A 142,136-nucleotide genomic window follows, 5' to 3' on the forward strand; every position below is an offset into this window, starting at 1 on the left:
GTCGTTCCGTCTTTCTTCTTAACCAGGACCACCGGAGAGACCCATGGGCTCGTAGAAAGTTCTATCACCCCGTCTTTCTTCATTTCCTGAACAATCGTTTCAGCTTCCTCTCTTTTCGCCTGTGGTAATCGTCGAGCTGTTTGACGAATTGGCTTAGCATTACCAGTATCAATTTTATGCTTAACAACGGTAGTTCTTCCCGTCTTTCCTCCTTTCGGTACGAAAATATCACGGTACTGTCGAAGAAATTCCCTTAATTTCCTTTTCTCCATCTGATTTAGAGACTGTCCTGCAACTGCAACCATTTGGTCGAATTTATCGTTGGAATTATCAGATGTTGTCGCCTGACGGATTATGGATGTCACAGGTACACAAGTTCCTACTTTTGTCTCTTTCTTTATGGTCACTGGGTAGTCGTTGACATTGATAAGTCTCACAGGAATTTCCTTAGCCGAAGTCAGCAACTCCTTTCCAATTATGATTCCACGGCCAACCTCATCGTCGTGGTTCCAAGGCTCCATCATAACAGGTCTCCCTTCGTCCACAAATCCCTGTAGCCGCGCTACTATGATCGTTTCGCTTCTCGCAGGCACGACTGTATCTTCTGTAATGGCTGCTTGCACAGTGTTGTCATTATGTGGATGGAGAAATACTTCCTCGTTGCCAACTTTGATTACCTTATTCTTAAAATCCAATTGGAATCCATGCATATTCATTACGTCCATTCCTAATATAACATCCTCTTCGATGTCAGCAACTATAACAGTATGGACAAACTTTTCTGCCCCAATTCCCAATTGTACCTGGATTTCTCCATGAATGTTGGCATTTTCACCTGTAGCGGTCCGAAGTCGCAACCTCGTTGGTAACAGTTTCTTACGGCTGTTTATAACTGTCGGGCGTATAATGGTTCTGGTCGCTCCGGTATCCACCAACAACGTATGCTTTTTACCATTTATCTCTCCATCCACATATACGCTATCCTCGCGACATTTCACAGAAGCTATTAGTATAAGAGGATTTTTGGAAAAGTTCCGGGTTGAAGCTGCTCCCCTAAAGCCGACTCGTTCTGGTTTTCCTGATGGTGAGTTTCTTGATTTTATAGTCTTCGTTTTCTTGCATGTAATAATTTTCATCATATTAACGAGCTGGTCAAGTTTATCTTCATCTCCTTCCTCTTTTACAGTCCTAACTTTACTGTACCCGCCAGAGGCCTGCGTAGCTGACTCGTATTCGAGGGCGGTGGATAAGACATCAACCAGCGTCTTGTGACGAGCTAATCTGCATTTCATGATCACGAAGACCATCAATAAACGTTTGAACGGCCAATTTTTCCATCATGTCTTCGGGAGCTGTTGGATAAGCGTATCGTACTAATCTGGCAATATCTACCTCGTATTCTTGAAGAGCCTCATCTTTCTTCTGTCTACGATTTTTAAGCTGTGACTGATATACATGCTCCAAATGTTCGTGGCCATATCGCATATTTAACCTCTTCTTCAGTTGTTCGAAATCATCGGTCTCCTCTACGGCTATGGTCTGAAGCACATCTAAGGCATCTCCTCGAAGAGCGATAGTCAGATTTACCGCCTTTTCTTTTTCAGACCATCCATTTGCTCTTGCGGCTGATTCGAACTGTTTCATGTAGTTGTTCCATGATGATTTTCCGTCGAAAGTTGGGACTTTAACATGAATAGAACCTCCACTTCCTTCAAATTTCGGCCGTGTCTCCAACTTACATTTCGTCTCGTCTTCTTTTATCTCCACTGTAATTGGATTGTTTCTTCTCTCTGCCGTCCCTGTTTCCTCCAGCTTCTTTTCCATCTCTTTCCATATCTTTTCTTCGAAGGCCAACATATCGGCAGCAACTTGGTTTTTTAACGAAGATATTCTATCGTCCAGGGCAGACATCTCAGAAGTGACTTTAGAGATTTCCGAAGAGATGTTAGCAGAGACTTTGCTTTCCAGCGAAGAAATCTCGTTAGAAACTTTGTCTTCCAACGAAGCGATGTCGCCGGAAACTTTGTTCTCTAATGATGCGATGTCACCAGAAATTTTCGAGATCGACGAGAGGACAGCATCATGTTTGTCTTTAAATATATAAGTCTCTGGATCTAGTCCTTCTTCTAGCAAAGCGTTCTTTAGTCGTTGGACTAACTCAGCCTTTTTTCCGGTAGAAGCTAATTCTCTGTCTTCTAGATGTCTTCTTAAATTAGTCACTGTCAGCTCATAAATCGTCGTCATTTTTACAATTTATTTTATATTCACTTGTATTATTATTATAAGTCTAATTTATGTTCGATCTCACTTCTGGCACCATTTGTTGTGATATTTATTTCAATGTCTATTTAATTTATAATGTCTTGTTCTTATCTTAATTCATTAAAAGGCACAATAATTGATATTAGTTTATTTATCACTAAACATACATAATTTATTAGTAGGCGAGCGTAACAACAATATCGCGAGCGCGAATCTTCTTTATTAACTGCCCCTTCAATTAGAGTTCCGTTATTATATACCAGTGCCGTTATCTCGACAAGTCTAAAACCTTCGATGGCGAAACGGTAAAGGCAAACTGGATTTCCCTCGCATCGGTTCGAACTCATTCTGGAAGGTCATTCAGGTAAATCGAAGCCTCTCGTAAAATCTAAAACATATTAGCATTAGTCATCATATATTTTACAGTTATTTTTAGGCCAGGATATCTATCGTAACAATATCTTTTATTGCTACTAGAAATAATTTTGTACTAGGTATGAATTCAAATAGATATTTTCACTTTGATAAGTTCTGTTGTTTAAAAAGTTTTCGATGAAGACAAGGCAGTGGCCTTGATTATTCCAATTAAGAAGTTATAGTTATATATAGCGTGTATAAATATGTAGCTATATATAATGTAGCTACACATTTATGATTTGTAGCAAGAGCTTCATGTATCTTACTTTCCAACTCTAAAATGTTGTACATTTTAGAGTTGGAAAAACAACCACTGTGGTTGACTGATCTTTTCTAAAGCCATTTTTCTCGGAGATTAAGAACTTGGAATTTTCTTAAACCCATAAGAGCCTAGAGTTAAAAATATTTTCTAGTTCTAGTAAAAATAGTTTCTAGTAAAAAATAGGAATTGTGTTGTCAAATTTTGTCTTATATATTTAAGAGATTATGTTGTGGTTGAAACAAGGAGATGTTTTAGAAATGCTGAAAGAATATCATTAGTTCTAGAACTAGCATCGTCCTAGTTAAGAAGATATGAGTTTATCTCTTGAAAAGAGGCAGGGTGGTTTAAGGAATTATTTTGTACTTCAAGCGGATGAATGGGGTTGTGTTCAGTGAATTATTTGGCTTTAAGAAAATTGGTAGTATACCGTTTATTCGATGAGTGGCTTTGATAGATTCTCCCAAAAATATTTGCAATATCACTGCTCGATGCTATAAAATTATTATATTATTTTAAACTCCTAAAATTTTGTGAAGTATGTAAACCAGATATTTTTCTAACTTTGTTCCAGACATCAGAGAGATGCAGTGCTATTGATTTCCGATACGTACTTGTTTTGACAATTAGCTGTGCCCTTGCCTTTATCATTTCAAATGTTACTTTATATTTGGGTATTTTATGCTTTTTGTATCGGTTTAGGGCTGATTTACTTTCACAGACTGCTGTAGTTAACTGTTGTTAACAAACTTTGATTTACCCATAAATTTCTGGGCAGCGTTTAAGATAAGTTGATGAAACTGCTCTATAGTCGAGTTAATATCGTCTGTTATTTTCAAACTGTAAATATTATCGATGCATGAGAAATACCCTGTTGCAATACTGCATCTTGTAGAGCTATTGTCAATAAGAAAATTTATATTAAGTTGACCTAAAATTTTGGAAACACTTGTGCCTCTGGCAGATGTCTAATCTGAACGCCATATTATGTTGTGAGCATTAAAGTCGCCTAGAATTATACGAGGACGCGACCGTTGCTCTAATAAACTGCAAAGGTTATCAGAATTTACTTGTATCTTCCAAATAGATACTTAACTAGTAGTTGTGATTCTGACAGCGACAGTCTTCAAATCACCAACTAATGGAATTTGCACTGCCTTGATGGATTTGTTTAGTAGTATCGATACACCATAGCTTGCATGACTTGCATTTGTACGGTATTTACGAAAACAAGTGACATGTTGAGAATTGTTTAATTGATTGGTATTTTTTGTCTCCTGTAAACCAATAATATCTGGAGCATATTCAGATAAAAGAAGCTGTAGAATAGGGAGACGATGGAAAAATCCATCATTGTTCCAATGAAGAATCGAGTTAAATGTTGTTAAGAAAGTCGGAGTTAAAGGATTAAGCATTAAGGATTAAGGAGTTAAATGGTTAAGTAAGTTGGATAAGTAAGAAGTTAATGTTTAAGTTAAATGGTTAAGGAGTTAAAGGAAAAGTATGAGCTATGGCTTATACTTAAGATAAGCTCAAAGATAAAAATGCATGAGTCCGAATACTTATGTATTGGATCCAAGGTTGCAGATTTTAATATTAAGTTTTCAGAGACTATTAGGAGTTTTAAGAGTAGTAAGTATTTAGGGTTAATGATAAGCCGAGATGATACTTGTATGAAAGATATATAAATGAAAATAGCACAGAGAAAACAAGCCACGAAAGCACTCTATGAAGTGGTATGGAACAAAACTCTTACCAAAGAAAACTAAAAAAGGATCTTTCAGGGCGTCGTACTAAATATTAACCTATATGGAGCAGAAGTATGGCCAATGACAACAACAACACCAAATAAAATAAGAACAGTTAAATTAGACTGAAAGAAGAATGCTTAATTACAAAAAAGTTTGAAAACAGAGCCTTGCAGTGGTACGGCCATGTACAAAGAATGCGAGACCTCAGGTCGCCAAAAATAATTTTGGACAAGACTTACTGGGAAGAAGGTGGAGAGAGACCTTCTAATAGATGTAAAACGCACATAGGAAATGATATGATAGACAGAAAAATACTATGAAGTATGAAAACGGTGAACTCATAATGGGAAAAAGCCGAAAAAAAAACAGAAGAAGAAGGACTTTTCTCGACGTTTTCGTTTTTGGAATATAAGGTTTTGCATGTAATAGAGGCAGTTTAAAAGATAATTACTTTTTATTATTATTTTAATAGCAACATTAACACTCTGTAGAGTTGTAAAGATTAAACATCAAAAAATCTATTCATGTTCAAACAATCTTTAATATTTTAAATTCTCATATTTTGTGAGGAAAAATTTAAGTTAATTTCAGATTTCTAATGTAAATCTTATGTTGATATATAATAAATCGATATATTCTAAATGCAAATGACGTTAAGTGGTATAATAAGTATTTAACACTATATAAACACGTTTTTATACACTCATGGACAAAAATATCGAATACTTTGGAATTTTCCAAATTTTTTTTTGTAGTCACTTTATTTCAAAACAATTTTAGATTACTGATGACACTCATATAGTTGGCTGATGTACTCAACTGGTTTGAAATATTTTGACCGTTATTTTGACATTTATTCAGCGTTTAATGTCATTCGTACATATTCCCTTCTTCACGTAAAGGAAAAATCATACTAATTCGGTTATTTTTAGTTTAATTTATTGAGTTTAATTAAATATTGTTTTGATTTATATATATTTTAGGGATTCTACAGTATTCACTGCCTTCCCTCGCTCAACCATTTCCATCTCTCTCTGTTGTTCCATTCTCCATCGTTTAGTACTCTCTTACTCATGGCGTCGTCTACTTCGTTCCTCCAGGATTTTCGGGGTCGTCCTCTTTTCCTCCTTCCTATGGAGCTCCATTCGGTTATTCTCTTTATTCATCTGCTGTCGCTAGTTCTTCTTACATGTCCATACCACTTTAGTCTTTTTTGTTCTATATATGTTAGTATGTCTGTTTCTATTGATGTTCTTTGCTTTATTTCGTCATTACTTCTCCTATCCATTCTTGTTACTCTGCATCATCTTCGCAGGCATTCCATCTCTGTTGCTACTATCTTACTGCTGTTTTTCTTGTTTATGATCCAATTTTCAGCCCCATATGTCGCAATACTTCGCACTAATGTTTTATAAACCTGCGTTTTTGTCTTCATATTTAGGTGTCTATCCCACCATACTGAGTTAAGTCGGATTGCTATTCTTGCGTATCCTAATCTTTGTGTAATTTCTTCCTCTGTTGTTGCCTTTTTCGTGATTATAAACCCCAGGTATTTGAATTTATCCTTTCCTTTGATTGGTACGTTGTCATCAATCTGTAGATCTTCTATATCTTCTTCACTTGTAGATAGGTACTCTGGTTTCGCGAGGTTAATATCTAGGCCAGCCTTGGTATATTTTTCTTGTATTTTCTTCATCATGTAGCTGAGGTCGTCTTGGTCTTGTGCAATCACTACTTGATCGTCTGCAAAACTTAACGTATATAGGTATTCGTTCCGTACCGGTACTCCCCTGCCTTCGCATTTTCTTTTCCATGTAGTCAAGGCTTTCTCTAAGTATATTTTGAATAGGGTTGGAGATGGAACATGGTGGAACAACCCTGCAGGAGCCCTTTTGTTGTGGTGAAGTCTCCTATAATTCTTGTTCCCATTTTAATGGACACTTTATTTTCTTTATACAGAGCTTTTGTAGCTTCTATGAGTTCCGTCTGTATTTCTAATTTGTACATTGCCTCACATAGTTCTGACCTTGGTACAGAGTCATACGCCTTTCTCAGGTCCACAAATGCCAAGTTTATATCTCTATTTTTTTCTTTTTTCTTTTCCAACAGTTGTTCCAGTGTGTATATGTGGTCTATGCATGATCTTCCTGCCGTGAAGCCTGCCTGATCCCCCCCGATTTTGCCTTTTATCGCTTGCTCTATCTTTTCTCGCAGTATCTTCCTATATAATCTTCCTATTGATAATATTACGCTTATTCCTCTGTAGTTTTCGCATCGTTTTCTACCTCCTTTCTTAAATATAGATGTCATATATGCCGCCGTCCATTCCTTTGGGAGCTGTTCTCCATTTATGGCTTTCTGAAATATCCATTGTATCATCCGGTGTAATTTTTTGATCCGTATTTTATAAGTTCAGGTGAGATGCCTCCAGGTCCCGGTGCTTTCTTATTTTTGATTGCTTTTATCGCCATTCTCATTTCCCTATCTGTTATTTCTATTTCTTGTTGTGGGAATCTGCTTCGTCTTCGCCTGTTTTCTTTTCCAATGAATTGTGGTCTTTGTTCTGTTAATAGTTCCTTGTAATAGTCCTACCATTCTTTGTCCTGTATATTTCCCAATTTAATTTTTTCTTTTGAGTTTTGTATCAATCCTCTCAGTACTTTCCATGACTCCGAAGTTCTTGTACCTCCTATATATGTTTCAATATTTAAGCAGATTCTTTCCCATGCTTCATTCTTTTGCTGTGTTATTTGTTTTTTCACTTCTCTATCTTTTTCTCTATATTCTTTATAAACTTCATCGTTGTTTGTAGTAAGCCATTTTCTGTATAGTTGTTTTTTTTCTTCAATTATTCTTTTTGTTGGTTCATTTATTTCATAATAGTGCTCTTTATTTGTTATATGTTCTTTTTCCCCAAGGTTCTGATTTAACTAAGTTTAAAACAAGTGTGCCACCAATTCGATACTGCGATAAAGCCCAAGTAGCACAGATGGTAATTTTGTACGAGGAAGGATATGCACAAAAAGATATCACACGACGTCTCAGGAGAAGTCAATCTAGTTTCAAATACTTTAAAAAGGTTCCGCGAAACAGGAAATTTCATACGAAGGCCTGCTCAAGGACGTCCAAGTTGCACAGCCGCACTTGATGACCATTTTTTGGTTCTTATTTCTACACTAAATTGTTCATTGACATCTATGCTCCTCAGAACTAAGCTATTAAATGTTAGAGAAGTTAATGTGAGTTCACAAACAGTTAGACGAAGATAAAAATAAGCATACTTAAAGCCCAGATGCCCCGTCAAAGTTCCACGTCTCCTCCAGAATCATAACACTCGTTGTTTAGAATTTGCAAGAACACATATTCAGTGGAATATCGACAACTGAAAAATGTTTTTTTTTTACTGATGAGACCAGAATCCTATTATGGAAGCTAGATGGTCAAAACCACGTCTACTTAGAGTTGGAAACCAATTCGTCAGCTGCAATCTTGCCCAGACCGTTAGTTTTGGAGGTCAGGGCATAATTCTTTGGAAAGGTATTAGTTGGAAGGTACGCACCGCACTTTTGGAAGTGATTGAATGGATGGCTGGTGACACTTACGTTTATAACATCCTACAAGATCATGTTTTGCCATATGTTGGTAACATTGGATATGAAAAATTCATGTTAATGCACGATAATGTTCGACCACATGCCGCTGCCATAGTGAGTAATTATCTTGATGAGTTTCAAACTCGAAGATTGGATTGGCCACCGTTTAGCCCTCATTTAAATCCAATAGAACACATGTGGGATCGCCTAAAACGCCGCATACGACAAAGAAATCCCATTCCAAATACGATAGAGCAGCTTTGGCTTGCTGCACAGGATAATTGGAATACAATTTCCCAAGGATATGTCCAACATTTACTTGCAAGCATACCGAAAAGTATGCAAGCAGTAATAGGAGCTAGAGGGGAGAATTCTCGTTACTGATCATGCACTTCTTTTAGTTAAAACGACTTGTTTAAGCAATTTAAATTAGCATTTAAGTTTAAAGTAAAATAACTTTATTTACCCAATATCAAATTAAAATTGTTTATTAAACATTATTAAAATAAACTCCATTTCACAATAAACGACTTGAATCGCCAGAATTTATTTTAAAAAAATAAAAACTAGAAAATTCCAAAATATTCGATATTTTTGTCCATGAGTGTATTTGAAATTTTTTTTAGATTGTTTTATATAGTTATTAGAAATAATAATTTTTCATAAATAGTACTACTAAAAACGATGCACTGTTTCCCGTGATTGTACTATTTTTTAGGTGAAAATTATTTGCGTTTATAGTCCAAATCTACATAAAAGTTTATATTTTTACTACTTAATAAATTAGGTAACACTACTGCTATGAGAGTATAGCATTAAAAATTAAAATAATTGCTGTGAAATTGTTAATAGGGTATTAAATATTAAATTGTAATTTTTATATTATTTATGTATCTGCCAGTATTTACCAAAGCCATCTAATTAAGTAAAAAAAAAGTACGAAGAGAAGAGTGCCCTACAAAATCAAAATATACTGCCAAGTTTACCGCTTCAAAGATCCTGACGAAGAAAATCTGGCTAATACAACTTTAGTCGTTCAGTGTCGATGTTAAAGAGATTCTGTATATGTCGCCTTCCACAGACAATATTCACTTTGATGCCAAAAAATTTGAGGGCACACTTTTGCCAGGTATCCAGATATTTGATAACTGTTAAGAAATAGCCAGGTATTTGACACACAACATGTTCAATACAATTTGTATCAGCTCAACGGTAAAAATTCGATATCTTTTGATTTAATTGTCCTGTTGACAAAAATCAAAATGCGTTTTAAAGGTAAAGAGTTTGGCTTTCGTACGCAAGTTTTATATTTTGCTGCAAGTAAACCTAGATTTTATAAAGGTGTTAAATAAATAAAGGTGGCGCGATTTTTGCCATTTTTATAATTTTCATCAGATCAATACAAGCTATCCCTTTTATTGATTGGCCACTATAAAGTTTCGATTACTAGAACCTAACCTTCAAAACCTATAGCATGAAATTTTAGTTTTGAGTTTTAGCAACAAATTTAATACATTTGAAACATGCTTAAAATGCGCTGGATTTAAACTTCCACATAACAAACAATCTGAAACATTTAAAACTTTTTTTTAATAAAACTAGTATTTTTTCAAAAGAACCAAACTTCTGCTATAAAGTTTTTTTTTATTAACACCTGTGCGGTGTTTGTATACTGCTATCTGGTCACAAATGACCAATTATCAGTTATTTTCTGACCTAACATAATAACAGCAAATGATTAAATCTAAGGCTTACCCTATGGCTTACTCTTATTTTATCTATTAACTAATGCACTACAACTAACATGCACTATACTCTGCTTTTTACACTAAACTGTTACACATTTACACTAGCTCAAATCGTTTTGTCCTTATGAGTCTTCTCTTTAGTTCAGTGTTGTGAAGAAGGTGGATTGCCTCGACATTCACATGACTATGCAGCCTCTGCTCGTGAGTTGCTGCTGTTCTCTTGATTATTTCGATCACAGTTTCCATACCCAGGTCCTGGTGGAGGTTGCTCTTACGAATATACCAAGGAGCATCAACAATGTTTCTCAGTACTTTGTTTTGAAATCTCTGGATAATATGTATATTACTAGCTTTGGTACAGCCCCAGAGTTGGCACCCATATACCCATACTGGCCTTAGTACTTGCTTGTAGATGGATAATTTATTATGAATTGATAATGTTGAATTTTTTCCAATCAGCCAATACAATTTCTTATATCTAATATCAAGCTCCCCTCTTTTCTTTTTGACATGGAATTCGGGTATCATTTATTCTAACTGGCAAATTTTCTATTTTTTATTTGTAAAGTTAACGTGTGCAGATTTAGTCTCATTTAATTTTATTCGCCATTTTCTGGTCCAGTTATGTATTTTATTTACTGATAGTTGCAGCTTATCAGTCGCTTCTTCACTAGTGTCTATTATCGCCAGTATGGCTGTATCATCCGCGAAGGTGGCAATAGTATTTTGTTCTAGCTCTGGAATGTCACACGTATACAATAGGTACAGGACCGGACCTAAGACACTCCCTTGTGGCATGCCAGCTTTGATCTCCCTTAAGTCGGTGTAAACTTCTTCTTGTTTTACTCTGAAATATCTTTTCGCAATGTATGATTTCAAGATTTCTGAATACTGTTTAGGCATGAACGTTCTTAGTTTATAGTTTAAACCGTAATGCCAGACTTTATCAAACGCCTGTGCTACATCCAAGAAGATTGTAGAGCAGACTTTATTTTCTTCCAATTTTTTTTCTATTATATTCGTTATTCTGTGAACTTGATCTATAGTGGAATGTTGATTTCTGAAACCAAATTGATGATTTGGTATAAGATTTTTTCTTTCTATTGGTTTTAATCTTTTCAATAGAAGTTTTTCAAATAGTTTTGACATCACCGGAAGGAGTGATATTGGTCGATAGGATGTCACTTCATTAGGAGATTTACCTGGTTTGGCGATCATAATTACTTCGGCTACTTTCCAGAGTCTGGGAATATATCTCAATCTAAAAGCAGCATTTATTAGGTGTGTCAGCTTAACTATGGCTTTTCTTGGTAAATTTTTTAATAATTCGCCTGTTATGAGATCATATCCTGGAGCTTCCTTAGGATTTATATTCTCTTTTATCTCTGTTGATACTTCTCTAAGTGATGTTAACGTTATTCTTTCTTCAGTTTGGAATGGTTCTTCCCATCTCAGTTCTTCACCATCATTGTGGTTGGGTTTGAACGTGCTTTCTAAATGATCTGCAAATCGTTTTGCTTTCTGTTCGTTACTTTTAGCCCAGTTGCCGTTTTCCAACTTGATAGGAGGAGAATGAATAATTGGTCTCTTTATTCTTTTTGTTGCCTTCCATAAAGAATAATCTGTGTTTTGGCCAGCTGTTAAATAACTTAAAAAAGAATTAATTGTTGAATTTTTTATATTATGTATCTCCCTTTTTAGTTTTTGTGTAGCATTATTTAGACTAGTTTTGTCTCGTGGTGCTCTATATTGCTGCCATTTTTTTCTTAACTTCCTTTTTTCTACTATGAGTTCTCGGACTTTTTTTGGATAGTTGTTCCCTTTTGTTCTAGAAGTTATTGTGGGAGTATTTTCCCAAAGCTGCCTGTTGGATATATTTTATAAAGACTTCTAATTAGTCATCAAGTTGCCTCGTGTTTCTCAATGGCACAGCAAGATTAATTTTGTGTTCTAGGTTTATTTTGAAGCTCTCCCAGTCAGTTTTTTTATTAGTCAATATTGGATTAAACTCTTTTTTAATCACTGTATCACTCATAGTTAAAATTATCGGTGAGTGATCAGAGTTCATGTCCCAGCCGTCATTGATATCCAGATAGTTAGCTGAGATATTCTTGTTGAAGAAATCTATCAGGTCTGGAATTTTGTTCCTATCGGTAGGCCAGTATGTTGGTCTACCAGTAGAGATTACTTCACCCTTTTGTTCCTTAACAGCTGACAACAGTTCTTTTCCTTTAGTTGTAGTTAGACTAGAGCCCCAGTGGGTATTTTTTGCATTAAAGTCGCCACCGATGATGTATCTTTTTCCTAAAGTGTTCATAAACTCTTTATATTGCTCTCTTTTAATGGAGTGTCTAGGAGGACAATATATTGAACTTATATTTCGCCAGTATGGCTGTATCATCCGCGAAGGTGGCAATAGTATTTTGTTCTAGCTCTGGAATGTCACACGTATACAATAGGTACAGGACCGGACCTAAGACACTCCCTTGTGGCATGCCAGCTTTGATCTCCCTTAAGTCGGTGTAAACTTCTTCTTGTTTTACTCTGAAATATCTTTTCGCAATGTATGATTTCAAGATTTCTGAATACTGTTTAGGCATGAACGTTCTTAGTTTATAGTTTAAACCGTAATGCCAGACTTTATCAAACGCCTGTGCTACATCCAAGAAGATTGTAGAGCAGACTTTATTTTCTTCCAATGTTTTTTCTATTATATTCGTTATTTTGTGAACTTGATCTATAGTGGAATGTTGATTTCTGAAACCAAATTGATGATTTGGTATAAGATTTTTTCTTTCTATTGGTTTTAATCTTTTCAATAGAAGTTTTTCAAATAGTTTTGACATCACCGGAAGGAGTGATATTGGTCGATAGGATGTCACTTCATTAGGAGATTTACCTGGTTTGGCGATCATAATTACTTCGGCTACTTTCCAGAGTCTGGGAATATATCTCAATCTAAAAGCAGCATTTATTAGGTGTGTCAGCTTAACTATGGCTTTTCTTGGTAAATTTTTTAATAATTCGCCTGTTATGAGATCATATCCTGGAGCTTCCTTAGGATTTATATTCTCTTTTATCTCTGTTGATACTTCTCTAAGTGATGTTAACGTTATTCTTTCTTTAGTTTGGAATGGTTCTTCCCATTTCAGTTCTTCACCATCATTGTGGTTGGGTTTGAACGTGCTTTCTAAATGATCTGCAAATCGTTCTGCTTTCTGTTCGTTACTTCTAGCCCAGTTGCCGTTTTCCAACTTGATAGGAGGAGAATGAATAATTGTTCTCTTCATTCTTTTTGTTGCCTTCCATAAAGAATAATCTGTGTTTTGGTCAGCTGTTAAATTACTTAAAAAAGAATTAATTGTTGAATTTTTTATATTATGTATCTCCCTTTTTAGTTTTCGTGTAGCATTATTTAGACTAGTTTTGTCTCGTGGAGCTCTATATTGCTGCCATTTTTTTCTTAACTTCCTTTTTTCTACTATGAGTTCTCGGACTTCTTTTGGATAGTTGTTCCCTTTTGTTCTAGAAGTTATTGTGGGAGTATTTTCCCAAGCTGCCTGTTGGATATTTTTTATAAAGACTTCTAATTCGTCATCAAGTTGCCTCGTGTTTCTCAATGGCACAGCAAGATTAATTTTGTGTTCTAGGTTTATTTTGAAGCTCTCCCAGTCAGTTTTTTTATTAGTCAATATTGGATTAAACTCTTTTTTAATCACTGTATCACGCATAGTTAAAATTATCGGTGAGTGATCAGAGTTCATGTCCCAGCCGTCATTGATACCCAGATAGTTAGCTGAGATATTCTTGTAAATAAAGAAATCTATCAGGTCTGGAATTTTGTTCCTATCGGTAGGCCAGTATGTTGGTCTACCAGTAGAGATTACTTCACCCTTTTGTTCATTAACAGCTGACAATAGTTCTTTTCCTTTAGTTGTAGTTAGCCTAGAGCCCCAGTGGGTATTTTTTGCATTAAAGTCGCCACCGTTGATGTATCTTTTTACTAAAGTGTTCATAAACTCTTTATGTTGCTCTCTTTTAATGGAGTGTCTAGGAGGACAATATATTGAACTTATATTTAAGGTATGTGTTTTTATCTTCACACAGACTGTTGTAGCTTGTATGTGCTCAGTTGCATATTTTAATTCCTCATGATGCAAGATGTTATCTTTAATTATAATAGCGCTTCCTCCTTTAGCTGCATTATCTGGGTGTACAGTAGAATATACTCTATACCCCCTAAATTTTACATATGACTGTTTAGTGAAGAGTGTTTCAGAAACGAGACACAGATCAATTTTCTCAATATCTAGTACTGCTTGCAACTCGATCTGATCTGTAACAGTCCATTTGCGTTCCACGCCATTATTCGGAGGTCTTTAGCCATTTCTGATTTTCGGAATTCTTTATAGCAGAATATTCTGCTATAAAGTACATCCAAAATCGTGTTCTTGGAGACATTTTTCGTGACGTGCAATCGTTTGAAATGTAAAACAATAAATTCTGCGCTTTTTATTCATATTTCAATTGCCTCATATTTGTTGCCACAACTCAAAATTTAAATTTCATGGTATTAGTTTTAAAGAATAATTCCTAAAAATTAAAATTTTGCTACAACGAAAGTGATCAAGTTTATTGATCTCACAAGAATCTTCAAAAATGTCAAAAATTGCACCACATTTATTTATTTAACACCTTTATTTATAAAAATTAAGTTTATTCCCGGCACAATACAAAAACTGCATACGAAATCTGCACTCTTTACCTTTAAAACGCATCTTGATTTTTATCGATAGGTCACTTGGATCAAAAGATATCGAATTTTGACCGTCGATCTAATACAAATTTTACTGAACATTGATTTCGCGCACGTAACTGACATTCAAAATTGACGGTCGCTTCAAGCGTTCTACACAAACGTCCATTCTACACAAAAAGTGATAATAAACGTTTTTGTTTAATATTATCTCAGCTTTATTTTTATTTGAAACATTTTTTTTTCGGCGTACTGATTCTTGGTAAATCGATTTTTTTATGTTTTTACCCCCTGCGAGGGGGGTTTTAGGGGAAGCCCGGGGTAAAAGAGGTAAAGTTTTTTGCATTTTTTTATGGGTCTCAAAATTAATATTCTCAGCAAAATTTAGCTTGTTCGTATAAGTTTTAGGGGTCAACCCTCTGACGACTGAACTATTAATAGTTGCATCAAAATTATACTACTTTGCGGAGCAGAAAGAAGAAAACAGAAAAAAAAACACAAATAAACAACTGCAAACTTTTGTAAATAAATCTTTAAGAAACATCCTACAATATACTGGACAACAGAATAACTAATACTAAGCTATGGGAAGATAACAAAGCAAATTAACATATCTACTACAGTCAAGGAAAAAAATGGAAATCGATTGGCCGTACTTTGTAGAAAGATTAAATCTACATAACGAGATAAGCACTTGAATACCAACCAGGTCCCAGGAAAAGAAAACGGGGAAGATCTGATAACAGCTGGAAAAGAACTTCAATGAGACAACACTAAAAATTGGGACTAAGATGGGGTGAAATCAAAAACAGATCAAGAAATAGAAAAGAATGAATGAAATTAGTACACAGTTTATCCAAAGAATAAACAAGGAAGAAGATGTGCTGACTGGCAGTCAGCAATCTTACACTTTCAGCCAAGAAACGAATAAGCGAACCCAATACTTCACAATTAGGTATGTAACTAGAAAGATAGAATGATAGACTCCACTTGAGTTAAATAATATGTTTTCAAGCTATTTATTGGTAGAAACCATTCTAGTATTAATCTGCTGATACGATTATTTCAGTTAAATGTGAGTCCATGGCTTCATATACATAGCAATTTGGGATGCTGTATATGCTAACTGTTGCATGTTTAACCGGCAATTGTTTTACCGTTTTATGAAATATACACAGACTATTGTCGATTGCCCAGGTAGTATCTTATTAAATGCAATCATCATCATCATCATCATCAGTGGCATTACAGCTCGTTATGAGCCAAAGCCTTCTTCAGAACAATCTTCCATTCGCCCCTGTCTCTGGCAACTCTTCTCCATGCTTTACCTCCGATGGATTTTAGGTCATCCTCTATGTTATCTTGATACCTAGGTTTTGGTCTTCCTCTGGCTCGTCTTCCTACTGCTCCTCTTCGGTCGAAAATTTTTCTGATCGTTGCATCTTCATCTCGCCTAATTACATGTCCCATCCATCGAATGCGTGCTAATTTAATACATTTTACAACGTCAGGTTCCCCAAAACTTCTATATAACTTAAAGTTGTAGCGCGTACGCCACAAACCCTATTCTTGGATTCCTCTATATATTTTCCTTAGAATTTTTCTCTCAAAACGTTTAAGCAATTTTTGGTCGTTCTGTGTAAGTGACCACGTTTCAGACCCGTATGTTAACACTGGCCTTATTAGTGTTTTATATATGGTAACTTTAATTTTTCTGGGTAGTTTTGGGGCCATATGTTTGTTCAAGCCATAAAAGCACTTATTGGCAAGCACTATTCTTCTTTTAATTTCTTCGCTCACATTGTTGTCTTTGGTCAGCAGCGAGCCCAGGTAGACGAAGGTGTCCACACCTTCCAGTTCCAGATCATCAATTAATAGCCTAGGTATCTGGTTGCCTGATCTAGTAAAATACATATACATGATTTTCTGTGCGTTTATTTTTAATCCCAGTCTAAGTGCAGACGCCCTTAGTGATCGAAATGCTTCTATCAGAGATTCTGTGGATCTAGCAATAATGTCTATGTCATCTGCATATCCGACCACTTGTACAGATTTATTAAAGATGGTGCCATTCGTATTAATATGGCACTCTCGAATTACTTTTTCTAGTGCAAGGTTAAATAAGAGACTCGACAGTCCATCTCCCTGTCTCAGTCCATTTTTACAATGGAAGGGTCTGGAAAAGTCGTTTTGGATTCTGGCTACACTCTCTATGCCTGTGAGTGTAAGTTCTGTTAGTTAAACAAGATGAAGCGGCATTTGAAATTCCACCATAGCCTGTAGAAGTTCTTGTCTGTTGACTGAGTCGTATGCGGCTTTGAAATAAACGAATATGTGGTGGGTGTCTACTCCTAACTCAAGCGTTTTCTCAAGAATTTGCCTGACTGTGAAGATTTGATCCATTGTTGATTTATTGGGTTGGAAACCGCACTGGTAGTTTCCAACTATTTGTTCAGCATAGGAGATCAATCTTCTGTACAATACGGTGGACAATACTTTATATGCCACGTTAAGTAGGGTGATACCCCTATAATTATCACACACCATCATATCCCCCTTTTTGTGAAGAGGGTGCATTACACCTAATTTCCAGTCCACGGGCGTTTCGTTCCGTTGCCCGATTTTGGTTACTAATTTATGCATGTGTTTAAAAAGGGTGTCACCACCATTCTTAAAGAGTTCGGCAGGAAGATTGTCCAAACCGGGAGCTTTGTTATTTTTCAGTTTTGAAATGGCTTCTCTAATTTCTTCTTCGGTGGGGGGCGGCTCTTGAGCGTTTTTATCCATTTCAGGCCAAGTAATTTCTATTTGGTCTTCTTCACGACTATCGCTAAGCAGTAAAAGAAGAATTTTTCACTAAGTAACAAAAAAACAAAATTTGTTTAGTTTACTAATGTTTGTAGTTTGAGAACGATTTCCGAAGTGGAAATTGAAACGTCAATAAACGTACTTTAACCTTTAATTGTGGCTTATTCCCATTTAAATAGTAATTAGTCGAATCCTTTTATCGAGAAAAGTATGAGAGCATCGACGAAAGGCAACATCAGCCTCTTCACAATATACAGCCTACCAAGATCTTATGAGTATACTTTACTCGCTCCACTATGCAACCCTAGTGATACTTTTCAACCACCCATCTTTGAACAAAGGTCGACTAGTCCATGAGTATCTCTGCTGTAGACTCACCGGACAAACAAACCTGTACATAAAAAAAGATATTTTTTAGAACAAAACAGTAGTTTACCTTATTCCAATCCTCAATGGCCCAATTGTGGTGTTCTATGGCCCATTGCAGTCTCTTTCTCATCATTGCGACAGCCAACTTTGCTTTTTTGTTAGGGCGACATGATTTAAAACCTTGTTCAGCAAGCCTTCTGCGAACTGTCATGTCAGAAACTGGCACCTTAGCTTTACACATAAGTCCCGTGAGAATTTTTCGTGATTTCTTTCTGTTGTTTACGAAGATATCCCTCATGTTTCTCTCATCTCTGAGTATAGTGACACGCTTTTGACCACATTTTTGGGCACGTTGATGACTCAGGGGTTTATTGAGATCAATTTTATTCTTGATATTGCTCAATGTTGCTTGCGCTATTTGGCACTGTTGAGTAATCTGACGTTGGGAAAGCTTTTATTTTATAAAAGTGTCTGCATCTTCACTATTTTAGTTTTAGTAATGTCTTTAGCCTTATCCATTATGATTTTATTCTCAAAAATCGATATTTTTTGAAAATGTTTGTAAAATTAAAACTGAGAGTTTTTTCACTCACAATCATCACCTATGCATAATTAAAACATACTACATAGACAAAATGATATTGACCTTTAAAAAACAAAATTAAAACAGACAAATATAATTCTAACCTCCAAGCGCAACTTCACCAAAATGTGTATGTTGTGACATAATTTGACACAAATAACAGTTTTAGAGCTGTCAATGTCAAAAAGTAAGGTTATTAGTGACAAAACATATTGGCATAACTAAATTGTGTAGCAGAATATAATTTTACTATACAACTTTCGAACAAATGTAAAAAACTTAAAATTTTGTGACATCTACTGTAGGGCATGAAATTCGGTTGGGCAGAGATAACCAGACATGTGAGCTCCCACGTTGCATAGAATTAGCCTGGGCAGCGTTTGGTAAATTAAACTATGTATTTAAATCGGATCTACCCATATTTCTCAAAAGGAAAATCTTTGACCAATACGTGTTACTTGTACTCACTTATGGAGCGGAAACAATAACACTTACAAAAAAGATAAAGGAAAAAGATTCGCGTGACTCAGAGGGCTATGGAGCATTAGATGTTGGGTGTCTCTCTGAGAGACCAAATTCTTAACGAAGAAATATGTCGTAGAACAAAAACAACAGACCTCATCGAAAAAATCGCGACGCTAAAATGAAATTGGGCCTACGTCGCCATATTATCAGGCAGCCGATGTATAAAAGGTATTGTCGAGTGGAGGCCAAGATGGAAAGAGCTGAGAGAGAACTTTGTCGAGCAGTGGACGCATAAAGGTTGATGATAATGATAAGTCGGGAGAAAAAGTCAATTGTTATTACTGAAGTTATCACACAAGTTATCTGCAAAAATCCGACTGCCACCGCTCACATCCAAATATAGTCGTTTTTTCATAGATCCGCCTTGGTCTATTAATATAGTTTCCTAGTTCTTGTAATGTAGTTATGAACGTGACGGGAAAAATTTAAAATTGACACTAGCAAAACATAGGCGTTACGTTTAGTTTTTAAAAGGTGTGAAGCTTGTGAACTGATACTTTTTTACGAAAATAGTTCTAATGAAAAAAAAAATCATGGATGCCTGAATTCTCCAGCAAAATACCCGTTTGATGATGTGCAACACATGGTAAATTGCCTATATATCTATATCGTTATAATGAGACGCTTTCATTATAATAAGACGTCTCCTTTAGAATAAAAATTGTCCTGACATTGTCACAAATACTCCAGTCGTCAGAGACGAGAATGCCACTGAACCTGTCAAAAGTATACCAACAAGCTAAGAATGTCAATTTTGTTACCCAAAAAATTTTCAATGTTTACCACTCCTCGTTTTACCTCGAAAAAATCGTTTTACCAAAAATCTGTACGCCGTAGAAAAAAATGTTTTAAATAAACACTTTATCTGAGATAATTTTGAACAAAAGAATATTCGTACTTTTTTTGTAGAATAAAAAGTACTCTCCAAAACAACGCCTTAAGTGACCGGCGATTATGAATGTCAGTCACGCGCGCGAAATCAATTTTAAATAAAATTTGTATCAACTCGATGGTAAAAATTCGATATCTTTTGATCAAAGTATCCTATCGATAAAAATCAAAAGGGGTTTTAAAGGTGAAAATTGAAATTTTCGTATAAAATTTATATATAAAATATAAAAGTATTTAGAAGCTTTAAAACTTATAGCACGAAATTGCGATTTTTAGTTTTAGCAACAAAAGTGAGCCATTTCAAACTTTTACATTACAAACCATTTAAAACATTTAAGTAAAACTGCTTTTTTTCAATTTTAAAATTAAGTTTTTTAAAACTGCGTAAGTACAGCTACAAATTTTACCGTCTTCGTTTCCCATTGACGTGCGATCGATTGTAATGTTTAAGTTTAAATTCTGTGTTTTTTAGGAATATTTCAAATGCCTCAAATTTATTGCCAAAACTGAAAATCGAAGTTATATGCAATACGATTTTAAGATTAGGCTTTAACAATAGAAACTCCATAGTGACCGGTAAATGAAAGTGATAAATTTTATTGATCTCGTGAGAATCATAAAAAATGGCAAGATCGCGCAACGTTTATTTATTTAACACCTTTATAAAAACTTCATTTGCGTTAAAATACCAAAATTTTATTACGAAAACTGCACTCTTCACCTTTAAAATGCATTTTGATTTTTGTCGATAGGATACTCTGATCAAAAGATATCGAATATTTACCGTCGAGTTAATAAAAGTTTTATTTAAAATTGATTTCGCGCGCGTACCTGACACTCAAAATCGCCAGTCTGAGAGAACGGTTCATTCTACATAGAAAATACTAATAATCATTTTTGTTCAAATTTATCTTCTTCTTCTTTGGGTGCCGTGTCCGTATTCATACGTTGGCCGTCATTATGTTTACAATTTCCTGAAACCTTTCTCTGTCGGCAGCTGCGCGAAATAATTCTTCTACTGTGGAACCACACCATAGTCTAATATTACGCAGCCATGAAAGTTTCTTTCGACCAATCCATCTCTTTCCTTCCACTTTTCCTTGTATTATAAGGCGAAGTAGATGGTATTTCATCATCATCACTGGCTCGACAACCCTTTTTGGGTCTTGGCCTGTTCTAGGATTCTTCTCCATTCCGATCTGTTTCGTGCTTTTTTTCTCCAGTTTTTTATTTTTAAGGTTGTTATATCATTTTCTATTTGTTCTAAGTATCTCAGTTTCGGTCTTCCTCTTGTTCTTTTTCCTACTGGCATCTGTTTGAATATTTTGTTTGGTATTTCGCCTTCTTCCATTCTTTCTACATGTCCTATCCAACGCAGCCGTCCTATTTTGATGAATGTTATAATATCCGGATCCTGGTATATTTTGTATAGTTCAGAGTTGTATCGTCTTCGCCATATTCCGTTTTCTTTTGTGCCCTTATATATGTGTCGCAAGATTTTTCTTTCGAAGGTGGCTAACAACGTTTCCTCTCTTTTAGTAAGTGTCCAGGTTTCTGAGCCATATGTGAGTACCGGTCTTATTAGGGTTTTATATATTTGGCATTTTGTCTTTCTTGCGACGTTATCTTATCTTAGGTGTCTAATTAAGCCATGGTAACATTTATTTGCAATAAATATTCGCCTCTTCACTTCCTCCGTAACGTTATTATCAGACGTGACTAGGGATCCCAAGTATATAAAGTTTTTTACCTCCTCTATGTTGTATTCTCCTATTGTTATATTTTGTGGCTGCCTTATTTCTGCGTTTTTTCTTACCTGCATATATTTTGTTTTGGTCTGATTGATTTTAAGACCACTATTTTGTGCAGCTCGTTCTATTTGGTTGTATGCCTCTATCATTTCTCTTCTTGATCTTGCGATTATGTCAACATCATCTGCAAATGCTAGTATTTGCAAGCTTTTATGAAGATGGTATTTAGGTCCTCTAATTATATGGCCGAATTATTCTGTTTTTCTCCTCTTTATGGTGTTTATGGCCAGACGTTCTGAATTGATCATTTGAAGAACATCTTTATTGGAAGTGTGCGAAACCCACGATATCTTTAGGATTCGTCTATAGCACCACAATTCGAATGCTTCTAACTTGTTTAGCATTGTGGTTTTTAACGTCCATCTCTCCGTCCACCATACAATAGGATGGACCACACATAACATCTCAGGACCTTCTTACGAATATTCATCGACAGGTTTCTGGTTTCTGGTTATTATCTCTTCATCAGAGTCACAATTTACATTTAACCAGCTGCCAAGGTATTTGAAATGATTTACCCTTTCGATCTCCTCTCCATTAAGAGAAATCAGACCTTGATCTATATTGATCTTTCCAACTGCCATCCACTTTGTCTTTGAAATGTTGATTTTTAGGCCTCTCCGATAACTTGCTTCACTGACTAGATTTAGTAATGTTTGGAGATCTTGTAAATTTTCTGCAAGAATGGCTGTATCGTCAGCGTATCTAATATTGTTGATTACTTCTCCACCTAGTCTTACTCCCTCTTATCTGTCATCCAAAGCCTCCCTAAAGATTTCTTCAGAGTACAGATTAAAAAGAGTGGTGACAAAACACAACCCTGCCGTACTCCACGTTTGATGGATATTTTTTCAGTCGGACTGTCTTCAATTTGGATAGAGGCTACTTGATTGTAATATAAGTATTTCAGCAGTCTTATATCATAGTGGTCATGTCCTGCTGCCCGTAGGCAATCAAAAAGTGTATCGTGTTGTACTCTGTCGAACGCCTTCTCGAAGTCGAAGAAACAAACATATACATTCTTTCCGAATTCACAACTTTTTTGTAATAGAACGCGCATACAGAATAGTGTCTCTCTAGTTCCTAGACCGTTTCTAAATCCAAATTGCTTATTACCCATCCTACTTTCGCATAGAAGGAATACTCGGTTTTGTATAATTCGTAAGAGTATCTTCAGTGTGTGACTCATCAAACTGATTAGTCTAAAATCGCTGCATTTGGTGGGCCTGCTTTTCTTTGGTAATGTTATAAACAGTGACTCTAACCAATCATCTGGTATTTTTCCTTCGTTGTAAATTTTGTTGAAAAAAGTGGTTAAGCAGGCAGTGTTTTCCTCACCCAGAAGTTTAAGTAGCTTAGCAGGGATTTGATCTGGTCCAGGTGCTTTATTGTTTTTGGCTTGCTGTATTGCCTTTTTGACTTCCGAATTCAGTATACTGGGACCTCTGTCTAACTGGTTGTCACAGGCAGTATTTGGAGCATTTTCTCTAGAAGCATCGTCAAAAAGGTTAGTGATGTATCTCTCCCATTCTTTGCACTGTTGTTTGTGATCACAAATTTTTCCGTCCGCGCTTTTAAGTATGTGAGCATTTTTCTGTTTTCTAATACCGGCAGTATATTTAAGTTTCTTGTGGAGGTTGAAACTGTCATGCTTTTTTGGAGGTCTTCTATTTCTTTATATAAATTCTCAAGCCAGGATTCTTTGGCTTGCTTAATTTTATCTAAGCTACATTTATCTAAGCTACATTTTTTATTTAAAACATTTTTTCTACGATTTACAGATTCTTGGTAAATCGATTTTTCCGTTTACCCCCTTTCCTATCGGCGTTTTGGAGGTAAGCCAAGGGGTAAAAGTGGTAAACGTTTTTGCACCTTTTCAGGGTGGCAAAATTAACATTCTCAGTAAAATTAAGCTTGTTCGTATAATTTTTAGAAGTCGAATCTCTAACGACTGGCCTAAAAATCAAATGAATATTACCAAATATCAGGGTGGATACTTGTGAAAGGCAACCCTGTATAATAAATAACCCTAATTATCTTTTAATACTGACTTTTATTCAGATTTATATAATTAATAGTTACAATTATCAAAACAAATTTCATCCTTAACAACAATTTGGTAACATGTTTCTTAAATACTAACATTCATTTATATGGTCTTATCGGCAACGATTTCATCAATGTATTTTTGGTACTTTGAACGGTATTTCCTATCTTTATCTAAAGCATCTGCTACTTCTTCATACCAATCAGGGTGTTTTAAATAAATGTGCTTGACAACTTTCTTTATTTTTCTTTTTTCTTCTTCGTCGCAATCATCACAGCCTTTGTCGATTCCTTCTTTCCAGCTTTCTAAAAAGAAAATTTGAAAATATTATTTTAAAAGTATATTTATAATGTAATGTGTATATTATTCATGCATATGATTTAGGGCAATGTCAATGTAGATTTATAAAGGACAATTCGTCACTGTGAGTCTAATTTTGCCACTACTTCACATAGTGTAGTCTGTCTAACGAAGTTCTCATCCCCAACACAATGCGTCCATTGACTTATAAGGATTGTTCTATTGCAGAACACTTGCGAATTAACTGAAAATATTGCATCCGGGCTGCACCTATGTATGGAGATGGCAAAGATATATCGATACATTAAATATATTGATATATTTTAGAATTGTATCGATATTTTTATATCGACATTCAACTTTCGATATATCGGCACATAAATCGATATTTGAGACTCACTGTATCCCCACAGAGGAATAATATACCATATTGGAACGTGAATTCATAATATGATTATATTATATACTATCAAATCAAAACTGATATCTCAGCCGTAGCTGTCGAGGTCAATCTCCACTTTAAATAATATCATATTATATGTGTACATAATAAGTATTGAGTATCCTATCCTTACACAAGAATATATCGATAAATTGCATATACCAATATACTTTTTCCGATATATATCGTATATTGATATCTCGATATGATATAGCATATATGATACGATATAGATATATAATTTTTTAGCCATCTCTAGAAGAAGAAGAAGAAGAAGAAGAAGAAGAAGAAGAAGAAGAATCTATTAACAATAGATTTGTTGATTGAGCAAGACACATACTTACAGATAAATAAACGTAAATCGACAAACCATCAGATTATTTGATTATTGATATTTGTACCGTGACTACTGCGCTCTCCAATCAAGAGGACAATACCATCGTGCCCAGTGGATACATGGTACAGGTACAAAAGTGTTACCCCTAATCAATGCCCAAGGGATCTGACGAACTCTAGGAGTATTTTCACAGTGTGGGCGCACTGTCATACCTGGCAGCATTTCGTTATAACTCGTAGAAAAAACAAATAGACACGAGACAAAAAGTGACTTTTCTTAATCTACAACAATCCCAATCGCGAACTCTGTCCCAAATAGTTCTGAATAAGTATCTGACAGGCGAATCTTCACCAGAGTATGGCAGCTTCGTAAAACTTACGGCTGCTGTCAGAGAGTTAGAGGTCGTCTTAATAAAAGAGCCCTAGATATATCATCGACCCAATCAACTACCAACTTCGACGACACCCAATACAGAAACGGTTTGGGAACTCGAGGGGATCTATTCCGGGACATAAACGTGGAAATATTTGCCTGCTTAGATATACTCGGAGCAACTTGAAAAGATGAGGGTGGCTTGAGAATAATTACGGTACACTATCGTTAAATATAGAACAACAGTTGTAATTCTTCAACGGCTAAGAATAAGCTGGACCAGCAGAACTACGAATGGAGAAGTACTGAGAGCAATGAACACACGCCCTCATCTGGTCAATACTATCAAAATTAGAAAGACGTCATATCTAGGACACATAATGCGCCCTAGGGAATTTGAGCAGCTCCAAGTAATATTAGAAGGCAAGATTGAAGGTAAAAGGGGCATAGGACGAAAGAAAAAATCTTGGCTACGAAACATCAGAGATTGGACCCACAAAAAAGGAAACGAATTAATTCATCAAGCCCAGAATAGAGAGAAATTTGCCATATTGATCGCCAACCTCAACAGAGAAGGCACTTAGGAGGAGGAGGAGTTGTAATTCGACAAAAGAAATTCTGTCAAGAATTGAATAGGCTAGTCAGACGTTTATTGGCCTACAGAACTTCTTTATCAGAAGAGACCTAGACTTAAAACTGAGAATCCGTATGCTACGTTACTATGTATTTTAAATCTTTCTCTGAAGTTGTATCCTCTTCTCTACATTCCATTGTCATTCACCGTTTCATATATTCGACTTTACTTTTTCTTTCGAAACATCCTTTTCATTACTTTTTGTTAGAGTCCAGGTCTCCGAACCATGTGTTTTTAGAGTTTTACCTTTGTATTTCTCGATATAATTAAGGATATAAGAAGAAGAGTGCAAATTCTGTGGTTTATCTCTGCAGTACTGTTATTTTTAGTATTGACGAGTACTCCCAGATAAACAAATTCGTTAGGTAACTGCTTCGATGACGTCGTTGTCTATAACAAGATGTCTCAGGATTTATGGTTGCTTGCTTATTTTTATGTACTTAGTTTTGTTGGTATTTATTATTATTCCATTTTTATAGCTGATCCTTATACATCTATAGTACAGCGTTTTCCATTCTCCCAATCATATGGATGTCATTAGCATGGGCGAGGATTTGCACTAATTTGATATATATTGAACCGGTGGTTGTGATTTGTGACATATGCATTACTTTTTTCAGAGCCAGATTGAAGAGTATATAGGAGGGAAGGTCTCCCAAACACAGCCCGTTAGTAGACCTATATATCTCAAGAAACCAAACAAGATAAACAATATAAAGTCCCAGCTAGAACAAGGAAAACCCTAAGCTGCAGAATTTACCGGTAATTAAAAACCTACAAAAGATATAGGGAAAAATAATTGGAAGACAAGATAAAAAATTTGAGAAAACAGAAAAAATAAGAACAAATATTAAAAATTTAGAAAAAATAAAGATTAAATCTAACATTTCTACTGAAAAAATAATTTTTCAAAATTTTTATTATACGTTTTTTCATATATCATAAAAATTACAGAACACGGTATAGATATTTTAAGAAATTCCCAATCTACTACTTGCTAATAAAAACTAAGTACATGTTTGTAAATTCTTTAATACAGTATCGATTTCAAGGATCTAATAATAAAATCAAATATTTATATAAGTTAATAAAAAAATCATTTTGTATATTCAATAAATTAGTTGCACATATTAAACGCATTTTTCACATGATTATTACATTATTTCATATAATCCTGTCAACTATGTGTGTCAAGGAGAGTATTAATATCAGAATTTTGGATTTCTTTTTACCTCTTCTAGTGCATATTCGCTTTGAATGTTCGCGATCACATGGGTTTAAATAACTTCATAACTGTTCTAATATGGTGAATGACATTACTTATCATAGGACTTTTTAGCCTTGATGTTCTTTCTCAAACTGTACTTGTAAGTTTGAATCTTACCCTGATTATTAGGTGTAGAAGATGATCCTCACTTGGTGAGAAATTTGTCATCAAGTTTACCCCACGATTTCGATTAGTTTCCTAATTCGGGTTTGTTCCAGGATCGTTTTATTATTGATCTTAAGAATGCGGCTAAGCACAAGGTTTTGAATAATATCAAGCGGTTACATGATTCATTAGCCTGATTAAAAACGTGTGGGTCATATAATTGCGCAGGAAAGACATAACATTTTAATGCTCTTATTCGTAACTCTACAATTATCTTATGTAGCACAGAATATTTTTTATACAATTGCAAAATACCTATCTTTATTTAAATTTTGATGTTCCAAGTGTAATTTACTTCCTTATTACACACACACTTCGAGCAGAGATTTGTTTTCTTGTTTGTAAACTCTTATTAAGTAAATTTAGGGAAAACTATAACCCATAATAAAGCGTCAGCGAAAAGAATTACCAATAGAATTTGACGAATACTAGCGAAATTAACCATTTTTATTTGTTTGTCAAGGAAAACTGTTAATTACTGAAAAACTTGCAGAGAAAAAAATTACATTTCCGTAAGTAACAACGAACTCTACAATATGTGACGACAGATATAATCATTTCTGTGTGTGTGTTAACGAAAACTATTATTGAAATTAAAGCTCCGGCGAAAAGAGTTACTCTTCGATGAGTGACAGCGAAAACAATCACTTCCGATTCTGTGACTACGAAAACTGTAACTTCTAAAAATGCACAATTTTTAGAAGTAACTCCTCAATTCGTGAAAATGAAGAAAGTTTATTGTGTTCGTGTGTTCGCAAAACTAAAAACAATTTAGTATCTATAGTTTTCGCACGCACGCAGATAAAGAAAATGTTTTCCTCCGATAACAAACTAAAGTAATAATTTTTACCGCAAATATTGAAGAAATGGTCTTCGCGAATATGTAGATAAAAATAATTTTTTTCGCTGTTATTTATCGAGGGAACTTCTTTTTGCAGCAGACTTTTGCAATAGTCTTCACCGGTGCATTAGTATAAATATTTTTCGTAGTTATTCACTGAATTATAGTTCTTTTCGCCGCAAAAATTTTAGCAGTTATAGTCTTCGCGGACACAAATAAAAATAGTTAATAGTTAATATTTTCGCTAAAAATAAATTATTATTATAAAAAATACAGTGTATTATAGGAGTTATTTTTTTATTGGTACATAGATAAAAATAATTTCTTTCGGGGACACTTACCAAAGAGTTATTATTTTCACGAAAATTTATCAAAAGTATTTTCTTCGGAGAGTTTTGTGTCAACTCAAGTCGCAGTTACTACACAGTTTATTATCTTTTGTAGTCATTTGGTAGTATCCGCTAGTAGCGTGATATCGACGACTTATTTCATGTTATTTATAGCTGATGAACTATCTTTTAAATTTCTAATTTTTCATTTTAACTCTAATAACAATTTTATATTTTTTAGGTGTAATGAAAGAGGAAAGTAAAGCAAAATACAAAGAGTTATGCTTGAAGTTGAATAAATACCAGCTTCTGCAGAATATCAGGAAAGCGTAGCATTAGAAGGTGATAAATGCCATTTTGTGCAATCTCGGAGAATGGTTAACCAGCTTTTTACAAACAAAGAAGACGTCACCTTAAGAAGAACGAGGGACAAATACGAAGCGAATGGAGCAGCAGTATATTTGTACTTTAGTATTGGATACAGAACTGGTTCACAACAATGATACATATTTATAAGAGTTCAATGAAGTAATAAAAGAAATTGGTACGGAAAAAAAATTTCATCTTATGTCACAACTTTAATTCAAGAGGAGAAAAATAACAAAACATTTAAAAAATTTGGAGAGATTACCCTTAATAAAAATTGTCGTCGAAAAGTCGAGTAATTATCGTTTCGATTATGGTAGTTGTGTGTTTTCTTGATTGGATATTCTGGACGTCTTGTTTAGTTGACTTGGTCGCCTCTTAAGGACATGTTGTTTATAGATGTTCAGAAAAGAAAAAGCTAGGTAAAGGTTCTCTCCAGAATTTTGTTTGTGGTATGAATTGTGGCTGAACTGAATAAATGAATAAATACATTTATTTATGAATTTTAGCTTTAATGTTTGCGTTAAAGTCAGCTGTGGCTGTATCCTCCCTATGGACAGGTATAATTATGTAAATAGGATCAGGAAATCACAGAAAACCCATTCCTTCCAGTACGTGTGCAAAGGTGCTATTTATCTAGGTGTACGGAAAAAAAGGAGGTTTTTTACCTCCAGGGTATCGATGTATTCATCTGGGAGTTCGTTGCTGGCAGAGGTAAGTAGTTTTGTGAGTAGGAATGAAAGTTTTTTCGAGATATCTGACAAATAGATTGCCGTAAGATGAGCAGGCAGTTTTGAGTATGTTTTGGGCTCGAAATGTTTGGCCCTTAATGGTTTGTAGTGTGTAACTTTTGCACAGAGAGATTAGTTTCTAGTATGGTTGGGATGTTCAATAGTTGATATATTAGGATGAAGATAAATTAGTATAATCGTTTGTAGTTTACTTTACCAAGAATGTTCCTTAGATGTGGGCCTTGTACTTAATCAGGGGTCGTATGCAAGTTTTGTATATGTGAATAAGTGTTTTTGTATGGGTTTTTCTGAATTTGTAAATATAGCGTTGAGTAGGCCAACTCTTTTTCTGATACAGTTACGAGTAGTGATTAGATTTTGTCTCCAGTTTAGTGTTTTGGTAAATGCCACCATCAGATACTAGATTGGACCTCTGAATTAAAATCGGTCGCTTCATAGCCTCAGGTCTGTTCTTTTTTCAGCAACTATTACTAGATAGCCGCTATCGTTGAGAGGTCTAAAGAGTATGAGTTGTGTTTTGTTGGAACTATTTGGGATATTTTCCATCTCCCGCAATACCTATCGACATGGTTTAGGTAATTTTCAGCATGACTTGCCAGGACATCTACATCTCGTGCTGTTATTATGAGAGCTGGATCCTCCGCGTAAATTAGTGTAAGTGTTTGTGGAGTTGGGAAAGTTAATGTTTTATATATGGTGTAGAGTATCTGCGCCCAGGCGGAACCTGGTGGTACTCTTACTGTAGGCGTGAAGGGGGTTGATAATTAACTTTTAACCTTTACCGTAATTTTGTGCCCAGAGATATATGAATGGATTAGTCTTACAAAGGGGATAAGTAAATTAATGTTTAGTAGTTCAAGACTTTCTGATGCCAGACTTGGTTAAACACTTTCTGTGCATAAAGAAAAATGCGGATAGAACGTTTTTTGTGGTTTAACTTTTGGGTAATGTGTTTGACGATTTCAGTCAATGCGGTTTTGGAGGAGTAACCAAAAGCCGAATTGAAATGAAAGGATGATGTTATTTTCTGTGGTAAAGTTAACAGGTCTTTCCTTCAGGATTCTCCCAAAAACTTAAGCTATCACGTTTAGAAGAGAAATCGAACTGTAAAAATTAGGATTGGTCTTGGTTTGTCTCTCTTAGGAAAACAATCACCAAGGACAATGGACACAATCAATAAGAGTCCAAATTGGATAAAATACTTTATATTAAACAAACATAACTTTCGTATTAAGTTCCAGGATGTAAGAGTATCTAGCGGTTTATCATGCACTAGCGACAATTATTTTCTAAAAATAAAAATAACGATACCAAGAACTAGAAAATTACATAAAGAACTAATTAATAACACAAACAACAGAATTGCCGCCCAAATATACCAAATATACGCCAAAGTACTTGAATCGATAAAGAAGGATAAAAATATTCTTCAGTAAAATACTGATTTTAAAATTCTTCTTCTTCTTCCTCCTCTTTATAAGCAATTCTGCTTGTTTATTGGCGGATTAATACCTATGAAAGGTTGTCACTCCATCTTTGCTATTTTAAAGATACGAGTCTCTTCCATTTTGCTTATGTGGTTATTCCATTTTTTTTCTATTTTAATATCTTCACTTTTTTTTTATCTCTTAGCGTCTTTCCTGTAATTCTTCCCAGTACTCTCATCTCTGCCATTTCCAGTAGCCTTTGTGTTGTGGCTGTGTTGGGTTTTGTTTCTGAGGCATATGCCACTATTACTCTTATACTGTCTTTATAAATTTTTGACTTCATCTCAGTGTTAATGTGTCTGTTTCGCCATATAGTGTTATTAAGGCATCCTGCCAGTCTATTTGCTTTTTATACTTGATCTCTCACTTCTTTGTCCAGGTCTCCATAGCTGGGCAGTGTAATTTCTTCTTCTTCTTCTTCTTCTTCTTCGTGCGACTAGGATTACTCCTGTTTGTCTACCCCTTATTATGTTTCAGTCTTTGTTGACTGTACATTGTTTTTTAATACCTGTTAATATTTTGAATTTTGGATTGTTCGCGTATACTTCTGTTGGTTTGTCTGTCTCTTAATGATATGCCCGCTATTGATCTTAATACTTTCATTTCGATGTTATTGATTTGTTGTTTCGTCTTTTTTGTATCGGTCCTTGTCTCCGCTGCATATGTTAGGATTGGTCTTACTGTTGTCTTGTATACTTTTATTTTGCTTTCCGTGGTCAGTTATTTGTTTCTCCATATGGTTTCTTGGAGGCAACCACTTACTCTTGCGCTTTTGATGCTTGCCTTGTGGTCTTTGTTCTTATATCCCTGTCACTAGTGATCTCTACTCCTAGGTAACTGAATTTCATTACTTGTTCTACAATTTTGCCGTCTATTTCTAATTTGCATCTACGCGGCTCCTCACTGAACACTATATTTAGTTTTTTCTACTGATATTCTCATATTAAGTTTATTTGCTGTGATATCGAAGGTGTGGAGCTGCCTTTGTAGGTCATCTTCGTTATCAGCAATTAGTACTGCATCATCGGCATAGCATAGTATCGTGATTTTATGCGCTCCCATGTGGTATCCGTGTCGTTTTCTTACTTCGTGAATTATTTGATTTTCTCACCATATTGAATAACAATGGGCTGAGCGAGTCTCCTTGGCGGATTCCTCCTTTTAGTTCTATGCATTCTGTTTCTCCTGTTGGCATTATAACTCTGGTCTTGTTGTTCTTGTTAATTTCGTTAATTGTCCTTATTATCTGATGGTCTATTTGTTCAGCTTGTAATAAATTTAAGCTGTCATTTCGCTTCACCCTGTCAAAAGCACTTTTTAAATCTACAAAGCACATGTATGCTGGTTTTCCATATTCAATATACTTCTCTATTATTTGTCTGATAATAAAAATTGCGTCTATTGTTCTGCGGTTCTTCCGGAGACCTTGTTGTTCATCTGCCATGTTCGCTTTTTCCTCGATTTTATCTTTTATGACTGCCGTTAACAATTTTAATGTGCTATTCATCAGACTAATGCCTCTATAATTTTCAGGATTTCTCGAGTCTCCCTTTTTAAGTATCGGTAGCAGGACTGTAATTTTAAGATATTTTATTTCCATTAATTGTTCAATACTGATGTCATCAATTTCTATTTTACATCTGGTTGCTTCTTTGCTGATTGTTTTAATTTTCTGAAATGAGATTGTCAATTTAAATTCTTTTGCTCTTATGTTAAATCTGTGGACTATTCTTTGCAGACTATTTTCATCTTGGGCTATAAATATTACATTGTCTGCGTAACAAAGGATTTTTGTTTCTTTGTTTCCCATTCTGTATCCTGTTCCTTAATGCTAAGTTAATCAGTCATTATTAAATTGAAGATCATAGGGCTCAATGAGTTCCTTTGTCTTATTCCGTTGCCTATTTCTATATGTCTATATGCTGGTCTTTTATACTCCAGTGATTTCTCATTAATTGGCTTTATAAGGAATATTGCATCTCTACACGATCTTCCATTACGATAACCCTGTTGTTATTCTGCTAAACTTATCATCTGATTTATTTGTACTTGTAAAACCTTTGGTTGTAAGTTTTAGGGTAGTATTTAACAAGTGTATACCTCTATGACATGACAAATGGATGACAAAGGGAATGAAAATAGATGGAGAATATCTAAACAACTTACGTTTCGCCGATGATATACTTATAATACCTGAAGATCTAGGTATGGCAAGAGAGATGGTAAAGGAACTCGTTGTGGCTACAGAAAATGTAGGTTTAAATATAAATATCTCGAAAACAAAAATCATGACCAATTTGGTACCAGAACATCAGTATTGGTGGGAAAGAAATAGAACTCGTAGATAGATATAAATACCTGGGACATGAAATTATGATTGGCAGGGATAACCAGACTCATGAACTGAAGAGAAGAATCGGCCTTGGGTGAGCAGCGTTTGGAAAACTGAGAGAAACTTTTAAAAGTGAGCTGCCCACATGCCTAAAGAGAAAGGTATTTGATCAGTGCGTCCTCCCAGTCTTGACGTACGGAGCAGAAACACTTACCTTAACAAAAGCAGCAGCTACCAAACTGAGAGTCACGCAGAAAAGAATGGAGCGGTCCATGTTAGAGATAACTCTGCGAGACAGAATAACCAACGAAGACATCAGGACAAGAACCCGAGTGACTGACATCATCGAGAAGATAGCCAGACTAAAATGAAGATGGTCAGGACACATAGCCAGAATAACAGATGGGCGATGGACAAAGAGGTTATTGGAATGGAGGCCAAAGGAAGACAAGAGAAGCGTCGGTCGACCACCTACAAGATGGACTGACGATTTAAGAAGACTCAATAAAAACTGGATGAGAGCGGCGCAAGATATACGGGGTTGGAAACATGAGGAAGAGGCCTATGTTCAGCAGCGGACTCTTGAGGCTGATGGATGATGATGATGATGTATACCTCTATAGTTTTCTGGCTGTTTTTTATCTCCTTTTTTTGAATAGTAGACTTAGTTCGCTCGTTCTCTATTTTTCCGGTATTTTATTATGTTCTATAATTTTATTAATTAACGTTGTTAATTGTTCTATCATTGCTGCTTCATAATATTTCAGTAATTCGTTTGATATCCCGTCTTTATCTGCTGCTTTTCTGTTCTTCAGTATTTTACGAACTTTTCATCGTATACATTTATATTAAGTTCTTCATTTCAAAATTGTATTAATAAAGTAGAAGTAATAGAAAAATGAAAGCTCTTTTACATTTCATTGACAGTACATTTGAAAGAAGACAAAAGTATCTGTAATAACTACCACAGAATCAGAGAATTGAAAAATAAAAGTATGAAAAATATGACTTATAACCAAGAAATTGACATACTACACACTTGTCTAAGAAAAGTATTTGATAGCACCCTTTAAGTTAACTGTCAGAAACTTCTACTTACTTCAAACAACGAAAGTAATTACCTAATTAAACAAATAACAAAATTGCTAAAAAAGGATGTTGACTGTCACCAACGTTGTTCAAAATATTAAAAAAAAATAAATGACCAACATGAATATACTTTTGAATGACGATGTAACATTATGTGATTTGCAGATGACTCAATTATTATAGGACATTGTGGTCATAAAATACATGACATGCAAGCTGTATAACATTTAGGACCTTAAAATGAATGTAGAAAAACGTAAAGTATATGCGATATTTACAGCTATCAAGTGGACAGAAAATCAAATCTAGACCAGCGAAATACTCGAAAAAGTAATTTTTGAGAAGATTGCCTATCTTCTATTGCTATAACAATATTAAATGGAGTGTTATGACAGAACAATATAGAACGATAAAAAAAGGGAATATATGATACTACAGTGAAGAGCATAGTACTATATAGCTACGACGCAAAATACTAAGAGCTAAATAAATAGATAACTGGAGAAGGGCAATGGGAAAATCAAAATGAGAAAAGATCACAAATGAAAGAGACAGATAAATGATAAACATAAAATATAAAATCACAGACAAAATAAGACAAAATCAATAATAAAATCTAAAAAAGTCTTAGAGTGGGACCCAAAAGTAAGGAAAATAATAGGAAGGGTTCATATTTAACGCATTTTTATTGTAACAAATTAAAAAATTTAGAAAACTTGTTTATATAGAATTCTAAAAAAATTGTATTTTGTATGATTTTTGAAACTAGATAGTTCATATAAGAAAACGATTATTTTCCGAACGTTCGAAAGCAATAAACATATTAAATATTAAATATATAATAACAAATAGCTAAAGAACAAATTCAATAGATAAATAAATTTTTAACCCATAATAAAATCCGCAGTATGGGATACAGAGGTGAGTAACATGGACAAGGGGGCAAAATAATTGCAATTCTCCAAAGTGCTGCCAAACTTACAAGAATGTAAACCGTAAATAAAGAAAAAGAAGAAGTACTGGTTAAAATAAAATTATCAAAATTATAGTTTATTCGTCTTCCGGGTTTGGACCGTGTCATTTGTGAGTGACCCAAAAGTGGGTTCATCTCATGATGATGAATCAAGGTGATGATCAAGATGAACCCACTTTTGGGTCACTCACAAATGACACGGTCCAAACCCGGAAGACGAATAAACTATAATTCTGACTCTGGCCGTGGAAGCCTACGATTTCATTTAAAATTATCAAAGTCTATTAAAATGACAAAAATCAGCAAACACAGACTAAACGATGTAAGATCATTAATTTGAGAACGATTAACGAGCTTTAAGTTAAAAAGATAAAAAAATCTTTTAAAATATAATTGCGGTTGATCCTCAGACAAACAGTACTTATAATCTATTTCAGGTTTTAATTATATAATAAAAATTTTTAGTCATATAATAAAAATTTATACCTTTTAACGCAGCACCTTCAGGAGTACAACCCTTTTTACCAGTGACACAATCGATATAGCCCTTAATAATTCGGTCATTCTTCAACACCGTCTCAATATCAATTTTCTTAAGGATTTTTATGTTGTCCTGAAAACTCTTCGGGGCACCCCACACAACCGCCACTAAGACTGTAACCAATAAAGCCGATAGACACCAACGATTCATTTTGATACGAGTTAATGTTTTCTCTTTAAGATTTGTTGTCGGTATAGACTATACTTCTCTAACAGAATCTTATATATGAGTTGGATTTCTCTGACGTAAAACATTATTTACATTTTGTACCAAAAAATATATTTCAAACCAGTTTTGCAATTAATTACGTGGAACCTTCTCGGAATGTTCCTTTTTGTTTTGTCTGAAGATGTATAACAGATCAGATACGACAGTTTGTATATGTAGTTAATGAAATACTATGCATATCATTGTAAAATTGAAGGTAATATCGAGGTGAAAACAAGTTAATATCACTGTTAAATAAACACACAAACATATTTTATCCAAAAAACTAGCTAAATACAGTGCATGAAGAAATATTACTTCAATATCCTTTATTAAATTTTTAATAAAATACCATGGGGTTGAATGAAAACAATTTTTGAGACCGTAACTAGTTTGTAAGTACTCTACTGATACAATATAATCTCCACGGCCATTAGAGAATAATTCCAAAGTAATTTTCAGTAAAAGAAAGTAAAAATTGTCACTCTTGAGATAGAATATTTATTCTGAAACCTTACTTCTAATGTGTTTTGCATCTATTTGTCTTAACTTTTCCAAAGAATAATATCCAATTGTCAAAATATCTAACATTTGAGTAATTTTTTTTTGGTGATATTGTGTCAATGGTGCCAATGAATTCGTTAGTTAATATTTTTTTATTTAAGCCTTAACTGGTGACCCTATTTTTAATTACATAAATGGTGACCATGATTCTGACGGACTCCTGCCTAAAAAAGCTGTTTTTGTCAAGCTGGTACCTAAAAAATGCAATAAAACAGTTTTTAATAATAAAACAATATTGTAATGTCATTTTTATTTAGTGAAAAAGAAAAAAATCAAACGGCAAGACTTATAACAAAAACAGCAAAAAGGTAACATGTTTTATAACACAAAATTTTTAAAGTCATATTCCAAAAAAAATGAAACATATACAAACAAATATAATATATGAATGTTTAAAAATAGGTACATTTTATATAAAAAATTGTTAAAAACAACATAATTGCAATTCTGCACAAAACCTGCAAATCACAAAAAACGTTTTAAATCTATTCTACCCTGGTACAATTTATACAAATTTTTCGAGAACAATGCAAACATATGGGTTTTTGACACATTGTGCATAAATATACAGTTTTTTTTTCTTAATTTGAATGGACATATGTAGCAATATTTTCTTATTTCAAGCTTTTCTTCTTCGTGAGCCTTATTTTCGGGAATATCAAGGATACTTCCGATCAGTTTTTTCAGCTGCCTTTGTAATGTTGGCATTTCATATCTTCTATGCATATGTGAGGAAACGAGTTCATCGGCCAGGGTTTCTATAAATTTGAATCTAGTCCAATTATTTTTGGGAATCGAAGTAAACATAATGTATGAATTTACTCCACATACGTCTACTATTTTATAAAAAATAGCCATGGGCCATCTACGTGTTCTGCGGCTACAGGAATATTATACACACTTCATCCATCGCGTCTACACCCCCTTTGATCAAGTTGTAAAAAGAATTTATTTCTGGTAGTCCATTAGCTGCATCTACTTCTATGGAATGATGCACAGAAGAAATTAATATCACAGCTTTATTTTTCTTAGTTGTACGGGATAAAAGTGTTAGATCTTTGGTAAATCAATACAAAGTGTCACCTTTATTACGATTTGGTCGCAGAAGAAACTGTGGAGGAATTTATTTTTTATTTCTTCGTATTATGTCAACGTAAGTAAGTGTATGTTATTGTAGATGATGTACTAAATCAACTGAACTAAATCAGTTGTCGCCAGTTACATTTCTATTAGTATTGTAAAGATGTTTGACTAATCTTGTAAGATTTTTATCCCATATTTACAGGGTTTGCTGGGAATATACATTTTAAAGCGACATCTGCCTCTGAAGCCTACCAGCATTTCGTCTACACACACATTTTCCCAACCGTATATGCATCTTTTGAATTGCTTACAAATAAGTCAAAGAATTCTTGGACAGCAGCAGCTAAATTATCCCTTGCTCTTTGTTTTCGGTCCGAGGCATCGTCAAACCTTAAGGCGGTCATCAGGGTCAAGAAACGTTTCTGCGACATAACTGCTCTAAATATATACCGTCGTTTCCGGTTCATAGCAAACAGACTTCGTACATCTTCATGATTTGACTTATAAATAGAAGTATAAAAAAGCAGTCCCAAGAAAGCTCCCAATTCTATATCAGTATCAGCCAATTCGGATTTGTCTTTTTTATATTGTTGATATTTTGGCCGAAAAGTTGCGAGTATTTCGTTAGTTCTCTTGACAACAAGACTATACATATCTGGTGAAAACAATTTATTAAAATAATAAACGAGACTCGTTGACTTTTCTACTTTTGAACGGATTGATGGGAGTAGAACAATATTGTGAGCAGGCATACGGACGTTTCTAGTTAGCTCCTTTATATATATATATATATATATATATATATATATATATATATATATATATATATAATATATATATATATATATATATATATATATATATATATATAAATATATATATACACCGGTATTTAGGCGCCACGCCCTTCCGGTAGGGATCTATGGAGGAGTATCACCGAGCCGCAAGCCCGTATCTCTTGCCGTACTGCTCCACCATAGGCCGATCAGACACCAGCATATTCTAGTCTAAGCCGCAGATTCATCTAGAATTTTAAACTGCTGCCTTAGCCTTTTTTATTTTTCTGTACACCGAGCTGGGGCTCGAACCCACGTCCACTGAACCATTCGACAGTGAAGCGAATGAGAATCGGCCGCCTAGCCCGCTTGACTATCTGACCGACTGGCTCCTTTTTACTCCACTTAAACCTATTCTTTCCATAGTAATAATTGCTGGAATTGACACACTCTTCTTCATCTTCGCTAGATATCATTTCTGAGTCTTGTTGCTGTTCATTTTCACTTGTTTCTTGATCACTGTCCGTAAAATGATCTCTTTCTATATAATATCCTTCTTCCACATCATCATCAATCATCACTAATGTCACTGTTCGCCTCATTATACCATTTTGTACACACTTCTTCGAAATCATCGTCTAATACTCTTACAGCTTTACGAGAAGTATCCACATTAAAATAACACTAATGGCGACATTGCGTCTAGTAGACTCCGTGACGTAAATATTTCGAAAACGGGACGAGCGAGGTACCTCTCATTAACACGTTCGAATATACTCTAAAAGCTAGGAAAGTACACCGATTTACCGGTTGCTACGTATCTGTGGCGAGAAACGCAGACGCATTAATAAACGTGTGGAGTCTGTGAGACGCATGGTCACCAGTTAAGGGTTAACAAATATTGTTTGATAACTGGTTAGCAAATAAGTAAATTTAGTCCAGTAAGTAAAAAAAATAATATGGACGAAAAAACGGGTGAAAAAGAAGCCAATTTATTAGATTTGAATAATAAAGTAATAGGTATTTGGATAGAAACATAGGTAATATGTTAACATCGAACATACCAATAAAAATTTAGATAGACTGTTCACTGACACATCAGAACTGGTCATAACTTATGTAAAAAAAGTTTTCGGAACACATTCATTGTCTGATAATGAGTCCTAAATAACTCCGCATCTAATTGCTAAGTATTAGAAAAAAATGATGATTGTCAAACTTCAATATGTCATATCATATTTGTCAAATTAAAAAAGTTCTGGCGTTCAAACTGGATATTCGAAAAACTGTCTACAATTTAGTCAGTCATTAAATTTTTAAAATAAAAATTTTTTCATATAATCCAAGTAAATATAAAGTATGATCTGGTGCACTTCTGATCCGAGACCATCATTTTTTACCATACTCTGTATATCTATATATATATATATATATATATATATATATATATATATATATATATATATTTGGACGGCGTTATGTATCACTAGACCAAGCGCCAAAAATTGATTTTGAGATATTTGACTTCAAAGTTTTCACTCTATTAAAATTCAACATATGTTACAATAGTCGTAATTTTTAGTTTTCGAAGACAGTTTTTTATGATTTCTCGAAGTGCGAAATAGTAACTTGCTAATGTTAAAGAAAAACGAAAAAAAAAATAAAAAGGCTTTTGGTCGACTTGCGATTTTCGCCACATTGTGTACTTGTGTTATACATCAATAGACCAAGCGACATGGAGGTCGTTTGGTTAGTGATGCGTAACTAGAATATCAGTTTTAGTAAATGATTAGTAGGCCACAAACTTTTTTTTCCTTTTTTGTATGACAATAAAAGTCGTTGTTTTTAATATTTTATATTACTTAAGAAATTAATCAAAAATATATAAAAAAAAACTTGAACTCAGTGTTAACAGTAGGTACAATTTTCTGAATAATATGAAAATAGTAAATAAACATTACTTATCACGAATGTCAAAGTTCAAGTCTCCATCAAATCCGTCATCTTCTACTGTATTGTTGCTGAAAAGGGAGCGATACAAAGGTTTTGCATCATTTGGTATTAGGTACATTAAAGATCATAAGTCGTTAAGCTTACGCACAGAAAGTGGCTTGCCTGTGGGCATTGATTATAAGCCACACATGTGTGGTGTGGTTTATAATCAATGCTGTGGGCAAAGAGGAATCAAGTGGTTAGTTAGAAATTGCATTGCAACGGACCTTATTATTAATTAAGAGACTTAATATTGAGCTGTTTCCTAACTCCAAGGAAGTTTACCAGTAATGTACAACATTCCTGTTACCAGGTGATATCACTTTATTTAAAAAATTTGTACAAAATTTGTTTTCAACAGTTCACAAATAACTCACAGTGCACTTTTAAACAAAATATAACTCCATTAAATACAGATTCTTATGTAATGAAAAAAATAGTTTTGAATATATTCAATTTGAAATTCTTTTGGGTTGTCTTTAATCAGAAGTACCATAATTATTTACTTGTTTTAAGTTCATTATTCTTTCATTGAGTTTATTATAAGAGCTTCAATAATATTTTCAAAGATAACCTAAAAATTTAAACGTTATTTAAAATAAATCTTATCAAACATAAACAAATATATTTAGTCTGTAGAAATGATTGTATTTACTCACCATATAATTTTGCTTTTATCACCATCATCATGCAACCTCTTCTGTCCACTGCTGGACATAGGTCTCTCCCATTTTTCGCCACTCTTGACGGTTCTGTGCTTCTTGTTGCCATTCCTTGGATATTCGTCTAATGTCGTCCATTTAGCGTGTTGGTGGTCGTCCTCTGCTGCGTTTGTCTTGTCGTGGGCGCCAGTCAGTTAGTTTTCTGGTCCATCTTGTGTCTTTCAGTCTCGCTATGTGACCTGCCCAATTCCATTTCAGCTTGGCTATACGTTCGACGACATCACTGATACCTGTTCTTTTCTTGATTCCTTATTTTATCTTTTTTTGTCACGCCGAGAATTGATTTTTCCATGCGCCTTTATGCCAATCGCATTTTTAGTGCTGTTGTTTTTGTAAGCTTGAGAGATTTTGCTCCGTATGTCATAATAGGAAGAGCGCATTAGTCAAATGTCTTCCGTTTCATAGCTATCGGGATGTTGCTCTTAAAGATGTCTCTTAGTGAACCATACGCCGCCCAAGCAAGTTTATTATTGTTTTTTATTCTTTTAAATAAATATGTTTGGTTAAAATTTGTCTTATTTGCTATCAACTGAGAACTCAGATTCAATCCCTAGTTTAAGACAAGACGAACACACCCTTGAGATACTGAGCTAGGCAAGGTATAGACGATAAGCTCCCATGGTTGATTGAGGTATTATTTTTACAATAGTACTTCAATTCTCTTTGGTAGTCTTATCGTTACAATATATATATTTATATATATATATATATATATATATATATATATATATATATATATATATATATATATATATATATATATATATATATATACGTCGTTTGATTTGATGTACCATATGCTACTATTAGGCTAGTTGTTTATTTTGTAATCAGTCAGAGGTCTTTTTCAGGTCAATAAAGTAAATTTACCTTATATTTATCTTATGCTGTATATATAAAGCAAATATGTATATTGTCATCCATAGTGTCATGCAATATGTCGTATGTCACTATAAAAGGCGTTCTTTTCGCTTCAAACTAAATCATAAATCAAAAAGACACTGTGTAGTGCCCTTTTAGTAGTCGCCTTGATTGTTTCTTTTATCTTAATATATTCGTGATATCCTTCCCTTTCATTTAATTAACGTATCTCACGCTTTAATCGGACCCGTAACAAAGGAGATGTGGGTTAATGATATTTCATATCTGCTTATTACTGAATTGTTACTGAATATTTTTTTTTATAATAATACCACACATTTAAGTTCTTTAAAGTTTGAAAATTCGCAATTTGGTCTTGCTTCCGTCAATAGAGACTTGTAATATTATTTTCACTCTGATATAAATATGAGGTTTAATCTCCCTGTTCCATTGTGATCTTTTTTGAGGTTTCCTATAAACTTCCATGCTTTAGATACTCGAGTTCCACCCATATATCTAATTATATCGTTACATTTTTTGTCCCACGTTTCGGATTATCTTTTGGTCACAGTTTTCTAAACTTTTTTTTTCAATAAGTCTATGTTCTCCAGTCTTCTAAATATTGTATTTATAGCCAGATTTGATAGACTTTCTTTTTGGTATCTACCAACTCTCTTATTTCTTGAAATTACAACTTCGGATCTTCGTTTCGCACATTCTCCTTACACCCAATGGCTTCTTATACTGCATTATGTATAAAGTACTATATTTGACAGTATATTTCTTGCACGATCCTGTTTTTTTCCAATACCTTGAAGTTTTGTAGCCAATCTGAGTTTGTATAAAAAATGGGTGGATTTATTCTTTTGATTTTGTACTTGACTAAAAACATATATAGTTTTTACTACTGCAATGGCCAGAATTAATTAAGTAATTTTTAACTAAAATTAGTTGGCTTAAAATTGCATACAAATCGCCATAAGAATAATAAAAAATATAACCTTTAATCAACAAAACGCTAATTTGTATGTAACAATTAAAGTTGGAAGTTAATGACTAAGTTACAACAAATGTTTCCGTTAATTCCAGCCAGCAAGGTTTTTAGAGAACGTACAGTAATAAATTAAAACAAACTAAATAATTTAATAAATATGTATATTAAACAAAATACAAGAGATAACCACCTCCAGGTTAGTCGTAGCTAATTAGTAATAAAATAATGTTTTTTAATGTCCTATCTATTGCTGGTGTGGAAATTTGGAAAGTACCTCGGCATAAGACCAGTTATACTAAGATTATATCTCTATTCAATTTAAGTCTAATCCTCGTTCTCTTTAACCGGTATTACGTATTTTTGTTGCATTCCAATATTTATTGATAATGCTTTCTAAGTATCTTACATGGTTTTCCTATTTTTCTGGTGTTACTTTAAGTGAAACTACAGCTATTGCACCTAAGAATGTAGTACCAAAGACCTCTATTTTACCTTCCATTATATGTCCAGCAGAGAGTATTTTAACATCATGTGCCAATATATCTAGTCTGAAAAACAAAATAAATAGAGACACTGAAATAAATACATTTTTATACATACTAGAATACTTTAAATTTGGTTCTTTTGGCATTAAGTAGTATGAAGTGGTTTAATTTTCTATAAATATAGGTATATAATCTTATATATATATATATATATATATATATATATATATATATATATATATACATATATATAGTTATATAATATATCTAAATATATATACAATACAATATATGGTTTTACCATTGAAAGAGCTTTAAAAAAAATAAGCAAAATAAAAAATCATCAAAAATTAGATAAATGAATAATAGTGCTCGCATAAAGTTTTTCCTCCGGTTTTGTCGTTTTTTTCTCGTTCAGTTTGTTAAGTTTTAATGTTAACTTATCGTAGAGTTTTCACAAAGACCTACAAAATGTTTTTTAAGTATGAACCCTCTTAGTTTTTTGCTTATATTCTAATATCATAATATAAAAGCTCTCTACAAAAAGTTATTTGTATTAAAGATATTTGAATATAAGTAAAAAACGAACACGGTTCATACTTACAACTAGTAAATCAATGAAATAGTTGACGTCTTTCATTTGCCAATAATTGACCTATCAAACCTCTGAAACTCACCTAGTGAATATATTAACAAAACCCCAAATGCTGGGTACGAAGGGCCCACATCCTCTCGGACACCGAGTCGCCGAACTGGACGCAGCTCAGAGCGGAGACTCGAGGGCCTAGCATGCAATTTCAGTGCGATGATACGTCACAAGAAAAAGTGCGCGTCAGGCTAGCCTACATTGATCGGGTTAGGATATCGTGTTGGAGTTCTTGTACTAAGGACTTCCACACGAAAAGAATTTGGCTGATAGTTGTGCCCCTATCGCGTATCAGAGTGCTATAGGGGGGAAAGTAGTGGCCTGGAGCATTGGAGCGCGGTGTAGTGACTTCTGTTTTCAACTCGAGTTAATACACCTCGCTCCAATGAATTGTTACACCCAAACGTAATTAAAAAAAAAAAGATTCTGTCTCCGGCTTCTTCAAGTAATGTAGCCTTTCTTAAATAATTTTAAAGTGTTTGTTTGTCCATTTGTAGTGTAGTGTAATGTACATTTATATGTTTATGACATCTTGTTCTTGTCGGATAGGCCACAATTGACGAAATGCCCCTGAAGATGATCTAGGGATCGAAAGTACTTGGGCAAGATTAAATTAAACTGTGCTCGATATATGCCTTTTATCTGATCAAAGTTCCAAACGTAATTCTTAGGGGTGAACATGTCTCACAGGCTGGGTTTACTTAAATTTCTTGCTTGCTTCTCGCAGCTCTTTTTGTGATTGTTCTTGTACGTGTATAAGTAGGAGGGGCCATACTCGGTGCATAATTTTCTATAAAAAAAGACATATTAGTCTTTTCATTTGATTTGTTTTTGGCTGCTTATTTAGTACCGTTTTCCGTGTTATTGGAATTATTTGAGCATCATCTCTTTGGTTTAGACTCTCGGAATTTTTTGATATTTCTGTTGATTCTGTGATTTTACGTTTTCTTTTAATTTCAATGTTAGCCAGCATTGTTGCTTGGTTCAGATTTATTATATGTCCTATATTTGAGACGTGTTGTGAAAGAGACAACGTTTTTCTATTCTTTCGATAGCATTTTGATGTTCCTCTCATCTATTATAACATGGATTCTTCGATTGGTCTGTCCAATGTAAGATTTGTCACAGTCCCCACATGAAATCCCGTATACTTGATTTTCTAACAACGATATTTTTGTTTTTTCGGATGGTAAAATAGTTGAGATTTTTCTCTCAGTATTAAATATCATTTCTATCTTGTGTTTTCCCAGAACACTTTCTATTTTCTCTGATGTTTTCCTTACGTATGGTAGAATGGTTTTTGCAAACACAATAAACACTGCCAAGAACCGTAATCTAGACTTAGAATTGAAGGAGTTCAATGTCGGTTATCGGTAGTGGTGTGATAAGGTGTGATATTTAACTTCCTTGGAAGTTTGAGGTTTGAAACTATTTTGGACCTTAGAGAAAGAAGAAACTTTTCCAAATGTTTGGTTCTGGTATCAATATTTTCTAGAAGCTGTAAAAACTCTACGACCTTATTAGCATTAGGGGAGAATTCCATCGAACGCAATGATCTCGCTAGCTTGATCAAGTTTTGAAGATGAATATAAATTAAAAGAAAATTTAGTAATTCATCAAAGTCTTATTGATATTAAAGTAATGCACTGTAGCTATTGGAAAGAATAAATATAAAATTCTCTTAACTGTGAGGAATTGACATGATTGTTCAAGGATTTAAAATCAAATATACCTGAAATTAGATCACCAGCAAGGATTAGATTGTTAGTATATCGAGACTTTAGGGTATCTATGGCCATGTTATAGCTCTTCTCGACCAATGGAATGTTTTCTATTAAGCGGAAAGCATGGTCCTTGAGTAGATTTGTAGCATTTTAAATCACCTTGTATGTATTAAAATACCGAAGAATATTTTTAATGTATTTCTATTTCCTATCGTACAAGTTAAAACACCGAAATATTATTTTTATCCTGTTTGCGTCGCCGAGATTTATAATAAACACATTTAAAAGTTTGTTTATATACCACAGATGCGTATTTCTTCGGTATTCATTGATCGAGAGCCACTTTAGAATATTTTGTGCGTCAAATAAATAAAAATATTCCCATTTATATTTTGTTTATACCGAGTTATGCAAATGAATTTTAAAGAAAATTATATCACTCTTAGTGAAGCCGCTGTCAAAGGCAGTTGGTTTCGGTGTTGGTCCGAATTTTCATCTGATTCGTAATGGTTTTTCCTTATTGTTTTTTTCTGTTATCGGAAGTAGTGAAGTTTGGTAGTATGTAGCAGTTGAAGTGAAGTTAGGTTGGGTTTTGGATTTCAAAGAGACGAGACTCGGTGTGGGCAGCGACGAGACTATACTGATTTTAGCAAGGTACATTTGCTGCGAACATAGGGCATTATCCTATGAGTGTAACAGAAGTAGCATCAATGGTAGGTAGGTCAATGGTAGGTAATAATTAAAACTTATACTTGTCTATCTTTCAGATATAAACCTAACCATAAAATTAGGACAGAGGACAGATTAAGGACAAGTTTCTCTCAGTTATTGGAAAACACATGCTTGACATTCAGAAGAATTAAGAACCATGCATTTTTCAAAAGCACAAGAACAAATGATTGTAGAGAAGTTAATGTCTAGAATGTCACTCAGCAGAATTTAAGATGATTCAATAAAATTGGAAACACCAAAACTAGAAAGACTTGCCCTATTAACAAGTAGACATCCCACAACTTTGCCCAGGAAGTATAATATACAAAACAAACGTGATCAAAATAATAAGTAATTACTATTTAAATGGGAATAAGCCACAATTAAAGGTTAAAGTACGTTTATTGATGATTCAATTTCTACTTCGGAAATCGTTTTCAAAATACAAACTAATGTTTGTATTTTGAGAACGTTTGTAAATTGAAACGTCAATAAACGTACTTTAACCTTTAATTGTGGCTTTAGTACAAACATTAGTTTGTATTTTGAGAACGATTTCCGAAGTGGAAATTGAAACGTCAATAAACGTACTTTAACCTTTAATTGTAGCTTATTCCCATTTAAATGGTAATTACTTTAAAATGCCACAAGAAAATAGCTTCAGAACAAAATAATAAGATAGCAACAGCCTTAAAGTTTCAAAAATGGAATGATAACAACAAGAATTATGCTTTGTTATTCGAGAAAGAAGGTTTGCTTTGGTGCTTTGTTATTCGAGAAACACCAAAAAATTTTTTGATACCTACCAAATTATATTAATTAATCTTATTCCAATGTGATGGGAATTGTTATCCTTACGTGGCTCATAAAAAAAAACCTTTTTATATCTGCAATAAACATTTTTAAATAATATATCTGCTAAGTTTTTAGTACTTGGTTTTTTACATTAAATCACCGTTTATACCTTTTTTGGGTCATGGTGTATTTAAGACCCTTTCCTATTCTGTTTTATTTTGTAGTATATTTTTCCAATTTTTTCATTTTTAAATTATCTACTTTAAAAGATAATCATATTTTAATTGACAGAGTAAGCTTAAAAAATAGAAGTAATGATTACCAAAATATACAAAAAAATGTCAGTCTCTTACCATTTATCTTGATATTCTATCTATAAATTTTGAGTAAATTTTAAATTTGGTGTTTTATTTTTATTATGAGAACAACATTAAGTACTTAAAAAACGATTTTGCCTCAGGATTTATGAATTCTGTAATGAAAGATAAATTACTAAAATTCCCTAGCATAATTTGTATGGATGGAACACATGGAACAAATAAGAGAGGGATGTATTCGACAGTCGTTCTTATAAAGGATGACAAAAATCCAGGATTTTTGCTTTCCTATTATTAAACAAATTGGACTGGTAAGTAAGGATAATTTTCAAAAACCTTTAAGTGTCCTCGAGAATAAGATGCAGACCGAAATTCATGCAGAACATTTTGTAAGTGATGATGATGCTAAATATTATAATGTGTGGGCAATCAACCAAAAAATCTTTTATGTACCTGGCATGTTACAACAAATTAGAATATTCAAGAGAAGACGAAAATACAGGAACAAATTTTCAAAAAAGAAATGAAAAATGAAATGAAGGGTATTATTAAGGAAAATAATGAAGATCAATTTATGGACTTTGCAATATATTTATGAATAATTAGAAGAGGCAAATGAGACCTATTTTTTAATTATGTGGCAGGGTACATAAATATATGAAATCATATATTTTAAGTTACCCTTAAGTTTATTTCTTTGTAGGTATTACTTTCAGAATGAAAAAAGGATCAAATTGTGGGTCCATTGTTACAAAAGAAATTCAGGAATCAATACAAACATGGCGAGAGAATCTTTCAACAGCCTACTGAAGATCAACCACCAACCACCAGGAGAAATGCTGCAGTGGCAATCGAAAAGTTATTGGACACAATAGACGATCTAGTGGACATCAAAATGTGGAAAAGGATTATAAAATGAATTTAAAAAGACAGTCAAGATTTCATTTCACGTACAAATCGTCTATGTATTAGTTGATACGTATTTCGCTTTAATAAAGCTCATCAGAACAGTTATTCATAGGCGTTCTCAACGTGAAAATTAATCTTTTCTGTCTTTGGGAAGCAACGATAAAATGGCTTCGAAACGGACGCAATAGCGACATCTGATATTAAATCCGTAAAATAGTTTCGAAACACAATTCAGATAACTGCCTTAATCTGGAGCCTTCTAAAAATTGTAAGACATAGCCAGACGTTGATAAAGATGTTAAATGATTATAAAATGGTAGAAACCATGAAAGACAAGGTGGAAGTTAAGAAGAATATGAAAGTATATAGACAATTTCAGGTAAAATCCTTTAGGGATCCTAATAAATTATATAATGTAAGTATAAGACAAGTGTGTGAAAATGAGTGTAAGACATTGTTTTGTAGAGTGTGTAAAAATTGTATTTATCAATACCATCATGTGCTGAATATGTGGCGAGGAATACTTTGTGTAAGCATGTGCACTTAGTAAGAATGTATGCGTGTACTAACTCTGTTTAAGATAATGCTGCAAGGTGTTTGGCAGAAAATTCAATTATCAGATCAAAGCATAAGGAAGAAATTAATAAATTTGTCAGAGGGAAGGTAGAATAGACAAATGTAATCCAGGAAGAAACCAAAACGAAGTCTTCAAATAGAAACCTTCAAAAATGTCATCTGATCAAAATGACAACTTAGATGACTTAAATGATGAAAGTTTTACACAACTAGATAACAAATTTATGAGAGACGTTCGAGTAGCAAAATGTAAGGTGAAGGAAGAAATTCAGGCTAACATGAAGAATATTACAAAGAAGCAAAAAATGAAAAAGCAGGAATATTTTTCTTCCAATAAAAAAAACTGATTAATTGGGTAGCCATGTTAAATAATGATGTTATTTGTACACTTTTATATGTTAGAGTTGTATTTTTAAATCGGGATGTTCTGGATCCTAGGCGAGGTTTAGAGTAGTTTTACCTTCACCATTGCTCCAATAAGGCCTCTCCTCCCTTGATTTCCCAAATTTTTAATAAAGAATAACTTTTAAACATAGCTATTTAGTGTTTTATTTTAATAGTTATTTCTAGTAAAGATTTGCTTAAATTTGTTCAGAAAATTTTTAATACCACTAAATTCAAAATATCTTTTTATTGTACATTATTTATGGTGAAATCTAACATAATTTAGTACAAGTGAAGTCAATTCAGTGGATAAAAATCAATTTAGATTTAGGTACACAAGGCAGGTCCACAACAGCAATTTTTATTATAAAACAGATAATGGAAAAATTTAGGGGGAAAGACACACATAATATTTATTAATCTTGAGAAGGCATATGATATAGTTCCCAGAAACCTACTGTAGTGGACATTATGTAAGAAAGGAGTACCGAGTGAATATATGAGAATGGTGCAACAAATGTATTTTTAATATAAATTTGGTGTGAAGTATGACTTAATTAAAATTCCTTGTTAAGCCCGTATTTATTCTCATTCGTACTGAATCAGTTAACAGCTGAACTTCAAAGGTCGAGTCTTGGTCTTTATTGTATGTAGATGATTTGGTGTTGGTAGAAAAGTCTACAGCAGAAGGGGTCCAGGGAGGAGAAGACACTCGTGGCTCCAAAACTTGCGGCAATGGTTCGGATTGTCATCTGCTGAACTATTCAGATCTGCCGTAAACAAAGTCAGAATAGCCATGTTGACTGCCAACGTTGGGAACGGACAAGGCACATGAAGAAGAAGAAGAAGAAGGAAAGTCTGAGAGAGAACTGGAGAAAAGACTTGATCAATGGAGACAGGATGGTTACCAAAAGGAAAAATGTTGAACAGGTTATTCAAGTTACGTTCTGAAGTACATGTGTTTAAAATGGAAACCAATTTTGAACTGCGTGATCGGTTACTAGATGAATTGTGGCTCACAAATGTGGAAAATTTTTTCTATTTGCTGATGATACCAGTATTACTTGGAGCAGCTCTAATATTTCAACACTGCATTCAATTATAACCGCTGATTTGCTTATAATCAAGGCTTGGTCAGACTCCAACTTACTTAGCTTTAACGTGGATAAGACAGTAGCATTATCTTATAAAGGAGTCATTCAACCCTTGCTTTTGAATGAGAGCCAAATCAGTATCGTTAATTCCGTGAAATTTCTAGGTATTCTTATCGACAGCGATCTTAAATGGTCCTCGCATACTGACTCCTTAAGGAAGAAACTAGCCTCAGCTTGCTTTGCAATAAGATCTGTTTCGAAGGAACTAAATTTATCTTCTGTCAAAATGGCATATTTCTCATTGTTCGAGTCCCATCTTCGATATGGGCTTCCATTTTGGGGTTCTAGAACAGCGGCCCAATTTGACACTATTTTTAAGTTGCAAAAAAGAGCAATTCGTTATCTATTTGGTCTTAAACAAACAACTCATTCATTGCAAGACCTACTTCAAAAATCACGGAATTTTGACGCTTCCCTCTTTATTTATTTTGGAAACGGTTTGTTTGATGCGCAAGAATCTAAACATTTTTCCCGATAGACCTGATCATGGCTACTCCATTAGAAATTCGGATTGTAACGTTTATTTACCGATCCCGTCCACTCAGTTAGTAAAGAATTATATTCTATATAGTGCAAAAAAACTTTATAATCACCTTCCAAGAGAAATTAAATCCGCAACATCTTTCATTAAGTTTCGTAAGATGAAAAAAATCTATCTCTCTGAAAGACCATATTATTCAGTTGACGAGTTTCTTAATGTATAACAAAGAAACAAAATTAGTATTGTTTATAATTACATTTGGGTGTCTCAAGCAGTGGCTACAATTTGTCTCATTTGTTGTTGTCTGTACAAATTATGTAAGTGATACAATAATTTTACTAATTTAAAATTATTGTATTATTCTGTTTTTTTTTATTAGGTATATTTGTTTTTGTTTTGTACTTTTTATACTTTTTGTACTTTTTGACTGATTTTTTTTAGCTTTGTCCATAAAATTTTTTAATAATTTTTAGTGGCAATAAAGCATATTTCTATTCTATTCTATACACAACACTAGCTTACTTCACAGACATATTTAATCGATTAAATGACCTAAACTTAAGCTTATAAGGTAAATCACATAATCGATTTTCGGTAAACGACAAAATAAATGCTTTTATCAAGAAATGTTATGATGAAAAATAGTGTTTCAAACAAAGACTTGCAGTCATTTACCAATTTAGAAAATTTTGTGGTTAAGCATGAAATAAAGATTAAAGATGATTTTATGTTTAACATAAAACAGCATTGTCAAATGCTAATTGGTAGTTTTAAAGAATATTTTGACGAAGACTATGCTTAGTTTCTTTGGATACGACAACCATTTATTTTGGATATCATTCCTGAAACATTAAAATAGGATGAAAAAGAGTATTTAATAGAACTATCTTGTGATGGGTGTTTGAAAATGGAGTTTTCAAAATTAGAATTAGCCGAATTCTGGCTAAATACTAAAAATGAATATCCAGCCTTATCAAAAAAAGCATTGTTATTTTTACTTCCTTTTACGGCCACCTACCTGTGTGAAACTGGATTTTCTGCTATGCTGCAAGTGAAAAATAAATATCGCAGTAGGCTTAATATTGATCCAAATTTACGAATGAAACTAAGCGCAATTGATCCTGATATCGATTCACTTGTTATAGCTATGCAGAACCATCCTTCTCACTGAATTTTTGGACTGGGTTAGACTGTAAGTATTATTTTGTATCATTTATAATGCCCTTTTTTAAATAAATACATTTTTGCCAAAAATAGTAAATTTTATTATTTACTTTTTTAATATGTGGTACGCGATTGACGCAGAATTTATATAAGTGGTACGTGTAAAAAAATTTTTGAGAATCGCTGAGCTAGAGCATGTAATCTAGGACAAGAGGGCCACAATAGATCTAAAAAGGTCACAGGAGAGCAAACCACCTCATTGAATCTATCTATCCAGTTCTTCCCATTTTCCTTATAAACTTCTGTCGCCAAAAATTATCTCTTCCAATCTGTCTTTTTTCTGTTTAGTTGAAAGCTATATTAGTCACACAACTATTTAAAAATTTTGTATTATTGGCCAACCTCCAAAAATTAACCGACATAACAATCCTATTTAATTAGAATGTTTTTAATAATCAACATTATCTCTACGTGTTTTTGTATAAAAAGACATAGTATCATGTGAATTATTAAAATTTACATAAACAACAATCTATATTAAAGGAAATGTTTGTTAATACTAAAATCAGTTTACAAGCTAGTCATATTTAAACAAATAAATAAATATTTCACAACAAACTTTTAATGAGCAAACGAGCTAATTTGCAGAAAAGTTTCCATTAGAAAAAAACACCGTCAACAATAGATGTTTATAAAATGTGTTCCTTGGAAAATAGATATATTGTAATTAAAATGCAAATCTTATTATGATAATCAAGCAATAATAATATTTGAACAATAAGCTAATGGTAGTTTTGGCAAATTACATTTAATAAGATGCTTTAAAACAAATGCGGTCTTGGTTTCTCAGAAAATTATACGGTTTAAGGCTTAAAATTTTAAATTGACCGTATAGTACTGTGAATGAATATATGTATACTAAAACAATTTTTAATTGAAGGTGATTACTTGGAAACAACGCACTTAACGAAGCCCTTAACGATAACTTTTCAACGAAATCATATTCCGCTTATTAATTTTGCAGAGGAGTACCAAAAAATTTTTAATTATTTATTTAAACACATAAGTAATTACTTAAAAATTAAATCTAAGACCGATATAATTATTAAATTATCATGTGTCTTTAAGGAGGTATCTTATAGTTGCCTAAAAAAATAAAGTAAAATTTTATTGTTATTACAGAGTACCTAATGCAGTACTTCAAAAAATAAAAATGTTTGCCAAATACTTATTTTTTTATTAGACGAAACAATTTGAAATTTTAACATACGATCTCGTCGTTGTACTTCATTCTCTATTTATAGAATTGCTGTCTGCTATAAACGTTATATTTGTTTCGTTTCACCTTGATTTGAACTGATTTAATTATTTATTTAAACACATAAGTAATAACGTAAAAATTAAATCTAAGACCAATATAATTATTAAATTATCATTTGTCTTTTGACAGGTATCTTATAGTTGTCTAACAAATTAAAGTGAAATTTTATTCTTATTAGATAGTACCTAATACAGAACTTCAAAAAACAGAAAACTGTGGAAAATACTTATTTTTTTCATTAGATTAAACAATAGGAAATTTTAACATACGATCTCGTCATTACACATCATTCTCTAATTATAGAATTGCTGTGTGCTGTAAACGTTGTATTTGTTTTTCTTAATTTAAAGTTTCCTTGTATTTATTTGTTTATATAAATATAAAAATATGGTATGAAGTTCATATAAATTAAATTGAAGTAAGCTAAAATATTATTATGTGAATACGTGTATATAGTATTGCATTTGTTTATATCAGTAAATTCTCGAAATATTAAATGAAGATGGCACTAACTATTAAAGAGTTAATAGCTTTGTTAGAAGAAGACCAGATTGTGAAAATGCTGACCCACTTAATGTGGTTTATTTGCCGCCGAGATTAGATTAGAAAGTTTCTGATGTAGAAGACATTGATGATAATATTATTTGTGAAGAGTCAATAAAATCGGATATTGCAGATACATATGAAATACAAGTTATTGGAAATTCTGACGATTCTGATTATGATATTCCTCTGAACCACAGATAAAACGTGCAAAGAAAAAACCAGGCAAAAATAGTAAATCCAAATTTGTCTCAAGTTGTAACAAGAGATATTCCTTCGTGCTTAGTAGTAATTCAACATCAGTCTGATTGATATTTAGACAATATAAAAGATAACCATGGAGACAAGTCATATATTGAAGTTTTTTCACTCTTTTTTGATAAAAAAGTAATTGAAAGCATTCTATATTTTACAAATATTTATACATCGCAGAATAACCGTCACGATATTGATTTAAAAAAAAATTATTAGCATATGTATATTATCTCGTTCACACTCTGCTTCAAGTTGATATGCATTGGTCAAAGGATAAAGATAAAGAAGTGGACATTATAAAAGAAAGCATGAGCCGATATAGATTTATATTTATAATTTATAATAGTGAAGAAACCGCTACATCAGTGTCAAACTTAGTACATGGACGTCAATCTAAATTTGCTTTACCAGATGAAACCAGATTCGACAATATTGGCCACATTACAAAAAGACACGATAGTGCAAGAATGTAGGATATGCAAAAGTAATACTATTTATTTATGTAAAAGGTGTAGAATGCAACTACACCCCAAATGTTTCGAAAATTTTCACCTTAAAATTTAATTTACATTTAAGACACAATATGTTCCTTTATTAAAAATTGTACTGTTTTTTGTTGAAAATGCGAAAAAAAATCTTTTTGGTTGTAAATTAGTCTTAACTTATGCGTTTTTATTCCAATTTAATAAATTAATTGTCAAATTTCTTTTTGTGTATTGAGGGGCCGTTAATGGGTTAATATTATATAAAGAATAAACTTGCCTCAAATTTACTTTACTTACCTCAAAACTATTTTAAAGTTAATAATAAAGTCTATTTAATACATATATTCCCAAGAAATAGAGCACAGTACGCCTATGCACATATTTAATGTACAACGAATAAACTAAAATATCAAATTTCTCTCATTCCCATTCTTTCTAAGAACGTAAATATATATAGACCAGCAAAATATTGATAAGTTTACCGATGTTTTAAACTATTCAATGAACTTTTCTCACTATACACTCGTAAATCGCACCAATTTATATTGTTACGGGGGCAAATTTTTATAAAACTATCTTACTTTTTTACATATTTACATGGGCGAAAGATACACAATAAAAATGACCCCGGTAAGAATTTACTGCTGACATTTTACATGGTTGCCGCTACCGTTTAGTTCAATTTGTAGATTAGTCACCTTTAATTGAAAATTGTCCGACATAGGTAGATTTAATGATAGTATAGGATTTATATGGCTTAAAAATGACAAAATCCTAATAAACACGAAATTTTACATATAGGATATGCCAAAGGACGCAAGATAAAATATTTCGCGAAATTTACAGTGGAATGAAAAACTGAAAAATACGTTTTTAATATTTTCCAAAAATCTATCGAATGATATCAAACATTAGAGAGAGAGAGAGAGAAAAAGAAATTTATTATTTCTAAAATAGTTACATTTATAAAACACAACATGACACAATACAAACAAAGTACAAGAAACAATAAAAGTGTACACGTAAACTCATCACCAATTAGCCTCGTTAACACTTAATTAACACTTAGTTAACACCCTCGTACATAGTAAGAACTCATCACTGCCATAAAAATAGGGATTTTAAAATAGACCCTGAGAGATTGGTAAACTCATTACTAGCCTACCTACACCCCGTGGCAGGTATAGACCATAAACCCCTTGCAAACTCCTAAGATTTGGTAATTTGACAGAATAAATCTAAAATAGATGTATTAAATGCAAATGCAATTCATTGGTTTTTATTTGGGAATTCCACAAAATTCTGTTAATAACTACCTAAAACTATGCGAAAATAAAAACTTCTCTTCATTTGCATTATTCCTTTAACATGGATAATGAACTGCTCATTGATTACTTTTGAACCAACGCGGACGAAAAATGATAGATATCAATAATTTCAAATTTCAATTGCGAATGACTCTAAAACCGAATTGCCTTTTGTGAACTTGTGCGACGAACGGGTGTACGGCTGAATTTCATACAACTGGTAAGTAGATTTTATACCGTTTTGTTTTAGTTGTTTCTAAATTCCAGCGTTTTCTATTTAATTCTGCGTTTTTATTTATATTTCAAATGCCTTATATTTGTGGCCACAACTCAATAGTTTTTTTGTTATCACAATGTATTTACACAAACCAAAAAGGAGGAACATAATGAATTATTGGATGTAATCTACAACTGTAAACGATCACCTGCAGTGCCTAAAAACCCTAATAGAAAAAACTAACGAATATAACCGTCCCTTGACATTGATATTTGTAGACTTTAAAAAGGCGTTTGATACAGTGGAACTACCGTCCATCTTAAGAGCACTACAAGATTGCAGGGTCGACCACAGATATTATAATATAGTTAAAAATATATATGAAAATGCCACAACAATCATAAGTCTACATTCAGCAACTAATAAAATAAAGATAAAAAGGGAAGTCAGGCAAGGTGATACCATGTCACCAAGGCTGTTCATTACCGTTCTTGAGTATGCATTTAAAAGACTAACATGGCAACAAAAAGGAATATGTATCGATGAAGAAAGATTAAACCATCTACGTTTTGCGGACGATATCGTGCTTCTGTCAGATAATCTGGAAGAGATCAAAGACATGCTCCAAGAACCGAATGACATACTACAAGAAACTGGGCTGGCGATAAATTTCGAGAAAACCAAAAATGATGACCAATATGGTTCCCAGCGAAGAGATACAGATCAATAACAACAAGGTTGAATTAATCGATAAATACACATACTTGGGTCATGAAATTAGAATAACCAGAGACAACCAAACCTGCGAGCTAAATAGACGAATCACGTTGGGATGGGCGGCATATGGAGGGATGAGAGACATTTTTAAAACAAATACCCCAATTCACCTGAAAAGAAAGGCATTTAACCAATGCATCTTAACAGGCTTGACCTACGGAGCAGAGACCCTAACTTTAACGAAAGCTACTGCCGAAAAACTGAGGGTAACACAAAGGCGAATGGAGAGATCAATGCTGGGCCTGACGTTGAAAGATCGCGTGAGAAATGAGAAGATACGCCGACTAACTGGCGTAGACGATATTATACTGCGAATCAATAAACAAAAGTGGAGGTGGGCTGGACATGTTGCTAGAATGGAAGACGGAAGATGGACGAAGAGATTATTGGAGTGGAGACCAAGAGCCGACAAGCGAATTCGAGGCAGACCACCCACCCGATGGACCGACGACCTAAGGAGAATAGAAACAAACTGGATTGCAGCTGCTAGAGATAGAGAGAACTGGAGACGTTTGGAGGAGGCCTATATCCAACAATGGATGTGAAAATGGGGCTGGATGATGATGATGATGAATCTACAACTACGCTTGATCCAAAAACTATAGCTGTTACTGCAATTTTAAGTCAAAGTTAGATGTATCATTTTGATACATTGTGACAGCTTTTATACAAGAGTAAGTTGCGACCGACGGAAGGTTAAGTTCGACTTTCTAGCCTAAAGTTAAGGTAAAAAACTTATGTTAATATAATTGTATATAATCTTTATTGTTTTCTTTAGTAAACAACCTGATTTATTTCCATATGTCCAGTTTCATGAATCACTGAATCAAAAAATGGTCATGAATCAATTTAGCAAATGTTAGGATTTATTTGTTTAGATAAATAAAGCCAAAAATGAACGAAGCCTTCTATGGAAAAAATGTCAAAAAATAAAGCAATGGTGATTTTTTACTTTTAGAGAGACCGCGTTGCCCCACATTCCCCTACTAGTAATAAAAAATTAATGTCATAATAAATGATACATTTATAATGAGGAGGGGACTTGAAACTATATAAGTTACGAATAATACAATGTTGTTACTCACAAGCGTGTCATTTTTATTTACATAATGGAGATAGGCGTAAAACAAAAATATAAACCACAATAAAAGTTCATTTTTCTGTGTTGGAATTTTTTATCAATTTTACTGTCAAGTCTCCAAAAATGCGTTAAATAAATTTTATATTTATATTATATGCCTCAAAGATAATAGTAATTGTTTTAAGTGTTCAAGACATTTTTAATATTATAATTTATTGTTACTCGTTTCTCTTAATTCGCAATTGTTTGAAAGATGTGCATAAAAAATTAATATAAAGCTCATTATCTTTGGTAGGTAGATTCAGAAAATGCAATACACCCGGAAGACTTAACAAACAATTATCAAATGTGATTCCTTTATTAGTACTTTATAGGAAGATATATGCACAAACGAAACCTTGCCAAGCAGCTAATTAAAATTACCATTTAGTTTGAATAAATATATACATTAATTTTTTGTGATCACTCCAGTGAAGCAATCAATTATATAATAAATTAAATCTAGAACTTCCCTAGACCACCTTGAAATTTGAACCACCAAAGACAGATATAAACATAAAACTAGATACCATTTTCTATCGAACACTACTTACTACTTAGGTTAAAAGTTTTATGTAAAGTTTAAAACATGGTTCATTTAACAATATCATGTTTATTTATTTTATTGTCAGTAATTGAGAATAATGCGGGTGTCGTTGAAACGACAACAAAACTTCAAGGTTATTCAACAAAGTATGACAATTACGATGTACAGAAGATTTTGGACAGCACTAGATTGGTCAGGAGATACGTGGACTGTTTAATGGACAGGTTACCATGTCCTCCAGAAGGAAAGTTTTTGAAAGGTAAGTATAATGACAAAATTCCAAATAAGTGGCTTGAACTTTGATTAATGTTTGTTTTTAATAATTTACAAAACTTAAAAAACAAGACAATGAGCTTTCAACTTGAGCAATTATTTCATAAAAATCATAAATTGACCTAATATATATGCAACGCACAATAAACTTTTGTTTATAGATACTTATACACATACAATATTACCATTAATTTTTTTGTTTTATAATTAAATTAATGCTAATTAGTTTCTATCGGCTTCTTATTTTAAGAAACTCTGCGTATTTTTAATTTACACGTTTGACTGATCAGCATTTCAAATAAAAAATATTTTGCTTGTTAAATTCTAACCTTCTTCTTCTACTTCTTTTAGTACTTTAAGAACATTTGAATGATTTTTTATTTTTCTTTAACCCTCAACTGGGGTCGTGGTTTATTCTGCCATTAACTGCGTCCTGGGGTGTACCAAACCCCATTTTTTTTTTTAGTTTTTTGTGAAAATAATAAGGACATAATTCATTGTTTCGTTACAATTTAAAATCATTTAAGCTGAAATAAAACTATGTAAGCCCATTTTCCATTTATTTTTCATTAATAATGACAAATGTAAAAAAAATGTAACCTAACTTATTTTTCAAGGTTTTCTGACAGCAGAACATAATTTAGTACAAAAGAAGTATAAAAAATAAAATCACTATTTATTTCTTGATTTTTTAGTTTTATATAAAGAACAAGGAATTAAAATATACAAACAATCCAATTAAAATATATTATTATCAACAAAACTGCGAACTATTTACAAGTAACATTTTTCTAAATGCAATTCTTGCAAACATATGCCCTGCAGTCTCCGCACGTGGGTCGGGAACATTTGCTGCACATTTTTATTTTTTTGTCATTCTTTCGATCACAGATTTCGTTTCTGGTTCTGATTATTTAATTCTCCCCTCTCTGCTTCAGTTAAAGCTGTCTTTAGAATTCTATTGATACCCATGCGAAGCTCCCTAGGTATAGTCGGTTCGCTATATTTACGCGGGTTTCGGATTAACAAAATTATGCTAATGACTCATTGATAACCAGTTGCAGTAAACGACTTCCCAGAAGATTAGGTAAAAACTGCATTAATGGTCATATTTTAAAATACATTAAAATAACATTAGCGTAGGTATAAATTTGTTACAATATTGCAGTTGAATTGATTCTTTGCCAGTGTTGACATTGTATGTTTGGTGGAAATATTTAAAAATGCCCAGACGTGTGTTAGATGTAGATAGTCTAATTTGTAGTGTACATAAGTATTTTACGGATGAAAAAGAAAATGGCGGTCCTTTAAAATCGGTAATGTCTGTTCAACAACGCGTATGTGATGCTCTAGGAATTAGTGAAACCAAACTAAGAGGAGTATTACAAAATCGCAATAATGAACGGCCGAAAGAAGATCACCGAAAAACTCGCCTATCATTGAAAACGAAAGATATTCCAGATGGAAAAAAATTTGAAATTCGTGATACCATTTATCGAATGCGAGCCAACAAGGAACATGTGACCTTAAATACAATTCTCTCGGAATTAAAAGATAGAAAATTTGACGAAATTGGCAGAACAAGTCTATGGCAAGTGATACATAATTTGGGTTTCAAATTTCAAAAGGAGGATAACAGAAAAGCCCTTTGTGAAAGAAGTTCTGTTGTGCATAAAAGAATTAACTTTCTAAGAAAATATTCTAAATTAAAAGAAGAAAGGGCAAATTTTATATATTTAGACGAAACATGGATATTTTCTAGGGGTGCAACCAAGAGAATATGGCAAGATGATAACGTAAAGTCTATCAAACATACTGATGGAGAAGGGAAGCGACACATAATTTTACATGCAGGAGGGAAATCGGGTTTTATAGAAGGTGCTGATTTAATATTTTCATCTAAATCAAAATCAAGTGACTATCACGATAATATGAACACAGAAATGTTTGTAAAATGGTTACATGAAAAACTTCTCCCAGGTTTAAGTGAGCCCAGCGTAATTATTTTAGACAATGCACCTTACCATTCTGAAGTATTAAACAAAAGTCCAACGAATTCTTGGACTGTTAATAAAATTAAAGAATGGTTGACAAAGGAACATATACCATTTACACAACATATTTTAAAATCAGAATTATTACGCTTGGCAAATATCCACGCAAAACCAAAAACCTTTGTTGTGAATCAGATTATTGAAAGTTACGGTCATCAAGTGTTACGTCTGCCACCGTATCATTGCCAGTTTAATCCCATCGAATATATATGGGGAATAGCAAAACAATATTATGACAACCATATTGGGCCTAACGGTTATAGCGACGACGCAGTTCGGGAAACTTGGCGAAAGGCACTTTCAATTGTAACTCCAGAAGTGTGGTGCAACTGTATATTCAAGTGCGAGAAACTAATAAAAGATTGGACTCGTGAAAATAAAATAAACGAAATAAGTCCAATCATAATAACAATTAATGGTGATGACAGTGATGATGATAACGATTATGATATTTTTGATGATAATGACTGATTTTCATTTTTGTTGGTAAGTTAAATTTGTTTATTTTTCATTAGAAATTCTCTCCATGGAACAAATATATATAGACCATATTTTCTGTGTGAAGTGTAATATAAAATTATTATTAGGTTTATATTAGCCACATTAGACTCCAATAATGAAGTAATTCTCCTTATTGTACTGTCAATTATATAAAAGATTTTCCATTATTATTTAATTAAAAAAAGTTATGGATTATTTTTCATTTCATTTGACCAGTTGATATTTCCCCAAAGAGCAGGTAATTAAAACTGGGTACTTACAATAAAATTTTTAATCCGAAACCCGCGTAAATATAGCGTACCGACTATAATCGAAAATTGTACAGTCTTATATTGAGACATGGTTGTGCAAGTTGCATTCTTGCGAGAATTTTGTAAAAGGCTTTTCTCTCTGACACCTGCAATATTCAATATTGTAAAAAAATAGTCATTGGCCATCGCCTAGTTCGCCGGTTAATAGAATATGTGGTACAATTTTAATCTAGTGCATCCACATCACCTTTTGTTTGATTATATAAGTAAATGATTTCGGGTTTACCAGATTCTATGTTCTCACATTCAGTGTGGTGCATTGATGATATTAACACAACTGCCTTCCCTTTTTTTGAACGTAGAAAATTATAGTGTAGTCATTTGTAAAACCATAAATGGAAAATCCTTTAGCTATACTCCGACTTGGAAGGAACTGCATAGGTATTTCCTTTTTGTTTTGCTTGAGCGTCCCAACATAGGTCAGTCCTCGTTTTTTAATGCATCTATGACTTTTATGGATGAAAACCAATTGTCTGCTGTGACATTTTGGTGTGAATTAGCAATTGGATGACACAGTCTCAACACCGCTTGTGTTGGTTTCATTAAACATCTCTCCTCATTTGTAAGAGAAAAACCATCATTACCCTTACCACAGTAAATATAGCCATTATAGAAATATTGGGTACTTGCGTCTGTTAGGGCCATAATTTTCAGTCCATATTTCCGAGGTTTATTAGGTATGTACATGCGAAACCTACATCTACCACGAAATCCTATCAGCATTTTGTCAATACAACACAATTCTGGCATAGAATAACAGTCTTTATCACGATCATTAGTTTTACGTTCTTCTCGATCATATGCATTATCAAACCTAAAACAAAACCAATAAAATATTAACACTAACCATTCAGTCAATAAACCTTAGACATGCGAGCAACACACATACTCTTTTCAAAGACACAACAGATCTGAATATGTCTTGTTCCGTTCCATCTGTTGCAAATATTTCTTGCAAGTCTTCATCATTTGACTTGAAAATTGCAGAGTAATACAAGATAGCGAGAAATTCGTTTTCGTTTTTCATATCCTCTGTGAAAAGAAGGCTCCAGCCTTTTGTAGGTCCTTTCAACCCCGGAAGAACTTTTACCAGATTGTGTTTTTTGTTCTAATATTCAAATCTGGATTGGCTAGAACAGCACACCACTTAAATCGATTTTTACTAAAATAAAACTTTCCATTTGTTGTTTGTTGCCTCTCTTTTTGAAAAGAAAAAAATCTTAATCGTTGTAGTCCTCATAATCACTAAACAAGCTTACTAATTCATCGTACCACCGCCTTAGACTTTCATCAAAATTAGGCTCTCCGAAATATACTCTTTTGGAAGAACCTGCTTTTCCAGAAATAAAACACATTAGCGTCGTGGTACCATAAAGACCCCAAATGAACTTTACCGCTGGCTATTCAGAGCAATACTGAATCACAGTTGACGTGCGTATCGGAGTGGCTTACGAGTGCACCAACTTAACGGTAGATAGCGCAGCCAGGCATAAATGCTAAATTTGCAAGTTTTACATGGATTGAAAAAGTACTGCGGGTCCGCCTGACCCCAAAACGCCAGTTAAGGGGTTAAATACCTGTCTTACTTTGATTACAATCTTTCACTATCTACTTGTAGTTCTAAATATGATAGATAGAGTACTTATCATTATTTTTTTTCTCTTCTAAGCCATTCGTACTGCACACAATTGGCTTACTGGATCTTAAATTAACTGTTAAAAAAGTCTTAAAAACTTCGGCATATCTACTATGAATAGATCAAACACTCGACAGATCTTTTATTTGGTCAGGTGTATAGCAAGTTATCTTGTATCAAGGTGACATCGAACACTTTCAGAGCTACATTAAGTTCAGCGGAAGCTGCCTTGCTAGGCTAAGAGAACCTGATTGGTTTCAATGACACCTATTTTGCGATAGAGACCAAGACCGCTAACGAGGTCGCTCATCTGCTCTACTTTTCTATCTGTAGATTCACAATAGTCACCCATTTCTGAGTCATCTTCAAAGCTTACTCTTTTTGTCTCATGTATATTTTATTTTAACGATTTGGGCAGACACTGCATCACGACCATACCGTGCTATAATCTCCCGGAATGCACCAGCTCGCTGAAATATCACGCAGGAAACACCTTTCTCCTGTGTAGTTCTTCTTCTGGGTATGGTGCTATTACACCTCGGGATTGGGGAGCAGAGTTTGTGTTTGGTACCGGACCAGCTCGGTAGTACCTATCATAAGTTCTAAATATGATAGGTTACTTCAATGTAATATAAAAAACATATGATCCAGAACTTCGAGAGATTTTGTGGTGGCACTCAATAACATAGAAATTTGCAAGTATATGTAGATTGTGACAAATAACAGTGTTACGTCTTTCTGTGAATTTAGGCATTACATAAAGCAAACATGGTTTAGCTCGCTTTATTTTCGTATATAATATCATAAGAGAGAAAATTTTGCCGGCAATATTTTCGACTGGTATGTCAGTTTGTTGTCTGGCAATTTTCGCGAATTAAATTTTGACAGTTAAATCAGTTAAACTCTTTCTGATGTTAATTTTATGTTTTTATTTAGAAATCAATAATAATAATAAGCTATTTTTGGATATGGTTTTAGAGGGCTTGCATTTGAGTGACCCGTTAATTTAATTAACTCTTGTTCAGAAACACCTTACTTAAACAAGGCTGACTCAGCTGAAGATCGATGAGAACGGTTTGTTATTTTATGTTTTTTTGTGTCTATTCCTATTTTTTTAGCTGACATTTTTGTCCACTTGATACGGTGTTGATTCCAAGTGGACAGTTTTTGAACCAAGATCCATCCTTTAAGTTGGGATAAACGGTAAGAAAGAGTCTGTCTGATAAAATCTTTGGTCCACTTTTTTCCATTAATTTTAAAAATAATCTAACTGGGCATACATTTTCGTTTGATGAATTTCTTACCAGCCATTTGCTGCTTGCCACTTTTCGAACCGCCTTGATTTGTTTTGGAAAAAATGCTGTCGTATTCAATTCGGTCTTTAAATCCATAACATCAAATTTCTTCTGGAAAAAGTGAATCTTGAAGTTAACGGCCTCATTGCCTATCCAACCAAGTTCAAATGAGCAAAGGTGAAAAAACTTTTTGTGCTCCATCGGGGGTTTACTCGTCGTAGCTTTGGATGATTTTTGATAGTTCTTCGGTGGATAATGCTTTTGAACTGGGTTTTCTCTTTTCTTGAATACTTTGAAGCTGCCTCTGCTTGGTATCTCTGGCCAATCTTTCACATTTGAAAGATATATCTGTGAAAGGATCGATTTTTATGCCGTACTCCGTAAAATATTTTTCTTGTACCATTTTTGCTGTAGTATTCCACATTGACTTTACAGACGACTCTCTATGGTCTTCTCCATTGCCTTTCTTCATATTAAAGATATAATCCTGGAGAATTTTTAATAGTTCCGTTATGGTAGTATATCTTTGAAACGTAAAATTTCTCACCCGTAGGAACTCCAAAAATTGGGTGTATCCAAATCTTAATTTTTCGTCTGGATTCATTATATCTGTCCGAAATTGATTACGCCTCAATGACGTTTGTCAAACTGACAACAATAGAATTACCAGACACCTTCGTGACGGATCTGTCATAATTTTGTCGCTGAGAAATCACGGGAAGGAAGGCTATGACGTTTTATCAGTTAAAATTAGTCTAGTGAAATAGTCACTCCAAAACTCACTAAATTACAAATATCATAAATTTTATTTACATTAAAAATTATCTCCTACAATTTACAAGTATATTGCTTATAAAAACTCTTCGCTAAAACTACTAACCTATTAGTGCCTTCTCGGCGGGCTTATATAAACAGATCATATGTTCTAGAAATAACCAGCGAAGGGACGGAGGCCTAATTTCGTACGATGACACGAAATTCTAGAAATTTACCGCGACTAGAACATCGATAGAAACGGTGCGTGGAACATTCGGATGAAAAGAGTATTCTCGGCTGCGATAAAGTTCAGGTTCGCAATTAAGACATGTCACATAACAATAATATAATTTTAAAGCTTCTGTAACAAGGCGATTTCACTTATAAGTCGATCAAGATAAAAATCGTATTGAATTTTAGGGCAATCAAAGAATAATTTATAATGGCATAGTCGCCTGAAGATCAAAGGCCATTGTTTCCTTTTTAGGGACGTGCATCTTTAATTTTACAGTGATTTGAATCTTATTATATTACCAAACATTTGTTGTACTTTGTAAATATACCTAAAAAGCTTAAATACGACAAGATCTTTGGTTCGAAGTACCGTTACCAACAGCGTAAGCTTAGGTGATCGTGCTGGCTATTTTATCGCTTCTAGCCTTCCTATCTACCAATTTGGAAATTGGAAATTTGGAAATATTCGGTCGAGGTACAGCCCGACATCGTTTACATAATGTGATGTTTCTCTATTCTCTTCTCTCTTGGTAAAGCCATATCGTCTTCTTAGTAAGGGTTCCTAGATCAGGATATCTCTCTTCGTCTACCTTTATTTTTTCACTTATGGATTTAGACTTATCCCTGATGCTGCTATCTTTCTCTGTTATCTTACAAATAAAACACTGATATTATTTTTGTTTATTTTCTCACCACTACCAAAAACAATTTGGTTGACTTTATTAGTTTATTAAAGTAATAACTTTATTCTATTTATCTATTCCACACTATATGTAATATTTCTCCCTTTTGTCGTATCCTTATTACTGAGGATCGTGATTTCTTCCAATATTCCTAACAATTTTCTCCATTGGTCTCTACCTTTAGCTGCTCTGAGAGCTTCGCAGAATGAGTTTCCAGCTGAATTCTTAATTTGGTCGGACCATCTAGTTGGTGATCGTCCTCTTGATCTTCTCCCCGGAACGTTTCCAGACACAATTATTGTCTTCAAACTATCGTCACTTCTGCTAACCATGTGAGCGAAAAATTGCAGCATACGTTGGTTTAGAATGGAAACGTTTGTTTCCATTCCATTCCATGTTTTTCTGTTTCAATGTATTTACCAGTCTCATCTTGATATTTTGAGACAAAGAACTGTCTTTCCAAACTTTAGTTAGGCGACTCATCGCATTTTTTGCCATACCAATACGTCTCCGAAATTCTGCTTCACAGTTACCATCGTTAGTTATATTAGACTTGAAATAGAAAAAACTTTCCACTATCTGGTATTCCTGTAATATACAGAGTGGACCAAAAGTCTGGAAACGCCTAATTATCCCTTAAATGAATGGTCCGAAATATACAAAAACAGGGATACACCTATTTTGCAATATGAAAATTTGAAATTTGATGTTTGTAATAGTGCCAGATTTACGATTTTTCTGATATTATTAATTTAATATCAGAAACCTAATATTCTGACTCACTAAATATTAATAAGAGGAAATCAAGTTTGGTCGATTTCTTTATATTTTAATGTTCCTAATTTAAAAAAAAGGCCCGAACGTTCAAAATTATGAACGGATTCTTCTCTCATATAGATGTACATACGTATACGTATGTCCAATCCAAGAAATATTCGGACAATTATTGATTATTTTATACTAAAACAAAAATCAAATCTAAATCTAAAACTAATGACCTGAAAGTATACAGACGGCCGGAATATGGATCAGACCACCATTTACTAGTAGCTAAGGTAATAATCAATTACAAACATTAAAACTAACAGACCAACAGGTGTAAAAAATTAGAAATGACAGTTAGGAATCAGTGCAGTTTTTATATAAAATTAGATTAGTACAAAAATTGCAACAAACCAACAAAGAAGAAATGAGTACAGAGAAACTTAACCAACACTTTAAGAACTATTTACCAAACTAATATAAAAGCTCTGGGATACAGACAAAATACAATAGAAAAGATGTAGAATGGTGGAATGAGAATTTCAAAGGTAGAATTATAGAGAAAAAAAGAACTTATGAGCTTTGGTTAATGATAATGAGGATAATAAAGAATATAGAAGATGTACTAAAGAAGTAAAGAAACAGAAAAAGGATGTCATCGATACAAATACTTAGGAACCATAATCTCATAAGAGGGAAACACAGAAGAGAATATTCAAAATAAAGAGACACAGGGAAGGCGATATATACAAATGCTTAACATAAGACGCTCATGTAGAATACCACTCGTACCCTTACTAGATAGCTTTTGTAAGACTTTCCCGTTATTAAGTCGTAGCTCTATAGTCAACTGCATTTGAATCGGCTCGTCTAAGACCCTCCCTATATCTTGAGTTTTTGTAGGGCTTGATACAAGATTATGTCGTTGGAATACTTTTACTAAATTTTCGACGAATACCCATTATACAGCCATGTTTCTGATTGGTGGTATTGACATATAGGATTCTTTAGGTATCTTGTGTCTTTCCAGAGTGAGTATTCATTGCTAATCAATGAAGACAATTATTCGAGGCGTTTTTGTATTTTTTGCTTTGTAACCGTTTGTATCATTATTTTTTTTTTTTAATTTGAAGCAGCTTTATTGAGTTTGTTCCTATTACTCTGGGTTCTATTTTGTTTCCATATTTTTCCAAGTTTTCTTTTTCTGTGATTTTTTGTTTTACTATTACCGGGCAATATTCTTTGTGAGTTGATACACTACTTTGTTAGACTACTATGTCGTTTTTGTACATTCTTTGTGCACTCACTTAAAGCATTCTCCACCTCAGTTGGTATTTTTGATCATTATACCTGTTTTGATCATCAACCATGTTATGGTTGCACAGTCTTGGGGGCATAAGCTTTGTTGTAGGTTCGTATAAATAGTTAAGATAACTGAACTATGATCAGATGTCATGTCTAGGTTCAATTCAACTTTGAAAAGCTTAGTGTTAATACCTTTTCATATGTAGAAGTCTAGAAGGTTTGTTATTTTATTATGGTCCCTCAGCCAATATCTAATTTATCCGGAAGATGTAAACTTCAGATTGTTTCCTGTGATCGCTATTAGTAACTCCCGATTGTAAACTCCAAAGTGTTTGGAGAAAAGGTTCATATTGTTTCTTCTTGTTCGTGGGTAGTAAACTGTTGATAAGTTCATTGTTCCTGTTTTATTTTCTACTGCGGTACTTATGTCCTATATGTAATCCTTTGAGTACATAATACTTCAAACCGTTTTTCTCTATGACAGCAGTTTCACCACGAGCATTTCCATCAGGATGGTTAGTAAAGTAGCTGCTAAACTTAGTTAATTTAAAATAGTTTTTCTTCAAGAAGTGTATCTCCAACTATAGCATAATATCAATACTATTGTTAATAATGAAGTATTGTAAATTAGGGCTCAGGGCAGGTCTTTGGCATTTCAGGTGGCTATTTTTAGGACTTGTTCCATTAGGTCACCTTTATGACGAGTGTTGTTATTGATTCATTATTGCACCCATCTGTATTATGAGGTCTTGCATCATAATTTTGAGCACGGTGATTTTATTTGGTATGTCAGGTTTGGTTGGTGGGTTATTCGTGCCTACAGGTTGTTGTTGAACTTGTGCAATTTGACGTTTTTTAGAGTGTTACTTAATGTTTGCCTGGATTTATCGCTGAACTTTTAAATATAATTAATGCCGTTGTTTGTGTAATACACAACCCCGATAATTTGCCAAGTGATTTTCTTCACATTTTACACACTTTACATTGTTTTCTTTCACTTTTCTGTTGCAATTTGCGGTATGATTAGATTTATCGTATTTTGCACACCTTAGGATCATCTGACAAAAATTATTTGTATGCCAATACCTCTGGCATCTTGTGTACTATGATATACTGCGTCTTGTATGTGGGGCTTCAAAAATATGGACAATGTTGTTCATCATCATCATCATCTTGGTGCTACAGCCCTTAGAGGGCCTCGACCTTCTCAAGCTTTCTACGCCATTCTATTCTGGCCCTCGCTTGCATTTTCCAGTTGCCGACTCCGATCTTCTCGGCATCTTGTGTTAACCCGTCCATCCACCTCAGCTTTGGTCTACCCCGTCTTCTCATTCCCACGGGTTGCGCTGTTAGAATCTTTTTTATCATGTTTGACTCAGGGGCCCGGGCTACATGTCCTGCCCACTGCAGGCGGTTTCGCTTAATTATAGTGGTAATATCTTTACCACCAAACGTATGCTTGTAGATATTCTGCAGTTCAAAGTTATATCTACGCCTCCATATTCCGTTCTCACAGACCGCTCCGAATATCTTGCGTAGCACCTTTCTTTCAAAAATGGATAGAGCGGATTCATCTGTTTTCGTTAGCGTCCATGCCTCTGATCCATATGTGAGAACGGGGACTATCAGTGTTCTATACAGCCTTATACGAGTTTTTTTAGACAGACGTTTGTTAAGTACGTAAGTACTTTGATAGACCATGATAACACCTGTTTGCAATTATTATTCGCCTTTTTATTTCCTCAGATGTGTTATTATTGGGGTTAACCGATGTCCCTAGATATATGAACTCTTTGACTGCTTCGAAGTTTTGGTTATTGATGATTAAATTTGTGTCAACATTTCCAGTTCTTGTGTTTGTGTTAGTCGCCATGAATTTGGTTTTATTTTGATTTATCTGTAACCCCATTCGTTCTGCTGCTGCTACTAGCTCGGTTAGGATTTCCGCAGTTCCCGCCCTAGTTCTTGTTATAATGTCCACGTCGTCTGCATATGCTAGAATTTGGACTGATCTATTAAATATTGTTCCCCTGGACAATGTTGTTCATCATTGTCATTATTTTGTAGATATCTTTGTTAGTTGTTCCCCTTCTGTTTCAAGTCTACAAAAAATAGAGGGAGTAGTGGTTTGTTTGTTTTGTTTTGACTAATGTTCCAAACATTTACTACTTTATCGCCCAGTTGATTAATGTTTTCTTTAATGTATATTATAGTTGTTAGGTAATAAATATTCTTTAAAACAACTCGGAAATGTTTATCTTGCTTTAGCTGGTAGGTATGGAATTCTGTTTATTATTTTTTTTTTCGATAAATGCTTTAATGATTATAGTATAAGCTTCTCCCGATTTAGACTGTACTTTCACTTGATCTTTGCCTGTCGCTTTGATTTGATAGAGGTATTGTTTAATAGCTTAATTAGCGGGTCTATATTGTGTACGCTAGCAATAAAAAATGGAGACGGTTTTGGTTTGTATTTTTCTTTTCTTTGTTTATCAAATAAGTCTTCGTTATCATTTATATTTTCTAGGTTACCATATATGTTGTTACTTTTGTTTGTGCTGGATAACCAGTAATCATTTATTTTGTTTTGTAGTTGGACTTTCGCACTTTCTTCTGGGCTTCTCATTCATTTTTATAGGTTATCCATTTTGTGTTGTTACCGGCACGATTGGTTGTAAATGTGGATTGGTATCTCTCTTTGCGTCAGAATAAAGTTGAATTGAAAATTAAAATTTTAAAAATGAATCTCCTTTGTGTTAATTCAAGATAAATGAAAATTATATTTGTCTTCATAGAATATGTGCTCTCAATATTGGCTACAGATCGATTAGTTTTAATTATATTTGCCAGTTCGTCCTAGAATAATATCATTCATTAGCAACCAAATGTTTTGTTCAAAATAGCTTACATTATTTCTTTATCTCTAATCTCTTATTTAAAGCACCTTATATACATATTTTGTATTTGCTGTAAAATATAATTAATACCATACCAAGAAAGTATACATCATTCGCAACAAAACCAGTTTATGGAGACGGTCTTGTAACAATATTTAAATTGTACATGGTCACCGTATCTGTCTTCTTTAATTACTTATGTAATCAGTTTAATGTCAGCCTTATTATAATTCAGGATTTCTTTATACTAGTTTTGTTTTATTGTCGCTTACCTACTAACGTCATCCTTTTAGCAAGAATTGTTTTTACAGCGGGTTTTTTTAGTTTTGTTTTTAGGAACTAAATTTTTAATTATGTGAAACGTAATGAAGATAATAACATATTCAAATATAAAATGTAAAAAATTTCATGTATAGTTCCTAAAATATTAATAAGTTTTATATGAATTTACGAATTTTTAAATGTACGAATATGTCTCGATACTTTTCATAAAAGCGCATACGTTATATAAGATTATTCGGAATTAAAAATTAATTAAGGAGCATAAAGTACTCGATTATAATTATTATGTACAATTGCTTCAATTTAAAATTTTAATTAACAATTTAATAAAATTATTTTAAAATATTCGGTAATTTACAGGTAGGAAGAGTTTATGTAAAGATGTTATGACGTCAGACTCTATTTTCTCGTCATCATTATCAATCAGTATGCGTCCACTGCTGGACATATGTCTTCCTTAGCTCTTTCCGTTTGTCTTTGTCTTGTGTGGCTTGCATCCAGTTATGGCTAACATTGGCGTTCCATAGCCCTCTGAGTCACGCGAATATTATTCACTACATTTTTTGTGAATGTTTCCGCTCCATAAGTGAGCACTGGTAATACACATTGGTCAAATATTTTCCTTTTGAGACATATGGGTAGATCCGATTTAAATACATAGTTCTATGTGAAACCGAATTCCAACCGAATTTGCAGAATACCATGCTCGTCTAGATGTGCCTTTTTACAAGTATACTCTAAGACAGCGATTCTTAAACTTTTTTTTACACGTACCACTTATATAAATTCTGCTTCAATCGCGTACCACATATTAAAAAAGTAGATAATAAAATTTACTAATTTTGGCAAAAATGTAGAAAATGCAAAAAATAGAAGTTACAGTCTAACCCAGTCGAAAAATTCAGTGAGAAGGATGGTTCTGCATAGCCATAACAAGTGAATCGATATCAGGATCAATTGTGCTTAGTTTCATTCGTAAATTTGGGTCAATATGAAGCCTACTGCGAAATTTATTTTTCACTTGCAGCATAGCAGTAAATTCAGTTTCACACAGGTAGGTGGCAGTAAAAGGAAGTAAAAATAACAATGCTTTTTTTTGATAAGGCTGGATATCCATTTTTAATATTTAGCCAGAATTCTAATTTTGAAAACTCCATTTTCAAACTCCCATCACAAGATAGTTCTATTAAAGACTGTTTTAATGTTTCAGGAATGCTATCCAAAATGAATGGTTGTCGTATCCAAAGAAACTGAGCATAGTCTTCGTCAAAATATTCTTTAAAACCATCAATTAGCATTTGACAATGCTGTTTTATGTTAAACATAAGATCATCTTTAATCTTTATTTCATGCTCAACCACAAAATTTTCTAAATTGGTAAATGACTGCAAGTCTTTGTTTGAAACACTATTTTTCATCATATAACATTTCTTGATAAAAGCATTTATTTTGTCGTTTACCGAAAATCCATTATGTGATTTACCTTGTAAGCTTAAGTTTAGGTCATTTAATCGATTAAATATGTTTGCTAGGTAAGGTAGTGTTGTGAGCCACAATTCATCTAGTAACCGATCACGCAGTTCAAAATTGGTTTCCATTAAAAACACATGTTCTTCAGAACGCATCTCGAATAACCTGTTCAACATTTTTCCTTTTAATAACCCCCTTACCTTTGTGTGTAGCAATAACTGAATATGATCACTTCCCATTTCAGAGCATAGTTTTGAAAATAAATGTTTAAGGCTCGAGATTTTATGAAATTGACTATCTGAACGGCTTCATGGAGAACATGTTTAAATTCATCTGGCATTCGCTTTGCTACCAAAGCTTCTCTGTGGATCCCCAATGGGTAAAAGTACAATTTTCTGCAACCAGTTTTACTTTGGCAGTTGCACCTCCGTATTTTTTTGTCATGGCTAGGGCACCATCCGAAGAGAAACCAACACATTGTTTCCAGTCTAGTCCATTTTCCACAAAAAAATCATTGATTTTCTTGAATATTTCATCGGCAGTAGTTCGTTCCGTTAACACCTCACAAAATAAGTATTCTTCTTCGATTTTGGTTTGAAATATATATCGCACATAAACCATAAGCTGAGCGTAGTTTGTTACATCTGTGTTCTCATCAAGTTGTATTGCAAAAAAAATACTATATTTTATCCGGTTTACCAATTTTTCTTTAACATTTAATGCCATTATTTCAATCCTACGACGTACGGTATCATTGGATAATGGTATAATACTAAGCTGTTTACCTGAATTATCCCCAAAAATACAAGTTACCATATCATGTGCGGCAGGCAGAACTAGTTCTTCACCGATGGTATGTGCTTTTCCACACTTCGCAATTCTTAAACTCATGAGGAAGGATGCCTCTACTGTTTTTTGGATGCTGCCCGTGAAATTCGACAATAACTTTTTTGTGCCTCTCATCTCCGTTAACTTCCGAACGAAGTAATCATCCTTAGGTTTATTTTCCAGCACTGAATGTTTTGTATTGAAGTGGCGTTTTAATAGCGAAGGTTTCATAAACTGGTTAGAAAGAATTTCCGAACAGATTATATTCGTGAATGTAAATCCCATACTAATGTATTCAGAGTCATATTTCCTAACCGCCACTTTTAGTTTTTTAAAAGAACTCTTTATATCATCTCCCTGTATAGGCTCCGACTATGAAGTGGAGCTCGATGGACCGGGATTTTCAGATGTTCTGTTGTCTCTTTTAAGCCACATCTATTTTTTATATGCAAAAATAAGCACAAATCAGTAACATCAAATTACTCGTTTCGACAAAACCAACCACAACGACTGACGGCCACGAGAAAACTGATGACGTGAATGGACGAGAATCAAGGGCGGTGACAATTTGCCGTGATTCCAGTGTTGCCAACAATGAATAAGACATTACGCGCTTGTGGTTTCAAACTCACAGCTTTGCCATGCACAACGTAAAAGATAACATTTGTTATTAAATTTTATTAAAATTCTTTGGTTCATCTAGTTTATAGAGTACCACTTTTAAGTGCTTTGCATACCACCAGTGGTACGCGTACCACAGTTTGAGTATGGCTGCTCTAAGAGCATCGTGAACAGCTTTGTAGACACGGTATCTCCTTGCCGTACTCCTTGCTGTATACATAATTTATTTGTTTTTTGTTCAGATAGTCTTACGCTAGCTGTGGCATTTTGGTAGATGTATTTTATTATGTTAGTGTAGCGATGGTCTATTCGGCATTCTGTCAATGCTTTTAACATTTTCTGATGGCTTATGGTATCGAATGTTATCGAACTTCCATAAAATATTTGGGAGCAAATATCAACAGCCAGTGTACTCCAAAAAAGAAGCCTATCAAGAATCGAACAATCTAGGAAAACACTCATGAACATGAAAACCTTTTTACAAGATCAGACCCTAGTCTAGAGGTCAGAATTCCAATGATCAGATGTTATATTTTCCTTTTTTGCTGTATGGCTGTGAAAGTTGGACAATGGACTCTGAAACAGAAAAAATAATAGATGCCTTTGAAATGTATATATAGAGATGCATGCTGAGAATTCCATGGGTACAAAAAGTTACCAACGGTGAGGTATTTCGGCGCATTAGTAAACAAAAAGGATTACTCAGCATAATCAAAGAGAGAAAAAGATCAGTTGGAAGACGCCAGAAGTCGAGGCTGAAAGACTTGAGGAAATGGTTTGACCGCTCATCCATTGAAATCTTTCGTGTAGCAGTTTCCAAAGCTACAATTGCCATTTGGATCGCCACTCTTCAAAAGGAGATGGCGCAATAAGAAGAAATGAATCTCAAATTAAAGCAAATCACAAAATAAATAAAAAATTTTAAAAATTAGCCTAATTTATTGTTAATTTTATTATTTAAACTGAATATTAATCGTCTAGACATGTTAATATTTAATTTAATTTATATCGGCGTTACATATCCCTTATATTGAGTGTATTGAGCCATTTTATAGATCACATTATCATTTAACATTACTGGTAGTATCACCCAGGTATGTAGTGGATTTTAAAACATGTTGATTTTGAGAGAGTGGGAAAGTTTTTAAGCCACAAAATAAACTGACTTGACTTTTTGATTCCTGTTCTGTGCCTATCTTTTAAACTGTTTATTTAATTATTTTTTAAAGGACATGGTTATATGTTACTAAAAATTAAATATAAGTAATCTATTAATGGTGCTAAGCCCCCACATCAGTGATGATAATTCAGTTTGTTTTTTATGTATTAAAGTTTACCTGTACTTTAATTTTTTACGTACTTCTGTTTTTTATACTGTATAAAACTAACATAGTTCTGTTTGTTCTATTGAAAAACATTGAACTTTTTATATTTACAAGTCTATGGTTCCACGTTAGGGTTTTTAAACTATACTTACATCAACTGACAGCTATATATTCTTGTTCGTTTTTTATTTGATATTTTCTCTATTTATAAAAGGTTATTGGTGTACTTTTAGAATTGAAATGATGATGTATGGATTTATATACGAAACGTTTGCATTAAAGGATGAAGTAGCACAATTCTTTGTTTTCTTCTCTACTTGTTTACAAATATATATAGCCATAGCAAAGCTCTTGCTGATATTTGTAAATCTTTTACACATTTTGTACAGCTCAAAACGGCAGAAAACGATAGTCGTTTTCGTTTAAGGGTAAAAAAGTAGGTGGCGCATTTTGCAGCATTACACTAGAATAGTGAAACACTTTCGCTGGATTTCCGTGTTTGAGTTTGTATCTTCCCGACTATCTGAACACGTAGGGCATACAGAAATAACGTTATAACAGTCTATTATTACCAATTCATACACGGAAAGTTTGACGAATTGTGTTCCTTTCGCCGTTTATTTTTATATATTCAACATTTCAATTCATCAAAGCCATAGCAAAGCTTTTGCTGAAATTTGTAAATCTTTTACATATTTCGTACAGCTCAGAAAGACAGATATACATATCATCACCAACCCTAATTAAGTACACTGTAGGAGATAGGCCTTCCCTTTTTGCATCGAGACATAAGACGGTCTTGTGCAGTATGTACCAATTTTTCATCATATTTCGCAGATCAAATTGCCATCGTGTAGGTGATCTTATTTTGTTTCGTTTATCTGTTCTTGGTCTCTATTCGGTTAACTTGCGTGTTTACCTTCCATCGTTCATTATTGGCACGTGGTCAGCCCATTTCCATTTCAATCTGCAAGCTCTCTCCACAATATCTGTAACTCTGGTTATATTTCGTAGGTCTTTATTTGTGATCTTGTCTTTTATTATTACTCATATCATTGAACGCTTTATTCTTTGCACTATTCTTAGTTTTAAAGCATTTTTTTTTTTTCGTTATGGACACTGTTTCGTACCGTAGGTTATTAGAACACACTGATCGAAGACTTTCCGCTTCAGATTAATCAGTTAAGTTTTTAAAAGCACCGTATGCTAAATTTCGATAGGAGAAGGAACTTTAAGTAGAAAAAGAAACCAATAAATATTACCATTATAAAATATTTTGTTTTTACTGTTATAAAGTAAGATCCCAGAGCGATCAGACATAACTTATTTTCACACAGATGAAACCTTAGAGTCTGAGTAGCGTCTCGTGTGCTTTGAATACCTGCGTATTTATGAAACTTGCTGAGTGACACCTGGGCAGGTACCAGGTGAGAAAGTTAACTTAAAATAAGAGCTATTTAACTTAAATTTACATAACTGATTTTTATACATATTTTGTAGAATATTATTTTGAAAATACTGTAATAAGTGTCAGACACTTGTCATGGACCAGAACTTTTGTCAGACGCTTTAAAGCTCCACTAAAATTAAATGAACTTTACTTACTTTTACATGTCTGATTTTTAAATAGAGATGCAAACATATTTAATCGGATCGAAAACAGTAAGTATTCTTAATGTATTTGAATTTTTTACTCTGAGGCTCATGCGCACAGCACTCTCGCGCTCATAATTCTGGTTAACCAATTTTTGTGTTTGAGGGATGTTTGGTCATTTTAATTTATCTGACTGTTTCAATATAACTTTATTATCATTCCATTAATAACATATTTAAAAATTAGACATGTAAAAGTAAGTAAAGTTCATTTAATTTTAGTGGAGCTTTAAAGCGTCTGACAAAAGTTCTGGTACATGAGAAGTGTCTGACACTTATTACAGTATTTTCAAAATAATATTCTACAAAATATGTATAAAAATCAGTTATGTAAATTTAAGTTAACTCTTATTTTTAGTTACCTTTCTCACCTGGTACCTGCCCAGGTGTCACTCAGCAAGTTTCAAAATGCCACTTGCTTCCATTATGATTATTAACTTTTTCAATTACAAAATACATAGAAATTAAATTTATTTAATGTATGAGTCACACACAAACTTTGTCATTATGGTAATAAAGTAAAATACTTAGTTGTTAAAATTTAAAGAACATTAATTACCATTTATCGTTGAAACCATTATCATTTATGTTTTTACTGCCCTGACCAATTTTTAATAATAAAATTACACCAGATTCCTAAAATCACAATAATAAAATGAAAAAATCAATTTTAGTGTGATTAATCATTTATAATCTTTATATAATTAATTATTAACTTTACTGAGAAAAATAGAACTGGTGATGTAAAAAGTTAGTTTTTGATATATTTTCGTACGTTCTTAAATATATCGGCATTAAATATTAAAAACAAACAAAATCAAAAATTAATGTGAAGGTCCAAAGGTGGGTTGTAAGGATAAAGAAGAAGGTGTATTCAAGGCAAAAATTGAAAACCTCAAAACTTAACTGGCAAAACTTAACTCTTTTGTAACTATCAGATTTGTTTATTTTTCTTTGATTTCTTCCAGAAACTTCACACCCAACGAGTTCTCATATTGAGTGATTTAATTTTCGGCGTTGAACTTACCTTAAACATCTTAACCTAAGCTCTCATTTTTATTTATATTTTTATACATTTTTTATAAATAGTGTAAAGATCTAGTAAAGTTCCCATCAGTGGCAGAGCTAGCGTGGGGCGGAGGTGCGATCCTCCCCGGGTGTCATCCAGAGACCCGAGAGAAACCGAGTTTTTTGTCGGAAAAATCACTATCCAGGTGTGGACAAAAATTGGATTGGATTTTCGAATCCACGGGCGACATCAACTCACTTAAATTGGAAAATACTCGAGAATCAGTGCCGTTTGCTTCCTTACCGTCTTTGCCACGCGACGTTGCATGTTCTATCTCTTGCAAGATTCAACACGATATCTACCGATTAGCGATATGATCAAGACATCAAGATCCAAGATATATTATGATCGTATTTGTGCAGTTGTATGTTGATTTTTTTGACTTTGGCTTTTTGAAAGAAAGCTAATGAATATCACTTGAACTTATATATTGGCTTCGTTGATTATGAAAAGGCATTCGACTCCATAGAACTTTGGGCAATATGGAGAACTATGAACAACTGCAGGATAGACTCCCGATACAGAATGCTCATACATAATATTTCCAAGAAAGCTACAATGAAAATACAAATAAATGCGAAAACCAAAGCTATACCAGTCAACAAAGGAGTTCGCCAGGGAGATATTATCTCACCAAAACTATTCACACTTGGACTGCAAGATGTTCAAAGACATTAACTGGGTAGATAAAGGAATAAATGTTAATGGACGCAAAATGAGTCATTTGAGATACGCTGATGACATTGTAATATTCGCTACAAGTTTCGAAGAACTACAGACTTCTTCAAGCTTCGGAAAAGTAGTTCTTTAGATGAACTTGGAAAAAACAAAAATAATGACAAATACAGCAAACATTAGAGAAATAACGTTGAGCGACATAAATTTAGAAACAGTAAGTGAATACCTGAGACAGATAATGAAAGTTAACAAAGAAAATCAAACTGCCGAAATTACCAGAAGAATAAGATTAGCATAGGCAGGATTTGGAAAAATGAGTTGGATCTTGAAAAGCACTAAAATAGAACAATATTTGAAAACCAGAATTTACGATCAGTGTATCCTCCCTATACTCACGTATGGTTTACAGAAGTGAACACACACCAAGTCTAATATGGATAAAATAGTAAAAGCACAAAGAGCGATGGAAAGATCAATGCTCGGGGTGAGACTTATAGACAAATAAACAAACAAATGGATTAGAATCAAAACCGAAGTAAAAGACGCAGGAGAAGATTCTGCAGAACACAATGCCCTACTAAAGATAAAAGATGGAACCACGAAATACAACAATGGAGACTACGGTTAGGAAAGAGAAGCAGAGAAAGACCACAAATGAGATGGGCTGATCATTTTAAGAAGATTGGATGACACAACTGGAAGCAAGTGGAGCAAAATAGAAAACACTGGATTGATTTAGGGGAGGCCTATATCTACAGTTGGATTACTTAAGGCTGAAGAAGAAGATGTTGATTTGGGTTTTCTTGATTCTAAACGTCGCGTCGTATTATCGTTCTGATTTTTTCCTTTGTTGTTTTGATAGTGTTCAGCGGAAAACTTGGCATTTATTGTATTTTTATTGTTACTCTGTTGATTAGCAGTGTAGAGAGGTGCTTGGAAGTTCTTCTGTGCACTTTATCTTTACATTAAAGAGAACCATGGTCATATTATAGATAAAGCCATAGATTTGACCACCAAAAATATGAGGACGACGACATTCCCACCGAAAGATGAATTCGACGTCAAAAACAAATGGGTAGTGAGGTAGCTACCGATACAGGACTCACATTTCGAGCCGAACTTCAAAAGGGTATGTTGGAATGTTTTGTCCGATTCAATGTTAACCTCGAAACCAGATCAAAGTCCATTCATGATGTGGCTTCATTGTTCGAGCTTGTGTAGACACACACTTTGCTTTCCGCGAACAGTTGAAATTAGCTGTTTTAACATTTTGTGACTTTAACCATGAAGAGGTATCAGAAGCAGAATTCCTGCTAGAAATACCAAGGCTCAGAAGACATTTTCAAGCGGCTAATATTACAACCTCTAAATGGTTAGCTGTAGACTTTTTAAAATTCATTGTGGAATGGGATTTCATAAAATCCCTCCCAAACTGAATGGCGGCATTAAAATTGTTTATAACCATTTGTGTATCAGTTGTTTCATATGCGAGAAGTTTTAATAAGCTAAAATTAATCAAAAATTACTTCCGAGCCACAATAAAGCAAACAAGGCTAAATAACCTCGGTCTATTAACTATCGATCATGAAGCAACACAAAACATATATATTGAAGATGTGATTTCAGAGTTTGCTGCTATTAAAGCTAGAACAAAAATATTTTAATTTATTTACATAATGTAAAACAAAAAATAATTAAAGTGTTATACACTATTTACTTCAATTTCATTAATTGTAATTCTTAATTTTTTTAACATACGTTTATCGGATTTTCGTTGATTTTAACAATCTTTATTTTTAGGATTTGGGGTGACACCATTGACTACCGCCATAAGTGTTACCTGTGCTAGCTACGCCACTGTTTCCCATTATGTTTTTTTTTAATAAACTTGTTAATTTTACAGTCAACTTGTTTAACTGCTTAACAATCAGTCGTGTAAGCTATAACTACTGGTATTTGGATTTTACATTTCAATCTATTTCAAAACTGTTGTGTATTATTATTACTGATGTAAATCGCTCAAAATTATTACTTTTTACAATCATTATACCACTTCAAGTTACGATCTTATCATAAGTAGTAACAACATCTTCAAAATATTATTCTAAATATTCTGTTTTGTTATTTTAAACCTAAAAGTTATGTTCTTTTGACAGCATTATATAACTTTTTCTGTTGTTTTACTTTTCTGGTGTCTCATTTGATCAACAACAAGTCTCGGTATTCTCAAATTTCTTTTTTCAGTTTTTTTTTTTAATGGCAATATCTCTAGTCATCATCATCCTCCATGTGTTTTTATCTTGTGCCTCTTGCATCCAGTTTAAGATCGTTAGTCCAACGTATTGGTGGACGACCTCTGCTTCGGTAGGTATTACCTCTTGGTATCCATTCCGGTATTCGCTTTTTTAATCTGTTATCTGTCATTCGAGCCACGTGACATTCCCAGTTCCACTTCAGTGTTGTTATTATCTCTGTAACATTAGCCATTCGTGATCTTTGTTGTTGCTGGTGGTTTGGTATCTTGTCTCGCAGTGAAACGCCTAACATAGCACGCTCCATCGCCAATTGAACCAAACGGATTTTTGCACTGTTCTTCTTGTCATGGTCAACGTTTCCGCTCCATAAGTCAACACTGGCAACACACACTGAATAAATGATTTTTCTTTTAAGACATGTAGGTATGTCGGACAATTTAAAAATGTGGTTCAACTTGCCGAAGACTGTTCTAGTCAGTCTAATACGACGGAGAATCTCAACGGTTTGGTTATCTTTTCCTATGCGAATCTCGTGACCTATGTATTTATAGGCCATTACCAAGTCTATAGATCTTTATCTTACGTATATATCTTCGCTGACTCCAATATTTGTCATCGTCTGAGTTTTAGATAAGTATATTTAGTTTCAATCCCCCTTTTAGCGAAGAAAGGTAGAGCTGATTTAAAATCTTTGGCTAAGATCTTTGGCCTCATCCATCATATCACCTATAAGCACAATATCATCTGCAAACCTCAGATGGCTAAGCTTTTCTCCGTTTATGTTTATATCTTAATTTCTCTAATACTACTAGCCATATTTTTTTAAATTTATTTGGATTTATTTTCCCGTTCCAAATCATTTTCTCTTCAATTTTTGCCGTGAATACACCTTCCTCTTTATATTTAAAATCCACCGTTGGATCTTCACATAATTTTTGATTTTTTTTTTGTTGTTTTAAATATTTAATATCTTTATTTAATATCTCTATTTAATATATTTAAGAGCCGAGCGTACAAACATATAATAAAACCTAATGTTTTTACATCACCAGTTCGATTTTTCTCAGTAAAGATAATAATAATTAATCATATAAAGATTATTAAATTTTTTTTTTTTTTTTATTTCAACTTTAACGTGCTCGGCTACTATGGCCACTTACACAGGTACTATAACATGAATTTTCATTACACAAACATTAAGTGTTACATTAAGAATATGTTACAATAATACGGAATGATAATAATATGTTACACAATGTCTAAATTAAAATCTAATTATATTTTTTGATATAAGTGTTCATCTCTAAGGAATTGTAGCACAGCTTTTATTTGGTCAGGGTTGTTTAGGATATCTCGTACTTCACTTTTGAGTTTGTATTGTAATCTTCTGGCCAAATGTTGATGGCATTCAGTGAGAATATGTTTGATTGTCAAATATGATTGGCAGATTTGACAGGAGGGACGGATGCTAGAGGACATTAGGTAGCTGTGTGTGAGTTTTGAATGTCCTATCCGAAGTCGTCTTATCACAATGAGATCTCGTCTTGAGAGGGCTGAATAGTCAAATGTAGGCTGACTGGTTATTGACGGTTGTATTTCGTGTAAGATCGAACGGTAAGAGTTCCAATGCTGCTGCCAAAGGAGTCTGGTTCTTCTTTTAATATATGATTTTAGGTCCTTACAAATTTGAATTTTATCGGTGATTTCAGGTGATGCTGTAACAAGTTTAGCATAGTGATCTGCAGTTTCATTGCCTTCTATACCAATATGAGATGGCAGCCAGATTATGGTAACTGTTATGTTTTGGGACAAGATAATTTGGTAAGAGTCTAGGATCTTTTGGACGATTGGATGATCAGTAAATATATTTTTGATAGAATAGATTGATGCTAAAGAGTCTGTGCATATGGCAACCTGCTTATTAGGTGAAGATATATGGTTAAAAGCTTGCAATATACTAAATAATTCACCAGTATGAACGCTGCTGATGGCTGGTATAAGTGATGACTTAATTAGTGAATGAGAGGTTGTAACAGAGCAGCCTACTCCTGTGTCATTTTTTGAGGCATCCGTGTATAATATTAGGTCGTATTTATTTGTATCTATAATGTCTTTAAATGCATTTGTAATGATCTCTTTCGGATGTTTATTTTTATCGAAGTTGGTGAGCGAGGTGTTAAATTTGGGCGTGGACATGATCCAAGGAGGAGATGGAGGGAGATAAAGAGGAAGGGTATGTGTAAGAGAGATATCATTAAGTGTCTGTGCTAAAATTAGTGGAATAGGTTTTATTGGTGGAAAGAAATTGGTATTGTGTAAATTATACGTGGACATTACAAATAAGGGATGCACTGGATTAGAGGGGTTAGCTGATACCGATGCTGCATAAGAGAGTAGCAGTTGTTTTCGTCTTATACAAAGAGGAGGTTCGTTAGCTTCGCAATAAAGATTATCTACAGGACTAGATCGAAAAGCGCCAATACAAAGACGAAGGGCTGTGTTGTGAATTGAGTTTAGAAGGTTAATATATGTTTTGGAGGCGGATATATATATGTGACAACCATAATCTAGCTTGGAGCGTATTAGTGATCTGTATATTTTAAGAAGTGAGTTTTCGTCAGATCCCCAATAATGATGTGATAGAGTTTTTATTATGTTTAGTCTTATGCTCGTTTCTCTTTTTATTGCAAATATATGTTGCTTCCAAGTTAGTCGTGAGTCAAACGTTAATCCGAGAATTTTGCATTGTTTAACAACAGGAAGAGGGACATTGTTGATCAAAATAAGTGGAGATGGAGAAGGGGGACGTCTACTAAAGTTTATAATTTTAGATTTTACATTGGATAAAGATAACCCCATGTCACTAGTTTTTTTTAAAAGTGTGTCAACAGCAGTTTGAATAAGCTTCGAGGTGGTAGAAGAGTTTTGTCCATGACAGTAAATTACTAGGTCATCAGCATACATGATATGTTTAATAGGGGAAATGAGGTGAGAGCATAAATCACTTATTGCTAGATTAAAAAGTGTAGGACTTAGTACCGATCCCTGAGGTACGCCATCAGTTTGAGTATAAGTAGAAGATAAAATACCGTTGACAGAGACTCTGAACGATCTAGAAGATAGAAAATTTCGTATAAAGTTAAATATATTACCATTAATATTAAGAAGGATAAGTTTGTTTAATATACATTGCCTACTTATAGTGTCAAAAGCACCTTCAATATCAAATATGGCAGCTACGACTTCTTGTCTTTTGTTTAAGGCCTCTGATATATGAGTTTGGAGGATTACAAGGTTGTCTTGGGTTGAACGGTTCTGACGAAATCCTGACTGTTCACTAGCAAATATCTTATGTTTTTCAATGAACCATAGGAGTCTTTTATTAATCATTTTTTCGAATATTTTGCACATCGTACAAGTTAGTGATATAGGTCTATAAGAGTTGGCCAAGGAACGTTCTAGGTTAGGCTTTTTAATAGGTATTACGATAGAGGTTTGCCATTGATTGGGAAATTGGTTAGATGACCAGATTAAATTATACATCTCAAGTATTTTAAGTAGGCTACAGTTTGAGAGCTTTTTGATTAATATGTAAGGAATGTCGTCAGGACCAGCGGCATTGTTTTTACAAGTTTGAATAACTGATACTAGTTCTTCAAAAATGAAGGGAGAATTAAGATGTGTGATGTCCATTATTGTTTCGGGTGAAGAACAGGGTGGGGCGTTAGGTAATGGTTTTCGTAAGGAGGCATCTATTTTACTTTTGAATTTAGTGTCGAAGTGCGTTGCTAGGGTTTCACCGATTTCTTGATTGTCAGTGATTGTAGTGTTATTTACAGCTATACTAGAGATTTTGAGGTTGGTGTTGTTTCCTTGGATTTGCCTAATCTTTTTCCAGAGGTCCGGCGGATTGGTGCTTGAATTAATAGAGGATACATATTCTCTCCAAGATGATTTTTTACTTTGTTTTATAATAAATCGGGCTTTGGCTCTGGTTTTCTTTAGTTCAATAAGATTCTCCAGATTTTTGTTTTTACGGTAATTTTTAAGAGCTAATTTTTGTTGTTCTGTTGCAGTTTGGCAAGATGTATTCCACCAAGGTACTGCCTTTCTTTTATGGGAAATACTATTTTTGCCTATGTGCAAATTTGCAGCTTTAAGTATAGAATCTGTGATTAATAATAGATTATTGTTAATATTGTCGGATAGGGATAGAGAAAGTAAGGTGTTATCTGTTTGTGAAGTATAGTCTATCCAGTCGGCATTTTTTAGCCGCCAGAAGTTTCTGGTTATAGTTTGTTCATGGTTGGAGATATCAGATGATACAAATATTGGAAAGTGGTTGCTGTCATATAGATCATCGGAAGTTTTCCAAGTTAGTGAAGTATATGTTTTTGGGTCGCTAAAACTAAGATCTATCGCCGAAAATGTGCCAGAGGAAAAGTTCAGATGCGTATTAGAGCCTGTATTTAGTAGACAGGAGCCTGTGCAATTGATAACGTTTTCTATAGTTTTACCTTTGCCATTAGTATGGTTTGACCCCCACATAAAGTTATGAGCATTGAAGTCACCTACTAGAATATACGGAACGGGGAGCTGATATATAAGATTTAGAATTTCAATTTCTTTAAGGGGGTAGTTAGGAGGAATGTAAACACTGCATATCGTAAGTTTATTAGGACACCAAGTAGTTACGGCGATAGCCTCGAGTTCGGTGGTGATGAGAAGATGGGATGAATATATTTCACTTGAAATAAAAATAGATGTCCCACCACTGGCTCTGTCACAATTAGTTCTGATATAATGATATCCTTCGAACTTTTTTAGTGTGGGAAGCTTAGATATTTTTGAGTTCGTTTCTTGTAGACATATGATATCGGGTTGTTTTTCTGTCACTAGTTGTTGGATTCTTTCAATACGGGGAAAGAACCCATCGCAGTTCCATTGGATTAAATTGAAGGTGAATCTTGAGTTGAAGGGGTAAGGGGCAACTGAGATGGTTGTTCTGGCTGTTGGGAGATAAGGGTTTTGGTTTCATCATCGGTTAGGAGTTCAGATGAGACGCTGATATTATCAGAGTCATCTGGGTTTAGCTGTCTTTTGATTTTCTTTTGAAGTCTCGTAAGTCGATTTTTAAGGGATCTTTCCTTAGTTTCTGAATGGAGAACTGTTATGTCTTGTAATAGTCCTTCAATATTTGACGTAAAAACAAAAGCTTCATTAAGTGGACTAGGATTACCATGTGTATTTTCTAGGAAAGCAATAAACTGAGTCTCGGTCAAAGTTAGACCAGATGGATTATTTTTATAAATGGCCGCTACGGATTGTAGTGAACTAGCTGTTAGATTATGTTCCTCTGATTTAGTAGTTTTTGCTTTTTTCTTGTGAGGTTTGGAGATAGTGTTTGTTTTTGTGGATAACGGAGGAAGCATTTGGTTAGACGCTGGTTCGGGTGTACTTGCTGAAGATAATAGAGAAGGAATATCAGAATTGCTGTCTGTTGATATAGCTCTTTTTTGTCCTTGTGTGGGTGGAATTGATGGGTGTATAGTTTCAGTATCTATTTCAGTGTGGGTTTCTGTGCAATTTAAAGTAGTTAGGTCTGATTGAACAGGAGTGTTTACGTCAGAAATTATATCAGTAATTTCAGATGTAGAGGGCTCTAGATGGGGTAGTTCAGTTTGAGAAAAAGTAGTTGGATTATTGGTACATGAGTCAGCGGTATGGCCGACCTCTTTACATACAAAACAATGCAATTTATCCGTAGAAATAAATATTCTATAAGGTGTGTTTTCGTATGTAATAACGAAGTTTCTATCTATTGAAAAGTTCTCTTTATCGGGGATAATATACGTTACTCTTCGGAAGCTCATTATGTGTGCATAACCTTCTCCGAGTGCACCACATTTCACAAATGACACAGGAGAGACCAGCTGTAATCCAATATCTTTAAGGGCTTTCTCAATTATGGAATGTGGAATTGAAGGAGATACGTTAGATATAAGAAGGCGTTTAGCTGGGGTGATAAGTCTTCTGATGGGAACTACTGTAGAGTTGATAGAGATATTTTGATGTGTTTTTAGAAGGTTATCGACAACTGTAGGCGAGGAAAGATAAATACAGATGCGGTTATTTGGAATACGTGATGCAAAGGTAATGTTTTTTGGGATAACAATGTCCCCTATAGCTTTAACATAGTCAAATAAAACAGTATTTGAAATAGCGTGCATTAAAATGGCTTGCTCCTTACGTGGGAAAGTAGGAGGTGGAGGTTTGGATAAAGTAGCAGCGACATATGATTTTGTGGGGAGAACTTGTGGAGTTGTGAGGTTTTGATTTGAGTTCATTTTTCACAAGGTAATGTTTACTCGTTGGCTACATCAATGGGAATCTTAAATACTAATTAATTGTAATATAACTATTAAATACTGTTTAATTTACACACAATTATTAAAAATTAATAGGAGAACTTTTAATTATCAAGTTTAACTTTGACAGTTATTTGACAGATTGATGATTATTAAATTGTAAATGCTAAATCAGACTAAAATTTATTTGGTCATTTTATTATTGTGGTTTTAGAAATCTGGCGTAATTTTATTATTAGAAATTGAGTAAAGTAGTAAAAAATATAAATAAATAATTGGTTTCAATGGTAGTGTCTTTTAAATTTTAACAACTGAGTATTTTAGTATATTACCATAATGACTAAGTTTGTGTGAGTCATACACTTAATTAATGTAATTTTTATGTATTTTGTAATTAGAAAAGCTAATAAAAATAATTGAAGCAAGTATTTTAGTCAAATTGGACATACGCTATGGTGTTTTTATATTTGCAAAAAATAACAACGAAAACAAAAATATTTCTTAATTGTAATATTTATTGGTTTCTTTTTCGTATTAACTCTTAATAAGAGATGGAACATAAGGAGAATTTATTTGTTTGTTTGTATAATTTTAGTATCGAAAGGAGGTAAATAAAACATATTTTTGTTGAAATAAAAAATAATTTGAGAAAGTAATAAAAAAAGTGACGGGACTACATTCGCGTTGTTCCTTAAAAAATGTTTGTAGGTGGGAAATTAATTGCCCTTGTACAGTTTGTGAAACAATTTATTTAATAAAAAAATACAAAAATGCATATATGGGTTACAAAACTAATTTAGGTCTCAACTACAGCAGTTTTTTTGGCCATAAAGCTACTTGACAATAACTACTTATAATGTTAGTTCATTTTTCTTCTTTTTTTTTGAGAAAAATCTGCATCTTATATATTTTTTTTAAACATCTGGTTAATGTGGTCCTACACTTCTTAGCCGAATTTCGTCTGGAACACCAAAGTTTCCCGTTTTTTTATTTCTAAATATCACAAGTCGAGATGCCTTTACTCTAAAGTCACCTATGAGAGCTCTTCCAAGGCGAAACCTAAAATCCTTGTGGGAAGTATTTTTTTGATCATGAATTCTTGTGTACATAATACATGCATTAAACATACTTGCATCCAAAAGAAAGAAGAACAATCTCATCCACGATTTTCTAGACTTCCTACTTATGGGATATGATGCCCTAACGTGGTCAAAGTGATCAACGCCTCCCGTGTTTAGCGTATAATCTGCAATAACTTTTCTTTTTCTTCTTCTTGTTATATAGACATGACTCTGTCTGTTTTTCAATTTTCCTCCAGTTGTCGTTCCATCGTTTTCGTGGTCTTCCTACTGGAGAACCGTCTTTACTACTCTATTTGTTGTCATTCGGCTTATATGATCGTTCCATTCTACTCTTCTATTTCTTACCCAGTTCATGATGTTCTCCACCTTGCATCTACGTCGTATATCTGTACTTCTAGCTCTGTCCCATAGTGTCTTACCATCAATTTTTCTAACTGTTTTCATTTCTGATATTTCTAACATCCTTTTTGTCCTTTCTGTGTCAGGTCTTGTTTCTGCAGCCTATGTCATTATTGGTCTGATGACTGTTTTGTAAATTCTACCTTTCGTTTCTTTTCCGATATTTTTATTTCTCCATATTGTTTCCTTTAGGCAGCCTGCGGCTCTGTTTGCTCTATTCTTTCCGTAGCTAGATAATGTGATGCCTAGATATTTAAACTCCATCACTTGTTCTATTATCTGACCTTCCAGTGTCACCTCGGGGGAACAAATAAGGCTAACCACCTTCTGTTGTCTCCGGGTGCTCTGTAGAGGGCTTCGAATATACTGTCGAGAACTCCTCTACTTAAGTCCATTTTCGGGTTATGGAAATTTGAAAATATTTATCTTCGGTGTCTTGCCTTGAAAAAGGCAAGATATTTCTTACATGACAATTTCTTCGTCGAAATAAAACACCAAATTAAGTTGAAACAATTCTCAGCCACAGAGTATGGAAAATAAATGCAGGAAGCAGAGCCCCGAGAGCACTAAGCTCTAGGAGAGCCCGTGGGGGACTGACTTGGCTGACCTCATCATCATACAATGTTCATTCTCAGGAGGATAGGGTAAGGATTCTTTATTCATGAGGGAGAGAATGTTCGAAGTGCCCGTTTAGGGTCGGTTGACCCTCTTCAGGCTTGAGTTTAAATGTTGTTGGTTATAATGGCGTACACACAGCTAAAACAACCCGAAAAATCACCGGCGATATTTTCGTTCTTCTTTCTTCGTCACTTTTCAGGCAGCCAGCGAGCCAGGGGCGAGAGGGTTTGACTGGAATCGATGTTCTTTCCAGTGAATGTGTTGGTTTTTGAGCTAGATACGACAAGCCCTGTCTCTAGTGACCATTGGTCCTGTGCAGTCTCGAGCTTAACTCGGCCCCAAAACCAGTGTATTGCACTGAAATTTTGTGGACGAGTGTGCTCGTGAGTGGAGGCGCCTCGGCTTTCGAGAGTTGACTTGTCGCATTTCGCTCAGTGTGAATGTGTGTGTAAATCAAACAGTGACGGCCGCTGCCATTTCGATGTTACAGATTCCGTCGAATCACTTAGATTTTCTCCGGCCGCCCACAGACTCCGTATAAAGTAACGGAGGCTGCAGACGACCGGGGGTCCCGGTGATGAGGATATTTCGGTAGCAGAAAGAGTGCCCCTTTCACTGTTTGATTTGTGTGTATGTGTGTGTGTGTGAATGTGATTTAGTATGTATGTGTGCGAGTCTGAATCGACAGAAACTAAAACCGTGTTCTCTAGTGACCATTGTTCCTGCAGCCGTTTATGCGTTTGCAACCGACTTCAGAACTAGTGTATTGCACTAAAATTCTGTTATCGGTCGCTTACGCTAACGGCCAGGCCTCGTCGGAGTTCGATAGACGGTTCCAGCAATTGTCGATTCAGTTGAGAAAATAGTTGCGGCTATTTTCTCAGGAACGGACAGGTATCATTGAGTAGTGAGATTGGGAAACCGCAAAAAACCAATCTCCCCCTGTCCGGGGTAGGGAATAGGATGTGATATTTATGAGGTTCTGTAGGCTAGTGGAGTGGCCTCGAGGATGTCAACATATTCGTCAGGAAGTTCGTCGTCTATGCATGACTGCAATAGAATTGATGGTAGGTGAGGATATTTGATTTTAGGTATTCGGGTGGATATGTGACCTAGGAAGGAACAGGAACTTTTTAGGGTATTTTGTGTGATAGAAAGGGGGCCGTTGATTGTTTTGAGGGTGAAGTTCCTGTTGAGAGATTTTATTCTCTCGATAACGGGAGTGGTATTTGCTGTGCGGTGGATTTCACGGGAGGGGAAGTGCCAACGTTTTCTGCACGTTCTACGCAAGATTCTACGCTCCGCAGCAGACAGTCTGTTCCTTTGATAACCCTTAAGAAGGCAATATAAGCTAGACTTATACTCAATAACGGGTCGAATGAATGTTTTATAAGTGTGTGTGAGAGTTTTATTGTTGGTTTTGCCAAACGTCGCTGATAATGGAACTAGGAGACGGGCTCGGTTTCTGACCCTATCTAAAGTTGCCTTTAGATCAGGTTCCCAGTTGAGTGTTTTAGTAAATAAAACACCCAAATAGGTAGCTGTCGGGCTGAAAACGAGTCTTTCTCCCATCAAAAACAGGGGCGTTTGGTCGGCTCGATTGCGCATAATACCAGATGATGAATATGGGCAGCGAAACACGATAGTTTGTGTTTTCGCGGCGTTTAGTGTGACTCTCCACTTATTACACCATTCCTCGACACCGTTTAAAAGAGTTTGTGCTCTTCTAAAAGTTGTCTCAGGGGCAAATCTGCTCGCTGTTGTAAGGAGGGCTGTATCGTCTGCATAGAGGTACATTTGCGTGTGCGGTAGGTTTGGGATAGGGATAGAACTGTTGTATGTGATGTACAACAGGGGTGCGAGTACTGAGCCTTGAGGTACTCCCGCTAGGGGAGTGAATGGGGTGGAAACTTTGTCGCTTATTCTTACTCTCACTGTTCTATTCGATAAGTAAGAGTCTATGATTTTAGTGAATTGTAGGGGTAGCCCGATGTCCATAAGCCTCCGAATCAGTCCGTCGTGCCAGACTTGATCGAAGGCTTTCTGTACATCAAGAAAAGTGGCTATGGCGATACCGTTACTGTTTAATGTTTGAGTGACTTTAGAGGTGAAGTCTATTAATGCATTTTTTGTGGATCTATTAGGTTGGAATCCGTATTGAAATTTTGGAATGATATTGTGACTGTCGAGAAAGTCGCTGAGCCTCTCTTTTAGGATTAGCTCAAGAACTTTCCCTAATGAATTTATTAAGGAGATAGGTCGATATGATTCCACGTTAGTAAGGGGTTTACCTTTTTTAGCTAACATGATTGTGTCTGCTATTTTCCAAGGAGTAGGAAAATAGTAGTATTTGAGACATGCATTAATGATTTTTGTGAGAAGTGGGATTATACTCTCTGGAAGTTGCTTTAGACACCTTCTACTGATATTGTCAGGTCCGGGAGAGTTATTTTTGCCTATTTGGCAATAACTCTCCGTTTCTCTGTCAGTAATAGGGTCCATAATTGGGACGTGGTTTGGAGTTTGATGCAAGAGAGTATTTCTTACTGCGAATTCAGTTTCAAGTTTAAACAAGCGATCAAAGTTTGGTTTGTCTGGGGTGCGAAAATTTTCGTTGAGTGAGTTTTTGAATGCCTCAGCTTTTAGTTCGGGAGAACTAATAATTTGGTTGTTAATCAACAGATGAGATGGTTGTGATAATTTTTGTTTTGTTAGGACTTTGAATTTGTTCCAGAATTTACTCCCATCTCTGTAATCCAATTTCGAGGTAGCATCTTCCCACTGGCGAGCCTGTAGGATAGATATTTCTCTCTTAATTCGAGCAGAGATGCGATTATATTCTGTTTTGACGAGGGGGTCTCTGTTGATTTTGTATTGACGTAAAAGCCGTCTTTTTTGATGTATTTTGGCAATGATGTATTGTGGAAGTGCCGGTGAGAATGGTAGAATAGTTTTCATTGGAATTGAGTGATTGATTGCCTCGGTTATGAGGTTTTCAATTTGGATAACACTCTGATCGATAATTTCGGTTGAATTTAATTCGCCTAACTCAGGAATGTTGTTATTTATGAAGTTTTGGAATCGTGGCCAGTTTGCGTGACGATAATCTCTTATTTGTCTGGGAGGAGGTGGGATTTGAGGAGACATGATATCAGAATTAACTAATATCGGGAGATGGTCGGACGTTATTGTATCGCCTATGTGACATCTATCGTCGAACCTATGCATCACGCTACCTGTAACAATGATGTGGTCCACTATAGATGCCCCATTTGCGTTCAAAAACGTGTAGTTTGTGTTTGTGATTCTTATGATTGGAAGGTCTAGAAGTATATCAGTTAGTCTGATGCCTTCCGGATTTGTAGAGTGATCACCGAATTGAGTGTGTCTACAGTTCAGGTCGCCCATGAGAATTGCTTTATTTAGAGTAGAGAAATACTCTAAAAGTTCTAAAGAAAGCGGGTTTGCTGGATGTCTGTAGTAAGAGATTATCGTAAGGGTTTGGTTGTTAGGGAGATGCAGATCGATTGCCAGGAAGTCCACGTTGGGTGGAGGGACGTTTTGTGGAAATACGTGGGGGGAGTGTGGTAGTCCGTGTTTGATAAGGATACCATTCCCACGGGAAACCTGACAGCGGCTTCGATAGATTGTAGTATATCCTGCAAAAGTCGGAGTGTTTTGACAAAGTGTGTCAGTTAGGGCGAGGATTTGGATGTTGTGATTTTGCAGGATATGTTTGATTAGGGGTCTCTTTTTAGAGATCCCTTGGCAATTTACTGCACCGATTGTGAAATCCATTAACAGCGGATTTAGAAGTTAGGATGGAAAGAGATATCTACGTTGTTATTGTGGCCAGACAATACGATTGTGTGGCCGAATATCTTTTCAATCACAGAGCTTGTGATTGAAGTAATGAGATCTCTCCTTTCGGGAAGGATATTGAGAAGGACAAGGGTGCTGAGTTTAATGGTATTTTTTAAATCTGTGGTTAGGTCAAAAGGTGGAGTTGATCTTTCGATCGTCAGAGGTTGGGTTTGACGGGAGTCTGATGGTTTTTCCTGCCTTTTCGGGCATTTGTTGGAATATGCGGGGTGTTCGCCGCCGCAGTTAGGACATTTAGGGTTGGTTTGTGAAGGACATTCGCTAGATTTGTGGTTTTGTCCGCAATTAGGGCAGACGAAAGTTCTATGCCGGCATTCTGAGATGGAATGGCCATTAGTGCAGCATTTGCTACAATATTTCGGGGTAGGAATGACGGGATTTGCTCCGTGAGGGAGCTCAGTATAATGGATAAGTCCATCAATTGGTATGCCATAATTGAGCACGTGAGAATATTTGTCAGAAGAGGGAGTGAGGACTTTGATTAGACGAGTGTCTTTTCCAGTTTGTAGAGATTTAACTCTCCACAATCTGGAGACAGGAATGTCTTGCTCGGTTAGAATTTGTTTTATTTCTTCCTCGTCGTAATCGTGTGAAACGTTCACTATGAGGAACAAATAATTAGAAGGTTTGGGGGCTTGGTTTGTGGAGCTGTGGTTTCTAGAAGTGATTTTAATTTGAGTCTGTCCTGTTGCTTTGTGTATTTTTAACTGCATTTCTTCGGCGTTTAATGAATGTAGGGTTCTGAGATGGGCTATACCGTGGCTTAAGACTTTAAGTGAGTGTATCTTTTGATACAACAAAGGAATGCAGTTAAGAATTCTGAAGAAAGTGCGTTGATTACACAAATCTTGCGGTATGTCCTTGATAAGGTATTCGAATGTTTTTGAATTATTAATTGAATTTGTGATGTTGGGATTGGTTTTAGGCTTGAAAATTGGTGGTGCTTTGATAGCATTTGCGAAGGATTTTGATGTGGAGGGTTGAGGTTGAGTGTTGGACGTGATAGGTTGAATTTGAGAAGATGATGTGGGTGTTTTTTGAGGAATTTGAGGTGATGAAGTGTGAGTATTTTGAGCGACTGTGGATTTTTTAGAAGTAGATTGTGATTGTGATTGAGATTGAGGAGCTGGTGTGTGTTTAATAGTGAGTTTTTTGTGGGTAGAAGGTAAAGGAGGGTATTCGGAGTCGTGTTTGGCGAGCATCGGATGATTTGGGTCGTTTAGTTCAACTTCCCTGCGCTTCATATTGAAGCGAGTTTGGAGGATTAGTATCTCCGCCTGGAGTTGAGATAATTCGTGGGCAGATGCGGCGGGATTGTAGGATTCTTCAGGTTGTTCGGGTTCAGGTTCTGAATGAAAAAGTGGCGCGTAAGGGTTTGACGATAATGCCGCGGTCTGTGATCTGGTCACAGACCGGGAGGAAATGGCAGACCTGGTTGAACCAGGCATTTTCGCTAAGATTGGATCGCAAAGTACAGACTATAAGCAGGCCCCGCAGCCTCACGGAAGCCAGGGGGTTGTAAACCCCCCGAAAAAAAGGCTTGTTCTACTTAACGTGTACTTTGTTGACTTGGTATTGGCCTTACTTACCGCGCGTTACCACGCTGCTAAATGGTCCCTCGTTGTACGTCTTATACCGGAATTGTAAGTCGTCGTTCTCGCCTAATCGCCCTGCGATTTTGCCAATAAATGGACAATTTCTGGGGCCAGTATATTCTACTGAAACCCCGTACTTTCGAACTTTTATTGCCTACCACTGGGTTCCTCGGCTTGTCTGACGCTTACTTCCAAGACAATCTATGTACTGCAATTTTCAGAGTATACACTCTCTCAAATTTCCCGCCGACGTTGTTTAGAAGTTGGTTTGTTTCCAGTGACCTACTCCTTCAACGTCTCGTACAGGAATGGACGTTGGCTGACCTGAAAATCGCCAATATTTATATGCGCTGTTCGAGCGATAAATAGGGATTTCCAGGTCAAGAGCCAATGGGAAAATTCGAGGCGGGGCGATGCGCATCGAAATGCGTACTAGTCCACAGACTATGGCATTCGATAACACCAGCTCCAATTTACGTCTTAGTAAACTTGCTGTTGTAACCATACATTTTGTCTTTTTTGGGGAAATTAACTTATTAAATTTTCTGTCGGTTATATTAAATTGGTGTAGCATATGTTGTAAATCATCTTCACTTTGAGAGAGTAATACTGGGTCGTCTGCATAGCAGATTATTTTAAGTTGTTTCTCTCCCATTTGGTATCCTTTTTTAGTTCTTACTTTTTTTATTATTTCATCCATAACCAGATTGAACAATAGAGGAATCTCCCTGTCTTATCCCATTGCCAGCTTCAATAGGGTCGGTTAGTTCTTCTTCTACTTTTACTTTTATTGTGTTGTTTTGGTAGATATTTTCGATCGTTTTAATTATTCCTAAAGGTATCTCTCTTGCGTACAATGCAATAACTTTTGGGCACATTATATCTTTCTTTGTACCATCTCTTTGTCTACGTTTTATCATGGTTACTTTATGTGGTTGATTGGCAGTTGTACTAATTGTGACTTATTTGGTATCCAATCACTTTATTGCTGTTATATGGCCACTGATCGAACAATACAATTCATTCTTTCAAAGTTTTTCAGTTTTGGTTTGCTTTTTCCTCATGACATCGGGTAAACCTTTGCGATTAGGTACCTATAGCATACAGCTGTTTAACATATAAATCTTCCAACAGTTTGTAACTTGTAAAAAGTTATCAAAAACAACCAAAAATTTGTGTGGTATATCTTTTCATAATTTAGTTACAACTTTGTATCCCTAGCCATAATTTTCAATGCCTTCCGTTTTTCCAGTGTAGATAATAAACTGGTACAGATACCAAGTAATAGCAACAAACTTTGCTCAAATTTTATAAGTACGCTTATATGGCATCTTGGGCATTTTTGGTATTTTTATTTGTAGTCTCCCTTCCACTTAACCTATGTCCTTTTCTTTAAGCGCTCTCAGTATTTTTGGTTCTGCCTATAAATCTTTCAATTCGGTTAAGTCGTCTAATCCACGTAGTTGCAGTCATATATTTTTTTGAAAAACTTCCGCTTCCATATATTTAAACATTTTTACAGGCTTTTATTTAGTCAATATTTTTAGTCAAGTCAATATTTCTCAGGCATACAAAACTATTGGTTTTATGATGGTTTCATAGATTCTCCTCTTGTTTCCTTGTTACACTTGTGCTTTTAGTGAACCCATTGAAGTCCTGCATACATTTATTGCCTGCTAATGCCACCTTGAACGTTTTTATATTTTACTTTTCTTTCAGATTCTGATCAAATGTGGATCAGAGATATTCCAATCGGTATACCTAATTGTTGTATATAAATTGTTGTGTATAAATATACCAAATGGATTTTTGTTGTCAGTATCATCAATGATAATCGGGTTTATTTTATGTATTTATTTAACATTCCACCGCATAAATTTAATATTCGCTTCTTTCATAAACAGCTACTTTGTTTTTGTCACGTTTTTGCTTAATATTTAAAACATTGAATCTCGTTCTTTTACCTCGTTCTTCACTTAAAAAACTTGTTGACATAAACATGATAGTTCATCATCATCATCAGCTTTCGACAATCCTCTGTGGATCCTGGTCTGCTCTAAGATTGGTCGCCATTCTGTTCGGATTCTATTAACGTGTTGCCATCTTCTGATCTCTAGTATCCCTAAGTCGGTCTCAACTTAATCTAACCACCTAATTCGGAGTCGACCTCTGTTTCTTCTTCCTATAGGTGTTCCTGTCGTTAGCTTTTTAGTAATCGTGTTGTCAGGCATTCGTATTATGTGTCCGGCCCATCTAAGTCGCTGTTTTAATAAACGTTACATCTGGTTCATTAAAGAGTTGGTATCATTCAAAATTAAATCTTTTGCGCGAGTATCTTACGCTCGAATATTCCCAGAATATTCCCTATTTGTAAGGTTTATTCGTATTTTAATTTTTTCGCTTGTTTTATGGGTAGTAGTCACTAGCGTGCCAAGGTATGTGAAGCTGTTAACACGTTCAAAGATACGACTTTCAAACGCTATTTCCCGTTCCTCATTTGCTATAGGATCCTTAGTAACCAACATGTACTTGGTTTTGCCTTCGTTGCTGACATTTTTTCGTCTTTATAGAGGGGGGTCCGACCGAAATCTTCAAAAGACATCTCAGTCCAGGACGCCGCCTGACTGACCTTAGTGCAGGATTCGTTCTTCGTATTCCCGGCGATAGTTCCCAAAGTACTTTAAAATGCCCTCTCGTCGCCGAGTCTACGCCAAACGCCTATCTGCTAAACCAGATCCTCCTCTGTCATCCAGAGATCTGGAAGCGGAATGGCCGCTGTAAGGCCAGTATCACTTCCGAAGCACTACCTTCATTCATTCATTCTAAATTCATACACATCCACACTCCATTCATCAGCAAGCAGGCTCCCTGTCTCGTTCCAGCTAGCGCGTAGAAGACCCTTATCGCTCCTAGTACGGCACTATTCCCAGACGGGCATTGCCTCCTCCCCCACAGTCTGACTCACGCCTATCTAACTCATACAGTGTGACCCACTTCTCTAGCGTCAACTTCCAGCATCTTTTACTCTGACCCTTGCTGTTGGTCCAGCTGTCTTTCTTCCTCTTCCTTTTTCTTGATCACTGCACGGATATACCTGTGTATGTTAGTCCAACCTGATTTATTTTCAATCATTCTCTCAATCATTTCTCTCACTGTAACAAAATTCACACCTGTCCCTCTCTCCATTCTGTCCCTTTCCACTATCCATCTGCTGCAATCTAACATCGTATGTGTTACAGTGTCCGTCAGTATAGGCATTCATCTGTGTCAGCCTTTCTGAACCTAAAGGGGTAGGCCCTAAAACACCCGTATCGTGTGAGCACCTGCGTCAGGAAATAACCCAGTTGCCTGTGGCCACAGTCCATCCAATCTCTTATGTTCTGGATCAGCATTTTTGTCCACTGTGCCACATCCTCTGTGTTGTTCCATTCTTCTTGCCATCTTGCCATGATTTCAATCCTGTCTTCTCTCGGCCACAGTAAGGTTTGGGCCTTTTCTCTCATAGAGCTCTTTTTTTACACCGCCAAAACATGAAACGGAACACATCCAGTGATGGTCCACAAGGCTGCCGCAGACACAGTCCTGTAGGCGCATGCCACTCGCAACAGACTTGTTACGTTCACTTGTGTCATGAGCCTACTATAGGCCGTTATCTCTACCGTCTCGCTCCAGACTGTGACCGCGTAGAGGACGATCGACTGTACAGCACCATATTAGACCCTCCTCCTTTCGTATTTGGGTCCCCCAATGTTGGGCATCACCCCTCCCAACGCAGCCGCACTATTCGCAACCTTCCGGACCACTTCCCGCACGTGCTCCTCCTATTTTCCATTTTTTCTTTCTTCGTTTCTTGGGTGTTAGACATGCTCCCGCACATTGCGATTCAACACTTTGCCTGTTCCTTGTCCCCTTCAGAATGATAGCTTCGGTTTTCTCTGCCGCAAGTTTCAGTCCGTGCTGCGTCATCCATTTATTTACGACGTGGCCTGCGTTCCGAACCCGGTATTTGTGATCTGGCTCATCCCGGGCTACTACTAGTACAGCGAGGTTATCCGCGAATGCGAAGGGGGTTGTACCCTCTCCGTATTCACAGTGCATAACCCCGTCATATGCCAGGTTTCATAGCGTCATGCCCAAGACAGATCCCTGGGGTACCTGACCGTCACGTCCCTTTTCCACCATAATCCTTCTCTCGGACAGATACTCCGCCAGCACATTCATCAGGTAACCAGGACAGTCTCTTTCCTCCATTGCCTTCATTACCTCGTTCCACTGCAGCGTATTGAATGCATTCTTAACATCAAACAAGAGCAGGGCCGAGAGCGATGTTCATCCTCTCTGTTGAGCAATGCTTCGAGTACACTCATGATTTCATCAATCGTGCTTTTTCCTTTACAAAAACTAAATTGTCTCCGATATAAACCACCTGACCTCTTAATCATGTCGTCTATGCGTACTCGCGCATCCTTTCATACAGCTTACTGATGCATGGAAGAAGATGACTTCATTGCTGACTAGACCGACCTGTTTCGCCGGTCAATGGTGTTTCCAATTTTAGAAAATATTGCTCAACATCTCGTTTGCTACGTCCTAATATGTCAATGTCATCAGCGTATGCTAGTATTTGTGTCGATCGATTGTAAATAGTACCGCTGTCTCTAATTTATGTATCTCGGACTGCCTTTTCCAACACAATGTTAAATAGGAGGCAAGCCAGGGTATCCCCTTGTCTGAGTCCATTCTTTATCTCAAAGGATCTAGAATGTTCTCCCTGTATCCTAACGCTGGCTTTTAAATTAGACATTGTCATTCTCGTTAATCGGATAAGTTTTTCTGTTATACCAAACTCACGCATTGATGATTACTATACTCACGTATAGTACTGTTCTCTTGACACTGTCGTATGCGGCCTTGAAGTCGGCGGATAGGTGATGGGTTTCAATGTTAAATTCTAATATGTTCTCGAGGATCAGTCTTATTGAATGAATCTGGTCATTGTTGATTTTTCTGGAGTAAATCAGGACTGGTATTTCCAACTATACCAACTGTGTAAACTTGTAGCCTTTCGTAGAGAATATTTGCTAGTATTTTGTAAGCAGTTGCTAACAGGGTTATATCTCTGTGATTGTCACACTGAAGCTGATCGCCTTTTTTATGTAACGGGCATATCACGCCTTGAGACCATTTACAGGGCATGGCATTATTTTGCCAGACAAGAAGTACAAGTTTATGCAGTGCTTGTAGCAGGACGTCGCCAACATGTAGAGCTCACTACAAATTTGATCACTTCCTGGTACTTTATTATTTTTAAGCTTTTTAATGGCTTGGGCAACCTCTTCAGTGGTAGATGGTTTAACACGATAGTTACATTATACAAAAAATGCAAAAGTCTTGCCTGTGTTTAATACATAGGATCCATAGAAATCAACAACTAAGTTAAAAACTTAAAGAATCACAAATGCAACTCAGATGAAATTTTCATTCAACTTTTCAATCCCAATAATTATTATTTTCAAAATCTCACCGTTTTATGTTATGTTTATGATATTATATATTTCCATTTGTAATAAAATAAAGTTCTGTACTAATATAGGTACATTTTCTGAACTGAAACTCTTATGGAGCTTTAATAGATATTAATTTATTGCTGTAAGTTTTACAAGTCACCCCTTGAACTCAGAATGTTGTTGACACATGTCAATTAATCTAGAATGTGAGTGACAGGCGAGGAATCATCAGGATATTTAAGCTAGCGGGGACAAGTGAGCTGAATCCAATTTAACGTACGTAATGTTTTTTTAGCCATTTTTCACTAATTTATTACCACCTTAATAATTTTTCACCACCAAACCACCCTTAATGGGAGCGCAATTCTGCTGGCTTAAGGTCCAAGCTAGCAGAATTCAGAAAAAAAACTTTGTGCCGATGGCATATTTTTTTACCCATTTTTCACTAATTAATTACCACCCTAATAATTTTTCAACTCCAAACCACCCTTAAGGGGAGCGATTTTGCTGGCTTACGGTTAAAACTAGTACAATTCCAAAAATAATATTTATGATATACCACAGTGCTCTGCTAGATTTTTATGAATTTATTACCACACTAGTAATTATTCACCCCTCAACTACTCCTTATGAGAAGTCAATAATTCTGTTGGGTTAATATTTAAGGTGTTAAAAAACCTATTTTTACAATTTTACTGTACTCTTCTTGTAACTGAAAGTATAAATTACTTGCCAGGTTTTTACTGAATTTTATCCACCCTCATAATTTTTGACCCTTAAGCCACAGTTAATGGGAAACGTTCAACAAGCTACGCATTCACGCTAGCTAAATGCGAAATCTTTTTGGAAATACAAAAGGGGTCTGCTAGATTTTTACTATATTTTTACTAGCCTAGTCATTGTTTTCGTAACTACTTCGTAAATGTTACTCCGTGCTAATAAACTAATATTTATTTTTTAAATATTGAAAATGTGAAAATACTTTATTACAAAAATTATAAATTTTAACTGTTTTAAAAAATTGACTCTGATTATAGTAGTGAGTACATGGCTAAGAGAAATCGAATCGTGAGCCCCTTTTTTTTAAATAAAATAACTGAAATCAAGTTGAGTTTTAGTAAATACAATGGAATGGTAAGAAATATTCAAATTGAAATAATTTTATTATGTCTATTACATAATTGTAAAGGAATGTTGGTACACCTTGCGTACCTATTGTTAAGATTAAAAGATTAAAAGATTTGTATTTATTGGGACATCCGTAGACCTGAGCGAAGTGTACCGCCAATCAAGGAGTGGGAGCTATAGTCTTAATCGGATTTTCGATTGATACCGCCCTCTTCACTATTATTTAACTTTGGCAATAAATTGCAAATATAGCGCCTCTGTACTATCCCTGAGTGTGTTTTATGCTGAGTACAATATTTTTGAGTAATTTTTAATAGTAAACACCAGTGCACATTCATCTACGTACGATCACGTCTATAGTTGATTTTTAACTCTTGAAATGTGGAATCGTGCATTTTTTTATACCGGACCAAAAAGTACGACTTTACGCCCCCGAAATTAGAACTTAAAGTGCGGAATTTATGCCCAGTGTGTTAGGTGAAAAATATGAAGATAGCAAAAAATAGTAAAAGGTTGAAGTAAAAATACAATACAAAAAAATAATTAAAAATGCCTTTTATACTCGTAATTTTGTTTTGTCAGTTCAAAATTCAACCTAGCAGAATTATTGGCTTCTTATAGAGGGGTAAACAATTGTGAAGGTGGTAAATGAATTGGAAAAGCTTTGTAGCCATACAGTGGTATTTAAAAATTACTTTTTTTCATTTTAACCTAAGCAACCACGGGTTAGTTGAGAGGCAAAAAATTAGTAAAAATCGAGCAGAATCATGTGGTATTTCAAACTTTTTATTTGAATTAGCTAGCTTAATATTCGAGCTTCCGCTTAATAGCTTAATATTGACTTCCCACAAGGAGTAGTTAAGAAGTAAAAAATTAATAGGGTGGTAATAATTTGTAAAAACCTATCAAAACAATGTGGTACTTCAAAAATATATATTTTTTAAATTCTGCTGGCGCGAAAAAAATTTAGCCATAAATTTTAACGTAACAGAAATATTGATTAATAGAGTACAGTAAAATTGTAAAAATAGATTTTTCATAACCTTAAATTTTAACCTAAGAATTGTTGACTTTCCAGATGGGGTAGTTAACAGGTGAAAAATTACTAAGGTGGTAATAAATTCATAAAAATCTAGCAGAGCACTGTGGTATAGGGGAGAGGGGGGCAAGTTGTTACATAATTGATTCTATTATTTATTTGGGCAATAGTAGATCTTTTATAAGAAAACTAAAATCGGATTAAGGTAGTTGATACATTTACACAAATAATGTTAATTTTAATTTATTATCAATTGTTATTATCAATTTAACTCAACTTGTAAATTGTAACAACATACCCCACTATGAGGCAAATTGTTACAGTCCATGGGGTAAGATGTTACAATAGAAAAAAAAAATTCTAAAAACTTCCCACAACATTATTTAGTGGTCACAGAAAGAACCCTTGCTTAGCTACAAAAAATATTATAAACATAACACAAAATGAAATAAAATAAAAAATGAAAATCTGAACAAACCTGTTTACAAGAATGTTAAACTAGTCACTATCGGACGAGCAGTGAATACAAATATAAAAATCATCGTATTTTCCACAAGCAATATGTGCCCACTTTTGACACACAATGCACCGAATCCATTCTTCGTTTTTAGACTTCGAAAATGGAGCTAAACATACCAGACACGTCGATTCCTCATCCTCTTCCGAGCTTTTAGAATCTGATTTTTTGAAGGTGTTTTTGGTAATGACGGTCCGTTTCTTACATTTTTTAACAGTAGTTTTTACCTTGTTTCTTGATTCACCGGATATGTTTCTTTTGGTTGCCCCCACATTTTTTTTTTCTTTGTCTTGCCTTTTCTTCCTCCTCCAAAGCTGATTTAATGGGAGTATCAGTCAAAACAGCGGAAGTTCTTTTCTTTCGACCCCTTTTGGATTTCCTTGGCATTGCTTTTGGATGAGGCTTCAATTCCTGGGGCGTTATATGAGTAGGTGAATCGACAGGTTCATTTATCGCCAAGTTAAAATCTGTGCTTGTAGAAGGTTGCTGTTGGGAAGGAGTTCTATGTGTTTCGGTGCCAATAGGTGCCGGATCTATGACTACTGTTGCGTTTATATTTTCTATTATTGGCCTATTTGTTACCTCTGCAGGCAAGAATTCATCATCTTGAAAAATTTCTCTGTTGTATGGCCAAATTCCTGTCACACTAAATCCTTTTTGTATATTGAGAGGTGTAACAGCAAGAGGAAATGAATCTTTAAGAACGATAGGTATATCGTAAATGTTCATTACTTTACCGGGATTAGATCTTAACCATGCATCTGCAGCACTATTAAAATATCTTTTAAGTGGGCCAAATACCGTCCTATCAAGCGGCTGCAACTTGTGTGATGTATGTGGCGGGAAACTTAAAAGAACCACTCCATTTTCTTTGCAAAAATTCAACACCGGAATAGACAAATGAGACTCGTGATTATTTAATACCATCAAAACGGGTTTCTCTTTGCTACATCGTACAAACTGGACGAAATGTTTCATAAACAACAAAAAGTTATCACATGTCATCCATCCAGAGGAATGAGACGCACCTACATAACCAGGAGGTCCATTGGCTACCATAACATCTTTGAATTTCTTTCTCGGAAATATTAAAAATGGAGGTACAAAATTTCCAGTTGCGTTGACAGCTAATGCCAAGGTAACAAGTTGACCTCTTTCTCCAGATGTGATAGCACCTACCTGCTTAGTTCCCCTTTTTGCAATGATTTTTGTAGGCCTTTGGACAGTTGTAAGTCCAGTTTCGTCCATATTGTACACTTCTTGGAGCTCAAATTTATATTTATCATAAACTTCGCCGAGATTGTTAAAAAACTGTGACACATTATGACGATTAAACGCGGTAGCTCGACCCATACTAGTAGCTTCAGGTGTCCGGACTGATAAAGTTCGATGCCTCTTCAAAAATCCATATAGCCAGTCTCTGGAAGCTATTTCATTAACCTTCCAATTTTCCGGAACAGATATTTGGTTGGCTGTTGCATATTGAAATGCAAATTTTCGCAAATCAGAAGTTGTAAGACCGTAATAAATTTTAGCAGAATGCTCAGTATATTCGGCAAGTTCCTCTTCTTCAGCATTGTTAAATATTTTTCTGGCCGTAGCGTAGCCGACTAAGTTCTTGTTACTGTTTTCAGCACCTAAGTTTGATTTTCTTTTCATATAGGGGTGCAATGTCATAAAATTAACTCCATAGCGAGTAGCAGCATCCCTAATTGACAAGTGTTCTCGTAAAACCGATTGCGCCGCCCTTTCAAATTGTTCGGTTGGAATAATACCCCTTGTGGTTTTCTTGGTATACGTTCGCACCATGTTAAGCTATCTGAAAACAACCAAAACAATTTCATGATAGAAAAATTTAATAAAACCTAATCTGTGTTTCTAACATGCTTTGCGAAAATAAATGTAGGTAGGTATGCTATTCATTACAAACAAATTACTATCTACAAAATATGTCTGATCATAATATTGGATTTTTAGTGAAATCATAAATTATGGTAACCATATTGTAACCATTGTAGATATTTCGATATATTCTTACATTAACGTGTTCGGAGCAAGTTGTTACAGTAACAACCTGGCCCCAGATTATTGTAACAACTGGCCCCACGTGTACGAAATGAGGTTAAGTCAACGTTTTTTGGTAAATATTGAGAATCAATTACTAACAATAGCATGCCAATAACGAGAAATATATACGCTCCAAAACTATATAATACACATATTTATACTACTTACCAATTTCTCACAAATAAAAACAAAAGCCACCTGACAACGGTACAGTTTTAGACCAGAAACCACATTCTAAGCAATAACACTATGATGGATGTCTGACTTGAGTATCAATATCCGTTCACAGATGACGGGTCGGTTGACCCAACTTTCCATAAAATATCGGCAACTCATGATACTTGCTGCGTTTTAAAATAATTGTGTAACAACTTGCCCGTGTAACAACTTGCCCCCCTCTCCCCTATCATAAATATTTTTTTTTGGAATTCTACTAGTTTTAACCGTAAGCCAGCAAAATCGCTCCCCTTAAGGGTAGTTTGGTGGCGAAAAATTATTAGGGTGGTAATAAATTAGCGAAAAATGGATGAAAAAATATGCCATAGGCAAAAAGTCTTTTTTCCGAATTCTGCTAGCTTGAACCTTAAGCCAGCAGAATCGCTCCCGTTAAGGTTGATTTGGTGGTGAAACAATATTACGTAGGTTAAATTGGATTCTGCTCATTTGTTCTCGCTAGCTTAAGGGTCCTGGAATCATCTCGAAGTTCGAGGCGTGGCGTAGAAATCCCCAAAAGTCGCTCGAATATATTATTTGTTTTAATATAACAGACCGCTTGATTTGGTTGAAGAATAGTCATAAAATAAATTTAAGAAGACCAATATTAAGTTTGTAAACATTTAAATAAACTATCTGTGTAGAGAAATTCGAACCGTGTTTTTTAATTCCTGTTACATTATGTAAATATTATTACATGATAAATAAAGTTCTTGATGTTTATTATCATTATTACTAATAAAAAATATTGTTGCAGATATCATTCCCGATGCAATCTCGAACAAGTGCGGTAGATGCAATGAAAAACAGAAGAAACAAGCCGGAATAATACTATCCCATCTGCTACTTAAGGAAAGGGATCTTTTCCTCGATCTGTGCAGTAAATACGATCCAACTGGTGAAGCTCGTAAAGCAAACGGAATTGATGAAGATTACGACGAAGACTATGAAGATTCTAAATAAATAATTATTTACGAAAATATCATTTTTTAGGATTTAGTTTTTTATAAAATATTATTTTAATAAATAAAATATATTTAAAATATACATAAAAACAACGGGTTGAGTATTTATATTGACCATTTCATATTTTACTAAAAGATACATACTTTGGATTCCATAGAGGTGCAGGCATACAAGAAACTCTTTTTGTATTTTTGTTATATTAATCCTGAAATATTAAATACGTTTTTCAAACTACCACCAAGGCGTTTGTATACTTGGGTCTCTCCGTAAGATCAACCAGGAAACATAATAAGGAATCAAATTGATTACATAATGTAACAAGAGATTCCGTAATAGATGCCTATCAGTTAAAAGTTACCCCGGTGCTGATGTATTGTCAGATCATATTCCTGTTATTGGTAAATTTAGGTTTAGATTTAAAAAGGTTACAAACAAGAATAGTAACAAAAAATGTGATATAAAAAGACTAAAAGATAAAGAAACAAAAGAGACAGTCGCATGGATTCTTTCAGAAAGGCTAAGTAACATGAAAAACATCTAACAGAAAATAAAGAGAAGAGAAAAAGTTGGATGAATGACAATGTACTGCAACTTATGGAAGAAAGAAGAAAATCAAAAAATACCAAAAGAATGTACAAAAATATTCAGAGACAAATAAGAACCAAAATACAAAAGGCCAAAGCAAATTGGTTAAAAACACAGTGTGGAGAGATAGAGTTGTTGGAACAAAAACACGATACATTTAATATGCATAAAAAGGTAAAACAAGCAGCTAGTCTTGTAACCGTTTCAAAAGATTTAAAAGAAAATCATTATAAATTTCGATTATATTTTTTTTAATAAAACTAATAGCCCCATCTATCTGTCAAGTACCTACCTGTAGCCGACTCAAGGATTCTTCTGTAATTCCCAAATATATCCGGTAGATGAGCATATTTTTCAACTTGTCACTCACGCCCAATTTCCAGATTCCGGCGCCATGATAGCGCTTCGCTCTTTTCTGTTCGGACCGTCCAACCGTTAAGACGTGTTTCCAAAGTTGGTCTCAATTCAGAGGTGAGCTAATAAATCCTTTTCTTGTCCATATTTCAGATAGATATTTATTTTTTTAGACCCTTATTGGAGAGGCTATAATGCTGATATTATATTTCTAATACATTGTCGCAAGATAGTATTGCTATGGAGTTATTCCAGATCATGGCCCAGTAGCAGTATCTTTTTATGGAATCCCTAACCCCTCTTATCTAGGATGGTGGTGATTTGATATAGTACGTAGCTGAATCAATGGTTTATTTGGTGACTGATTAAATAAGAAGAGAAACAGAGCAGATTAAGGTTGTACCTATTTTTATTATACCTACTTTCAAGACAACAGAAATGATTATGAACTCAAAAAAAAAATGAAAATAGTGTGAAGTGTTCTAATTTAATTTAAAGGTTTATTTTCTTCATTGTTCCTAGTTGATAAATAACTATATTATTTTCAATGTAAACAAATTTCGAAATTTGGGGTTAATATATATATACATTCATTTTCTTTATAACCAATTCTTAATTTAATACGATACAAAGATTTTTTGTTTATGATAATGTTAACATAAAATAATATTTTGGAATCCCTTTGGGATGACGTAACTTTTAATGTTTTCTTTTTGTTCATTACTAAGAAATAATAAAGAATAGTTTTCTTGTAAACTTTCAATAAATCTTAATTTTTTTTTGCTCTTCCCCTTCGAGGATAAACCAGGGGTGGCGTCCAATAATAAATAATAATTTCATATTATCTAATTGTGCTTGAATTTAAAATACGATATAGTTTCTATAACCCCGCCCTATTCTCTTCGACAACGAGCGATTCTGGCCTTGTAATATTATTGTAATACGGCAGTGTTACATAAATGGCGCGCCAATCGTGGAGCGTGTATCTTCATTATAAAAACAACGTAATACGTTTATGATTTCTGTTTACATTTCGTATTTTAGACTCAAGTTGTTTGTGTATTTGCTTTTACCCAATTTTTGTTTAATCAGTTTAACTGGTACGATTTTCGTTTTCCTTTAATTTAATCTTCGTAAAATTGCGTAGAAATATTCTCGTCGTATTTTTAATTTTGTGAAATACATAATACGTATTTGGAATGTTTATTACGTGTGCATTTTAATGGTCGTATTTTGAATGGTAAGATAATCGTCTGTTTATTCCCCGTCTGCCTAAGGTAAACATCTCATAAATGTGAGAAATGAATTTTGTTTATGTCCCTAAATTAATTCGTATCTAAACGATGGCTTTCTTTGCAGTTCAGTCTTATTTGTTGATAGAACCATAATAATTATATTCCTCAATGTGTTTATTTTAAATAAACGAAATGGCTCTTAGCGTTCGGTATTTGAAAAATCAATTAAGTGAATTTTATTTCTTGATCTTGATTCATGGTTTTTATTCGCAGCAAACATATGGGAATTATACCTATATACAGGCTGTCCCGACCTACGTAATTTTAAAATGTGTTATCTGGATTTTTGCAGAATACTTACGCGAAATATTTTTTTGCGAGGATTTGAAGTTAAGTTCTTTGATATTAGGATGTTTTTTTAATGTCTAGTCTGTTATCTGTTAAATTTTCTTTTTAATTTGTTTTTCGTTTATTTTAAAAATTTATTTTTTCATAGTTTAACTTTTTCATACTTTGAAAAGAAAACTTTATTTCCTGAATAGGAAAATGCTTTCTATATTTTACAGTCCATGGTTATTTTGTTTTCCAAGTATAAGGAAATAATGATATAACTTCGTTTCTCTCTGCCTAAGGCGTCTTTGTTGAGAATATAGGGCGGAAATATTATTATTTTCCTTCTGTTATGTTAATTTTATGTCTTTGTGTGGTCAGATGTAGTAGAAGTATGTTTTTGGTACTGGAATTTATTGTTATTTGTGGTTTTACCTTTTTCTTTTCTCGAGATGTCCTGTAGGACGTACAGGCACGTGACCTGTATTATTGTATCTTGAGTTATTTGTGTGATGTCAGACTGTTGTATAAGCAGCAGCTTTCTTTTTTTGTCGTTGACATTTTTGCGGTCTTCTAATAGTTTATTAGACCACATATATCTTTTTGCTTTGAGACTTTTGGCTAAGGCTCAAAAGCTTTCATTTATTATCTTGTGTTCATGATATGGCACAAGTGAGGTTGAAGTAGTTTGCTGTTGTCTATTGTGACTCTTTGTATATACAGAGGTGAAACAACCCGCTGCCGCCTGTTGTGAATTTATCTTTTATCTTTATGTCGACGTTAAGACCACGTTTGTTTATCAATTGAAATAGTTCTGGTACTACCGTTAAATGACCCACTGAGAATTAAAAGTTTATATTATTTTGACTCTGTTGGAGTTCTGCTAAAGAATGGTAAACATTTCTTTGTGATTTGTATGACGACCATATTGGATTCAATTAGGTGTCAAAAATGTTTTACTATTCAACTTTTTTTATTATTGTGGTGTGTTACATCCAACATCATGATTTTTTATTATTGACGATGGACTGTAATATTTTTCTATTTCTTTGGAAGATTGTAATGATTCTTCCGTTCCTTTTAAGTCTTATCGTAAGTTTTTGCTTCGTGGAAGACTCCTACGATTTTTTTTTGTTTCTTTTGGAAATGTCAGTTTTATACTGAACTGTTTGTGTACCGATTGTGGCTTGTATGCCATATACCCATTTTCTTTCTTCTTCTCCAAGATTGTGTATTAACGGTTTGGATTTATTTTCTTCTTTTGTCCTTTTGGAAGTTTCCTTGCTCGGAAATTTTCTGCTGTGATCAATCCCAAAGGATATTCTTATGGAACTATTGGCCATCCTGCCTTTCTTCTAAAATGTTTAGTCCGTTCTTAATTTTTAATTTTTTAGTTGATTCCCTTTACGCCTTTGCGTACTTAATCTTTGCTACCTTCTCCAGCGACTATTCAATCCCTCCGTGGCCCGTGTACAGGAAGAGTTGCGCTAACGCGAACTTTATCCTGGAGAGGATTCGTTTCCTTTCCAAATTTTTTTGGCGTGGGGTCAGTACAGCACTGATACCCTAGTACTTAGTACATTGAATACCACTTTGCTTCGGCAAATCTGTCCCTTAGTGCTTCTTTCCCTTCAGGAAGTTGACACGTTTCAATTTTTTTTTGAGCTGTCTCGACAACCCTTGTTTTATGTCGGTGGTGTTGACTATTAGTCAGGGAGCATCCTGCTATAGTCAAGTGGATTAGTGGACCTATCCCTATTCCAATTAATAATTTTGTGTATCTCAGATGTTGTCGCAAAGAGACGAGCCTCTGGAAATAGTGTAGGAGACTCCGCACGTCGATCTCCAGAGCAACTCAGTTTGGCTCGCACCCCAGTTCGTTGAACTGTTTTACTTTTTATTATTATAATATTGATCATTTATTGTGTTCAATATGTCTATATATATGTATATATGTCGTATTTCTTTTCGACATAAATTTTATTTTTATCTTATCTTATTCTACTTCGGTATTATTCTCTCTCTAGTTTGTATTGATCGAGATCTTGAGTTTGTGCTACCCCGACCAAGAACCTATATTGATTTTAAGGGTGTTTGCAAAATTTAATCTCATTTTATTTTTAGAATGCCTTGGTAGAATGTGATATTTTTATGCTTATGTTAGTTTATATTACAATAAATTGTACATACCTTTAGTTGTCTTCAAGTGGATACAAAATTCAATTTATCTTATTTTACGGATTTATAAATCCAAGTAATTTTTTTGGTATCTATACCAAAGATATCAAGATTCCTCTGTCTAGTTACCAATGATAGTTCATTATAGTATCTGTTCATTTTGCCTAAGTTTTACTCTTAGTGTAAAGACCTTCGAATTTCGACTCTCTATTCGAAACCCCCCAAAATAATGTTTGAAAAGATTATTGCTGTCTAATATCCTATATTCTGAATGGCCAGACACTGAGGAAGGCTAGGGATGAAGTAAGCGGATTCCCGCTAGTTGACTCGTCGGAATGATAAGCCATTCATAATTTTATTTCAGTAATAAATCTAGAATAACAGCCTCCCGCGTCAGGAAACTTTTTTTAGTTCTCTAATACTTGTTTAGTTATGTAATCTAGAATTATTTAGACTCTACCCGAAGTTAACCCTACCCGAAGTTGACCTACCGATGTTGTCCCTATTATAGGCGGATGATACACGTTAGTTATCACAAATTCTAGTTGTCATACTAATAACTAAACATCAGCCTTTTTTTGTTTCTAAATATAGATGTGTCTTACAGAAATTCTGATGTCTACCTTTCCCAGTAAACTTATTAAGGCTTGTCTTTGTAGAACTTTAATGTACCCAATTTTGAACTATTAGTAACTCTTTCCTTTTATTTGTGTATTTCTAAATGTGTCTATAATGACGCGCTGCGTTATTACCTTATGTTATTCGTGGATTAAGTCATAGATGAAAGACTCTATGCTTCCGAACAAACGATGACACATTTGTATTTTGTATTTTATGGCGTTAATGATACGATTGTATTATTATTCTTATGTTATTCGTGGATTAAGTCATAGATGAAAGACTCTACGCTTCCGAGCAAACGATAACATTATTTTTTTTGTGTTTTATTGTGTTAGGTCTCATAACGACTACGCAGTAAATTATCTGTTTTGAATCTTGGTGACAACACTAGTATGTTTTGCTTTATATTACTTATGAAATTTCAAATGGTAATATCTTAATTATATTATTTCAATTGAATGCGAGCATTTGGTCTCAAATAATGATTTGTAGATATGTTTTGTTTTATTCCGCTTTGTTCATGATATTGGTTATAGGTGAAATACCCTATGCATTTTGAGAGTGAGCATGCAATTTTTTTTGTTTACATTTTTATAGTTGAGTCATTTCTATGCGTTCTGTTTCGCTTTGTTCTGAAATCTTTGAGTTGTTCCCACGTGAGTTGTGAAAGAAGGATTCTGTGAGTCCAGATTGTAGCTATATTTGTCCATTCTGTTTGTCTTACCTCTCCGTATATCTATTCCCACTTTTGAAAAGGTTAGTATGGTGTGCCACCATGCCTAGTCCGATTCCACGCTGGTACCCAGTTGAAATCGTGGGGAGGGCTGTGTAACCGTTTCAAAAGATTTAAAAGAAAATCATTATAAATTTCGATTATATTTTTTTTAATAAAACTAATAGCCCCATCTATCTGTCAAGTACCTACCTGTAGCCGACTCAAGGATTCTTCTGTAATTCCCAAATATATCCGGTAGATGAGCATATTTTTCAACTTGTCACTCACGCCCAATTTCCAGATTCCGGCGCCATGATAGCGCTTCGCTCTTTTCTGTTCGGACCGTCCAACCGTTAAGACGTGTTTCCAAAGTTGGTCTCAATTCAGAGGTGAGCTAATAAATCCTTTTCTTGTCCATATTTCAGATAGATATTTATTTTTTTAGACCCTTATTGGAGAGGCTATAATGCTGATATTATATTTCTAATACATTGTCGCAAGATAGTATTGCTATGGAGTTATTCCAGATCATGGCCCAGTAGCAGTATCTTTTTATGGAATCCCTAACCCCTCTTATCTAGGATGGTGGTGATTTGATATAGTACGTAGCTGAATCAATGGTTTATTTGGTGACTGATTAAATAAGAAGAGAAACAGAGCAGATTAAGGTTGTACCTATTTTTATTATACCTACTTTCAAGACAACAGAAATGATTATGAACTCAAAAAAAAATGAAAATAGTGTGAAGTGTTCTAATTTAATTTAAAGGTTTATTTTCTTCATTGTTCCTAGTTGATAAATAACTATATTATTTTCAATGTAAACAAATTTCGAAATTTGGGGTTAATATATATATACATTCATTTTCTTTATAACCAATTCTTAATTTAATACGATACAAAGATTTTTTGTTTATGATAATGTTAACATAAAATAATATTTTGGAATCCCTTTGGGATGACGTAACTTTTAATGTTTTCTTTTTGTTCATTACTAAGAAATAATAAAGAATAGTTTTCTTGTAAACTTTCAATAAATCTTAATTTTTTTTTGCTCTTCCCCTTCGAGGATAAACCAGGGGTGGCGTCCAATAATAAATAATAATTTCATATTATCTAATTGTGCTTGAATTTAAAATACGATATAGTTTCTATAACCCCGCCCTATTCTCTTCGACAACGAGCGATTCTGGCCTTGTAATATTATTGTAATACGGCAGTGTTACAGTCTTCAAAAACCCAGCACAGCTAGCAAATTGTAAGATCAACAGAGGAACATCATCACCGATAAAAATAAAGAAATATGCTAATGGACCAAGAACTCTTTGATGACAATAGGTCCGAACAACCTTCGTCCTATATACGGAATGGCCACTTACCAATCACATCAAATGAAGTGGAAAAAGCAATATCCTAACTAAAAGATGACAAAGCTCCTGGACCTGACAATGCATATGCTGAACTCATCAAGCTAACACCGACGGTATAGATTACGGAGTAATACCAAGATCATGGCTAAAGTCAACGTTTATTGCTCTACCAAAGAAAATAAAATACGTATGCTGCAATAATTTCCGGACTATCAGCTTAATGAGCTACATAAAGTTATTTTTAAAAGTCATACATCAAAGGATATATAGACCATGCGAAGAAAAAATCAGCCGTTCACAGTTTGGTTTTCGGAACGCCGTGGGTACGAGAGAGGCTCTCTTTAGCATACAAGTGCTATTTCATCGATGTAGAGATGTGAATTGCGATATTTATGCATGCTTCATTAATTACTATAAAGTGTTCGATACAGTAAAACACGACAAGCTGATGGAGATATTAACAAATATTGAAATAAACAACTGTGATCTAAGAATTATTAGTAATCTTTACTAGAATCAAACATCGTCTATCCGTACAGAGGCAGGAGAATCTGATGATATTAAAATAAAACGTGGGTTCCAACAGGGATGTACACTATCACCCTTGCTGTTAAGCCCTGCGGGCGGTAATCAATAGAATCACCGAGGTAAGTCAGAGATATGGACTTTCACTGAACATTAAGAAAACAAAATGTATGATGATCTCTAAGAAGGAACAGCAAATTGAAAGAATCAGAGTGAATGGTCCACCAATAGAAAGAGTAAAAACATACACCTACCTTGATACGAATGTCAATTAAAATTGGGACCATTCCCTAGAAATCAAATGTAGGATAGAAAAAGCCAGATCTGCATTTCAAAAAATGGCTAAGCTATTCAAATGCCATGATTTATAAGTATGTTATGTACCCATAAAAATCAGGTTACTACGATGTAATATCTTTCCTATACTGTTGGACGGAGTTGAGTCGTGGACTCTAACAGACGCTACCTGCAAGAAAATTGAGGCTTTCGAATTGGCAACAAGCAAAAATGCGTATTAATGGATACACTTCAGACTAAATCGAAACAAGAGTAAGAGAGGATGGCGTATTGTCACCAATCCTTTTCAACGTATAATCCTAAGTAACATTCTCGAGATTAGAACAGCTGGAATAAAGATCAATGGAAAACCGATTAACAACATAAGATATGAGGACGATACTGTTATACTGGTGGACATTCTTACAAGATCTTCAAATATTGTTGAACAAGATAGAAATGGACAAATGTATGGATAAGAAAATTAAATTATGAAAATATCAAAAATTCAAAACAATGATGGGAGGTTGACAACTAACGGTAAGATTATTTAATGAATACAGAACCGCAGCTATCTTAGCATAGTAATAAACCACAGAAAAGACTACTCCAAAGAAATTAAAAATAAGTAAAAACTAAGTACGAATAAAAAAAATGATATAAGCTGGTGAATTATCCAAACGGCTATGAAATATCTACTTGTCGGCTTGTCCAAAATTATTAAAATTAAATAGGAAAACTTCTATTAATAGAACTGCAATAGTTCAGTCAAAGTTCACACTGGACGGGTTGAATATTGTTCTAGTAGAAACAATTAAATAAGCAGACATATATAGGTATATACGTACATATATACATTATATATATATATATATATATATATATATATATATATATATATATATATATATATAGATCTATAATATATATATATATATATATATATATAGATCTATATATATACAAAAATGCAAGAAGTGTCGTTAAAGAAGGAAACTTTATATCTGAATCATTTCCAATAACAAAGGGGCTTAAACAAGGATGTGTTCTATCTCCGACCTTATTTAAAATATAATATATTCAATCATCGCTAGAGCAGTGTAGGAAACAAGGTATCCGGAATGGGAATAGACAGAGACGGTGGTAAATGTCTAACAACTTTATCTCTCGCAGATGATCAGGTAGTCGTAGCGAATGATGGAGAAAACATGGATTACATGTTTAGAAAACTAAAGAAAGAATATGAAAAATGGGGCCTCAATATGAATATGCCAAAGACAGAGTATCTTAAAATAGGAGATTATGAAGAAGATCCAGAGTTAGAAATTAGAAACAGAAAAACATGTAATGATTATAAATATCTCGGATCTATAATATGTAAAACAGAACGCGGCAGTGAAAAAAGGCGGTAAACATTCTAAACTCTCTATTATGGTCTAAAGATATTAGGGAAAAAACGAAATTGACAATCTATCGAACCCTGGTAGAGCCTATTATGACTTATGGGGCAGACGTTTGGCAGATCACGAAAAAAGATAGAAAAAAAATAGAAGTAGTAGAAATGGACTTTCTAAGGAGAACGTGTGGTGTATCCAAAAAAGATCATATCAGGAATGAATATATTAGAAGGAGGACAAATACTGTATATTCCAGTGTAAACAGAATTGAAACGAGACAACTAGTGTGGTATGGTCACGTAAAGCGAGTGAATGAAGATAGGTGGCCTAAGAAAGCTTAAAATTACATACCCACAACAAAGGAGAAGAAGGGGCTGGCCTTCAGTTGCCTGGGAAGAAAATGAACGGCACATAATGAGAGATAGAGCCATCAAAGAAGACGAATGGATGGACAGAAAATGATGCGGTGGAAATGCGAGAAGCGGCAGAGGCTGTAGAAACCTCGCTTATATATATATATATATATATATATATATATATATATATATATATATATATATATATATATATATATATATATATATATATAGAAAAGAAATTTAATCTTTGCAGATTAGTTAAATAGTAAACTCTTAAATATTGGGGAAATCTGCAAGAAATACTCTAATGTGTATCAATTGTTTCGCCGAACGTTTTCGCCAAAGAGAATTAATTTGGCTTCTTCAGGGCTGAAAGAGAATAAATTATAATTAGCTACCATATATTATCTATTAAAACATTATTGATCTTACCGTAACTTAGAATTGTAGAGTTAGAATATTAAAAAACTTTGCTAGTAACATAGTGGTGTTTTTTGTTACTATGTGCAAAAAAAGTTTTTTATAAGAATTGAAATGTATGGTAGCTTCGAACTTGACACGTAAAGGCTTACCCAAGGTTAATCGAAAAACCCAATGCAACTACATTTAAAAGGAGGTAATTCTTTGAAATGTCGGCAATAACTAAATTTTTGATTTTAAATAGTTAAAAGTGAGGTTCTGTTTAAGCCAGAACGCAAGCGCTGACAACTTCATTATAATTGGTATGAATCTTTATGTCGTTAAGGTTCATTGGTAAGAAACGAATGAATTTAAATCCCAGTAAAGGGAAATATTATTTTGATTTTCTTTATTTAATTATATTATATTGTTCATGTATTATTGAATCTTATTGAGACGTATCTAAGAAAAGCAAGGGAATGTTATATATTTTTTGTTAATGAAAATTAATTATAAAGGTATGTTAGTTGTTAATGGATATATCAGTCACGTTAGTAATCTGTGATATAGTATTGTTCTTGGTATCTGATTTAAGTAACAGGTGGTATATATCGCTTAGATTCTTGATGTCACTCTTAACATTAATGGAGAAATCGTTAAGAAAAATATGAAATAATGAAATGTCTTATATTTTTCTTAACGATTTCTCCATTAATGTTAAGAGTGACATCAAGAATCTAAGCGATATATACCACCTGTTACTTAAATCAGATACCAAGAACAATACTATATCACAGATTACTAACGTGACTGATATATCCATTAACAACTAACATACCTTTATAATTAATTTTCATTAACAAAAAATATATAACATTCCCTTGCTTTTCTTAGATACGTCTCAATAAGATTCAATAATACATGAACAATATAATATAATTAAATAAAGAAAATCAAAATAATATTTCCCTTTACTGGGATTTAAATTCATTCGTTTCTTACCAATGAACCTTAACGACATAAAGATTCATACCAATTATAATGAAGTTGTCAGCGCTTGCGTTCTGGCTTAAACAGAACCTCACTTTTAACTATTTAAAATCAAAAATTTAGTTATTGCCGACATTTCAAAGAATTACCTCCTTTTAAATGTAGTTGCATTGGGTTTTTCGATTAACCTTGGGTAAGCCTTTACGTGTCAAGTTCGAAGCTACCATACATTTCAATTCTTATAAAAAACTTTTTTTGCACATAGTAACAAAAAACACCACTATGTTACTAGCAAAGTTTTTTAATATTCTAACTCTACAATTCTAAGTTACGGTAAGATCAATAATGTTTTAATAGATAATATATGGTAGCTAATTATAATTTATTCTCTTTCAGCCCTGAAGAAGCCAAATTAATTCTCTTTGGCGAAAACGTTCGGCGAAACAATTGATACACATTAGAGTATTTCTTGCAGATTTCCCCAATATTTAAGAGTTTACTATATATATATATATATATATATATATATATATATATATATATATATATATATTTATTTACATATATATATATATATATATATATATATATATATATATTTATATAATATATATATATATATATATTTATTTATATAATATATATATATATATATTTATATAATATATATATATATATATATATATACATATATATATGAAAGTAAAAGATTGCATTTCATTTCAATCGGAACTCCACCATTGCTCTACACGTGTTTCGAGTTTTCAACTCATCATCAGGAGCACTTGTGGAAGTTCAACTGAAATGAAATGCAGTCTAGTATTTGGTTATTATAACCAAAATATATATATATATATATATATATATATATATATATATATATATATATATATATATAAATCAATATATATATATATATACATATATATATACATATATATATATATATATATATATATATATATATATATATATATATATATATATGTATTATGGTTTTGAGAAACAACATTGTTTTGACGACGTTTCGACAAGGTCGCACTTGCCATTATGAATGGTAAAGAATGGAAAAATATTGTAGAAGACGCCGTCACACAACCAATTGTAAAAACTAAGTAAAAACTAAGTGTAGATGTCATAATAATTGCTTAAACGTTTCGGTTATTTGCCATTTTCAATAAGCACTAACTATTTAACATTACATTATACCAAATATATTTTATGTGTGCAGATTTGGTGGTGGTTTCACATGGAATGCAAAAATATTATCTGATCCTAAAATACATATAAAATATATTTCAAAATACCATTGCTTCATGGTCGTATCTTAAATATCTGCCAATGGTGCATTTAAAAAAAAAACCTAATCTATTAAATTATGATACATATCGGAAAGATCTTTCTCGGAGTCTTTTTATTGATAGAATTTTTATCTTTTTTATGTGAATTATCTCCAATATGCATCTTTTGTTGTAGTTTTGTTTTTTTTTTCAAAATCTGTTCATTTCCAAAATCAAAAGAATGGCTATTTTCTAGAAAAGCCTTGGCTAAAGCTGTAGTGTTGAATTGGTTGGTTTGAACACTACAACCCTTCTATGTGTGCAACAACCTTTCTATGTAAATATTAGTATGTTTGCCCAATATATGTTGAATTTCAGCCTTCACATTTTATTTTATAAATATCATCCGACTGATGATCTTATATTATATTTTGCCAACATTCTCGACATTTTTTCGAAGAATCCATTAATGTATGGTAAGGATATATGGTTCAGGTTTGTATTGGATTGGTATCGGAATTAGATTGATTTCTGATAATGTAACTTATATATATATATATATATATATATATATATATATATATATATATATATATATATATATATATATATATATATTCAGGGATTCTACAGTATTCATTGCCTTTCCTCTCGCTCAACCGTTTCCATCTCTGTCTGTTGTCCCATTCTCCATCGTTTAGGCCTCTCTTACTCATAGCGTCGTCTACTTCGTTCCTCCAGGATTTTCGGGGTCGTCCTCTTTTCCTCCTTCCTATGGGGCTCCATTCGGTTATTCTCTTTATCCATCTGCTGTCGCTAGTTCTTCTTACATGTCCATACCACTTTAATCTTGTTCTATATATGTTAGTATGTCTGTTTCTATTGATGTTCTTTGCTTTATTTCGTCATTACTTCTCCTATCCACTCTTGTTACTCTGTTGCATCTTCGCAGGCATTCCATCTCTGTTGCTACTATCTTACTGCTATTTTTCTTGTTTAGGATACAATAATGTAACTTCTTTTTTTAATTAAATCATTTGTTATAGTGAAAGTCGAAAATTTGTTGCAGAAGCAGTGGGAGAGTTCAAGTTCAAAACTTCGCGAAGTGAAAACATATGTAAAACCGTGATCAAAAAATAGCTAATTCTAACAGAGCTCATCAAATCTTTGTTATTCGACTTCGGCTGGGCCATACCCGACTTACCCACGGGGATATAATATTGGTCACACTAATCCCACTTAAGGTGACAAGTGTAATGACTCAGAGTTAAGCATGTCTTTGTTTAATGTCCAAGATACCAGTTGCAGAGACAGTCCAACCACATCATCGGATCAACAAGTTAAATCTTAGGAGAAAATTGTTAACTTGAACATTTGGTAAAATACCTCAAAAATATTAATATAGAGACAGTCCAACCACACCATCGGATCAACAAGTTATATCTTAGGAGAAAATTGTTAACTTGAACATTTGGTAAAATACCTCAAAAATATTAATATAGAGACAGTCCAACCACACCATCGGATCAACAAGTTATATCTTAGGAGAAAATTGTTAACTTGAACATTTGGTAAAATGCCTTAAAAATATTAATATAGGTATTAGACAAAATTTAATATTTCTAATATAAGTAAATTATCTCGTGTATATGTATATATGTCGCTAATAACCTCAGAGATTGATGCGACTACGTTTTTAAAATAAAAAAGACAAATATAATATGAAAAGAATATACTAAAAAAAGTATTGAAAAAATCTGTATTATTTTTATAGGTATTTTCCTATATCACTACAAACATTATATATGCAGTGTCACTCAATTTTTTACGACATGCATCATTGACTTCCACACCCATGACTTGTATTTCAAGAACAATTATTCATTTAAGTCATCAAGGTTGTTTTACTAATTATTATTTTAAAATCATTAATCTTTCGAAAAAAACAATTCCGATTAACGAAACAACCAAAAAACTACGTACACAAGTTGAAGTAGGTATAACAGATTTGTTTTGACGCTAAATGGTATTGTATAAAAACTAATCTTTCCTCGAAGACTTTAAAATTCTTATATCCTACGTCTTACCTAAATAATTTAACAAAAAAAAAAGGAAAAGGTTTAATAAAATCATTGTGATTTTTTTTCTTTTTTCCAAGATCGTTTATATTTTTCCAAAGATAATTAATAATTTACTATTTCAGCAATTAGTTTATGAGCCATTAGTTTCGATGGTACCAGGCTGAAAACCCGTCAGATAATCTTATATACTAAAACGCTAAGCCCTTTTCTTGTCCACCACTTTACTCAAAAACCATATTAGATAATTAAAATATTTTTTCGGAATATTATTAGTATTACGTATGAGATTGTCAAGATATACTTTTGGTACAAAAATTCACTTCCGGTTTTGGGATGACCGGAAGTTAAAATTTACTTTAAGTTTTAGACCCCACAATGTATATATGGATCGAAAGGTCTCGTCGAGACGAATCTAAATATGTACTTCGGGTTGCGATCCGACACCGGAAGTGACCCGAAACGCGCATAAAACGTCAAGATAGAGCAAATCTGACACCGGATTCGTGATCAGCATGCAAAATTAACTGCTAAATGATATCCATGTCGACATTTTTGATGAACTAAAAATTGCATTCCGGTTTTGAGGTCGACTTCCGGTTTCGTTTTTATTAGTCAAATCAATAGAGAATTCAACGTAGAGTTCACAAATGTAAGTTCACGAAATTATCATTTATAGTTTTTGAGTTATTGAAAAAAATATTTTTACTTCCGGTCGATTTTTTTAAATTATAAAACTTTTTTTTATTAATTAACTTTTGCGATGACCATCAACAGAGCACAAGGACAAAGTCTGAAGAAGGTTGGGATTTATCTTCCAAATCCTGTTTTTTCCCATGGACAGCTATACGTGGCACTGTCTCGATCCCGCTCATTTGATGGCATAAAAGTTTACATAACTCCCGGTGCCAAGCAAAAGTTTTCAGAAAATGGAGACATTGTAACAAAAAACATTGTTTTCGACGAAATATTTCGTGATATTTAATACACTTTTTACTTGCATTATTATTGATGAATGTTATGTATATTCTTGCTTATATTGTTTGTATTGATCTCTTAATTTTTCTCGCAAAATAAAAATTTCATTTAAAAAACTCGATGTCGAGTTGGTCCGCTAGTTTGTTATTAACAATTTAATTGTTAAATTTTGTTAAATAAAAAAGTTATAACAATTAAACTTTGCAAAAACCACTAAACAGTTGCGAATTCATTTGTTTATAAGAGATTTAAACAAAACTAGGCTATAAACTCTAACTAATGGAGGTTATAGAACAACTCAAAATTTTTGACCAAGATATTATGGTTTTATAACGCGCTCTAGGACGCACAGTCAGCTCGCATCGAATGCGGGTGCGCATAAACCGCGCACGTAAGCCAATTTCAATATCTCAGCAAAAAATTAACATAGAAATATTTACTAAAGCCTAAAATGTTCGTTTTGAGTTGTTTTATAACTTCCATTAACCAAACTGCCAACTGTTATGGCTTAATTTTGTTTAAAATCGTATAAACAAATTAATTCTTTACTTTTTAAAGAGAATTTTAACTATAACCTGCTATGATTATTTTATCCATAATGATAAAGTAAGATGCATATCTGAATCTACATGGATTTTATATATGTATTGGAATTTGTTCTATGCGAGCTGACCGTGCGCCTCAGAGCGCGTTATTAAAAGTTTCATATCTCGATTAAAAATTAACGTAGAAACATTTACCAAAACTTAACATGTTTATTTTGAGTTGTTCTATAACTTCCATTAGCCAGATTTTCAGAGTTTGTAGCTTAATTTTGTTTAAATCTCTTATAAACAAATTAATTCTAAACTTTTTAGTGAAATATTTTTAATGTTTAATTCATTAGATATATATATATATATATATATATATATATATATATATATATATATATATATATATAAATATATATATATATATATATATATATACCCGGTGTTTTAGTCGTCACGCCCTTCCGGTAGGGATCTATGGAGGAGTATCACCGAGCCGCAAGCCCTTATCTCTTGCCGTACTGCTCCACCTTAGGCCGATCAGACACCAGCATATTCTAGTCTAAGCCGCAGATTCATCTAGAATTTTAAACTGCTGCGTTAGACTTTTTGTTTTTCTCTAGACCGAGCTGAGGACCGAACCCATATCCACTAAACCACTCGCAGTAAAGCGAATGAGAAGCCGGCCGCCCAGCCTGCTTGGCTATCTGACCGATTCATTAGATACATTCATTTAAACAATTAAATTGTTAATAACAAATTATCTGACAGGTCTTTAGCCTAGTACCTTTAAAAAATCAAATCTACGCACCAAAGAACATAAAAAAATATTAAGATTTCGAGGGGGGATAAAAGAGCATATTCGACCCGACCCCCCTGGCTCCTATAAGCATAAAGTATTTGCCAAGTCCTCTTACGAGCCAGTAAAGATAACTAAGGAAAAGATTAGAAATGTTAGGTAAGCGGACAATAGAGTATTATTTTGCAAGAACAGAAAGGATTTATAACGATTTACTGCAAATATGAATACTACTTGTATAGTTTGTTTCACGAAAAATGGTTGAGTGCTTAATGGTTACCTGAGTTGATCGTATTGTGTATACAAGAGTCTCTCAATAAACTACCGAAGTACACAGGGTCGCACTTCAGAAAGTTTGTTATTTAATATATTTCATTGGTAGCTTTGTAATACACGATTATAAAAATTTATTAAATTATTTCATATGGTATTTTCAGGTTGTTCAAGTGAATATAATTGATAATTGAATAATTTTTAACATGAAGAAAGTAGTTTTTTTGTTCTACGTGAATAATTGTAGTATATGGATCTAAATTCAGAAAGGTACTTTCCTTCACACTTTTTACAGGCTTAGGACTGTCAGCAAAAAACTGGCGTGTTTAAAAGTTTTTGCTCTTCCTAATCGGATATCGTTAAAAATGTACAGTACTAATAGTTCTATTTACAGTATATACATACAAACGAATACATAATGTACAAAAAATAGATGAATTGAAAAAAAATATAGAAAAATATATACAAGTTAATATTTACAAAAAAAAATACCCAAAATAACCAAAATATATTTATGAATTCCTAAATACCTAATTCTGTTTCGCTGTTATCCTCTTCAAGATTCTTCTGTTATCCTATTCCAGATTAATAACAATTTTTTAAATTATGTGATTCAAAGTAACATATGAATTTTCTACGTTCATTACATGGCGTACTGAATTTTTCCAACTTTCTGGAGAGATATCATCAACACATTTCCTTATTAATTCGACCACACTACCACTTAAAGTCGGAGAAACATTTTGTGACCTAACATTTGACTTTAGTTGGTGCCACATAATGCTCTATGGGATTAAATAAACAATAGTAGGGCGGAAGCCGTAACACTGTATGTCCCATGTCCTCGGCCAATGCGTCACAAACATATACTTTTTTAATAGAAAATGATTTTAACACTTCTAACAGTTCATTTTTTAAAAACTTTCTTCAAAATATATATCGTTTTCTAACAGGTAGTTTTGAATTTCAATTTTCGTGTTATTTGCACTTAAAGACTTATGTAATTGACGACTGTGGTAACTTGCATTTTCCATTACTATCACACTATTTTGAGGAAGGTTAGATATAAGACAATTCTTAAACCATTGCTCAAAAAGCTCTGCCGTTGTATCCTCATGGTAGTCCACGCAGGAGTCTTTAATGTTCTTTGCAGAAAGCCATAAGACATTTGGGACCCAACCATTTTCTGATTCTGCATGTAAAATTGTTATTCTTTTCCTTTGTTTGATGGACAGTTTGACACCTGTTGGAAGAATCGGACCATCCTTTGGATGGTGTTTCATGAGTGTCAAACCATGTCTCGTTCAGATAAATTATTGGTCGATCTTCTGTACGGTACTTTCTTATGGAAGTTATATATTCAGTACGCCACTTTTGTAAACGATGGAACTCTATAAGCACTTGCCTTTTGTCAATTGTACGATATCTGATGCCCATTTTAGACAAAATCCTCCTAAGACTAATGCGACTACAGTTTATTTGTGTATCATCATTAGTAAGCCGTTGTTTTAAAGCATCTAATGTAGGTATCCGTTGCTCTTCGTACATTGTGTAAATTTTTCGTTCTATTAAGTCCTTATCACTTTCGTCAATACATTTGGTGTAATTGGATTTGATGTAATTCTTTTCACTGTGTTTAGAGGTATTTTCGTTAAATCAGATATTTCACTGGCAGCAGTATTAGCAGTAAGTCCTCTTGTAAGTAAAGAACTATACATTGTTTTTCGATTTCTCTAGCCTCAGCAGATAAATGTTTTTTCTTTGCTGGAACACTGGAAGAAGCACCATCAATGTTTTTCCAGGGACGCCACATAATGCTGTTTTATAGGTATAAATAGGTATAACACTGGTAACACGTGTAACACTTTGAAATAAATGAAACAAAATGTATATTTAAAAATTTCTCATCGGTTTTATATACTTTTACAAATTATACAGAATAGAGGGAACCTGTATAATTATTCCAGGAAATACTTAACGATCAACAAATTTATTGTGGTCATTAAAACATCAACTATTGATAGTGAAACTCACTGTTAAAATGTTTACAAATTTATGAAATAAAATGTATTCTAATTGTTTTTATAATTTTATACGATTTTTTAATCGTTTTTATAATATCAGGAATTTATTATACAGACAAGATAACGACACTCCACAGTAGCTTCAATTTTACCTTGCTAGTAGCTAGGGTACTTGCGGTCGGGTTTTATTGCAATCATTAAGCACTCAACCATTTTTCGTGAAATAAACTATATATACAGTTTTTTTATGTGCGACAAATAATGCATAACAAATACTCACCTTTAATTAATGAATAAATAATAAAAGCCCAGAAAAAATACATACCTACAAATAAGTTTCATCAACGAAGTATCTTAAAAGACGCAATAAGATTGAATGGTGCTTTCTATCCAAACGGTCAATTATATTACACTATAATACGAATTACGCAATATTTTCGTATTTAGTCTAAGAATAGTTTGATCCCTCGTTCATTATGCTTGCACACCTACATGTCCGCCCAAGGCTTAACTGCAGCTGTAGTGTTTTTGCTAGTGACTAAGCATAAACATAAACAAAATCTTCGCTGGTCGAAAAATTGGTACAAGAAAAGGAAAAAATACACTCACGAAAATCTTTTAAAAGACTTGATATTAACTGCGGAAGCAGACTTCAGAAATTTTGTACCACTGGACTTGGTACACTTTCAAGAGCTACTAGAATTGATCATTCCATTGATTGTGAAAAAAATAGAAACATGAGAGAAGCAATACTACCTTTTTAATGATGATTAACAAAACTAACTGCAGTTGCTATTCAGAACTCAATGGCCACATGAAGATACATACATGCAATCAGATTTTCAGATTAACTTGTTTTTTTTTGCATCCAGTCGCCAGATACAGTAGCCAGATACAGTAGCCACGATCAATAGACAGCTAGTGTTATATACTGAGATCATGACTCTAGATAAGTCATCTATAGAGATGTTGGTCTCCAGAACCCTACTTTGGAATAAAGAAAATCCCATTTGATTGTAATCGAGCCAAAAAAATTCCCAGTCCGTGGCTAGTCGATTTCTATATGAGATTTACTGACTAGGGCTTAGGGGCGCAAAGTAAGCCTAATAACCTGACGTCTTTTTGACGTCACAAACGAAGGTATCGAGCCCTTCTTTAGAATTTCTAATTCAGTTTTCGAGAGATACTGCAGCAATACCATACGCACATGTATGAAGTCAGGAAATTATAGAAGTATATATTTTATTAAAAATTTTATTTATATATAAATTTCAGCAAGGTACTATGCTGATAATTATGTAAATAATAACTAGAAGAAAAATTAAAACACGAACTACTGTAAGGCCAAGGAGTAAGGGTGTGTGGATTCCTACATTTTTAAATAACGTGCATCTTGCCCCCCAATACTATGGTATCCTGGACGAGCTATACAGTCTGTAGTCAACACTCGGATATATGAATGGAAACAGTTCTTCTTTTTCTTCATTTTTATGTAGACATGACTCTGTCTGTTTTTAAATGTGCCTCTAGTAAGGAGGCACATTGTCGTTCCATCGTTTTCGTGTTCTTCCTACTGATCGTCTTCCTATTGGGGAACCATCTCTTGCCGTCTGTACTACTCTATTTGATGTCATTCAGCTTATATGATCGTTTCATTCCACTCTTCTATTTCTTATCCAGTCCTTGATGTTCTCCACCTTGCATGTACGTCATATATCTGTACTTCTAGCTCTGTCCCACAGTATTCTACTATCAATTTTTCTGTTTTCATCTCTGTTGATTCTAACATCCTTTTTGTCCTCTATTAGTCAGGTCGTGTTTCTGCCGCATATATCATTATTGGTCGGATGACTATTTTTTTATTTTCCGGTATTTTTATTTCTTCATATTGTTTCATTCAGGTAACCTGAGGATCTGTTTGCTCTAGTCACTTGATCTTCCACTTCTGTTTCGAGTATTCCGTAGCTAGATAATGTGATGCCTAGATATTTAAACTCCATCACTTGTTCTGTTATCTGACCTTCCACCTCCAATGTACATCTTAGTAAATTTGCTGTTATAACCATGCCTTTTATCTTTTTTGGAGAAATTAACATGTTAAATTTTCTAGTGGTTAGAATAGAATAGAAATCTCTTAAATGGTGTAGGAAATACGAACCAGGAAAAATTCATAATATCATTAAAGAAATAAAATGGCTAAATATTAAGTATCCTTGGAATAAGTGAAATGGAATGGCCAGCTAAAGGCCCTTTTTATTTCATTTTATTCTCATTTTGTTAGCTTTACCGTAAACTAACATATTTGTGGTATATTTAGTCAGAAAAATAAGATATTTTTAGTTCCTCAATATGTAAAAATACACTATATCAAGATTTCGTTATCGAATCTATTTCTGCATCATAATGAAGTTGTTCTTTGAATTTTATGTATTATTACACTGTTTTTGTGAAATCTATTGCACAAGACGTGGAAAGCAATACATAAATTAATATTTATAAATACAAATTGTGTTAACGCTGTAGACATATAGACAGCATACAGAAGAATTGATGGTAAACCCATCGTTAACTTCATTTTATGTAAACCAGGTGCACCAGATGTTATGCTTCTGAAAATTTGTATATAACAAAGCAATAGCTTTATTAATAATAGCAAAGATCTTTATTTTCTTTATATGCATACATAACATAAATATGCATAAACAGAAGTAATTATTCGATTTTTCTTTTTTGAGATAATGAATACAAAAAAAAATGAATACTTTTAAACACCGACTTGTAGGATTCTATTCTAGACCTTCCAATTAATCTTCGTTTGTCTATCAACCCTCAGGATATAGTAACATTAACTTTCGATCGCTCGTATCTTGCTTCTTCAATTTTCTCTATCTTGGGCTGCTAGGAAAGCTTTCTGTAAATCATTGTTCAACAATTATTCTGACTTGATCTTAGGCGTCAAAGTCTGTCAGCGTGTGACAGGCGTTTCTCGCGGTCATTTGCCATTAATTTTTGTGATCGGTTTGGAAGAATAGCGAAAATGACATGGAGCTGGGTATGATACCTGGCCCGACAGAGCAACAAAAGATGGACGATAGAGATTGTACATTGGAGGCCACAAGAACATAGTCGTAGTATAGGAAGACCACAAAAACGGTAGCAAGACGATATCAAAGCAAAATTGAGACGAAACTGGCACTGAATAGTACAACACGGAGAAGGGTGGATAACTCATGGGGAGCCTTTTTTCCGGGAGTTGATGCAAACAGGCCGAAGAAGAAGATCAGTTTTTCTAGACCTAATATTCTTCTTGGTAGGTATCCGAAGTATCTGAAATATGATTGATAAAGATTAACACATCTTTATATTTGTTTTATAATGGAAATTGTGATTAACGTCTCGACTTTAAACATTCCCGAATTACCTTAAACTATGCTCTCTTACTTTAGCATCAATTGGTGCCAGCTCTAGACTTACCCTAATATACTTATTCGTCCATCTAAGCATTCTCATTTCAGGCACATGCATTCGTTGTTCCTCTTTCTTTTTACTTTTATTTTAGAATTTTTCTTATAGTTATATTGGAATTTTCCTGTCACACAACACACCACTCGCTAGCGTTCCCTTGTTCCATTACACTTTAATTATATTGCCTCTACCTCTATATATTTCCCCATTACTCTATCATGCTGATCTTAGACACTTAAAACTGTTATTTTCCACAATAATTTCACCATACAAAGTTATCATTTTATTTGTAGTAATTTACTATTTTTACTGGGAACAAACCACAATTTTAGATTAAAATATGTTTATTATGACGTTTTGATTTTCACTTAGGAATTCGTTTTTAAAATATAAATTAAACAAATATTGTTTTTAATACTTGGTAGAACTCAGACACATTTTAAAGTAGATAACCTTAAAATTATATTTTCAATATTTGAGTGATGCGCTCCTGGGACGACTTTATTGCAAAATAGTTCATTAGATTACCTACTATCAACTTTTACTTCATAGCATGTGATTTGTCTTGAAAAAGATAACCTCGTGCAACAATCACAGTAAAAGTGATCTCCAGTTAGTGATCCCATTGAAAATCATGATAAAAAATCATGAACAAACTCATGACAATAGCTGGCAAGTATTTAGCATTACAGTTAGTTTACTCTCAATATTAATATTAAACTCTAATTTTATATGTATGTTCTCCTTGTACCAAGAAGAAATATATGCCTAGGAAACAAGAGGAGAGATGGAGCATTGAGGATAAAAGATCTCGCTCTGAGTCACAGACTCCTAAAAGTGGCAAGAACGAAGCCAAGAAGCGTAAAGTTATCTCGAAAGGGGTAAGTTACAGTGAAGCTGCGAAGTGCATCAGAATGGTGATGATATACAAACACCATCTCGATTCTACATTAATCCAAGAGCAGACAGAGTTGGTACAAAGCAAACTGATTAGCCATTTATGCTGCCCATTCATTTAGCTGCAGTGTTCTTTAATTTGAAAGATCCTTACTTAACACAAGAGTACTATCATTATACTGTGCAAATGAAAATATAAAAAACTAACTAATTGTCATATCAGTAGGTTATGATTACGGTCACGGGGCTCTAGGCACAATGTATGGGGACTCTTTGTCAGTTGTCACTACTTGTCAAGATCATTGTTAGAACATGGGTTTTGGGACATTGTTGATTCTTGGAGACTTTGTTAAAAAGTATGTTTAAATAAATGTATTAAACCCAATGAAATATTATTACTTGGCGCAGTCTAGTGGAAATTAAACAAAAATCATGGAAGCAAGGTTACCAAATCCATTATCATTTGAAGGCAATGTGGCCGAAAATTTTAAACGATTTAAGCAAAGTTTTGAAATATATCTGATGGCATCAGGAAAAAGTGGTAAAAGTGATGAAGTTAAGGTAGCAATTTTACTCAATTTAATTGGAGAAGAAGGCATTGAGATTTATAACAGTTTGGAATTAACAGAGGTCCAACAAGGAAAGCTAGCAGATGTATTGGAAGCATTTGAGTCTTATGTTACCCCTAGAAAAAACGTGGTTTATGAAAGATATTTGTTTTATAAGCGCATTCAAGAAGAAGGAGAGCCTTTTGACCACTTTTTAACAGATTTAAAAAATAAAGTAAGAAATTGTGAGTTTGGTGTTGAAGCATTTTCAATGGTCAGAGATAGAATAGTATTAGGCACCAATAGTAAGGATGCACAACAAAGCATGTTAAAAACAATTAATTTAGATCTGACTAAAGCTATTGAAATATGTAAAATGCATGAAGTATCCCAAGCTCAAATAAAAGAAGTTCAGAACAGCTTAGAGAAGGTGAAAATTGAATCAATTGGAAGTAAAGTCAAGCAGGGGCATAATTCAGTCCAAACAGTCAGGGGTGCCAGTTCTTCTAGAGGTGAATTTAACTGCAGAAACTGTGGGAGTGTCCATGGACCAAGGAGGTGTCCAGCATATGGAAAAAAGTGTAGAAAGTGTGGTAAATATGGGCATTTTGATAAAGTGTGTTATCATGGTAGGTTAGTAAGAGAGGTACAAGTGGAAGAAAGTGAAAATAATGAAGTATATGATTTCATGATTTCATCAATCACTGTTAATGAAATTAAGAATAAAAATAATAAAGACTGGATGGAAAATTTAAAAATTAATAACATTGATATACCCTTTAAAATAGATACAGGGGCACAGGTTAACATTTTACCCAAGGTTTTTGTTGAAAAAGTTTGCAAAATTAATGAATTAAAAGAAACTAAGGTCATACTTGAGACATATGGTGGTTTTAAGATCATTCCTTTGGGTATAATAAAACTTGTCTGTAAATATAAAAATATTGATCATTTATTAGATTTTGTTGTTGTAAAGGAAAGATCAACACCTATCTTGGGTTTATGTTCTACCATAGAGCTTGATTTAATTAATAAAATTGATAACATAACACTGCATTCTAAAGAAAAATTTGTAGAAATGAATAAGGATGTTTTTTCAGGTTTAGGTAAATTTCAGAAAAAATGTAGTTTAAAGCTTAAAGAAAATGCAGTGCCAGTGGCTAGGCCACCTCGTAGAGTCCCACTTACAATCAAGCCTAAACTTAATAATCAACTAATTGATCTTGAAAAGCGAGGAATCATAGCAAAGGTTGATGGTCCTACGCAGTGGCTTAGTAACCTGGTAATTGTTGAGAAAACTGATAAATCATTACGTATCTGCCTAGATCCTCGTGACCTGAACAAGGCATTGGAACGGGAATTTTGTATAATACCTACTGTTGATGAGATTCGTTCAATGTTACAGGGTAAGTCATTTTTTACAGTTCTAGATTTTAAGGAGGGTTTTTACCAAGTAGAACTGGATGAGCAATCCAGTAATTTATGTGCTTTTGGCACTATATTTGGCACATATAAATTTTGCCGCCTGCCATTTGGTCTTAACATAGCACCTGAATACTTCCAGAAATTAAATTCTGAAAATTTTGCAGATATTCCAGGTTGTATAGTCTACTTCGATGATCTATTAATTTGTGGTGAGTCAATAGAAGAGCATAATAATACACTGAATAAGGTGTTAGATAGGGCTAGAGAACTAAATGTGAAATTTAACCCAAACAAAATACAATATTGCGTTGAAAGTGTTAGATACTTGGGTCATATCTTTGATAAAGATGGGATGAGAGCTGACAACAAAAAAGTAGAAGCGATAAGAAGATTGAAGGATCCAGAAAATAAAAAGGAATTACAACAAATTTTGGGAATGGTAAATTATTTAAGGGCATTCATTCCAAACTTGTCAGAGATTTCCACGCCCTTAAGAGAACTCTTAAAAAAAAGTAATGCATGGGTATGGACATATAGACATTCTGATGCACTAGCAGAGTCAAATATGAGTCAAATTGAAAAGGAGTTCTTGGCAATCCTTTATGCATGCAATAAATTTCACAATTTTATCTACGGAAGGAAAGTGCAAATTGATTCTGACCATAAGCCTTTGGAGGCATTAATGCATAAAGGCATTGCGGACATAATGTCGCCGAGATTACAAAGGATTAGGGTAAGATTATCTAAATATGACATAGAGGTAAAATTTAAGCCAGGCAAGTTCATGCATGTGGCAGATTTATTATCGAGGAATTTTATAAAAGATGAAGTGGATGATGATAAATTTATTACAGAAATAGTTCATACTATTGACATGACTGATGAGAAGAGAGAACAATTTAGGACTGAAGTGGATGCTGATGAGGATCTGAAACTAGTAAAGAAATATTGTATACAAGGGTGGCCCAAAACTTTGTTAAAAGTAAGCGATTCAATTAGGTATTATTATTATATAAGAAATGAACTATATTTACTTGACGGACTAATATTTTACAAAGACAGAGTTATAGTCCCAAAAATATTGAGAGAGAGCATGCTAAGATTATTGCATTCAAGTCATTTTGGCATTCAGAAAACCCAACAGAGAGCAAGACAGATATTACATTGGCCACAAATGAACAAAAGTATAGAAGACTAGGTAAGAAATTGTAGCAAGTGTGAGATATTTAAAAGTCACAATGCTAAAGAACCACTATTACTTAGAGAGTTGCCTCAAGCACCTTTTGAAAAGGTAGCAAGTGATATATTAGATTATGGTGGACAGTCATATCTAGTTCTGATCGATTATTTTTCTAAATGGCTCGATATAGTGAAAATTAATTCAAAAACTTCTCAGGTGGTCATCAAGGAGTTAAAGAAAATTTTTTCAACACACGGAATACCCTATGAAGTCGTATCAGATAACATGCCTTATAATTCGTGGCATTGTCAGCAATTTGCTAAAGACTGGGATTTTCGGTTTGTAACGTCCAGTCCCCGCTATCCACGGTCTAATGGGCAGGCAGAGCGAGCCGTTCAAATTGCAAAAAACATGCTTAGAAAGTGTGACGACTTAGATATGGCGCTCCTGGAGTATCGAAATACTCCAATAAATGGAACAGATAAAACACCGGCCCAATTAGTGACTAACAGGGTTCTTAGATCGAAGCTACCATCAAATAAAAAGCACAAAGACGTAAATCTGAAGGAAGAGTGGGAGAAACTAGAGGCAAAAAGAAACGAATATAAAAATTATTATGATAGAAACACCAAGGTAAGAAGAGAAATAGTGCCAGGAGAGAATGTAGGTGTCAGAGAGGGTAGAGAATGGAGACCAGGTAAAATTCTGGAAAAAATAGATGAGGCACCCAGATCTTATTTAGTGCAGAAAGAAAATGGGGAAGTGGTCAGGCGAAACAGTTATCACTTGAGGCCTTCCCTAGTTAAAGCGGAAATTAAGAAGAATACTGATTTCGCACATAATGATAGATCATTAAACTCCTCATCTGGGAATCAGAGTTGTGGAGTAGAGGAACCTTCAACCTCCCAGATGAATGCTGAAAATAGAACTAGTGCTAGAATCAAAAGGCCTCCAGTGCGTTTTAAGGACTATCAAATGTAAGGGGAAAGATGTCATATCAGTAGGTTATGATTACGGTCACGGGGCTCTAGGCACAATGTATGGGGACTCTTTGTCAGTTGTCACTACTTGTCAAGATCATTGTTAGAACATGGGTTTTGGGACATTGTTGATTCTTGGAGACTTTGTTAAAAAGTATGTTTAAATAAATGTATTAAACCCAATGAAATATTATTACTCTAATGGAATCGATTAAAAAACTGGGCACTCTCTGGGAGGAGGCGAGTTTGACAGTGATCAAATTTAAGGCCTTTCCAATAAGAAACCGGGTCTTAGTCTTTATCCCTGAGTCAAAATCCATAGATACACAGTTGGTTAGAATGCACCTTTAGCATCTGAATCCGGTGCTGAGGACATACAACTGGTCCATTTTAAGCTGAAAATAGAGAAAGAGGCTACTCTTTTCTATAGATAAAGAATCCTGCAGAAATCTGAAGGAAAAGAACTACAAAGCTTGGACTTCGTAGGATAACCTTCAGAGATCTACAAGTTAAGAAAGATAGGTCTAAGGGTAGTTCAGATTAACCTCCAGCACTACAAGATAGCCACGGTAGTTCTTGTAGCGCTTAAAGGACGTTTATTATTGCCCTTGTACAAGAGTCTAGACTAAACGAAAGGGAGGTCAAAAGTTTGGGATTAAATGGAGAATTGGTCTACAGTAGATCTACTTCGTCCCCCGTACCTGTGTGTTTGCCGGTTCTGTTCCAGAGACCTGACGGTAGTAAGTGTCAAGATCGGGAAGGACTCTGGACAGAGAGAAATTATTCTGAACTTGGCCTATCTTTTTTCGGATGATTCAGCAGCGACACCGACCAATAAAGTAGAGGAAGTGGTGAGCTACTGCAGAAAAACAGAAATTCAGCTGCTCATTGGCTGCGATGCCAATGCAAAACACAGGACCTGAAGAAGCACAAACACCAACAAGAGGGGTGAGTCATTAATGCAATTTATTATGACAAATAATTAAGACATAATAAATGTTAACAAAAAACTGACTTTCATAACCAAAAATAGAAATTAAGTAATAGATATTACGATAGCATCAAATTTCCTGAGAAATTTTATATCATATTGGAATGTGTCTGAGGAGGAGAGTTGCTCAGATCATAGACACATAAGATACACCTTAGTGGGGAAAACAGCAAAAGTCACTTATGGGAACCCTCGTTCAACTAAGTGTGAGGCTAAATGACAGTAAATAATCTAAATGATGCTGTAATGACAGAATTCTAAGAAATCTGCCCTCTAACGGAGAAGAGTTTCACCAGGGATACGCCGTGGCGGAATAAAGAACTATTTGTGTTAAGGAAAAGGAGGAGGAAGCTATTTAACAGGGCTGAAGTAACCGAGGAGGTGAAAGAATATAAAATTACGAAATACTATATAGCTATAAAAGAAGCCAAGAGAAACGCATGGAGGAAGCACTGTGAGGAAACTAAAAGCACTCATGCTTATGCTAAACTTCAAAAGGTGCTCTCAAATGAGAAATCATAATCAATTTACTCACTCCTAGACAACGCTGATGAGCTTTTCAGATTGCACGTCCTTGGATTACAAATAATTGAATCACCAATTGACTGGGGATCAGAGGTCAACGAAGATTTGCAGAGGTCCTTAAGAATTAACTGCAACTATAAACAAGTAGCATGGACAATAAACTCATGCGAGTCGTATAAATCACCACGAATGGATGGAATATATCCAGGGTTATTACAAAAGGGACCGGAACTTTGTACTACAGAATATGCAATGTACTCAGAAATAGTGTAGATTTCGGGTACATACCTAAAGCATGGAGAGAAATTAGAGTAACTTATATTCCTAAACCAGGGACACGAGGACGGAAAAAGGCAAAGTCTCTAAGACCAAAAAGTCTAATGTCATTCCTACAAAAGACATTAGAGAAACTGCTAGACAGGTATATTGGTACATACTCCAATACGTCAAGAACAACCTACCTACAGATCAGGGAACTCAAGCCAGAGACCACTCCACAGATTCGTAGAAAAGGTGAAGAACATAATTGAAAATAAAGAGGTGATACTGGGAACCTTTTTGAATATAGAGGGAATGGACTGTGGAATCTGGTGATGGATGAACTAATAGGGGCTTTAAAGGCAAATGATCTTAAAACAATTAGATATGCGGATGGTTTGGTAGTCATTTCGTAAGAAAAGTACAATATGGTAGTCAGAGATCGTATTAATGAGTGAAGTCTCCACAAATCCATAATAATCGCTTTTACACGTAGACGAAAATTAGAGGGATTAGGTCCTTTAAATCTGTAGGGACAAGAAATTCAGCTTAAGGGAGAGGTTAAGTATAAATACAAATAGTTGAGCTGCCATAAATCGACCATAAATTTCCAGATTTATCGACCATGTGAGCTAAATGACCAATGAGAAGGTCATGTGGTCAATAAACCCGGCCCATTAAAAAAAATACAAGGACTTTTAGCGTCAGTTTTCTCTGTTGTACTGGGAGAACGCGAGTGTATGGCAGCAGTCAGTTCATCTTGTATTATATGTCTATGGTTATACTAGACTCAAAACTTACCTGAACCGGCAAATAGAACAAATAACAAGCAATGCAGTGACAAATGATATAAGGTTCAGACGCATTTGTGGGCCGAAATGGGGATTAAAACAAGACATGGTGCACTGGGTGTACACAATGGTGATTAACCTCAATTACCTATGCAGCGGCAATGTGGTGAACTAATATACTTTAAACAGCTGCAAAAGCTATATTCAGCAAGGTGCAAAGACTTGCGTGTATAGGGATAACTGGTGCCATTTGTACTACTCTAACAGCAGCTATGGAGGCTCTTCTAGGCCTGCCTCCCTGACATTTGGTAATACAAGGAGAAGCAAGATTGGAAGCCCACAGAATATATTAATCACTGAAACTTTACAATGAAGGGACAAGACCTATGAGTATCACACGGACTGTGGCGAAGGACATTTTTAATGCGGAATCAGATTACATAACAAAATGATACAATTTTAAAAATTCATATGGGGTGTCCATTTTAGACAGTAATGTATACAGAAATAAAGAGTATCCCAACCAACAAACCAGTAGGTCTGGTATACAGACTGATCCTAAGACTTAAGAGGGTATGGGGAAGAAATATACGCCAATAATCCAAGAAGTAGCAAAAGCTTTGCCTTAGGGAGGAACGGCACCGTTTTTTAAGCGGATTTTTATGCGATGGAAATGTATAAAGAGAAATAATGAGAGAGCGCTTGAAAAAGAGCATGTCTAGTAAGTGACGTCCAGGCTGGTGTGGGACTGCATCAAATGACTTAATTCACTGGGAAACCGAAACAAGAAGGAGCTTGTCTAGGTACTAGAGTATTATGGCATCGAAAGCAGCGAAAATGCAGATCAACTTGCTAGAAGTGGATCTAATAAATCAATCGGAAAGGCTGTGAATCTGGGATTACCAAAGGCTGCAGTACCTAGGGCTGTAAAGGACTGAATCCGGGAAAGTTATGAACGATATTTGGAAAGAAATATGAAAAAATCTTCATTGGTATACCATATACAAAAAGAACACAGGAACTGCTTCATATGGGAAGGAACAAACTGAAAACGCAAGCAAAGAATTTCGGCACGAATTTTGGAACAAATTAGAACAAGTAATTTTGATTCTATCATACAATGACTTAATGATTCTCTTAACATTGACATAAAGCCAATGTATCAATGCTCTTAATTAAATTAGTAAAATCAACTCTCTCGACAGTCGAATATAAGTTTAAATCTAGAATGAAACCTCAAAATGAGTTTATGTACACCAATTAGATGTAGAGAGGATGAATGAAAAAGAAACTCTAAAAATTATATAATTGAAGGCCTGATAAAAGTAAAATCACAGGAATTTCCCCAGCAATATTTACGGACCATATAGAGTAAGACTAGGCAGGGTAGCGGGTAGACACTCTTTACGATCCCGGTAAAGACAGGTCTGCTTCAGGGATGCGCCCCTGCCCACGCGAGCTCGGCTTTTTCTCCCAATGCTCTTCCGGGAGAGAAACGGATCCTAAGCCCTAAATCTTACCCACCAACCCAGACCTACCCAAATCCTTCCCTTCCCTCCTCAACCCGCACTGGACCAGCGTGAGGAGATAACGGTCCAAACCTTCAAGTCAATGTACAGGACAAAAAAGAAAAGGCCCCCAGTGCCCAGCACTTCCCAGAGACTTGATCACGGCAGCGATCAAACAATTAACGGAAGGGGGGGTGCTAAGCATCCCTGGGTAAGACCCGGCTGCCACAAGATGACAATTTGGCTATGCTCCTACAATATTCGAACACTGACGGACGACAATAAAAAAAATAGAGTAAGACATAGGAAAAGCAGAAGCGTCAAGCATACCAAAATTGAAGAATACCAAGCAATAGATACTCATCTCAGAACAATTTTCAGTGTGCCAATACTACAACAATTACATTATAGTAGTGCCATCTATGAGATCTTTTGACAACGATTGAAATCAAATAAAAAAATTATAATAATTTTTATTAAACTAGTCTCCAAAATACTTATAATGTAATTCGAGAATACCAATTATTTTTGTTTTAATAATATTCTTAACATCATCTTGCAGATCAGAGTAAGTAAAAGGTTCGAAATCCTCTTTGTCTGGACCAAGGTGCTGATCAACTGTTATTAATGGGATTCCACCAAGAGCAACCAACAAATTCATTATGGAATATCTTTTAAAATGGTCTAAGAGAGTCAAAAACGGAAACTTGGTTGGATTACTTCCTACTCTCGCTACATAATTACAAAATTCCATATAGTAATACTCTACGTAACTTTCAAAATTTTGATTTATGTCTTCGGAATAGATAAAATACAGGAAATATCCCAAATCCAGTACGGGAGAATGAACAGTCGACATATTCCAGCATACAAATTTTACATCTTTAGGAACTTCCGGATTGTCTCTCTGAAAAATAAATTTAAATAATAAATAAAATTTTGAAAATTAAAACTTTTACAAAAGTTTATCGTTCATAATATGTAGCTCATTTTCGCTTCCTGGTCCTCTTCTTTCTTCTTTTCCTTGTATAATTTATTGTAGCAACTCATATCTGTTGCTGTTCGTCATGATGTGACCGAGGTATTCGATTTTGGCTGTTTTTATTCTGATTAATAACTCTTTTCCTTTTTGCATTCTTAATAAAACGTCCTGGTTAGTAACGTGGTCGGTATAGCATATCTTCCGAATTCAACGATAAAGCCACATTTCCAAAGCCTCAATTTTCTTGCAGGTAGTGTCTGTGGGAGTCAACAACTCAACTCCGTACAACAGTATAGGAAATATATAACATCGTAGTAACCTGATTTTTATGGGTACTGATAAATCGTGGCATATAAATAGCTTAGCCATTTTTTTAAACGTAGATCTTGCTTTCACTATCCTACATTTTATTTCTAGGGAATGGTCCCAATTTTCATTGAGGTTCGTACCAAGGTAGGTGTATGTTTTTACTACTCCTTCTATTGGTTGACTATTCACACTGATTCTTTCAATTTGCTGTTCCTTCTTAGAGATCATTATACATTTTGTTTTCTTAATGGTCAGTGAAAGTCCATATCTCTGACTCACTTCTATGATTCTATTCATTTTCCTGGAAGGCTTTATAATTGTCAGCGAATTAAACCGTGACATCCGCGTATTTGATGTTATTGATACATTCTCCGGTAATTCGAATTCCGGCTTCAACATCCTCTACTGGTTTTTGAAAGATTTCCTCAGAGTATATGTTGAAAAGCAAGGGTGATAGCATACATTCCTGTCGGACCCCACGTTTGATTTTGATATCCTCGGATTCTCCTGATTCTCGGGTAAGAGAGCCTCTCTCGTACCCACTGAGTTCCGAAAACCAAACTGTGGACGGCTGATTTTTTCTTCGCACAGTCTATATATCCTTTGATGTATGACTTTTAGAAATAACTTTATGTAGCTCATTAAGCTGATAGTCCGGAAATCATTGCAGCATACGTATTTTGTTTTCGTTGGTAGAGCAATAAAGGTTGACTTCGACTATGATCTTGGTATTACTCCGTACTTTACACCGTCGGTGTTAAATAGCTTTATGAGTTCAGCATTCGCATCGTCAGGTCCAGGAGCTTTGCCATCTTTTAGTTGTGATATTGCTGTTTCCACTTTATCTGATGTGATTGGTAAGTGATCATTACATATGTAGGAAGGAGGTTGTTCGGACCTATTATCATCAAAGAGTTCTGGTACGTTGTAGCGTGCAAATCCGCTACTTTTTAGAATCAATTTTCAAATACCCACATTGCATTAGAGGCCCTCTCATTTAGCCGTGTTTATTTTCATTTTAGAAAATATTTGTTAGTTGGTCCATCTACATTTTGTGTCCGCCCGGTATAATACATTTTCAATTTTATAATGCACATAGTGAGACCCGATTCGGATTTCAAAAGGTTTTCCTTTTCTCTTTATTTTCTATTAGATGTTCCCCTCTGATCTTGTTAAAGGTTTCACATATATTCTGGAGTGATTTTTCTGAATGATATGTTTGCTCCATGTTACTTAGCTTTTCTGAAAGAACTCGTGCGACTGTCCCTTTTGTTTCCGTATCTTTTAGTCGTCTTATATCACATTTTTTAATACCAATCATTTTTCTGGGCAATAGCCCTCTCTGGTTACATGCACACACGGACAGGACAACATATATGGGACAGGACAACATGTGTAATGTAAAAAAAAAAACCCAAGCTAACTTAACCTAACCTAACCTAACCTAACCTAAACTATTATCATAAACGTATAATACAATTATATGTTTATGTTTAACTACACCCATGCCGGTGTAGTTTCCAAGAAGGAGGGGTTCTGAATTGA

The 142,136-nt window shown here is 34.2% G+C and overlaps 3 protein-coding genes across 3 annotated transcripts in view; 1 reads left to right on the forward strand and 2 right to left on the reverse strand.

Moving 5' to 3' along the window:
- Positions 1-23,806: 23,806 nt before the first annotated feature.
- Positions 23,807-36,257, reverse strand: LOC140442634 (allergen Tha p 1-like). Its single transcript, XM_072533639.1, has 2 exons — positions 35,993-36,257; positions 23,807-24,125 (listed from the first exon to the last, which is right to left on the reverse strand). Exons 1-2 carry the CDS (start codon positions 36,195-36,197, stop codon positions 23,923-23,925), a joined length of 408 nt encoding a protein of 135 aa, XP_072389740.1. The 5' UTR covers positions 36,198-36,257; the 3' UTR covers positions 23,807-23,922.
- Positions 36,258-59,127: 22,870 nt separating this feature from the next.
- LOC140443388 (allergen Tha p 1-like) lies at positions 59,128-107,525 on the forward strand. Its single transcript, XM_072534626.1, has 2 exons — positions 59,128-59,423; positions 107,225-107,525. The coding sequence occupies exons 1-2, from the start codon at positions 59,207-59,209 to the stop codon at positions 107,428-107,430; spliced, it is 423 nt and encodes a 140-aa protein (XP_072390727.1). The 5' UTR covers positions 59,128-59,206; the 3' UTR covers positions 107,431-107,525.
- Positions 107,526-139,761: 32,236 nt separating this feature from the next.
- The window catches only part of LOC140442635 (uncharacterized), a 4,646-nt gene continuing 2,271 nt past the window's right edge, over positions 139,762-142,136 (reverse strand). The window contains exon 2 of the mRNA XM_072533640.1: positions 139,762-140,207. Within this exon, the coding sequence (XP_072389741.1) occupies positions 139,782-140,207 (426 nt within the window). The 3' untranslated portion in view covers positions 139,762-139,781. The remainder of the gene's footprint in view (positions 140,208-142,136) is intronic.

The sequence above is a fragment of the Diabrotica undecimpunctata genome, chromosome 6 (assembly GCF_040954645.1).
Source record: "Diabrotica undecimpunctata isolate CICGRU chromosome 6, icDiaUnde3, whole genome shotgun sequence".
Lineage (NCBI taxonomy): Eukaryota > Metazoa > Arthropoda > Insecta > Coleoptera > Chrysomelidae > Diabrotica > Diabrotica undecimpunctata.

Coding starts and splice junctions, on each gene's coding strand:
- LOC140443388 (XM_072534626.1), top strand. CDS start 59,207: ATGGTTCATTTAACAATATCATGTTTATTTATTTTATTGTCAGTAATT. Junction 59,424..107,224: donor AGAAGGAAAGTTTTTGAAAG/GTAAGTATAATG, acceptor ATATTGTTGCAG/ATATCATTCCCGATGCAATC.
- LOC140442634 (XM_072533639.1), bottom strand. CDS start 36,197: ATGAATCGTTGGTGTCTATCGGCTTTATTGGTTACAGTCTTAGTGGCG. Junction 24,126..35,992: donor TGAAGGTGCTGCGTTAAAAG/GTATAAATTTTT, acceptor TTTTCTTTTTAG/AAAGCTGGAAAGAAGGAATC.